Source organism: Engystomops pustulosus, chromosome 6 (assembly GCF_040894005.1).
Source record: "Engystomops pustulosus chromosome 6, aEngPut4.maternal, whole genome shotgun sequence".
NCBI lineage: Eukaryota > Metazoa > Chordata > Amphibia > Anura > Leptodactylidae > Engystomops > Engystomops pustulosus.
The window spans coordinates 148,338,265-148,482,443 of NC_092416.1; the positions used below are offsets into that span (position 1 = coordinate 148,338,265).

At 44.4% G+C, this 144,179-nt stretch overlaps 2 protein-coding genes across 4 annotated transcripts; both read right to left on the reverse strand.

Moving 5' to 3' along the window:
* Positions 1–804: 804 nt before the first annotated feature.
* Positions 805–81,213, reverse strand: LOC140064634 (uncharacterized). Of its 2 annotated transcripts, XM_072111715.1 has the most exons (6): positions 81,044–81,213; positions 47,834–48,032; positions 17,442–17,564; positions 16,026–16,170; positions 1,614–1,667; positions 805–1,301 (listed from the first exon to the last, which is right to left on the reverse strand). In XM_072111715.1, the coding sequence occupies exons 3-6, from the start codon at positions 17,496–17,498 to the stop codon at positions 859–861; spliced, it is 699 nt and encodes a 232-aa protein (XP_071967816.1). In that variant the 5' UTR covers positions 17,499–17,564; positions 47,834–48,032; positions 81,044–81,213; the 3' UTR covers positions 805–858. The 2 variants fall into 2 exon arrangements, with proteins under 2 accessions (XP_071967816.1, XP_071967817.1); XM_072111716.1 differs by lacking the exons at positions 47,834–48,032; positions 81,044–81,213 and adding an exon at positions 19,702–19,880.
* A 20,279-nt stretch (positions 81,214–101,492) lies between these two features.
* STAT3 (signal transducer and activator of transcription 3) lies at positions 101,493–142,955 on the reverse strand. Of its 2 annotated transcripts, none has more exons than XM_072111717.1 (24): positions 142,808–142,955; positions 125,199–125,342; positions 122,023–122,167; positions 119,434–119,532; positions 118,968–119,063; positions 118,799–118,880; positions 118,001–118,095; positions 115,576–115,727; positions 115,182–115,340; positions 111,991–112,083; positions 111,805–111,864; positions 110,999–111,028; positions 110,551–110,644; positions 110,298–110,345; positions 108,381–108,464; positions 106,868–106,966; positions 105,445–105,580; positions 105,309–105,361; positions 105,134–105,228; positions 104,687–104,826; positions 104,387–104,602; positions 104,132–104,174; positions 102,736–102,842; positions 101,493–102,640 (listed from the first exon to the last, which is right to left on the reverse strand). In XM_072111717.1, exons 2-24 carry the CDS (start codon positions 125,324–125,326, stop codon positions 102,585–102,587), a joined length of 2,310 nt encoding a protein of 769 aa, XP_071967818.1. In that variant the 5' UTR covers positions 125,327–125,342; positions 142,808–142,955; the 3' UTR covers positions 101,493–102,584. The 2 variants fall into 2 exon arrangements, with proteins under 2 accessions (XP_071967818.1, XP_071967820.1); XM_072111719.1 differs by lacking the exon at positions 142,808–142,955 and adding an exon at positions 127,952–128,101.
* Between the last annotated feature and the right edge of the window lie 1,224 nt (positions 142,956–144,179).

A 144,179-nucleotide genomic window follows, 5' to 3' on the forward strand; every position in this document is an offset into this window, starting at 1 on the left:
AACAGTAGTAATAGTATAGTATAGTCATAGTAATATTAATAATAAATATTAATACATATTAATCACACATATTAATTCTAATTAATAAATAATATTAATAAAATTAACTATTTATTACTAATAGTAGCAATAGAATAGTATAGTCATAGTGATAATAATTACCATTAATATTTATTATAACTATTACTTTGACTATACTTAATAATTAATTCATAATAAATTAATAATTAATTAATAATAAGGATTTGTTATATATAACAATTATTTATTAATTATTTAATATTAATAATTAATAATAAATAATAATATACTTAATAATAATAAATCATTAATAAATAATAATATTAATTAAAATGTATTATTTATTCTTAATAGTAGTAATAGTATAGTCATAGTAATATTAATAATATTTATTTATTAATAATATATATTTATATTTATTATTAATATTACTATGACTATATTATTATTAGTACTATGGGTTTTTCTACTACTGTATTTTTTCTTTTTTTTCTTACTTCTATAATATTACTATTTTCTAATTACTATATTACTATATTACTACTCTTGGTGTGACTGCATTATAATAAAATTCTATTACTATAATATTACTATTATTATGCCTATTTTATTATCACTAATAGTTTTTCATTTTTTTAGCTAAACTATTACTATTATCAATATATTATTAATACTTCAATATTACTATAATATTACTATTATTATTACTACTAATTTTTGTACTACATAAATAATATTATTAAACAATATTATTAATACTTTAATACTATTAATATTAATACTATTAATACTATATTATTATGATTACTATATCACTATGACTCTATTATTATATAATTACCAATAATCTTCCAGCAGCCATCTTGCACTGATGAAACATTGGCTGCCTGGGAGCAGGATCTTCAGCCAGGATCTTCTCTGGTGGCTGAGTAGAAATTGGCGGGCGCTGTGCTGCCTCATCCTGCGTCTTCTTGGGGGCTCTGCTTCCTCTTCAGAGTCTTCCTCCCTTTTCCTCTTCTTCACCTGTAGTTTGATGAAGCATGGCCGCTCTTCTTCCTCATCGGAGTCAGCACAGAGCTCTCTGACCATGGCCGCTCTAAGTAACAGAGTCCTGTCCATGGCTCTTGCTCTAGGAGGTTCTTCTTCTTTTCGGAGGAATTGCTGCTGGGCTGCAGGGTTGGTCGGCATCAGGCGCTCCATCTTGAACAGGGGAGATGGAAGGAATCCAGCGCAGAAGGCCAGCCGTCTCAGAAGCTCTTCCGGAGGGATGCTGGCGTAGACTGAAGAGGGAGCAAAACAATATCAATTATTATTCTGTAACATCTCCATAGAAGAGGTCTTAGATTGATGGGGTCTTACACCCAGCACCCCCACAGATCAGCGGATATACAGAGAAGGGAACAGGAAGAAGACAGCGCCGTTCTCTATGTAGTGCTCAGACCAGCCAAACTGCAGTGACACTGCTCAGCCACTACACAGAGAATGGCGCTGTCTGCTTTCTGTTTATCAGCTGATCTGTGGAGGAGATGGGTGTTCACTCCCCACCAACCTGATATTCATGATTTTAGCAAAGTCCCTGCCAGTCTACTTACAGGATCCACAGTCGGGGGAATATCCAGTGTCCATTTTCTTTCTTCTCTCGTCGTCTCCAAAAAACAAATTAAAAGTCTTGTTACTATTGGGTTTGGTAAATGTGAGATGTTTCCCCTTGTCTTGTATAGTGACCCCTGCGGCTGATATTGGGGCAGAGGACTAGACTCGTCTATCAGCGGCCGCCATGAAATAACACAACACAAGAGAAACTGACATGACGGCAGTGACATGAACAGCACTGGCCAATGGGGGGCGCTGATAGACGGGTCTGCTCTACTGCCCCTGCTATTTTGGGGATTTTACCATATACAGGGGTTGGGGTTCCCAGTAGGCCCTGAACCTGCCATAACTATACATGATTGAGTATTTTGGGGGCCTATGGATAAAGTGGGGCCCCCTATAACTCCCCACCTATAATACATTACCCATCCGCCACTGACCTGTAACAGTCTGAAGATAACGGATTTTTTTTCCTGGTTCAAAACTAAACAGTGCAATCCTATTGGCTGTTCATTCATACTGTTGCTATGGTGACAGATGCAGCTGACAAGACACTATTTTCAGTAGAAATGATTATAATAACTTTCCTTTTATATTATCTAAACTATAATGGGAAATAAAAAGCATCTGCTGGGTGATGTTTAGGTTTCTCTAGATATGAATATACTCAGTGCTGCAGCAGCCAGTCCTGCCAGTCTCTTCTTACATGTATATGGCGGGTGATTACTAGAGACATTTGCTGGCTCCAGCATCATGTTATATCCCTGGCATCAGGCCTCTCATCACCGAGCCTCAATGTTATACACCTCTCAACTTTTGGGCAGGAGAAAGAAATCCCTCCCTTTTGCCTTAAACCACGCCCATTATCCCACCCTTTGCCCCACCTAAGGACAACATAACGCAACATGAGGAGGCTGGAGGACGGGAGGCCACAATATGAGGGGGATAGAGAACGGCCATGTGAGGGGAGTGGGGGGTAGGGGTACAGATAATATTATGTACAGTAGAAGTTTAGGGAGATAAATAAAAGTGGAAAACCAAATGTAAAGGAGGTTAAAATGTAAGAGGGGTTTTATGTTTATATGTAGCAGAGTTACATTAGGTAGTATTATACTGGTCCATGGGGGGGGGGGGGGGGGTTTGTCCACAGTAAGGGGGTGTTTTGCTATGAAGGGGCCATTATGGTCAATATTATAGTATGCTTTCAGGTGGGGCAATGGGCGTGTTTTAGAAAATACGGGGAGTGGCTTTTTCCCATCTTTCTCCTACCCAAAAGTTGGGAGGTATGACCACTGGGAACCTAAATGTGACCACTAACCCTAAGGCAACTGCACCTAGTCCTACTAACCCTAAACTACTGGACCACCAACATATACAGTGCCATTTATAATTAAAGGGGTTATCTGAGGTGAGAGAGATCGGGGCGTCAAAACAAGAGAGCAGTTGTACTTCCCTCGTCTGCTGCTCCGGCCCAGGGCTGTACGTCCCACCACTCCTTGACTGCATGTATACAGAGGCGCAGCAGTGACATCACAACCAGAACGGCAGCCGCTGCAGGTACTGGCTGTGGTCAGTGTAACACATAGCCTGCACGCAGAGGCTGCACAGGGGGTGCTGTGGTGGAGACGTCACTGCTGTATCTCTGTATACATACAGACCGGGGTGATGGGGACAGTGCTGCAGGTCCTGGCTGTGGTCAGTGTAACACTTACACAGGCTGCAGGCAGAGGCTACACAGGGGGCGCTGTGGTGGTGACATCACTGCTGTATCTCTGTATACATACAGACCGGGGTGATGGGGCGCTGCAGGTCCTGGCTGTGGTCAGTGTAACACTTACACAGGCTGCAGGCAGAGGCTGCACAGGGGGCGCTGTGGTGGAGACGTCACTGCTGTATCTCTGTACATATACAGACCAGGGTGATGGGGCGCTGCAGGTCCTGGCTGTGGTCAGTGTAACACTTACACAGGCTGCAGGCAGAGGCTGCACAGGGGGCGCTGTGGTGGTGACATCACTGCTGTATCTCTGTATACATACAGACCGGGGTGATGGGGCGCTGCAGGTCCTGGCTGTGGTCAGTGTAACACTTACACAGGCTGCAGGCAGAGGCTGCACAGGGGGCGCTGTGGTGGAGACGTCACTGCTGTATCTCTGTACATATACAGACCGGGGTGATGGGGCACTGCAGGTCCTGGCTGTGGTCAGTGTAACACTTGCACAGGCTGCAGGCAGAGGCTGCACAGGGGGCGCTGTGGTGGTGACATCACTGCTGTATCTCTGTATACATACAGACCGGGGTGATGGGGCGCTGCAGGTCCTGGCTGTGGTCAGTGTAACACTTACACAGGCTGCAGGCAGAGGCTGCACAGGGGGCGCTGTGGTGGAGACGTCACTGCTGTATCTCTGTACATATACAGACCGGGGTGATGGGGCGCTGCAGGTCCTGGCTGTGGTCAGTGTAACACTTACACAGGCTGCAGGCAGAGGCTGCACAGGGGGCGCTGTGGTGGAGACGTCACTGCTGTATCTCTGTACATATACAGACCGGGGTGATGGGGCACTGCAGGTCCTGGCTGTGGTCAGTGTAACACTTGCACAGGCTGCAGGCAGAGGCTGCACAGAGTTTCGAGGACAGGAGGCCACAGGTAAAGGAGTATGGATGACAGGAGGAGGATACAGGCGGAGGCGACAGGACAGGGGGCTACAGGCGGAGGCAACAGAAAAAGGAGGATGGAGGATAGGAGGCCACAGGTAGAAGAGGCCATGTGAGGAGGGGTCGGGTTAGGAGTACATATAATATTATGTTTAACCCTTTAACGCTCTGCGCCGTAGCTCTACGGCGCAGAGGTATAAGGGATGTATGAAGAGGGCTCACGGGCTGAGTCCTCTTCATACAAAGGTGGGGGTTTTTGCATTTTGCATAAAACCCCCACCGCTAATAACCGCGGTCGGTGCTTGCACCGATTGCGGCTATTAACCATGTGATTGCTGCCGGCAAAGTCGCCGGCGGCGTTTAAGAAACGGCGGCGCGCGTGCGCCGCCATCTTTAATGCGATCGCCGCGCCCCCGAACGTCATCGGGGGGCGGTGATTGGTTGTCATGGTAGCCTCGGGTTTTCTTTTGACACGAGGCTACATGGCTTCTGCAGATTCGTTACAATGAGCCAGTGGCTCATTGTAATGAATGTGCTGCAAAAATGCCATATATTGCAATACAGAAATATTGCAGTATATGGTAGGAGCGATCTGACCATCTAGGGTTAATGTACCCTAGATGGTCTAAAAAATACTGAAAAAAAAAAAGTTTAAAAAATAAAAAAAATTTATAAAATATTAAAAATTCAAATCACCCCCCTTTCCCTAGAACAGATATAAAACATAATAAACAGTAAAAATCACAAACATATTAGGTATCGCCGCGTCCCAAAATGCCCGATCTATCAAAATATAAAAACGGTTACGGGCGGCGGTGACCTCTGAGGCGGGAAATGGCGCCCAAATGTCCGAAATGCGACTTTTACACCTTTTTACATAACATAAAAAATGAAATAAAAAATGATCAAAATGTCGCACAGACCTCAAAATGGTAGCAATGAAAACATCGCCTCATTTCGCAAAAAAAGACCCCTCACACATCTCCGTGCGCCAAAGTATGAAAAAGTTATTAGCGTCAGAAGATGGCAAAAATTTTTTTTTCTTTTTTGTACACATTCGTTTAATTTTTGAAAATGTATTAAAACACAATAAAACCTGTATAAATTTGGTATCACCGCGATCGCACCGAACCAAAGAATAAAGTAGGCGTGTTATTTGGAGCGAAGAGTGAAAGTCGTAAAAACTGAGCCCACAAGAACGTGACGCACGTGCGTTTTTTTCCCCAATTTTTCCACATTTGGAATTTTTTTTCTGCTTCGCAGTACGCGGCATGTTAAAATAAATAACATTACGGGAAAGTAAAATTTGTTACGCACAAAATAAGCCCTCACACAGGTCTGTACACGTAAAAATGAAAAAGTTATGGATTTTTGAAGTTGTAGAGCGAGAAATGAGCCGAAAAACCCTGCGTCCTTAAGGGGTTAATTTTGGGCAGGTAAATAAAAATGGAAAACAGTGTCCTCACCGCACTGTGACCGGGTGCCATAGACGTCTATGGGGACTGTGATCCAGATACAAATTGTGCGTCCAGGTCACGGTCCTCATTGCATTAGTTTGCATGAGGCCTAAATGAATTGATCACAGTCCTGTTGCTACTTACAACGCACCAAAGTTCAATTACACATCTCTCCTTCGACAATATCTACCACTATCTTCAGTCCAGTAACATCTCTGCTTGCTGACATTGAAAAAATATTATTTACTGAACACAAGGGTTTAGTTCTAAATACATCAGTGCTCAGGGAGGAGAGATTGTGGACGTACTTGAAATACATTTCATAATGCTATTCAATCATATCTTGTGAACACGGCCTTTCCCCCGCTCACCGTAACATAAAACTACCGTATATACTTGTGTATAAGCCGAGTTTTTCAGCACAAAAAGTGTGCTGAAAAACGTCCCCTCGGCTTTTACACGAGTCAATATAAAAATAAAAAATACTTAAAAAATAATAAACTTATATACTCACCCTCCGGTGGCCCCGATGTGCCGCGCTGCTCCCCCGATGTCCGTGCGGCTCCTCTTCTTGCTTCCGCTGCGTCTTCTTTCTTCTGCTGGGCGCCGCCATGTTTTCCTCCCGGGCGGCGCCTAGCGTGACGTCAGCAGCGGTGCATCATACTAGGCGCCTGCCGGGGAAGATCAATGGCGGCGCCCAGCAGAAGAAAGAAGACGGGCGCGGAAGCCTGAAGACGAGCCGCACGGACATGGGGGGAGCAGTGCTGCACATCGGGGCCACCAGAGGGTGAGTATATAAGTTTTTTTTTTTTTTAATGCTGGGCAGTGCTGTATACTACTGGGGGCAAGCTGTATACTACATGGGGCAAGCTGTATACTACATGGGGCAAGCTGTATACTACTGGGGGCAGGCTGTATACTACTGGGGGCAAGCTGTATACTACTGGGGGCAGTGCTGTATACTACTGGGGGCAGTGCTGTATACTACTGGGGGCAGGCTGTATACTACTGGGGGCAGGCTGTATACTACTGGGGGCAGGCTGTATACTACTGGGGACAGGCTGTATATACTGGGGGCAGGCTGTATACTACTGGGGGCAAGCTGTATACTACATGGGGCAGGCTGTATTCTACTGGGGGCAAGCTGTATACTACACTGGGCAGGCTGTATACTACTGGGGGCAAGCTGTATACTACTGGGGGCAAGCTGTATACTACTGGGGGCAAGCTGTATACTATTGGGGGCAAGCTGTTTACTACACTGGGCAGGCTGTATACTACTGGGGGCAGGCTGTATACTACTGGGGGCAAGCTGTATAGTACTGGGGGCAAGATGTATACTACTGGGGGCAAGCTGTATACTACTGGGGGAAGGCTGTATACTACTGGGGGCAGGCTGTATACCACTGTAGGTTTTCCCAGTTTTTGGTGGTAAAATTAGGGGTCTCGGCTTATACTCGGGTCGTCTTATACTCGAGTATATACGGTAATATTTTATCTTTATTCTCTGGTTCACTACGATTGAGGTGATACCTCATTTATGTAGTTTTTCTTGTCTTTGCTTAATTTTAATGAGCAAAACCAATATTGGAGAAAGTCACGAACTATCGACAACTTTTCAGGGCCATAACTTCTGTACTTTTATGTTGTCAGATCTGGTTGAGGGCTTATTTTTCACGAAAAGAGTTGTTCTTTTCAGTTGTATCGTATTATGTCATGTAACTTTTTTTGATCACGTTTTAGAACATTTTTTGTGAGGGTGTTTGATTAAAAGTTGTATATTACGAGAGTTTTTGGTGTGTTTTTTTATGTCATTCAAATTATTGTTCAACATATTAGATCAGGGGTCCTTAAACTTTTTACATAGGGGGACTTTCACGGTCCCTCTCAAACCGTTAAAGGGCCGGACCAAAGTTTAAAAATAAGAAATTCCCTTGTACACTGCACATATCTTATTTTTAGTAAAAATATAAAGCAGGAACAAATACAATATTTAAAGTAAAGAGCAAGTACTTACCAGCATCTCAATGGGAAGTATGGGCCTGCTTTTGGTCGATAAAATGGTCAATGTCCGGTTCCATGTTTGTTACCACTTAGTCTGGATCTATTCGGAGATTTTAGATGTGCTGCCAAATATGGTCGGCATTTTGAGTGCATGGTTCCGGAGATGAGGATATGTCTCAGAGGGGAGCGATGCATAGAAATTGTGCAAGCTGCTTGACTTGAACACGTCTTTCAGAGAGTCACAATTCTACAGCTCAGCCAGTTCCATTTGGTATCCATAGAAAATGGGTTAGTGAATCCACACATACACACATCAGTGGTTTCTCTTCTAACAGCTTGTGAGTTGTGGGGAGATGGCAAAAATTTTGCTCCTTCACTCGCTTGATGATGAGGCCTAATTTTACTTGGAATGCTTTTACGTGTGATGCCATATCACAGATGAGCTTCCCCTTTCCTTGAAGTTGCAAATTGAAACTGTTGAGTAGCTCTGTTACATCTGTCAGAAAGGCGAGGTGCCATCTCCATTCTTCATCATTCAGTTCCGGTGCTTCCTTGTTTGTTGAAAGAAGAAAAGTTGGAATCTGTGGAAGCAAGTCATAGAAACGTCTCAAAACTCTCCCACGACTCAGCCAACGGACTTCTGTGTGGTGCAGAACATCTCCATAGGTAACATTTAGTTCAGACAGAAATTCCTGAAATTGTCTGTGGTTTAGTGCATTAGCTCTGATGAAGTTAAAGCAAGATACCACAATTTTCATAACAGAGTCCCACTTCAATGATCTCCTACACAGCGCTTGTTGGTGGATGAGGCAGTGTATTCAGGGCCGATTCTAGCATATTTGCTGCCTGAGGCGAATATTAAAATGCTGCCCCCCACCCTCCCCATTGCCCACTCCCTGTTAAGTAAATGCTAAAAACTTTACTAACAATTAACATCCCTACAGACAGCTCCCTGACACTGTGTGACTGACTACAGGTCCTGGGAGTCATTGGTGGCGTCTAGTACCTTATACACGACAATCTCTTCCATCAGGAGGACTTTATTCCGGGTTCTCCAATCCATGAATAATCACTGCTGAGTTCACGGCCAGATATCTTCAGCTCCGTGCAGCATCTCCACCCGGGGTCCCTAAAAATACCACAGTCATATATATATATTCTACTTGAATTATAGCATGTACAGCACTAGAGATGAGCGAGCACTGAAATACTGGAGTGCTCGTTACTCGAGTCGAACTTTTCCCGATGCTCGAGTGCTCGTCTCAAATAACGAACTCCATTGAAATCAATGGGAGACTCGAACATTTTTCAAGGCGACCAAGGCTCTGCACAGGGAAGCTTGGCCAAAAACCTGGAGACCTCAGAAAATGATGGAAACACCACGGAAATGGACAGGAAACAGCAGGGGCAGCATGCATGGATGCCTCTGAGGCTGCTTAATCGCACCATTATGCCAAAATTATGGGCAACAGCATAATTGACCCTGACACTATAGGGGATGGCATGCAGAGGCAGCGGCAGGCTAGAGAGTGGCATGGCGACATACCCCAAATGGACTCAGGCTTCAAACCAATTAAAAAAATTCCTTTTGGCGAGGATAACATGTAGCAGTGTACTTATCAGTATTTGGCCTGGTTATGGCGGCAGAGAGGAACCAAAGGAGGTGAGGTATATTTAGTCGATAACACAGCATAGTGGCGACAGAGTGACCAAGTTCCATAACGTATCTGGTGAAACACCCAAATAATGAGCCTGACACAGCTCGACTTTTGGAGGCAGCTATGGAGACGACTTTTGGAGGCAGCTATGGAGACGACGTGTGGAGGCTGCTATGGAGACAACATGAAGTGGCAGCTATGGAGACAACGTTTGAAGGCAGCTATGGAGACGGCGTTTGAAGGCAGCTATGGAGACGGCGTATGGAGGCAGCTATGGAGACGGCATTTGGAGGCAGCTATGGGTAGGGCGTGTGGAGGCAGCTATGGAGACAGCATGTGGAGGCAGCTATGGAGACGGCGTGTGGAGGCAGCTATGGAGACGGCGAGGGGTGGGCCAGGATAACTGTTGCCGGGGCTGTGCTCCTGATCTGTGTGCGATCGAGCACACAGCCTGTAACAGGATCGTGCTGTCTATGTGACAGTTCGATTGTGTACTGGGACAGGGGCCCGATTATTATCAGTCTCCTGTCACAGCAGCAACTGTATACAGAGAGAGGCTGCAGGGAAGGTGCTGTATGCATCCTCTCTGCAGGTCTCTGTATACAGATCACTGATGACACTGATCCAATGGGCTCTTACCATTAGATCACTGTTATCTGTGATCTACATTTGAGTAAAGCAAGGAACACATATAATATGTGTTCCTCCCTAAATGTGCCTCTGTAAACAAAAAATAAAAAAACGCAGAAAATAACTTAAATAAAATTTCAGCAGCATCAGCCCCAGACTGGTCTGGGGGCCGCCGTCAGCCATAGTCCTCTCTGTAGACAATAAGGCTGCATTCACACAAACGTATGCCCGCCAGGCCGTAGCCGTGCGGGCATGCGTTTGGTGCCATGGAGAGGAGGAGGGGGTGACCCCACCCCTCTCCATTGAAATGCATTGGGTACTGCCGGTAACACAGGGAAAGACATGTCATTATTCCATGTATGGAGCAGTATCTGTGCGGCCATTGCCATCTATTGGGAACATATGTACAGCTACAAGCTTGCGGCCGTGCATACGTCCCCCATATGGTAGTGTGAATGAAGCCTAAGGGTGAGGTTATTACATACGTTTTCAAACGCATCACAACAGCTGAGAAGAGATTTGTCCAATTACATTGCTGTCAACATTGTGTTAACAAAACACATGCATCAATGCAATTTTACTGCAAGCGTTTTGTATTTAGCATGTTTAGCAATATACTGTATCCCATATACAGCCCCCCCCTAGCTTAGCAATATACAGGCGGTCCCCTACTTAAGGACACCCGACTTACAGACAACCCATAGTTACAGACGGACCCCTCTGCCCACTGTGACCTCTGGTGAAGCTCTCTGGATGCTTTACTATAGTCCCAGACTGCAATGATCAGCTGTAAGATGTCTGTAATGAAGCTTTATTGATAATTCTTGGTCCAATTACACCAAAAATTTTGAAACTCCAATTGTCACTGGGGCAAAAGAAAAAAAATTGTCTAGAACTTCCATTATAAAATATACAGCTTCGACTTACATACAAATTCAACTTAAGAACAAACCTCCAGACCCTATCTTGTATGTAACCCGGGGACTGCCTGTACTGTATCCCATATACAGCCCCCCCAGCTTAGTAATATACTGTATCCCATATACAGCTCCCCAGCTTAGCAATATACTGTATCCCATATACAGCCCCCCCAGCTTAGTAATATACTGTATCCCATATACAGCCCCCCCAGTTTAGTAATATACTGTATCCCATATACAGCCCCAGCTTAGTAATATACTGTATCCCATATACAGCCCTCCCAGCTTTGTAATATACTGTATCCCATATACAGCCCCCCCAGCTCAGTAATATACTGTACCCCATATACAGCCCCCCAGCTTAGTAATATACTGTATCCCATATACAGCCCCACAGCTTAGTAATATACTGTACCCCATATACTACCCCCCAGCTTAGTGATATACTGTATCCCATATACATCCCCCTAGCTTAGCAATATACTGTATCCCATATACAGCCCTCCCAGCTTAGTAATATACTGTATCCCATATACAGCCTCCCAGTTTAGTTATATACTGTATCCCATATACATCCCTCCAGCTTAGTAATATACTGTATCCCATATACAGCCTCCCAGTTTAGTTATATACTGTATCCCATATACATCCCTCCAGCTTAGTAATATACTGTATCCCATAAACAGCCCCCCAGTTAGTAAAATACTATATCCCATATACAGCCCCCCAGCTTAGCAATATACTGTATCCCATATACAGCCCCCAGCTTAGTAATATACTGTATCCCATGTACAGCCCCCCAGCTTAGTAATATACTGTATCCCATATACACCAACCCAGCTTAGTAATATACTGTATCCCATATACAGCCCCCAGCTTAGTAATATACTGTATCCCATATACATCCCCCCAGCTTAGTAATATACTGTATCCCATATACATCCTCCCAGCTTAGTAATATACTGTATCCCATATACATCCTCCCAGCTTAGTAATATACTGTATCCCATATACATCCCCCCAGCTTAGTAATATACTGTATCCCATGTACAGCCCCCCAGCTTAGTAATATAGTGTATCCCATATACAGCCCCCCAGCTTAGTAATATACTGTATCCCATACACAGCCTCCCAGCTTAGTAATATACTGTATCCCATATACACCAACCCAGCTTAGTAATATACTGTATCCCATATACATCCCCCCAGCTTATTAATATACTGTATCCCATATACAGCCCTCCCAGCTTAGTAATATACTGTATCCCATATACACCAACCCAGCTTAGTAATAAACTGTATCCCATATACAGCCCCCCAGCTTAGTAATATACTGTATCCCATATACAGCCCTCCCAGCTTTGTAATATACTGTATCCCATATACAGCCCCCAGCTTAGTAATACACTGTATCCCATATACAGCCCACCCAGCTTAGTAATATACTGTATCCCATATACAGCCTCCCAGCTTAGTAATATACTATATCCCATATACAGCCCACCCAGCTTAGTAATATACTGTATCCCATATACAGCCTCCCAGCTTAGTAATATACTATATCCCATATATAGCCCCCCCAGCTTAGTAATATACTGTATCCCATATACAGCCCCAGCTTAGTAATATACTGTATCCCATATACATCCCCCCAGTTTAGTAATATACTGTATCCCATATACAGCCCCCCAGCTTAGTAATATACTGTATCCCATATACAGCCCACCCAGCTTAGTAATATACTGTATCCCATATACAGCCTTCCAGCTTAGTAATATACTATATCCCATATATAGCCCCCCCAGCTTAGTAATATACTGTATCCCATATACATCCCCCCAGCTTAGTAATATACTGTATCCCATACACAGCCTCCCAACTTAGTAATATACTGTATCCCATATACAGCCCTCCCAGCTTTGTAATATACTGTATCCCATATACAGCCCCCCACCTTAGTAATATACTGTATCCCATATACAGCCCTGCCAGCTTTGTAATATACTGTATCCCATATACAGCCCCCCACCTTAGTAATATACTGTATCCCATATACAGCCCCCCAGCTTAATAATATACTGTATCCCATATACAGCCCCCCAGCTTAGTAATATACTGTATCCCATATACAGCCTCCCAACTTAGTAATATACTGTATCCCATATACAGCCTCCCAACTAAGTAATATACTGTATCCCATATACAGCCCTCCCAGCTTTGTAATATACTGTATCCCATATACAGCCCCCCAGCTTAGTAATATACTGTACCCCATACACTACCCCCCAGCTTAGTAATATACTGTATCCCATATACAGTCCCCCCCCAGCTTAGTAATATACCGTATACCCTTCAGCTGAAATCTGGCCACATATAAATATATAAAGCCTACCCTCTGGAAAAAAAGAATCTGGCCTCATATAATATATACAGCCCCCTATTATAAAATTATTATGGCCCCATATAATATATACAGCACCCCCCCAGTATAAAATGTTTTCTAGCCCCATATAATATATACAGTACCCACCCCCCACCCTACCAGTATAAAATGCCACCTCCCCACCCAATTATTAGTGAAATTTAATTAATGAAAGTACATGAAAAATAAAAGAACATATACTCACCTCGATGCAGTCGGGTCCGGTCTTCTGAAACCCGTGGCTCCGCATAGTGACACAGGTGGTGTGATGTCATCATCGGGCGCCTGTGTCGCTATATAGAACGGAACAACGCCAGCAGCCAGAAAGGCGCTGCGTCGCTCCACATATAAATTGCGTCTGTTTCTTAAAGGGACAGGCGCAATTTACTTTGCTGGTGGGCGATTCATGCATTAATGGGCGCCCGAATCGCCCTCTTTAGAGCGTTTAGTTTCGCCACTCTTTGAAGGGATCCGCACTCTGCTGCCTGAGGTGATATTTTCATCTCGCCTCATGGCAGATGCTGCCCTGTGGGTAGTATACAGGGCTTATTTATTGTGTATTTATAGTGTATTTATCTATTAAAGCTACAGAAATCCATTCTAATCATTACCTTACTCCTTGCAAACAAACCTTGGCGCTGTAAAATTATTCCTGTATCTGTGGTGCTCCAACACCTGAATGTGTGCATGTGCACCGAAAATAACATTGTTACCACTTTTGTGAATAGCGAAAGACGTCCATGTGAGTAGTGAAAGACCCTTATGGCTAATCTTTCCCCTGGACCCAGGTGGTAAGTAAACCAGTTTTTATACATATACACACCACCAGAGGCATACCAAAGGCACTTCATACTACTTGGATTAAACAACTGTACTATAATGGTGGATGGAGGCCACGGCTTGTCTTATGCCTACAGCACTATAAACAATATATACCTATAGATTGTGGATATGGACCTTTTTTGGATTTTTTTTTTTTTAATGAAGCTATGTGTATATCTGCAGGTTTCATATGAGGAATATATTTTAAAGTGCATGAGCCCAGCACATTGATTATTGTGATACATTGTGATACATAGTTTTATGCTACTTTATTCATATTAAACAATAACAAATATCTTTCCAATTCAAACAAAGTTTTTATTGTGGTTGTATATAGATGGTGCACTTTGCATTTTTATTTTGTTAACTTTTGAAACTTGATAGTATCCTATATACCCAGGAAAGCAAAGTTGCAGATGTGTTATCACCCTTCATCCTTTAATGTTTAACCACTAGCTGTAATTTTACACATTTGTAAGTGTAAGATTTGTAAGTCTTTTAACGTCATAATAAACTCAAAGGATCGGTTAAAAATGATGCCAATATAAAGCAGAGTTATGAGAAATGTTAGTAGCAAATTTTGGGTGATAAAACTATTTAATATAATAGATAATACATCTTACCAGTCTGCGTTCTAGAAACATGCTGGCGAGCTAATGTAACAGTTTGATATTATTGAGACCAAAAGAATATTAACAAACCTTTGTAATGTTACTCGATGATTGGTAATTGGTGTTTGTATAACTATATTTAGTATATTATTGGATATATCCATTGTATATCTTGGATTGTTGTGTTCAAATGAAATACATTAAAGGAAACCTACCATTTAGAATGGCAGGGGTGAGCTGTAAGTACCGAGCACCAGCTCAGGGCGAGCTGGTGCCGGTACTTACTTTCGTTAGTGTTATAAACCGCGGAATCGCGGTTTTAACACTTTTTAAACTCTAGACCAGAACAGGCTTCGGCGCTGCGCACGCCTACATAGAAATAGCAGCGCCGAAGCCTCTCCTGCTCTAAAGTTTAAAAAGTGTTAAAACCGCGATACCGAGGTTTATAACACTAACGAAAGTAAGTACCGGCACCAGCTCACCCTGAGCTGGTGCTCGGTACTTACAGCTCACCCCTGCCATTCTAAATGGTAGGTTTCCTTTAATAAAGCATAGATAAAAAAAGGTAAGTAGCAGGTGATAATACTACATATTGCCTGATGATGTCACAATATATGGTGGTTGGCGATGGTATCCAGAACTACATTATGACGTCACATTGTCTGATGGGTTTAGCCTTCCAATTCCGTATAGAATGTCACTTGCCTAGGAGAAGAGGAGATAGCGGTATCTCTGTGGCAGGATTCTATCAAAAGACTTAGTTTTTTGGTGATTTTACAAGAGTTTGGAGTGCTTTCAGCCATTTTTGGCATACAAACAAGAATGCCGAGGCGTTCTAGAAGAAGAACACGGGAGCGTCCATCAGCAGACCCCATGGCAGCCGAGGCTTTCCTAGACGACTCTCCTATAGCCAGCCGTACCCGGAGCAGATTGCGCCACCGGGGGAGAGGAATATCTCCAATGGACCAAGGGCCGCCAGAACGGAGGAGACGTACCACCTACAGGAGCCGTTTCCCTGTGAGATCTGGAGGTAGGAGTGCTGCACCCACTAGCGGGCACCCTGATGATCCTCCTCCTTCTATTAATGATGATAGACTTTGTGCTGACCCTGAGGAGCCACCATCATGTCCTATCTGTTTAGAGGACTACGCAGGAGGAGCACACATCATCCAGCTTACCTGCTCACACGTATTTCACAGACAATGCATCATTCGCTGGATGAGGGAAGGACATACCTGCCCGTTGTGTAGAGCAGAAATGGAAATGATCCCGGCCTGGATGGATGGTGTTGGATTCATCGAAATCCTCAGAAGTTCCACAATGCCTCAGCAAGGGCGAATAAGGATGTACTTTGATAACCAATGGAGAAATATCACCTTTCTATGAGAGACCAATTTATAATACACCATCATATTTCAAGAAAGATCTCAAGTCATCACATCTCCTTCTGAGCCAGTGCAGCAGTTACCCTACCACCCGGACTGTATATATGGAGGCCTATCACCACTCTGTATCTATTCATCTTACTCTCTTTCCTATCTACCCTCTATTTACCCTTCCAATATCCATTTACTCTCTATCTATCTATCCTTCTATCTATCTTTCTATCTATCTTTCTATCCATCTATCTATCTATCTATCTATCTATCTATCTATCTATCTATCGTGTGTAATATAATATATTTACTTGTCTGATCTGTTGAATGTCGAATTCAGTAGAATAAACTTCTATTATGTAACTATGATTCTGTTTTTAGTCTTATTTCTTTGAGCATAGAATAGTTATACATCTTGTAAAAGTGGTGACCCCTCTATGATTTCTGTGTCTATCAAATCCCAAACAATCCCCCTCACAATGAACCCATCAAACAATTAGTTTTCATTACCAATTCCAGTGAGTCTTGTATTGCACTCCAGGAAACAGGTGAGTATCTAGGAAGGGATCCGATCCCCCTGGATAAATGTATAATCAACCCTAGAACTTCAAACTTCGTAATTTGAATATTAAACATCCTTTTTATTGCGGCATAGTACAGGAATGGGTGATGTTTCTACAAAATGTCTTTTTCAAACATGGTAACAAAGTATAAAATTGGTATAATATAACCATCATCTCAAAAATGTGTCAAAAGTATTACATTAAAGGGGTTTTCCCAAAAAGAAAAGTCGAACTTGCTAATTAGGGGGGTCTCAGACCCACACAAATCATGAAAACGAGGTGTCCGATGGAACTCAGTCAGACCCCTTGTTGCACCGTCAGACTAGTGGAGCATACGGCCGCACATGACCATTCTACTCAATCTTTATGGAGCTGCCGAAAATTGCCAAGTGCTGCGCTCACCGATCTCCTTCAGCTCCATAGAGATAAATAGAGCAGAACGGTCATGCAGGGCAGTCTGCTCCATTAGTCTGATGGAGCGACAAGGGGTCAGACGAACCCCTCGTTTTTGTGATCTGTGGGGGTCTCAGCCAGGACCAATTCTAGCAAATTTGCTGCCTGATGCGAATATTAAACTGATGCCGCCCCCCCTCCCTCGCTCCCTGTTAAGTAAATGCTGAAAACTTTACTAACAATTAACATCCCCACAGGCAGCTCCCTGACACGGTGCGACTGACTACAGGTTCTGGGAGTCATTGGTGGTGTCTAGTACCTTATAGATGACCATCTCTTCCATCAGGAGGACTTTATTCCGGGTTCTCCAATCCATGAAGTATCAAAGGTGAATTCAGGGCCAGATAACTTCAGCTTCGTGCAGCATCTCCACCCGGCGTCCCTAAAAATACCACAGTCACTTACGAATAAAGTCTCCTGGATAACAACACTGTGCTCCTAAATAATATGTACCCCTCACAACACAACTGACCGCACTCTCCCCACATATAAAACATCCCTTCATTATATATATAATCTACTGGAATTATAGCATGCACAGCACCAATCAATATACAACACCCCCATGTTATTATCAATGACCCCTAACATTTGGTTTAAATTATACAAAGTAATCTATGGTATCCTATAACTAATACATCCTACCCTGTTATGTTACATATGATTTTATATACGGTGCTCCTCTGACCAAAGTGAATATATGGTTGTTGGTGCCAGAAGGTATTTCAGAAACTGCTGATCTACTGGGATTTTCACGCACAACCATCTCTAGGGTTTACAGAGAATGGTCCGAAAAAGAAAAAACATCCAGTGAGCGGCAGTTCTGTGGGCGGAAATGCCTTGTTGATGCCAGAGGTCAGAGGAGAATGTGGCAGACTGGTTCGAGCTGATAGAAAGGCAACAGTGACTCAAATCGCCACCCGTTACAACCAAGGTAGGCAGAAGAGCATCTCTGAACGCACAGTACGTCGAACTTTGAGGCAGATGGGCTACAGCAGCAGAAGACCACACCGGGGCCACTCCTTTCAGCTAAGAACAGGAAACTGAGGCTACAATTTGCACAAGCTCATCGAAATTGGACAGTAGAAGATTGGAAAAACGTTGCCTGGTCTGACGAGTCTCGATTTCTGCTGCGACATTCGGATGGTAGGGTCAGAATTTGGCATCAACAACATGAAAGCATGGATCCATCCTGCCTTGTATCAACGGTTCAGGCTGGTGGTGGTGGTGTCATGGTGTGGGGAATATTTTCTTGGCACTCTTTGGGCCCCTTGGTACCAATTGAGCATCGTTGCAACGCCACAGCCTACCTGAGTATTGTTGCTGACCATGTCCATCCCTTTATGACCACAATGTACCCAACATCTGATGGCTACTTTCAGCAGGATAATGCGCCATGTCATAAAGGTGGAATCATCTCAGACTGGTTTCTTGAACATGACAATGAGTTCACTGTACTCAAATGGCCTCCACAGTCACCAGACCTCAATCCAATAGAGCATCTTTGGGATGTGGTGGAACGGGAGATTCGCATCATGGATGTGCAGCCGACAAATCTGCGGCAACTGTGTGATGCCATCATGTCAATATGGACCAAAATCTCTGAGGAGCTTCCAGCACCTTGTTGTATCTATGCCACAAAGAATTGAGGCAGTTCTGTAGGCAAAAGGGGGTCCAACCCGTTACTAGCATGGTGTACCTAATAAAGTGGCCGGTGAGTGTATATATATATATATATATATACAGCTATAACATGTCATACCTCTATATGCACCAGCATTACACCTATATATACAGCTATTACATGTCATACATCTATATACACATGCATTACACCTATATATACAGCTATTACATGTCATACATCTATATACACATGCATTACACCTATATATACAGCTATTACATGTCATACATCTATATACACGCCTTACACTTATATGTACAGCTATTACATGTCATACATCTATATACACATGCATTACACCTATATATACAGCTATTACATGTCATACATCTATATACACGCCTTACACTTATATATACAGCTATTACATGTCATACCTCTATATACACATGCATTACACCTATATATACAGCTATTACATGTCATACATCTATATACACGCCTTACACTTATATATACAGCTATTACATGTCATACATCTATATACACGCCTTACACTTATATATACAGCTATTACATGTCATACCTCGATATACACATGCATTACACTTATATATACAGCTATTACATGTCATACCTCTATATACACATGCATAACACTTATATATACAGCTATTACATGTCATACCTCTATATACACATGCATAACACTCATATATACAGCTATTACACTTCATACCTCTATATACACACACATGACATGTTTTACACACATATACACATGACAAAAGACATATAAACAGGGAACACACACATATATACACATGACAAGACACACACACACATATATATATACACAGGGAAGACACATATATATACACATTACACTTACCTGATATCCAGCAGCAGGTCCAGGTCAGGCAGAGGATACATCATGGCGGAGGATGCAGCCGTCTCCTCTGTGCAGGAGGCCCGGGCTGGTGGGCGGGGCTTCTCAGGTCAGCTCTGCCGGGGCCTGCACCTCCAGGGAGAGTAGCCACAGGTTTGAATGTGGTGCTCTCGCTCCTCCCCCTCGCTAGTAAGCGCTTCCTGTGTCACAGCAGCGCCGCACTGGCCGTCCTGCGCGGCGCTGTCAGCAATAGTCCTTGCATCTGAATGATGCAACTATTATTGTAAGTAGTAGCGGAGCAGCCTGGCAGCCTCCACAATGCCGCCCCCTCCACCAGCAGGAGGCATGCCGCCCTGAGGCGAAAGTCTCAACTCGCCTCATGGCAGGTGCGCCCCTGAGTGTATTGCTATTGGATAAGAATGGTTATGTTTGTCCATCTCTCGGGTAATGCGAGCAATTACTCCTTTCTTAGACCCCACCATGCTAGGAGCACCATCAGCTGTCACACTGGCTAGTTTAGCCCAGTCCACCTTCAAATCCTTCAGTTTGGCAAACTTTTTCATAGATATCCTCTCCTGTAGTTGTTCTTTGATGCTTTGCAGTGGAGAAAGTTCTTCTGTGACTTCGAAACACTCATTCGTCCCATGAATAAAAATTAGAAGTTGCGCAGAATCGAGAACATCATTGCTTTCGTCCAGTGCCAAGGAAAAAATAGGAAAGTTTGCTTGCAGAGTTTTGCAAATGCTGATGCAAATTGTCTCCCATTTCTTCAAACCTTTGTGCAATTGTAGATCCTGAAAGACTCACAGTACTAAATAAATTAGCCTTCCTCTCGTCCTACAGGCAGCACTGATGGGTAAGAGTCTGGAGTCCTAATTATGACAGAAGAACACAATAACAATGTTAATAAACAATAAATCAATTAACCGACTGCCCTATAAGTATCCTAGGAGTCAAGGAAGAGGCGTGTTTTTTTCTTCTGTCCTAATTAGGTTTACTGCCAGTATCCTCTTGCTCCCCTGAGGCCTGGGCTGTGGTGCACGTCCAGCAGGGTAGAAGCAAATGTCTTACCAGTGCAATCCTGGTGAAACTACATTCTGAGGCTGTCCTTCCCCCCGTGGTGGTGGAAGTCCAGTATTTTCGGAGTTTCTGGATAAACTCCCCTCCTACCGCGTCTCCCATTGGAAGCGGGAACCGCTGTATTCTCAGGTACGGCTATTGAATAAGCAGAGAAGTGGAGGTCAGATTTGTGTTGCACTCAATACTTTGGGGTATAGCTGCTGTATTGCCGCATCTCCCCCTTCCTGAAGCCACCATCTACAATGTACCGTAAGGTGGTTTCCATATTGTTGTGAACAAAGCTCTTGCTAACCTTAGGGCTCAGCGCGTCCCCTGCATCCTTTTCTTATGTTAGAAGGATTTGGTTGTTAGCCCGGGTGTCGCCTCTGACCAGGTGCATTGCATTTCCTGTTGGGAATGTTTTAAGGCTGTACTGTTCAGGTGTGCTCTCTGCACCTGCTTAAGGTTTGTTCCTTTCATGAGTGCCCTTGTTCCTTCATTTGGCATGTCCTAACACTTGTTGTTTGTGTTACAGATGTCCAGCCTTGGTAAAAGGAAGAGAAAGTCTCATCATAGAGACTGTATTAGCTGTGAGCAGCCTATACCGGATGATTGCCCTGATGATGTTTGTGCCCCTTGTGCAGCCCCTGCTCAGACTTCAGGAGGAGATGTCTTTTTTCAGTGGATGAAGGAAAAAATATCTGCTGTATTTGATGAGATGAGTTCAAAGAAAAAGAAGTCTAAAAGACATCATAAACGTAGAAAACATCGTAGGCAATCATCTTCTATATCTTTGCCTTCTAGTAGCTGCTCAGAAGCCCAGATAATTTCTGGGGATAGCCCTGAATCGGAAGGTTCTGGGCCAGATGTATCTGAGGATTTTTTTCTGTTTCACAAAGATAAAACCTCTAAGGCGGTTAAAAGTGTAATGGAGACAGATGAGAGTCATAATGACTCTGTTAACCAAGATGCACTTTTTTTATTTTCCCAGAAAAAAAGCCAAAGTATTGCCTAGTCATCCTGATCTTAAAGTCCTCTTTGAACAGGGTTGGTCTAAGCCTGAAAAAAGATTTGATTTGGGGTCTCGTTTTCGAGCAGTATACAAAATCGACCCTAAAGAATCTGAAGAATGGGAATTGCCTCCCAAGATTGATATCCCAGTGGCTAAACTATCTAAAAAATCTATTTTTCCTGCAGATGAATCTTCTTTAATTAAAGACCCTCTTGACAGGAAAGCTGACGCTATGCTCCGCAAAAGCTATCAGCTCTCAGCAGCCATGGCTAAGGCATCTCTTGCTACTGTGCCTGTTGCACGAGCCTTAAGATTATGGCTAAGCCAGATTGGTCGGGACATTTTGGATGGAGTCCCTAGAGAAGAAATTTATGAGAATTTGTCTTCTGTTAAACTTGCATGCGATTTTATGTGTGATTTTTCTCTTGACTCTTTAAAACTTGCATCTAAGAACATGCTAACGGCTAACTCTGCACGTCGTGCCCTGTGGATAAAGCCCTGGACAGGGGATGTAGCCTCCAAACATCACTTCTGTTCACTTCCCTTCCACCCATCTTCCTTGTTTGGGAAAGACCTGAAGGAGGTGTTGAAGAATCTTAGTGAAGATAAGGAGAACTCTTTTCCACAAGTAGCCAGTACCTCCAAAAAACCGAGCTTTCCACCTAGAAAAGCAAGACCGGAAAGACCTTTTCGTGCATTTCGTAACCGACGTAGAGGAGTTCAGAAGTCTAAAGACAGAACTGTCTTCTACAGTAAAAAAAACGAGAAGCCTGACTTCTGACGCCATGCCAGGTCGGTCTCCAGTAGGTGCAAGGGTGGCAGACTTCGCTCACTTATGGACAGACATCACATCCGATGCTTGGGTACTGTCCATAGTAAAAAACGGATACGCTTTGGAATTCGACAAGATTCCGCCAGAAAGATTTTTGAGAACAAAAATCGAGAAATCTCAGATCCTTCCCTTGTTGCACGAATTTAGTGTACTCCGCCATATTTGCTGTACCAAAGCCGAACAACAGGTGGAGATTAATTATAGACCTCCGCTATCTAAACAGATTTTTGACCAAAATTGCATTCAAGATGGACTCCATAAAATCAGCCACCGCCATTCTACAGCAAAGCAACTACATGGCCAAAATAGACCTGGCCCATCAGGAGAGGTCACAGAAAATATCTGAGAATAGCAATTGTGACCAATTCAAGAACTCTTCACTACCAGTTCACCTGTCTGCCATTCGGCATTACATCAGCCCCTCGCATCTTCACCAAGACCACCATAGTTCTGGCAGCTGCACTGAGACTTCGGGGGATACAGATCGTACCCTATTTGGACGACTGGCTGATCATAGCGGAGAATCAATCTCTCTTGAAACTTCATCTTCAGATGACAATCGATCTTCTACAACTGGGTTTCCTAATCAATTGGGAAAAATCCCTTCTTATTCCAACAACCAGAATTCAGTTCCTGGGGTTTATTCTCGACTCGTGCAGTATGACTATTCATCTTCCTCAGGAGAGAATCTTGAAAATCAAGCAGTCCGTGCACTATCTTATCAAGACAAGATGCACAACGGTCAGAACAGCCATGAGGGTCCTGGGTCTGATGACTTCAATAATAGAAGCAGTTCCTTGGGCAAAGGCACATTTCAGACAGCTACAACTCAACATTCTGGCTGTTTGGAAAAAATCTCCAGCAGGATTCGACAAACCGATTGTACTAACTCCTCAGACCAGAGTCAGCCTCGGTTGGTGGTTGAGGAAGAATTTGGCGTCCGGCAGATCTTTACGTTTTGTTCAACCCCAGATCCTGACAACCGATGCCTCATCCTCAGGTTGGGGGGCCCAACTCGGCAATCTCTGGGTTCAGGACAAATGGAATTACACAGACAGGACTCTGTCCTCAAATCAAAGAGAATTGAAAGCCATTTATTTAGCCCTGAAATTCTTTCAGACCCAGCTGAAAAAACAGCATGTGAAGGTACAGACCGACAATCTGTCATGTATTACATAAACAAGCAAGGGGGTACCAGGAGCACACCCCTCATCCAACTGTGTCAAAAGATTATCTCCTGGGCCGGGGAAAACCTACAGAGTCTGTCAGCAGTCCACATTCGAGGGTCTCTGAACACTCGGGCAGACATTTTAAGCCGCTCTCAACTAAGACCAGGGGAATGGTCCCTGAACAGTGTTATCTTCCAACAGATTGTCAGTTGGTTCGGTTGTCCACAAATAGACATGATGGCGACCAAACAGAACTCGAAGTTGCCAATGTTTTGCTCTCTTTACAGGTCAGACCAACCCTAATCAGTGGATGCCCTGTCTCTTTCCTGGACCAACCTGTTCATTTACATATTTCCTCCGATACCGCTCATTCAGAGAATACTTTACAAAATCAAAGAAGAGAAACCGAATGCAATTCTGATCCTACCATTTTGGCCACGCAGAGTATGGTTTCCTCTTGTAATGAGGTTGTCCAAGGGCGAATATTGGAAACTTCCTGCAGTTCCACATCTCTTGGAACAGATGGGGTTTTTCCATCCATCACCACAGAAGCTACAGCTTACGGCCTGGAGATTGAGAAGAAGACCCTAACAGGTCTAGGTCTTTCATCCAGAGTTATAAAGACATTGTTGTCAGCTAGAAGACCAGCGACCATTAAGTCCTATGGTAGAGTTTGAAAAGTCTGAACCTTCAGTCTCAGATATTCTTACTTTTCTACAGGATGGCCTTGATAAAGGTTTAAAACCTGCTACCTTGAAGCTTCAGTTTGCTGCAATCAATGCTTTAAATAACAATAGATTCTCATCTAATCATTTAGTACGGAAATTCTTCAAGGCTGTAAGGAACATCAAACCTCCTGTTAGACCACCATGTCCACAGTGGGATCTTGCCTTGGTCCTACATCATCTCACAGAACCTCCCTTTGAGCCTATACAGGATGCTTCTCTCAAATGTTTATCGTGGAAGACCTTCTTTTTAGTTGCCGTTTTCACTGCTAGAAGAATTTCAGAGCTGCAAGCCCTATCCTGCAAAGAGCCATACTTACAGATAAGACCAGACTGCATCATACTAAGAACCGTTCCATCGTTTCTTCCTAAAGTGGCCTCAGTTTCTAATTTAAATCAGGAATATTATCTTCCAGCTTTGTGTCCAACTCCTGCTAATGCTCATCAGCAAGTTCTGCATCTTCTGGATGTTAGAAGATCCGTCTTGACTTATCTAGAGAAGACAAAATCTTTTAGAAAATCTGAATCTCTGTTTCTCCAATTTCAAGGTCCAAGAAAAGGGATGAAGGCCTCTACAGCCTCTCTCTCTCGATGGATAAAGCAGAGTATTTCTATGGCTTACAGAGCCTTGGGACAACCTTCACCTTTACAGATTAGGGCTCATTCTACAAGATCTACTGCTACTTCCTGGGCAGAGTATGCAATGCTCTCTATAGATCAGATCTGTCAAGCAGCTTCTTGGACTTCTAATACTTTTGCTAAACATTACAGGCTGGATGTCTCCTCAGCTGGCTCAGCCTTTGGCGTATCGGTGCTATCTACAGTGGCTTTGAAAATTTGTCCCCCCCCCCTTTGATTTGCTACCTAAATCCCATCAGTGCTGCCTGTAGGACGAGAGGAAGATCTAAATTTTGCTTATCTGAAAATTTCTTTTCCTCGAAGTCCAAAGGCAGCACTATTATATTCCCTCCCAATAAAATAATTTTTTTGCTGCATAAAACACGCCTCTTCCTTGACTCCTAGGATACTTATAGGGCAGTCGGTTAATTGATTTATTGTTAATTAACATTGTTACTGTGTTCTTGTGTCATAATTAGGACTCCAGACTCTTACCCATCAGTGCTGCCTTTGGACTTCGAGGAAAAGAAATTTTCAGGTAAGCAAAATTTAGATCTTCTCTGGACACATCTCTTTGGCAACTGAAAGAAAGCATTCTTTACCACATTCTCCCTCCACAAATGGTTTCCCATTGCATACTATTAGCTTGGCCACTTGAAAACTTGCTCGCAGTGATGAAATATTTAGCTGCTTCTGCTTGACAAAAGTATTTTGCTGAGTTGCCAATGTATTTTTCAGTTTTAATATTTTAGCTTTTCTCACATCTCCAACAAAGCAATCATATTTATCTATCTATGTTGAGTTTGATAGTGTCGACCAGGGACGGACTGGGAATTGAAAATGGCCCTGGAAAAAAACTGTAAAAGCGGACCCATTTTATGGGCGGAGTCAAGACAAGTGGGTGTGGTCAGACAATGTGGGTGGGGGTATAAGCAACAAATTGTTGGTAGATGTTGGTACATATAGAATAACACATTTAATTCTACCTTCTATATACAAAATAAAACTACTAAAATACATTCTCCCATATACAAGCTAATACTGCTAATCTATAATACTGCCCCCCTATGTACAAGAATATAACTTCATAATACTGCCCCCTATGTACAAGAATATAACTACTATAATACTGCCCCCTATGTAGAAGAATATAACTACTATAATACTGCCCCCTATGTACAAGAATATAACTTCATAATACTGCCCTCTATGTACAAGAATATAACTACTATAATACTGCCCTCTATGTACAAGAATATAACTACTATAATACTGCCCCTTATGTACAAGTATATAACTACTATAATACTGCCCCCTATGTACAGGAATATAACTACCATAATTCCGCCCCCTATATACAAGAATATAACTACTATAATACTGCCCCCTATGTACAAGAATATAACTTCATAATACTGCCCTCTATGTACAAGAATATAACTACTATAATACTGCCCCTTATGTACAAGAATATAACTACTATAATACTGCCCCTTATGTACAAGTATATAACTACTATAATACTGCCCCCTATGTACAGGAATATAACTTCATAATACTGCCCTCTATGTACAAGAATATAACTACTATAATACTGCCCCTTATGTACAAGAATATAACTTCATAATACTGCCCTCTATGTACAAGAATATAACTACTATAATACTGCCCCTTATGTACAAGAATATAACTACTATAATACTGCCCCTTATGTACAAGTATATAACTACTATAATACTGCCCCCTATGTACAGGAATATAACTACCATAATTCCGCCCCCTATATACAAGAATATAACTACTATAATACTGCCCCCTATGTACAAGAATATAACTACTATAATACTGCCCCCTATGTACAAGAATATAACTACTATAATACCGCCCCCATGTACAAGAATTTAACTACTATAGTACTGCACAGATTCTCCAGGCTATCGTTTGTTGATAGAGAATTCACGCTCAAATGTAGTCGCTTCCTTGCAGCTCCTCTGTGAGCCTAAAGATACTACAGTCACTTACACTATAGTGTCACCTGAATAACACTGTGCTCCTAAGTAATATATATATACCCCTCACACCACAACTGACCACACTGTGCCCCACATATATCATATATACCCCTCACACCACAACTGACCACACTGTGCCCCACATATATCATATATACCCCTCATACCACAACTGACCACACTGTACCCTAGGATAGATTGTGTGTGTACTAAATTAATAATAATATTTACATTGCCACTTATAATTTACTACAAAACATACAGCTCCCCACTACGTTAGAATAACTACAAATATATACTGTGAATACAGAAGTATATTCTGTTATATTTCCGTATTCGGCCGGGATTTTGGCGCTCGCGATCGGATTTTGGTTTTACACAACAGAAATCGGGGGAGGCGCTGTCGAAAAGCCCAACGGATTCGGAAAAACTGTGGAATTTAAAAACTGAATTGTGTCGCAAAATCAATCACTCACATACACCAGGAATAGGTTGGTGAACTCCGGCGGACTTCAGCGCAGCAGCGACACCTAGTGGACTTCGGGCGCACAACCTTAGTGAATTGCCGGAAGACCCGAATCCTTGTCTGAGTAGGCGCCGCTGGATCGCCACAGGACCGGGTAAGTAAATCTGCCCCAATGTGTTAAATTCACATATACTGCAGTACTGTAGCATTGCAGTGTATGGTAGGACCAATCCAGCGGTATGAAAAGTAGTAAAAGAAATTATAAAAAAGCTAAATATTTAAATCACCCCCTTTCCCTAGATCTGATATAAAAATAAACAGTAAAAATCATAAACATGTAAGGTATCCCGCAAAATGTCCTTTCTATCAAAATATAATAACGGTTATTCTCGGTGTTGATGCAGTGATGCAAAATAGCGCCCAAATGTTCAAAATGCCACTTTTTAGCCATTTTGAAACATATAAAAAAATGTAATAACAAGTGATCAAAGACCGTACAGACTTCAAAAAGGTAGCAAAGAAAACATCAGCGCATACCGCAAAAAATTCACATCTCTACAAAGTCCCGTACACCCAGAGGTCGCACTAACATTTTTCTAAAAGGATAATAATACTCCTCTTACTATTTTTGAGGAGTATTTTTAGCCGGGGAGGAGAATGGCATTTTCAGTAACACACGTATATAACTCATGGCTGTATATAATGTTGATGGACGCTATGTACATAAGAAAATCATGTGTCCGTAACAGATAGAGACAGTGATAGTGATGTTACATCATGCATTGCCCAGACTGGAGCCACCAACCCCCCAACACCCCACACTGCGACTGCAGCCGCCGAAACCTCCCACCACCAGACTGTGGCTAACGCCGCTGACACCAAGCGCTAAGGCTGCGGCTAACGCACGCTATTCCCTCGTTCCTGTGGCCAGGCTGCGGCTATTGCACACTGTATTGCCCCTAAGGTGACCAGACTGCAGCTAACGCACACTGTATCCCCCCCATGTGACCAGACTGGTGCTAACGCACACTGTATCCCCCCCATGTGACCAGACTGCAGCTAACGCACACTGTACCCCCTCCCATTGTGACCAGACTGCAGCTAACGCACACTGTATCCCCCCCTTGTGACCAGACTGCGGGTAACGCACACTGTATCCCCCTCCCTCATGTGACCAGACTGTGGCTTACGCACACTGTATCCCCCCCGCATTGTGACCAGACTGCAGATAATGCACACTGTATCCCCCCCCCCATTGTGACCAGACTGCAGCTAATGCACACTGTACCCCCCCCATGTGACCAGACTGCAGATAATGCACACTGTATCCCCCCCCCCATTGTGACCAGACTGCAGCTAATGCACACTGTACCCCCCCATGTGACCAGACTGCAGATAACGCACACTGTATCCTCCCCCCATTGTGACCAGACTGCAGCTAACGCAAACTATATCCCCCCCAATTGTGACCAGACTGTGGCTAACGCACACTGTATCCCCCCTCCCATTGTGACCAAACTGCAGCTAACGCACACTGTATCCCCCCCATGTGACCAGACTGCAGCTAACGCACACTGTATCCCCCCATGTGACCAGACTGCGGCTAACGCACACTGTATCCCCCCATGTGACCAGACTGCGGGTAACGCACACTGTATCCCCCCATGTGACCAGACTGCGGGTAACGCACACTGTACCCCCCCATGTGACCGAACTGTGGCTAACGCACACTGTATCCCCCCATTGTGACCAGACTGCAGCTATTGCACACTGTATCCCCCTCCCTCATGTGACCAGACTGCAGCTAACGCACACTGTATCCCCCCCATGTGACCAGACTGCAGCTAACGCACACTGTACCCCCCCCCCATGTGACCAGACTGCAGATAACGCACACTGTATCCTCCCCCCATTGTGACCAGACTGCAGCTAACGCAAACTATATCCCCCCCAATTGTGACCAGACTGTGGCTAACGCAAACTATATCCCCCCCCATGTGACCAAACTGCAGCTAACGCACACTGTATCCCCCCCATGTGACCAGACTGCAGCTAACGCACACTGTATCCCCCCATGTGACCAGACTGCGGCTAACGCACACTGTATCCCCCCATGTGACCAGACTGCGGGTAACGCACACTGTATCCCCCCATGTGACCAGACTGCGGGTAACGCACACTGTACCCCCCCATGTGACCGAACTGTGGCTAACGCACACTGTATCCCCCCATTGTGACCAGACTGCAGCTATTGCACACTGTATCCCCCTCCCTCATGTGACCAGACTGCAGCTAACGCACACTGTATCCCCCCCATGTGACCAGACTGCATATAACGCACACTGTACCCCCCCCCATTGTGAGCAGACTGCAGCTAACGCACACTGTACCCCCCCCCATTGTGACCAGACTGCAGATAACGCACACTGTATCCCCCCATGTGACCAGACTGCGGGTAACGCACACTGTATCCCCCCACATTGTGACCAGACTGCGGCTAACGCACACTGTATCCCCCCCTCCCATCATGTGACCAGACTGCAGCTAACGCACACTGTACCCCCCCATGTGACCAGACTGCAGATAACGCACACTGTATCCCCCCATGTGACCAGACAGCGGCTAACGTACACTGTATACCCCCATGTGACCAGACTGCAGCTAACGCACACTGTATCCCCCCATGTGACCAGACTGCGGCTAAGGCACACTGTATCCCCCCTCCCATCATGTAGCCAGACTGCAGCTAACGCACACTGTACCCCCCACCATGTGACCAGACAGCGGCTAACGTACACTGTATCCCCCCATGTGACCTGACTGCGGCTAACGCACACTGTATCCCCCCATGTGACCAGACTGCAGATAACGCACACTGTATCGCCCCTAAGGTGACCAGACTAAAGAACGCACACTGTACCCTCCCCACATTGTGACCAGACTGCAGCTAACGCACACTGTATCCCCCCCATGTGACCAGACTGCAGCTAACGCACACTGTATCCCCCCATGTGACCAGACTGCGGCTAACGCACACTGTATCCCCCCATGTGACCAGACTGCAGCTAACGCACACTGTATCCCCCCATGTGACCAGACTGCAGCTAACGCACACTGTATCCCTCCCCCCATGTGACCAGACTGCAGCTAACGCACACTGTATCCCCCCATGTGACCAGACTGCAGCTAACGCACACTGTATCCCCCCATGTGACCAGACTGCAGCTAACGCACACTGTATCCCCCCATGTGACCAGACTGCAGCTAACGCACACTGTATCCCTCCCACCATGTGACCAGACTGCAGCTAACGCACACTGTACCCCCCCCCCATGTGACCAGACAGCGGCTAACGCACACTATATCACCCCATGTGACCAGACTACGGCTAACGCACACTGTATCCCCCCATGTGACCAGACTGCAGATAACGCACACTGTATCCCCCCACCCAATGTGACCAGACTGCAGCTAACGCACACTGTACCCCCCACCATGTGACCAGACTGCAGATAACGCACACTGTATCCCCCCCCCCAATGTGACCAGACTGCAGCTAACGCACACTGTATCCCCCCATGTGACCTGACTGCAGCTAACGCACACTGTATCCCCCCATGTGACCTAACTGCGGCTAACGCACACTGTATCCCCCCATGTGACCAGACTGCGGCTAACGCACACTGTATCCCCCCATGTGACCAGACTGCAGCTAACGCACACTGTACCCCCCCCCATGTGACCAGACTGCAGCTAAACCACACTGTATCCCCCCCATGTGACCAGACTGCGGCTAACGCACCCTGTATCCCCCCATGTGACCAGACTGCAGCTAACGCACACTGTATCCCCCCATGTGACCAGACTGCAGCTAACGCACACTGTATCTCACCCATGTGACCAGACTACGGCTAACGCACACTGTATCCCCTCATGTGACCAGACTACGGCTAACGCACACTGTACCCCCCCCCCCATGTGACCAGACTGCAGCTAACGCACACTGTATCCCCCCATGTGACCTGACTGCAGCTAACGCACACTGTATCCCTCCATGTGACCTGACTGCGGCTAACGCACACTGTATCCCCCCCATGTGACCAGACTGCGGGAAACGCACACTGTATCCCCCAATGTGACCAGACTACGGCTAACGCACACTGTGCCCTCCCCATGTGACCAGACTGCAGCTAAACCACACTGTACCCCCCCCCATGTGACCAGACTGCGGCTAACGCACACTGTATCCCCCCCATGTGACCAGACTGCGGGAAACGCACACTGTATCCCCCAATGTGACCAGACTACGGCTAACGCACACTGTGCCCCTCCATGTGACCAGACTGCAGCTAACGCACACTGTACCCCCCCCCCCATGTGACCAGACAGCGGCTAACGCACACTGTATCCCCCCCATGTGACCAGACTGCGGCTAACGCACACTGTATCCCCCCATGTGACCAGACTGCGGCTAACGCACACTGTATCCCCCCATGTGACCAGACTGCGGCTAACGCACACTGTATCCCCCCATGTGACCAGACAGCGGCTAACGCACACTGTATCCCCCCGTGTGACCAGACTGCGGCTAACGCACACTGTATCCCCCCTCCCCATGTGAACAGACAGCGGCTAACGCACACTGTATCCCCCCAAGTGACCAGACTGCGGCTAACGCACACTGTACCCCCCCATGTGACCAGACAGCGGCTAACGCACACTGTATCCCCCTTCCCATCATGTGACCAGACAGCGGCTAACGCACACTGTATCCCTCCATGTGACCAGACTGCAGCTAACGTACACTGTACCCCCCCATGTGACCAGACTGCAGATAACGCACACTGTATCCCCCCATGTGACCAGACAGCGGCTAACGCACACTGTATCCCCCCATGTGAACAGACTGCGGCTAATGCACACTGTATCCCCCCCATGTGACCAGACTGCGGCTAACGCACACTGTATCCCCCCATGTGACCAGACAGCGGCTAACGCACACTGTATCCCCCCATGTGACCAGACAGCGGCTAACACACACTGTATCCCCCCATGTGACCAGACTGCAGCTAACGCACACTGTATCCCCCCATGTGATCAGACTGCAGCTAACGCACACTGTATCCCCCCATGTGACCGGACTGCGGCTAACGCACACTGTATCCCCCCATGTGACCAGACTGCGGCTAAAGCACACTGTATCCCCCCCATGTGACCGAACTGTGGCTAACGCACACTGTATCCCCCCATGTGATCAGACTGTGGCTAACGCACACTGTATCCCCCCATGTGACCAGACTGCCGATAATGCACACTGTATCCCCCCTCCCCAATGTGACCAGATTGCAGCTAACGCACACTGTACCCCCCACCATGTGACCAGACAGCGGCTAACGCACACTGTATCCCCCATGTGACCTGACTGCGGCTAACGCACACTGTATCCCCCCATGTGACCAGACTGCAGCTAACGCACACTGGACCCCCCCATGTGACCAGACTGCAGCTAAACCACAATGTATCCCCCCATGTGACCAGACTGCGGGTAACGCACACTGTATCCCCCCATGTGACCAGACTGCGGGTAACGCACACTGTACCCCCCCATGTGACCGAACTGTGGCTAACGCACACTGTATCCCCCCATTGTGACCAGACTGCAGCTATTGCACACTGTATCCCCCTCCCTCATGTGACCAGACTGCAGCTAACGCACACTGTATCCCCCCCATGTGACCAGACTGCAGCTAACGCACACTGTACCCCCCCCCATGTGACCAGACTGCAGATAACGCACACTGTATCCTCCCCCCATTGTGACCAGACTGCAGCTAACGCAAACTATATCCCCCCCAATTGTGACCAGACTGTGGCTAACGCAAACTATATCCCCCCCCATGTGACCAAACTGCAGCTAACGCACACTGTATCCCCCCCATGTGACCAGACTGCAGCTAACGCACACTGTATCCCCCCATGTGACCAGACTGCGGCTAACGCACACTGTATCCCCCCATGTGACCAGACTGCGGGTAACGCACACTGTATCCCCCCATGTGACCAGACTGCGGGTAACGCACACTGTATCCCCCCATTGTGACCAGACTGCAGCTATTGCACACTGTATCCCCCTCCCTCATGTGACCAGACTGCAGCTAACGCACACTGTATCCCCCCCATGTGACCAGACTGCATATAACGCACACTGTACCCCCCCCCCATTGTGACCAGACTGCAGCTAACGCACACTGTATCCCCCCATGTGACCAGACTGCGGGTAACGCACACTGTATCCCCCCACATTGTGACCAGACTGCGGCTAACGCACACTGTATCCCCCCCTCCCATCATGTGACCAGACTGCAGCTAACGCACACTGTACCCCCCCATGTGACCAGACTGCAGATAACGCACACTGTATCCCCCCATGTGACCAGACAGCGGCTAACGTACACTGTATACCCCCATGTGACCAGACTGCAGCTAACGCACACTGTATCCCCCCATGTGACCAGACTGCGGCTAACGCACACTGTATCCCCCCACATGTGACCAGACTGCGGCTAACGCACACTGTATCCCCCCCATGTGACCAGACTGCGGGAAACGCACACTGTATCTCCCAATGTGACCAGACTGCGGCTAACGCACACTGTGCCCCTCCATGTGACCAGACTGCAGATAACGCACACTGTACCCCCCCCCCCCCATGTGACCAGACTGCGGCTAACGCACACTATATCACCCCATGTGACCAGACTGCGGCTAACGCACACTGTATCCCCCCACATGTGACCAGACTGCGGCTAACGCACACTGTATCCCCCCCATGTGACCAGACTGCGGCTAACGCACACTGTATCCCCCCCATGTGACCAGACTGCAGATAACGCACACTGTATCCCCCTTCCCATCATGTGACCAGACTGCAGCTAACACACACTGTATCCCTCCATGTGACCAGACTGCAGCTAACGCACACTGTATCCCTCCATGTGACCAGACTGCAGCTAACGCACACTGTATCCCCCCATGTGACCAGACAGCGGCTAACGCACACTGTATCCCCCCCATGTGAACAGACTGCGGCTAACGCACACTGTATCCCCCCGTGTGACCAGACTGCAACTAACGCACACTGTATCCCCCCTATGTGAACAGACTGCGGCTAACGCACACTATATCCCCCCCATGTGACCAGACTGCAGATAACGCACACTGTATCCCCCCCCACTGTATCCCCCCATGTGACCAGACTGCAGCTAACGCACACTATATCCCCCCCATGTGACCAGACTGCAGCTAACGCACACTGTATCCCCCCATGTGACCAGACTGCAGCTAACGCACACTGTATCCCCCCCATGTGACCAGACTACGGCTAAGGCACACTGTATCCCCCCATGTGACCAGACTACGGCTAACGCACACTGTACCCCCCCCCCCATGTGACCAGACTGCAGATAACGCACACTGTATCCCCCCATGTGACCAGACTGCAGATAACGCACACTGTATCCCCCCATGTGACCAGACTGCAGATAACGCACACTGTATCCCCCCATGTGACCAGACTGCAGATAACGCACACTGTATCCCCCCATGTGACCAGACTGCAGATAACGCACACTGTATCCCCCCATGTGACCAGACTGCAGCTAACGCACACTGTATCCCCCCGTGTGACCAGACTGCGGCTAACGCACACTGCATCCCCCCCATGTGACCAGACTGCGGGAAACGCACACTGTATCCCCCCCATGTGATCAGACTGCAGATAACGCACACTGTACCCCCCCCCCATGTGACCAGACTGCGGCTAACGCACACTGTATCCCCCCCATGTGACCAGACTGCGGGAAACGCACACTGTATCCCCCCATGTGACCAGACTGCAGATAACGCACACTGTACCCCCCCCCCATGTGACCAGACTGCGGCTAACGCACACTATATCACCCCATGTGACCAGACTGCGGCTAACGCACACTGTATCCCCCCACATGTGACCAGACTGCGGCTAACGCACACTGTATCCCATCATGTGACCAGACTGCGGCTAACGCACACTGTATCCCCCCCATGTGACCAGACTGCAGATAACGCACACTGTATCCCCCTTCCCATCATGTGACCAGACTGCAGCTAACGCACACTGTATCCCTCCATGTGACCAGACTGCAGCTAACGCACACTGTATCCCTCCATGTGACCAGACTGCAGCTAACGCACACTGTATCCCCCCATGTGACCAGACTGCAGGTAACGCACACTGTATCCCCCCATGTGACCAGACTGCAGCTAACGCACACTGTATCCCCCCATGTGACCAGACAGCGGCTAACGCACACTGTATCCCCCCCATGTGAACAGACTGCGGCTAACGCACACTGTATCCCCCCGTGTGACCAGACTGCAACTAACGCACACTGTATCCCCCCCATGTAAACAGACTGCGGCTAACGCACACTGTATCCCCCCATGTGACCAGACAGTGGCTAACGCACACTGTATCCCCCCATGTGACCAGACAGCGGCTAACGCACACTGTATCCCCCCATGTGACCAGACTGCAGCTAACGCACACTGTATCCCCCCATGTGATCAGACTGCGGCTAACGCACACTGTATCCCCCCATGTGACCAGACTGCGGCTAACGCACACTGTATCCCCCCATGTGACCAGACTGCAGCTAACGCACACTGTATCCCCCCCATGTGACCGAACTGTGGCTAACGCACACTGTATCCCCCCATGTGATCAGACTGTGGCTAACGCACACTGTACCCCCATGTGACCAGACTCCGCTAACGCACACTCTATCCCCCCCATGTGACCAGACTGCGGCTAACGCACACTGTATCCCCCCATGTGACCAGACTGCGGCTAACGCACACTGTATCCCCCCATGTGACCAGACTGCGGCTAACGCACACTGTATCCCCCCATGTGACCAGACTGCAGCTAACGCACAATGTATCCCCCCATGTGACCAGACAGCGGCTAACGCACACTGTATCCCCCCGTGTGACCAGACTGCGGCTAACGCACACTGTATCCCCCCTCCCCATGTGAACAGACTGCAGCTAACGCACACTGTATCCCCCCATGTGACCAGACAGCGGCTAACGCACACTGTATCCCCCCAAGTGACCAGACTGCGGCTAACGCACACTGTACCCCCCCCATGTGACCAGACAGCGGCTAACGCACACTGTATCCCCCTTCCCATCATGTGACCAGACAGCGGCTAACGCACACTGTATCCCCCCATGTGACCAGACTGCAGCTAACGTACACTGTACCCCCCCATGTGACCAGACTGCAGATAACGCACACTGTATCCCCCCATGTGACCAGACAGCGGCTAACGCACACTGTATCCCCCCCATGTGAACAGACTGCGGCTAACGCACACTGTATCCCCCCATGTGACCAGACAGCGGCTAACGCACACTGTATCCCCCCATGTGACCAAACAGCGGCTAACGCACACTGTATCCCCCCATGTGACCAGACTGCAGCTAACGCACACTGTATCCCCCCATGTGATCAGACTGCAGCTAACGCACACTGTATCCCCCCATGTGACCGGACTGCGGCTAACGCACACTGTATCCCCCCCATGTGACCAGACTGCGGCTAAAGCACACTGTATCCCCCCCATGTGACCGAACTGTGGCTAATGCACACTGTATCCCCACATGTGATCAGACTGTGGCTAACGCACACTGTATCCCCCCATGTGACCAGACTGCAGATAACGCACACTGTATCCCCCCTCCCCAATGTGACCAGACTGCAGCTAACGCACACTGTACCCCCCACCATGTGACCAGACAGCGGCTAACGCACACTGTATCCCCCCATGTGACCTGACTGCGGCTAACGCACACTGTATACCCCCATGTGACCAGACTGCAGCTAACGCACACTGGACCCCCCCATGTGACCAGACTGCAGCTAAACCACACTGTATCCCCCCATGTGACCAGACTGCGGCTAACGCACACTATATCCCCCCCATGTGACCAGACTGCAGATAACGCACACGGTATCCCCCCCCATGTGACCAGACTGCAGCTAACGCACACTGTATCCCCCCATGTGACCAGACTGCAGCTAACGCACACTGTATCCCCCCCATGTGACCAGACTACGGCTAACGCACACTGTATCCCCCCATGTGACCAGACTACGGCTAACGCACACTGTACCCCCCCCCCATGTGACCAGACTGCAGATAACGCACACTGTATCCCCCCATGTGACCAGACTGCAGATAACGCACACTGTATCCCCCCATGTGACCAGACTGCAGATAACGCACACTGTATCCCCCCATGTGACCAGACTGCAGATAACGCACCCATTATCCCCCCATGTGACCAGACTGCAGATAACGCACACTGTACCCCCCCGTGTGACCAGACTGCAGCAAATGCACACTGTATCCCCCCATGTGACCAGACTGCGACTAACGCACACTGTATCCCCCCATGTGACCAGACAGCGGCTAACGCACACTGTATCCCCCCATGTGACCAGACTGCGGCTAACGCACACTGTATCCCACCATGTGACCAGACTGCGGCTAACGCACACTGTACCCCCCCATGTGACCAGACAGCGGCTAACGCACACTGTATCCCCCTTCCCATCATGTGACCAGTCAGCGGCTAACGCACACTGTATCCCCCCATGTGACCAGACAGCGGCTAACGCACACTGTATCCCCCCCCATTGTGACCAGACTGCAGCTAACGCAAACTATATCCCCCCCAATTGTGACCAGACTGTGGCTAACGCACACTGTATCCCCCCATGTGACCAGACTGCAGCTAACGCACACTGTATCCCCCCGTGTGACCAGACTGCGGCTAACGCACACTGCATCCCCCCCATGTGACCAGACTGCGGGAAACGCACACTGTATCCCCCCCATGTGACCAGACTGCGGCTAACGCACACTGTATCCCCCCCATGTGACCAGACTGCGGGAAACGCACACTGTATCCCCCAATGTGACCAGACTGCGGCTAACGCACACTGTGCCCCTCCATGTGACCAGACTGCAGATAACGCACACTGTACCCCCCCCCCCCCATGTGACCAGACTGCGGCTAACGCACACTATATCACCCCATGTGACCAGACTGCGGCTAACGCACACTGTATCCCCCCACATGTGACCAGACTGCGGCTAACGCACACTGTATCCCCCCCATGTGACCAGACTGCGGCTAACGCACACTGTATCCCCCCCATGTGACCAGACTGCAGATAACGCACACTGTATCCCCCTTCCCATCATGTGACCAGACTGCAGCTAACGCACACTGTATCCCTCCATGTGACCAGACTGCAGCTAACGCACACTGTATCCCTCCATGTGACCAGACTGCAGCTAACGCACACTGTATCCCCCCATGTGACCAGACAGCGGCTAACGCACACTGTATCCCCCCCATGTGAACAGACTGCGGCTAACGCACACTGTATCCCCCCGTGTGACCAGACTGCAACTAACGCACACTGTATCCCCCCTATGTGAACAGACTGCGGCTAACGCACACTGTATCCCCCCATGTGACCAGACAGTGGCTAACGCACACTGTATCCCCCCATGTGACCAGACAGCGGCTAACGCACACTGTATCCCCCCATGTGACCAGACTGCAGCTAACGCACACTGTATCCCCCCATGTGATCAGACTGCGGCTAACGCACACTGTATCCCCCCATGTGACCAGACTGCGGCTAACGCACACTGTATCCCCCCATGTGACCAGACTGCGGCTAACGCACACTGTATCCCCCCATGTGATCAGACTGTGGCTAACGCACACTGTACCCCCATGTGACCAGACTCCGCTAACGCACACTCTATCCCCCCCATGTGACCAGACTGCGGCTAACGCACACTGTATCCCCCCATGTGACCAGACTGCAGCTAACGCACACTGTATCCCCCCATGTGACCAGACTGCGGCTAACGCACACTGTATCCCCCCATGTGACCAGACTGCAGCTAACGCACACTGTATCCCCCCCATGTGACCGGACTGCGGCTAATGCACACTGTATCCCCCCATGTGACCAGACTGCAGCTAACGCACACTGTATCCCCCCATGTGACCGGACTGCGAGTAAGGCACTGTAATGTCCTGTACACCTGCGCGCTGCCATTGTAATGCCCTGTACACCTGCGCGCTGCCATTGTAATGCCCTGTAGACCTGCGCGCTGCCATTGTAATGCCCTGTACACCTGTGCGCTGCCATTGTAATACCCTGTACACCTGCGCACTGCCATTATAATGCCCTGTACACCTGTGCGCTGCCATTGTAATACCCTGTACACCTGCACACTGCCATTGTAATGCCCTGTACACCTGCGCGCTGCCATTGTAATGCCCTGTACACCTGTGCGCTGCCATTGTAATGCCCTGTACACCTGTGCGCTGCCATTGTAATGCCCTGTGCACCTGCGTGCTGCCATTGTAATGCCCTGCACACCTACGCGCTACCATTGTAATGCCCTGTACACCTGTGCGCTGCCATTGTAATGCCCTGCACACCTGCGTGCTGCCATTGTAATGCCCTGTACACCTGCGCGCTGCCATTGTAATGCCCTGCGCACCTGCACGCTGCCATTGTAATGCCCTGTACACCTGCACGCTGCCATTGTAAAGCCTTGGACACCTGCGCGCTGCCATTGTAATGCCCTGTACACCTGCGCACAGCCATTGTAATGCCCTGTACACCTGCTCACTGCCATTGTAATGCCCTGTACATCTGCGCGCTGCCATTATACTGCCCTGTACACCTGCGCACTGCCATTGTAATGCCCTGTACACCTGCGCACTGCCATTATAATGCCCTGTACACCTGCGCACTGCCATTATAATGCCCTGTACACCTGTGCGCTGCCATTGTAATGCCCTGTACACCTGCGCACAGCCATTGTAATGCCCTGTACACCTGCGCACTGCCATTGTAATGCCCTGTACACCTGCGCACAGCCATTGTAATGCCCTGTACACCTGCGCGCTGCCATTGTAATGTCCTGTACACCTGCGCGCTGCCATTGTAATGTCCTGTACACCTGCACGCTGCCATTGTAAAGCCCTGTACACCTGCGCGCTGCCATTGTAATGCCCTGTACACCTGCGCGCTGCCATTGTAAAGCCCTGTACACCTGCGCGCTGCCATTGTAAAGCCCTGTACACCTGTGCGCTGCCATTGTAATGTCCTGTACACCTGCACGCTGCCATTGTAAAGCCCTGTACACCTGCGCGCTGCCATTGTAATGCCCTGTACACCTGCGCGCTGCCATTGTAATGCCCTGTACACCATACCTGTCCACACAGACGCTTTATCCTGGAATATCATACAGCTCTTTCCTTGTGCTGAATAAAAAAGTAATTTTAATTCCACTGCTCTATGAATATCATAAACTCCAAGTCAATTTTTCTCTTTTTTGACATCATTGTTTCCTAGGGATTTCAAATATTATTAAGGTAGTAAAATACCAATTTATAAAGTGCCATTGCGGGTGTTAGCGATGGGTCTTTGCTGTGATATGCAGCATAGCCCATCTCTGTATGAAGAGGGCTCAGCCTTCATAGCTCTGTGGCGGATACATCGTGAATAGGGCGTGAAGGGGTTAATATACTGCACCCCCTTGTTACCCCTATGGTGAACACGGGACAGCAGCACGGAGGAACACTGGTACACAGGATCATGGAGGGACTCAGGAAGGCAGGAGACACTGGAACGCAGGAAAATCGCAATAATGCTGTGAGGCACAAAGATCCGACAGGGTGTGATGGGAGAGGCAGGTTTAAATAGCCTTATGGGAAAATAGCCAGCGCCAATTAATGCTGCGCTGGCCCTTTTAATTTTTTGTGGCTGCCGCGCCCTAGCACACGGGGATGCACGGAGACAGAGTGAGGCCGGGAGTTGGGAGTGGGGACAGGTATGTGGCACTGGCGGTGCACCTGCGGGGAGCGAGGGGCATGGGTGAGCCTGCAACCCGCGATATTGGTCGCGGGACCACCCATACAACTGCCCTCCACCATTAATTATTTCATATGCTGCCCCTCCACCATTAATTATTTCATATGCTGCCCTCCATCATTAATTATTTCATATGCTGCCCTCCACCATTAATTATTTCATATGCTGCCCCGCCACCATTAATTATTTCATATGCTGCCCCGCCACCATTAATTATTTAATATGCTGCCCCTCCATCATTAATAATTTCATATGCTGCCCCCCCCCACTTATTATTTCCTAAGCTGCCCCTCCATCATTAATTATTTCCTATGTGCCCCTCCATCATTAATTATTTCATATGCTGCCCCTCCATCATTAATTATTTCATATGCTGCCCCTCCATCATTAATTATTTAATATGCTGCCCCTCCATCATTAATTATTTCCTATGTGCCCCTCCATCATTAATTATTTCATATGCTGCCCCTCCATCATTAATTATTTCATATGCTGCCCCTCCATCATTAATTATTTCATATGCTGCCCCTCCATCATTAATTATTTCATATGCTGCCCCTCCATCATTAATTATTTCATATGCTGCCCCGCCACCATTAATTATTTCATATGCTGCCCCTCCATCATTAATTATTTCATATGCTGCCCCGCCACCATTAATTATTTCATATGCTGCCCCTCCATCATTAATAATTTCATATGCTGCCCCCCCCCCACTTATTATTTCCTAAGCTGCCCCTCCATCATTAATTATTTCCTATGTGCCCCTCCATCATTAATTATTTCATATGCTGCCCCTCCATCATTAATTATTTCATATGCTGCCCCTCCATCATTAATTATTTCCTATGTGCCCCTCCATCATTAATTATTTCATATGCTGCCCCTCCATCATTAATTATTTCATATGCTGCCCCTCCATCATTAATTATTTCATATGCTGCCCCTCCATCATTAATAATTTCATATGCTGCCCCCCCCCACTTATTATTTCCTAAGCTGCCCCTCCATCATTAATTATTTCCTATGTGCCCCTCCATCATTAATTATTTAATATGCTGCCCCCCCATCATTAATTATTTAATATGCTGCCCCTCCACCATTAATTATTTCATTTGCTGCCCCTCCATCATTAATTATTTCATATGCTGCCCCTCCACCATTAATTATTTCATTTGCTGCCCCTCCATCATTAATTATTTCATATGCTGCCCCTCCATCATTAATTATTTCATATGCTGCCCCTCCATCATTAATTATTTCATATGCTGCCCCTCCATCATTAATTATTTCATATGCTGCCCCACCAGAGGTCGCATTAACGCCTCACCACGCGTCATAGACTCGTGATGAGGCGCCATTACCCCCCAAAATAATTGCCATGTGTAATGTTACGCTTGGCAATTATTCCCTGCAAATGAGGTATCAGAGCGGCCCCCTGACACTGATCACTGTGTCACGTGTCCCGCTGAGCGGCCCAGCGCGCGCTGTGATCCCTCATTTCCCTCATTTGCAGCGCGCGCTGAACCGCTCAGCCTGCGCGCTACAGAGAGACCTGGAGTGAGAGCACCAGCCCCGGGGGAGACATGTGGGCCGCGAAGTTGCTGCTCCCCGTCCTGCTCCAACTCTCCCTGCCCACAGCTGCCTACGTTTGTGATCGACGCAGTGCCGGGTGAGTGTGTGCAGTGTTCTGTGTGAGTGTAGTGTGTTCAGTGTTGTGTGAGTGTAGCATTGTGTGTGTGCTGTGTGAGTGCAGTGTGTGCAGTGTGTGCTGTGAGTGGTGAGTGTGCAGTGTTCTGTGAGTGGTGAGTGTGCAGTGTTCTGTGAGTGGTGAGTGTGCAGTGTTCTGTGAGTGGTGTGCAGTGTGAGTGTGCAGTGTGTTCTGTGAGTGTAGTGTGTGCAGTGTTCTGTGTGAGTGAGTGTGCAGTGTTCTGTGTGAGTGTTTGCTGTGCTGTGCTTAGTGAGTGTTTGCTGTGCTGTGCTTAGTGAGTGTGTGCTGTGCTGTGCTTAGTGATTGTGTGCTGTGCTGTGATTAGTGATTGTGTGCTGTGAGCGGAGAGTGTGTGCTGTGCTGTGAGCGGAGAGTGTGTGCTGTGCTGTGAGCGGAGAGTGTGTGCTGTGCTGTGAGCGGAGAGTGTGTGCTGTGATTAGTGATTGTGTGCTGTGATTGGAGAGTGTGTGCTGTGAGCGGAGAGTGTGTGCTGTGAGCGGAGAGTGTGTGCTGTGATTAGTGACTGCGTGCTGTGCTGGGAGCAGTGAGTGTGTGCGACGAGTGTGTGCGGTGCTGTGATTAGTGATTGTGTGCCGTGAGCGGTGAGTGTGTGCTGTGATTGGTGAGTGTGTGTGCTGTGATTGGTGAGTGTGTGTGCTGTGATTGGTGAGTGTGTGTGCTGTGATTGGTGAGTGTGTGCTGTGATTGGTGAGTGTGTGCTGTGATTGGTGAGTGTGTGCCGTGAGCGGTGAGTGTGTGCGGTGAGCGGTGAGTGTGTGCCGTGAGCGGTGAGTGTGTGCCGTGAGCGGTGAGTGTGTGCTGTGATTGGTGAGTGTGTGCTGTGCTGTGATTAGTGATTGTGTGCTGTGAGTGTGTGCTGTGATTGGTGAGTGTGATTGGTGAGTGTGTGCTGTGCTGTGATTAGTGATTGTGTGCGGTGAGTGTGTGATGTGATTAGTGAGTGTGTGCGGTGAGTGTGTGCGGTGCTGTGATTAGTGATTGTGTGCTGTGCTCTGAGCGGTGAGTGTGTGCTGTGAGCGGTGAGTGTGTGCTGTGAGCCGTGAGTGTGTGCTGTGAGCCGTGAGTGTGTGCTGTGAGCCGTGAGTGTGTGCTGTGCTGTGATTAGTGAGTGTGAGCGGTGAGTGTGTGCTGTGATTGGTGAGTGTGTGCGGTGAGTGTGTGTGTGCTGTGAATAGTGATTGTGAGCGGTGAGTGTGTGCTGTGATTGGTGAGTGTGTGTGTGCTGTGATTAGTGATTGTGAGCGGTGAGTGTGTGCTGTGATTGGTGATTGTGAGCGGTGAGTGTGTGCTGTGATTGGTGAGTGTGTGCTGTGATTAGTGAGTGTGAGCGGTGAGTGTGTGCTGTGATTGGTGAGTGTGTGCGGTGAGTGTGTGTGTGCTGTGAATAGTGATTGTGAGCGGTGAGTGTGTGCTGTGATTGGTGAGTGTGTGTGTGCTGTGATTAGTGATTGTGAGCGGTGAGTGTGTGCTGTGATTGGTGATTGTGAGCGGTGAGTGTGTGCTGTGATTGGTGAGTGTGTGCTGTGATTAGTGAGTGTGTGCAGTGAGCGTGTGCTGTGCTGTGCTGTGAGCGGCGAGTGTGTGCACGCTGTGTTCTGTGTGAGTGTGCTATGTGTGCGGTTTATTACCAAAATTTTCATACTCCTCCTCGGGTAAAAATACTCCTCAAAAATGGTGAGAGGAGTATTTTTACCCTTCTGGAAAAATGTTAGTGTGACCTCTGTGCCCCTCCATCATTAATTATTTCATATGCTCCCCTCCATCATTAATTATTTCATATGCTGCCCTCCATCATTATTTCATATGCTGCCCCTCCACCATTAGTTATTTCATATGCTGCCCTCCACCATTAATTATTTCATATGCTGCCCCTCCATCATTAATTATTTCATATGCTGCCCCTCCATCATTAATTATTTCATATGCTGCCCTCCATCATTAATTATTTCATATGCTGCCCTCCATCATTATTTCATATGCTGCCCCTCCACCATTAGTTATTTCATATGCTGCCCTCCGCCATTAATTATTTCATATGCTGCCCCTCCATCATTAATTATTTCATATGCTGCCCCTCCATCATTAATTATTTCATATGCTGCCCTCCATCATTAATTATTTCATATGCTGCCCCTCCATCATTAATTATTTCATATGCTGCCCCTCCACTATTAATTATTTCATATGCTGCCCCTCCACCATTAATTATTTCATATGCTGCTCCTCCACCATTAATTATTTCATATGCTGCCCCTCCATCATTAATTATTTCATATGCTCCCCTCCATCATTAATTATTTCATATGCTGCCCCTCCACCATTATTTCATATGCTGCCCCTCCATCATTAATTATTTCATATGCTGCCCCTCCATCATTAATTATTTCATATGCTGCCCTCCACCATTAATTATTTCATAAGCTCCCCTCCATCATTAATTATTTCATATGCTCCCCTCCATCATTAATTATTTCATATGCTGCCCCTCCACCATTATTTCATATGCTGCCCCTCCATCATTAATTATTTCATATGCTGCCCCTCCATCATTAATTATTTCATATGCTGCCCTCCACCATTAATTATTTCATAAGCTCCCCTCCATCATTATTTCATATGCTGCCCCCCACATTAATTATTTCATATGCTGCCCCTCCACCATTAATTATTTCATATGCTGCCCCTCCATCATTAATTATTTCATATGCTCCCCTCCATCATTAATTATTTCATATGCTGCCCCTCCACCATTATTTCATATGCTGCCCCTCCATCATTAATTATTTCATATGCTGCCCCTCCATCATTAATTATTTCATATGCTGCCCTCCACCATTAATTATTTCATAAGCTCCCCTCCATCATTATTTCATATGCTGCCCCCCACATTAATTATTTCATATGCTGCCCCCACGGGTGTACCAAGCCTGTCTGCTGCCTGAGGCGAGCCATATAGAGACGCCCCCCCCCCATTTATGTAATATATAAGGGAGTGTCAGGACCACATCCATTATATTGGTACCGCCATGTAGTATACAATGCATACAGCATGCCGCCATGTAGTATAAGATGCATACAGTGTACCCCCATGTAATATAAAATGCATACAGCATATCGCCATGTAGTATAAGATGCATACAGTGTACCGCCATGTTGTATACAATGCATACAGCATGCCGCCATGTAGTATATACAGTGTACCGCCATGTAGTATAAAATGCATACATGTAGTATACAATGCATACAGCATGCCGCCATGTAGTATATACAGTGTACCGCCATGTAGTATAAAATGCATACAGCATATTGCCATGTAGTAGAAACTGTATACAGCTCCCCCCAAGCCAATGACTGTATACAGCTCCCCCCCAAGCCAATTACTGTATACAGCTCCCCCCCAAGCAAGCAATCACTGTATACAGCTCCCCCCCAAGCAAGCAATGACTGTATACAGCTCCCCCCCAAGCAAGCAATGACTGTATACAGCTCCCCCCCAAGCAAGCAATGACTGTATACAGCTCCCCCAAGCAAGCAATGACTGTATACAGCTCCCCCAAGCAAGCAATGACTGTATACAGCTCCCCCAAAGCAAGCAATCACTGTATACAGCTCCCCCCAAAGCACGCAATCACTGTATACATATATATGAAACACACACCACAAATTACACACACACATATATATATATATATATATATATATATATATATATAGAATAAGAAAAAATGGCAGCACTCCGTGATTCAATGTGGTCAAAAACGTACTATTTTATTCCAGCATGTGCCATGCAACGTTTCAGCTCCCAAAGCGTGGAGCCTTTTTCAAGCAAAGGCTCCAGGCTTTGGGAGCTGAAACGTTGCATGGCACATGCTGGAATAAAATAGTACGTTTTTGACCACATTGAATCTCGGAGTGCTGCCATTTTTTCTTATTCTATACGTTGGATGAAAATTTTTCTTTTTTTGAGTGCTGCTATATTCTTTTTTACTATATATATATATATATATATAAACCTATTTCATGTTATACCTGTATATACAGTATACACGCACTACACCCTTTACATGGTTTACCTGCATATACACATACATGGCATCTATATATACACACCTATTACATGTTATACCACTATATACACACATATATAATACATTACACCTATATATACAGCTATTACATGTCATACCTCTAAATCCACACGCATTACACCAATATATATATATATACAGCTATTACATGTTATACCTATATATATATATATATATATATATATATATATATATATATATATATATATACACACACACACACACACACACATCTATTACATGTTATACCTCTATATACATACACGACATGTTTTACACACATATACACATGACAAAAGACATATAAACAGGGAACACACACATATATACACATGACAAGACACACACACATATATATATATATACACAGGGAAGACACACACATATACACATTACACTTACCTGATATCCAGCAGCAGGTCCAGGTCAGGCAGGGGATACATCATGGCAGTGGATGCAGCCGTCTCCTCTGTGCAGGAGGCCCGGGCTGGTGGGCGGGGCTTCTCAGGTCAGCTCTGCCGGGGCCTGCACCTCCAGGGAGAGTAGCCACAGGTTTGAATGTGGTTCTCTCGCTCCTCCCCCTCGCTCCTCCAGGCTGCCTCTGTAGTAGTGACATAGGAAGCACTAGTAAGCGCTTCTTGTGTCACAGCAGCGCCGCACAGGACGTCCTGCGCGGTGCTGTCAGCAATAGTACTTGCATCTGAATGATGCAACTATTATTGTAAGTAGCAGTGGAGAAGCATAGCAGCCTACACAATGCCGCCCCCTCCTCCACCAGGAGGCGCACCGCCCCTGGCTGCCACCCCATCATTTATTATTTCATATGCTGCCCCCCCCCCATCATTAATTATTTTCTAATGCCCCCCTTAATCATTTCATATAATGTCCCCATAATTAATTATTTGTTTATATCAGGGGATCCCGGCCGCAACAATCTATTTGCTGCTGTTTAAAAAAAAAAAAACCCTACACTCATCTCTGGCAGCGGCCGCGTCTTCTTTCTTCTGGCTGCTGCCAGACAGGAAGGGGTGCGCAGCCGCGTGATGACTACATCATGCGGCCGCGCATCCAGGTTCAAGGAGCGATGTGCACCGGTGCTGTCTTCTGGCCACATCGCTCCACCTGCAATAATAGTGCTCGAGCACTATACTTCCTGTCCGGATAGATCAGTGGTTCACAACTTTTCTAATGTGTGATCCCGCAATACAGTTCCTTATGTTGCAGTGACCCCAAACCATGTACAAGACTATAACGACTATAATACTGCTCCCTATGTACAAGAATATAACGACTATAATACACACGAAAAAATATTTGAAGATCAGCTCACCCCTCTCATAGTCCTCATTTGGCCAGGGAACGACAGGTTGCACAGGAGCCTGGGTCCAGTCCGGACTTTGGACCGCCACTCGGGCAAAATGGAAATTGAAGAAAACGAAGTTGGTGGGCTCCAGCAACAAGAGTGGGACTCCGTAGAATGTATAAAATCCAAAAAGGTTTATTTCAACAATATAAAAGGCTTGCACAATGCAAGGGAGACAGGCATGGATACACCATAAACGTGACACATAGAGGTATGAGTAAGGACTAGTTGGCTACAGTCCGAAACGCGTTACCGCAAGCTCTGTCTATGTGTCACGTTTATGGTGTATCCATGCCTGTCTCCCTTGCATTGTGCAAGCCTTTTATATTGTTGAAATAAACCTTTTTGGATTTTATACATTCTACGGAGTCCCACTCTTGTTGCTGGAGCCCACCAACTTCGTTTTCTTCAATTTCCATAACGACTATAATACTGCCCCTTATGTACAAGACTATAACTACTATAATACAGCCCCCTATGTACAGGGATTTAACTACTATAATAGTGCCCCCTATGTACAGGGATATAACTACTATAATACTGCCCCCTATGTACAAGAATATAACTGCTATAATACTGCCCCCTATGCACAAGAATATAACTACTATAATACTGCCCCCTATGTACAAGAATATAATTAATATAATACTGCCCCTATGTACAAGAATATAACTACTATAATACTGCCCCTATGTACAAGAATATAACTACTATAATACTGCCCCCTATGTACAAGAATATAACTACTATAATACTGCCCCCTATGTACAAGAATATAACTACTATAATACTGCCCCCTACATACAGGAATATAACTACTATAATACTGCCCCCTATGTACAGGGATATTACTACTATAATACTGCCTCCTATGTACAAGAATATAATTACTATAATACTGCCCCCTATGTACAGGAATATAACTACTATAACACTGCCCGTCATGTACAGGAATATAACTACAATAATACTGTCCCCTATGTACAGGAATATAACTACTATAATATTGCCCCCTATATACAGGAATATAACTACTATAATACTGCCCCCTATGTACAAGACTATAACTACTATAATACTGTCCCCCCTCCCCCAGTTTTGGTTCCTCCATTTGCTGCCCCAGTTGTAGTGCCCCCCCTCCTGCCCCAAATTCTAGCCCCCCCCTGCTGCCTCCAGTTTTGCCCCTTCTCCTGCCCCCAGTTCTAGTGCTTCCCCTCCTGCCCCCAGTTTTGGTGTGTGTGTGTCCCGCTACCTCCAGTTTTGCCCCTTCTCCTGCCCCCAGTTCTAGTGCTTCCCGCCTGCCCCCAGTTTTGGTGTGCCCCCCCCCCCCTGCTGCCTCCAGTTTTGCACCTTCTCCTGCCCCCACATCTAGTGCTTCCCCTCCTGCCCCCAGTTTTGGTGTCCCCCCCTCCTGTCTCCAGTTTTGCCCCTTCCCCTGCCCCCAGTTCTGGTGATTCCCCTCCTGCTAATTCAGGTTCTACTCACTGTGAGCAGAGCAGTCTGTTCCGCGGGAGTCTGTATAGAGGAGGAGCAAGAGGGTCATGTGATGATGACATCACTACAGGTTCTCAAGCTTCCCTGTATACAGCAGGAAGGTCCTCAAGCAGTGAGTTATCACACGTTATACTCCGTTTTTGCTGTGAATCGCGGCAAAAACGTAATAGGATCGCGACCCCTGTGTTTTGGTCGTTCGACCCCCTCTGGGGTCGGGACCCACAGGTTGAGAAACGCTGGGATAGATGGAGGCCCCTGCCGGATTGCCATGACCTGCCGGGGGCCTCAGCAGGAGCCGCTGGCTCTCCAAGCTCTGGATGCGGCGGGGGATGGATAAAAACTGTCCGCGGACCGCAGTTTGGGGACCACTGTATTAGATTTATTGTGCAGATTTATACGGACGTGGAGATACCAAATATGTGCTTTTTGTGTTTTATATACTTCATTTGCATTTTATATGTAATTGAGCTGATTAGGGAATTTCCTTACAGTGCAATACACTTGTATTGCAGTCTACAATGTAAGTAACTGAGCATTCTGCGTGAAGGAAGAACCCGTCGTGAAGAGGAGTCGGCAGCCTCAGGACACATGCTGGACCCCGGGGCTGCCGCAGGATGGATCGGATCCCCCAGTAGACACACAGGGGAAAAACACTTACACGCCCCAGTCATGCTTGACCGTGGCGTGTAAGGAGTTAGACACCCGGGATCAGAGTTTTTCCGATTCCTGGTGTTAATGCGGGTCTGGGCTGTGATGTCAAACACCAGCACCAGAGAGACCTGATGTCCCGCATTCTTCTTCTGATGCGCCGCCGTATGAAAAAAATTGTAATTGGCACAGCCACAACACAGAGAGCACACGAAGCAAACTTTTATCTGGAGAACCACAAGTCCCAGGACTTGGAAAATGAGTATACTGATGTTGCAATAGGAAAAAAAACTTCAAATGTAAATCTCTAAAAGGGAAAAGAAATTCCATGAACTCACCAAGTACATATCCTGCAAGTCCTGTTGCCCAATCACTATTACACCCACCATTGTCAGTTTTTCCTTGTATTTCCCCTAGCACCGTCCGTTTTTCCCCCATTGTCCTTTTTCCCTCCTCCCACCCGCACTTGTAAGTGCGTTGTGATAGTAGAAGTAGGTGCAGTGCACGCCATATGCGGAGGATGTAGCAGTGCATGCCGTGTGTAGAGGAAATGTAATAAAAATTATAGAAATGGAAAGATGACAAATGGAAAAAGTTTTCTACAAAATAAAATTTGTGGTATGACTTTTTGTCTAAAAAACAGAACATTTAAAACAATTTTGAAAATTTTTCCTAAAATGTTGAATTTTTAACCCCCAAAAACCCGACCAATCAGCAAAATTATTCTACTAATATAAACCTACAAAGTGTCATACGAAAACAATCTCAAAATCAGTTAAAAAGTTATTACGACACAAAGAGACACTGGTCAGATTTAAAAAAAGAGGGCTGAGCCTTAATGTGCAAACTTGCTGCGTCCTTAAGGGGTTAACAGCCAGAAGAATCCACATTTCAACAACCCCTCATCTACCCCTGATACCCTGGTCTCTCATTTTGTGCCCCTCTTGTGCTCCTCATATTGTGGCCACTCATCTCACCCTCATATCGTGGCCTTTTCACGTCCCCGTACAGCGTATAGTCCTTCTCAGCTCCCCCTCATTTGTGGGCCCCTATCATCTCCCCTTACAGTTTGTTCCCTCTTATGATCCCCCCCCCTTAGTGTGGCCCCCATCTCCACTTTACCGTGTAATTAAAAATAAACACTAGAAACTCACCTTCCCATGTTCCCCAGCAGCTCTTGTCTCTCTCTGCTGCTGTGTACAGGCCAGCAGGTGATGATGTCATCAAATGGCGCCTGCTATGCACAGAGAAAGGACTAAACTGCCATTGGCAGAAAATAATACCCATATCCGGACAAAACCATAATTGGTGTTCTAGTAGATAAAACTACTACAGAGAGGCACAGCTGAGAGCGCCCCACAGCGCCTTTCTGTGTTCAGAGGAAGCCACAGATACGACTGCAGACCACATGGGAGAAGTAGAGATGAACAATTCCTGGCATTACTGTCCTGCTGTCCCCTCAAAGGACATTTCTTATCTGAGTTGCCGTCTCAGCTTTGTACTGTCAGTAGAGATGAGCGAACACTAAAATGCTCGGGTACTCGTTATTCGAGACGAACTTTTCCCGATGCTCGAGTGCTCGTCTCGAATAACGAACCCCATTGAAGTCAATGGGAGACTCGAGCATTTTTCAAGGGGACCAAGGCTCTGCACAGGGAAGCTTGGCCAAACACCTGGGAACCTCAGAAAAGGATGGAAACACCACGGAAATGGACAGGAAACAGCAGGGGCAGCATGCATGGATGCCTCTGAGGCTGCTTAAACGCACCATTATGCCAAAATTATGGGCAACAGCATGGCCATGACAGAGTGACAGAATGAAGCTAGATAGCATCTAAAACATGCAATAATTGACCCTGACACTATAGGGGACGGCATGCAGAGGCAGCGGCAGCAGGCTAGAGAGTGTCATGGCGACATACCCTAAATGGACTCAGGCTTCAAACCAATGGGTGGCAGAGAGGAACCAAAGGAGGTGAGCAAGAAGTGCTCAAATAATATCGGTACATGATAAAAGTTTGCCAGTATATTTTGTGGATTACACAGCAGGGTGGCGACAAAGTTAACATGGAAGCCATGAAAACAACCCAAAATTCTGCCTGACACAGCTCGTTTGATAAGGGGACCATGTATGGAGGCAGTGAACTAGTAGTAGATTAAAGGTGCTGCAGTTAAAACTATGTTAGTTGGATCTTGGCATGGAGCTGGCGCTCCGCTGCCAGGCGAGCTTTCGCCAATCCAAGCCCCTGTCTCTAGGCTACTCCCCAAACAGCACTTCTAAGAACCTTTTGTATAAGATCAAGTGTAGTAGCGTTCTTATAAGTTTAGGATATGCCGGGTGAGGGGAATGTAAACAGATGCGCAAGAAGCGCATGATGCGCATGGAGCTGGCGCTCCGCTGCCAGGCGAGCTTTCGCAAATCCAAGCCCCTGTCTCTAGGCTACTCCCCAAACAGCACTTTTGTATAAGATCAAGTGTAGTAGCGTTCTTATAAGTTTAGGATATGGCGGGTGAGGGGAATGTAAACAGATGCGCAAGAAGCGCTGAAATAATATCCCTAAATGGTAAAAGTTTGCAAGTATATTTTGTGGATTACACAGCAGGGTGGCGACAAAGTTAACAACTTTGATGTGGAATCCATGAAAACAACCCAAATTTCTGCCTGACACACCTCGTTTGATAAAGGGACGATGTATGGAGGCAGCTATATGGACGACTTTTGGAGGTAGGAATGGAGACAACGTGTGGAGGCTGCTATGGAGACAATTTAATTTGGATAGTGCCTGTATGTGGCAGTCCCAAACATTTTTCAAACCAGAGGAGCAGGTAGGTGGCCCTCCAGTAAAATGGGATAGATTGAGTGCCTGTATGTGGCAGTCCCAAAAATTGTTCAAACCAGAGGAGCAGGTAGGTGGCCCTCCAGTAAAATGGAATAGATTGAGTGCCTGTATGTGGCAGTCCCAAAAATTGTTCAAACCAGAGGAGCAGGTAGGTGGCCCTGCAGTAAAATGGAATAGATTGAGTGCCTGTATGTGGCAGTCCCAAAAATGTTTCAAACCAGAGGAGCAGGTAGGTGGCCCTCCAGTAAAATGGGATAGATTGAGTGCCTGTATGTGGCAGTCCCAAAAATGTTTCAAACCAGAGGAGCAGGTAGGTGGCCCTCCAGTAAAATGGGATAGATTGAGTGCCTGTATGTGGCAGTCCCAAAAATGTTTCAAACCAGAGGAGCAGGTAGGTGGCCCTCCAGTAAAATGGAATAGATTGAGTGCCTGTATGTGGCAGTCCCAAAAATTCTTCAAACCAGAGGAGCAGGTAGGTGGCCCTCCAGTAAAATGGGATAGATTGAGTGCCTGTATGTGGCAGTCCCAAAAATGTTTCAAACCAGAGGAGCAGGTAGGTGGCCCTCCAGTAAAATGGAATAGATTGAGTGCCTGTATGTGGCAGTCCCAAAAATTCTTCAAACCAGAGGAGCAGGTAGGTGGCCCTCCAGTAAAATGGAATAGATTGAGTGCCTGTATGTGGCAGTCCCAAAAATTGTTCAAACCAGAGGACCGGGTAGGTGGCCCTCCAGAAAAATGGAATAGATTGAGTGCCTGTATGTGGCACTCACAAAAATTGTTTCAAACAGAGGACCGGGTAGGTGGCCCTCCAGAAAAATTAAATGCATGAAGTATAGCAAGAGCCAGTGGGCCCTGTCAAAAAATAGCCATTTTCCTCTGCTTTACTGTACAAAGAGGAGGAGAAGGAGGAAAATGAGGAGGAGGAGGAGGAGTGGATCAATTATTCAGGTTGAGCTTCCTTCACCTGGTGGAGATTGGAAATTCTGAGAAATCCAGCCTTTATTCATTTTAATAAGCGTCAGCCTGTCAGCGCTGTCAGTCGACAGGCGTGTACGCTTATCGGTGATGATGCCACCAGCTGCACTGAAAACCCGCTCGGACAAGACGCTAGCGGCAGGGCAGGCAAGAACCTCCAAGGCGTACAGCGCCAGTTCGTGCCACATGTCCAGCTTTGAAACCCAGTAGTTGTAGGGAGCTGTGTGATCATTTAGGACGATGGTATGGTCAGCTACGTACTCCCTCACCATCTTTCTGTAAAGATCAGCCCTACTCTGCCGAGACTGGGGACAGGTGACAGTGTCTTGCTGGGGTGACATAAAGCTGGCAAAAGCCTTGTAAAGCGTACCCTTGCCAGTGCTGGACAAGCTGCCTGCTCGCCTACTCTCCCTCGCTACTTGTCCCGCAGAACTACGCACTCTGCCGCTAGCGCTGTCAGAAGGGAAATACTGTTTCAGCTTGTGCACCAGGGCCTGCTGGTATTCATGCATTCTCACACTCCTTTCCTCTGCACTGATGAGAGTGGCAAGATTTTGCTTGTACCGTGGGTCCAGGAGAGTGAACACCCAGTAATCGGTGCTGGAATAAATTCTTTGAACGCGAGGGTCACGGGATAGGCAGCCTAGCATGAAATCTGCCATATGCGCCAGAGTACCAACGCGTAAGAATTCACTCCCCTCACTGGCCTGACTGTCCATTTCCTCCTCCTCCAACTCCTCCAACTCCTCTTCTTCTGCCCATACACGCTGAACAGTGAAGGACTCAACAATGGTCCCCTCTTGTGTCTCGCCAACATTCTCCTCCTCTTCCTCCTCATCCTCCTCCACCTCCACCTCCTCCGATATGCGCTGAGAAACAGACCTCAGGGTGCTTTGGCTATCAACAAGGGAATATTCTTCCCCCGTCTCTTGTGACGAGCGCAAAGCTTCCGACTTCATGCTGACCAGAGAGTTTTTCAACAGGCCAAGCAGCGGGATGGTGAGGCTGATGATGGCGGCATCGCCACTGACCATCTGTGTTGACTCCTCAAAGTTACTCAGCACCTGACAGATATCAGACATCCACGTCCACTCCTCATTGTAGACTTGAGGAAGCTGACTGACCTGACTACCAGTTCTGGTGGAAGTTGACATCTGGCAGTCTACAATCGCTCTGCGCTGCTGGTAAACTCTGGATAACATGGTCAGTGTTGAATTCCACCTCGTGGGCACGTCGCACAACAGTCGGTGAGCGGGCAGTTGGAGGCGGCGCTGCGCTGCCCTGAGAGTGGCAGCATCTGGGCTGGACTTCCTGAAATGCGCACAGATGCGGCGCACCTTCGTGAGCAAATCAGACAGATTGGGGTATGTCTTGAGGAAACGCTGCACTATCAGATTTAACACATGGGCCAGGCATGGCACATGTGTCAGTCTGCCGAGTTGCAGAGCCGCCACCAGGTTACGGCCGTTGTCACACACAACCATTCCCGGCTTGAGGTTCAGCGGTGCCAGCCACAGATCAGTCTGCGCCGTGATGCCCTGTAATAGCTCTTGGGCGGTGTGCCTTTTGTCGCCTAGGCTCAGCAGTTTGAGCACCGCCTGCTGTCGCTTAGCGACGGCACTGCTGCTGTGCCTAGAGCTACCGACTGATGGCGCCGTGCCCACGGATGGTAGTTCGGAGGAGGAGGTGGAGGAGGGGTGGGAGGAGGAGGAGGCATAGTAGGCCTGAAACACCTGGACCGAGGTAGGCCCCGCAATCCTCGGCGTCGGCAGTATATGAGCAGCCCCAGGGTCAGTCTCGGTCCCAGCCTCCACCAAGTTAACCCAATGTGCCGTCAGCGATATATAGTGGCCCTGCCCGGCAGCACTCGTCCACGTGTCCGTGGTCAGGTGGACCTTGTCAGAAACGGCGTTGGTCAGGGCACGGATGATGTTGTCTGACACGTGCTGGTGCAGGGCTGGGACGGCACATCGGGAAAAGTAGTGGCGGCTGGGGACCGAATACCGAGGGGCGGCCGCCGCCATGAGGTTGCGAAAGGCCTCGGTCTCTACTAGCCTATAGGGCAGCATCTCCAGGCTAAGCAATCTGGAGATGTGCACATTAAGGGCTTGGGCGTGCGGGTGGGTTGCACTATATTTGCGTTTCCGCTCCAGCGTCTGGGGTATGGAGAGCTGAACGCTGGTGGATGCTGTGGAGGATCGTGGAGGCGACGATGGGGTTTTTGGGCCAGGGTCCTGGGCAGGGGGCTGACTAGCAGCTGACACAGGGGAAGGAGCAGTGGTGTGCACGGCCGGAGGTGAACGGGCTTGTTGCCACTGAGTGGGGTGCTTAGCATTCATATGCCTGCGCATACTGGTGGTAGTTAAGCTAGTAGTGGTGGAACCCCTGCTGAGCCTGGTTTGGCAAATGTTGCACACCACAGTCCGTCGGTCATCCGGTGTTTCCTTAAAGAACCTCCACACTTCTGAAGATCTAGCCCTCGCCGCAAGAGCCCTCACCACGGGAGCTTCACTAGTTGACAGTGGCGCTGATGCACCAGCTCTGGCCCTGCCTCTCCGTCTGGCCCCACCACTGCCTCTTCCAACCTGTTCAGGTCGAGGACTCTCCTCCGTCTCAGAAGCACTGTGTTCACCCGGCCTCTCAACCCAGCTTGGGTCTGTCACCTCATCATCCTCCGATCCCTCAGTCTGCTCCCCCCTCGGACTTCCTGCCCTGACAACAACTTCCCCACTGTCTGACAACCGTGTCTCCTCATCGTCGGACACCTCTTTACACACTTCCACTACGTCAAGAAGGTCATCATCACCCACAGACTGTGACTGGTGGAAAACCTGGGCATCGGAAAATTGCTCAGCAGCAACCGGACAAGTGGTTTGTGACTGTGGGAAGGGTCCAGAAAACAGTTCCTCAGAGTATGCCGGTTCAAATGGCAAATTTTCCTGGGAGGGGGCAGACTGGGGGGGAGGAGGCTGAGGTGCAGGAGCTGGAGGAGTGGGGATTTCGGTGACATGGGTGGACTGCGTGGAAGACTGACTGGTGGTGGACAAATTGCTCGAAGCATTGTCAGCAATCCACGACATCACCTGTTCGCACTGTTCTGGCCTCAACAGTGCTCTACCACGAGTCCCAGTAACTTCAGACATGAACCTAGGGAGTGTAGCTCTGCGGCGTTCCCCTGCTCCCTCATCAGCAGGTGGTGTCTCACCCCGCCCAGGACCACGGCCTCTGACCCCTGCAGTAGTTGGACGCCCACGTCCCCGCCCTCGTCCTCTACCCCTAGCCCTGGGGTTAAACATTTTTAAAATGAGAGTTATAACTTTTTTTTTTTTTTTACTTTTTTTTTTTTTTTTTGTGTGTTTTTTTTGTGTTTTTTGTTTTTTTTTGTGTTTTTTGTTTTTTTTTGAGTTTTTAGAACCAAACAATCCTATCCTATTGCTATGGCTATTTTCTAGCCAAGTATCAAAGGAAGCACACTACTATGCCAGATGAGATGACACTGAGTTATTGCCTAATAGAAATCCAACCCCTACTGAATTTTGCCACTTCAGCCTTTGCTATGGATATGTGCGCCACTAAGCGCAGAACACAGCGGTCGCAAGTCTCACTACAAATTGCTCAGAATTGGCAAGTACATGCACTGCAGAAACTACAGCCACCAGCAGATCAACCAGAAATCAAATATATAGAACGCTACTGTAGGCTTCAAGAAGCTATTTGTATTCTCCTATGGCTATTTTCTAGCCAAGTATCAAAGGAAGCACACTACTATGCCAGATGAGATGACACTGAGTTATTGCCTAATAGAAATCCAACCCCTACTGAATTTTGCCACTTCAGCCTTTGCTATGGATATGTGCGCCACTAAGCGCAGAACACAGCGGTCGCAAGTCTCACTACAAATTGCTCAGAATTGGCAAGTACATGCACTGCAGAAACTACAGCCACCAGCAGATCAACCAGAAATCAAATATATAGAACGCTACTGTAGGCTTCAAGAAGCTATTTGTATTCTCCTATGGCTATTTTCTAGCCAAGTATCAAAGGAAGCACACTACTATGCCAGATGAGATGACACTGAGTTATTGCCTAATAGAAATCCAACCCCTACTGAATTTTGCCACTTCAGCCTTTGCTATGGATATGTGCGCCACTAAGCGCAGAACACAGCGGTCGCAAGTCTCACTACAAATTGCTCAGAATTGGCAAGTACATGCACTGCAGAAACTACAGCCACCAGCAGATCAACCAGAAATCAAATATATAGAACGCTACTGTAGGCTTCAAGAAGCTATTTGTATTCTCCTATGGCTATTTTCTAGCCAAGTATCAAAGGAAGCACACTACTATGCCAGATGAGATGACACTGAGTTATTGCCTAATAGAAATCCAACCCCTACTGAATTTTGCCACTTCAGCCTTTGCTATGGATATGTGCGCCACTAAGCGCAGAACACAGCGGTCGCAAGTCTCACTACAAATTGCTCAGAATTGGCAAGTACATGCACTGCAGAAACTACAGCCACCAGCAGATCAACCAGAAATCAAATATATAGAACGCTACTGTAGGCTTCAAGAAGCTATTTGTATTCTCCTATGGCTATTTTCTAGCCAAGTATCAAAGGAAGCACACTACTATGCCAGATGAGATGACACTGAGTTATTGCCTAATAGAAATCCAACCCCTACTGAATTTTGCCACTTCAGCCTTTGCTATGGATATGTGCGCCACTAAGCGCAGAACACAGCGGTCGCAAGTCTCACTACAAATTGCTCAGAATTGGCAAGTACATGCACTGCAGAAACTACAGCCACCAGCAGATCAACCAGAAATCAAATATATAGAACGCTACTGTAGGCTTCAAGAAGCTATTTGTATTCTCCTATGGCTATTTTCTAGCCAAGTATCAAAGGAAGCACACTACTATGCCAGATGAGATGACACTGAGTTATTGCCTAATAGAAATCCAACCCCTACTGAATTTTGCCACTTCAGCCTTTGCTATGGATATGTGCGCCACTAAGCGCAGAACACAGCGGTCGCAAGTCTCACTACAAATTGCTCAGAATTGGCAAGTACATGCACTGCAGAAACTACAGCCACCAGCAGATCAACCAGAAATCAAATATATAGAACGCTACTGTAGGCTTCAAGAAGCTATTTGTATTCTCCTATGGCTATTTTCTAGCCAAGTATCAAAGGAAGCACACTACTATGCCAGATGAGATGACACTGAGTTATTGCCTAATAGAAATCCAACCCCTACTGAATTTTCCCACTTCAGCCTTTGCTATGGATATGTGCGCCACTAAGCGCAGAACACAGCGGTCGCAAGTCTCACTACAAATTGCTCAGAATTGGCAAGTACATGCACTGCAGAAACTACAGCCACCAGCAGATCAACCAGAAATCAAATATATAGAACGCTACTGTAGGCTTCAAGAAGCTATTTGTATTCTCCTATGGCTATTTTCTAGCCAAGTATCAAAGGAAGCACACTACTATGCCAGATGAGATGACACTGAGTTATTGCCTAATAGAAATCCAACCCCTACTGAATTTTCCCACTTCAGCCTTTGCTATGGATATGTGCGCCACTAAGCGCAGAACACAGCGGTCGCAAGTCTCACTACAAATTGCTCAGAATTGGCAAGTACATGCACTGCAGAAACTACAGCCACCAGCAGATCAACCAGAAATCAAATATATAGAACGCTACTGTAGGCTTCAAGAAGCTATTTGTATTCTCCTATGGCTATTTTCTAGCCAAGTATCAAAGGAAGCACACTACTATGCCAGATGAGATGACACTGAGTTATTGCCTAATAGAAATCCAACCCCTACTGAATTTTCCCACTTCAGCCTTTGCTATGGATATGTGCGCCACTAAGCGCAGAACACAGCGGTCGCAAGTCTCACTACAAATTGCTCAGAATTGGCAAGTACATGCACTGCAGAAACTACAGCCACCAGCAGATCAACCAGAAATCAAATATATAGAACGCTACTGTAGGCTTCAAGAAGCTATTTGTATTCTCCTATGGCTATTTTCTAGCCAAGTATCAAAGGAAGCACACTACTATGCCAGATGAGATGACACTGAGTTATTGCCTAATAGAAATCCAACCCCTACTGAATTTTCCCACTTCGGTCTTTGCTATGGATATGTGTGCCACTAAGAGCTAAACACAACGGTAGCAAGTCCCCCTGCTAATTCCTCACAAAATGGTAAAAGATGCAAATTAAAATAAAAAAAGTAGAACGTTATTGTAGCCCTAAGAAGGGCTGTTGGGTTCTTTGAGAATCACTCCTGCCTAACAGTAAGCTAATAGAACACCCTAACGCTTTCCCTGACCAGCAGCAGCTCTCTCCCTAGCGGCATCCAGAGACAGAATGATCCGAGCAGCGCGGCCAGCGGCTAGTCTATCCCAGGGTCACCTGATCTGGCCAGCCAACCACTGCTATCGACGTGTAAGGGTACCACGTCATGCTGGGTGGAGTGCAGAGTCTCCTGGCTTGTGATTGGCTCTGTTTCTGGCCGCCAAAAAGCAAAACGGCGGGAGCTGCCATTTTCTCGAGCGGGCAAAGTATTCGTCCGAGCAACGAGCAGTTTCGAGTACCCTAATGCTCGACCGAGCATCAAGCTCGGACGAGCATGTTCGCTCATCTCTAACTGTCAGTGATGCGTAGTGTTATATACATATTATACTGTACATGTGCATGTGTCCTTCCTCTCCATTCCATAGTAGGTGAGTGTTCGAAATTCTGGAGCACAGCGCTCCGGTATCTCCAGGACTCCGCTTCAATGTCTATGCTCCCATATTCAATGGAGTAGAAGACATGAGCTTTACCTGGTGCTTCACCCATTAGAGAGAACAGGATCCCGATTCTTGTGATCAATGGTCCCAGCAGTCAGACCCCCCACCAATCAGATTGTTGTGGATAGAGGCTAACAATCAGACTTACTAAAACCCCTTTAACCCCTTCACGCTCCATGGCGGATATATCCGCCACGGAGCGCAGTGACTTAGCGCTCAGTGGCGAAAATATCCGCCACGGCGCTTATGCCAGCTCGGCTCTGGATCAGAGCCAAACCGGCATCGGGAAACACGGGGTGCCGGCTGTAACTAATAGCCAGTGTAACACCCACGATCAGAGTTGTCTCCGATCGCGGGTGCTTAACCCGTTAAATGCCGCGGTCAGTGCGACCGCGGCATCTAACATGCATCTGGGGGGTCTGTCCCCCACGATCGCCCCCCCCCGAACCGTTGCTATAGCAACTCTGGGGTCCGATCTGGACCCCAGAGTTACTTGCAAGAATTGCCGGTAAGATGGCTTCTGTGACGTCATCTTACTGGCACAGTGCCAGCCTATGCAAGTGTATAGGCTGACACTGATAATACTCTGCAATACATCAGTTTCCGCTAAAGATATTTTCTGCATTGTGTGCACAGGATTATCATCAATCCTATATACTACACAGTCTCCGGAATACACTGCAGATTTCTTGTGCTGAAATTCCAGTAAGTGTCAGCTTGGCAATTGTATTGGTGAATATTGTAGTGCTGAGTTTTACACCACAATGATATTAGAGGTTTGTTAGTAGCAGTAGGACTGTGAAAAAAGCATTTGTAGTCTCGGATTGTAGCTGGACTTGCAACCCTAGGAGAGTGTCCTCACATTGTTGTGTTATATCTGCACTCAGACTGCCCCCCTGTGCTGTGATATCTAACCAGAATCCCACTTCTACTCTTACTCAGGGCAGGGGAAGGGTCTGTGATGTGTTCAGTGAAGAGGTCTCACACCCCAGTGCACTCCAGTGTTCCAAGTCCAGCTACAACCCTGGAATATAAATCCATGTATTACAGTCCTGTTGCTACTAACAACAAGGACATGGCTACACCGTTCTCCAGGGATAATACCTTAGGCCCAGTTTTATTATTTGCTCTAATTTTTAGTTATTAGCATCAGTTATTGAGAGCCAATAGCAGGAGCGGTCAAATACACAGAACAGGTGCAACTCTTTCCAGTGACAATATGAAGGTATAAGGAAAAGACTTGCTCCTGTTCTGTTTGTTTGACCACTGCTGGTTTAGGCTCAAAATAACTGATGCAAATAACTGATGACCTGACAGAGATGTGAACTGGGTCCAGCACTGGCTGTAACTTCTTATGGTCAGAACTGCTGGAAGACCCTTTAAAATATTTTCTTTTATACTAAAACAAGAAATGAAGAGGACACACAGTGAGATTTCTAATGTCATTTTTATTATTCTCTATTTTTAAAGTCATTGATCCAGAAGAAGGCAAAAAACCTGGACACAGTTTTCAGTCTCAGGCAAAAATTCCTTCTTGACCCCGGGAAAAGGCGATCGGTTTTGAATCCCTGGATCACGACTATAATATAACAATTATAATTACTATTAAATTACTAAAACTATTACACTATTATTACTGCTCTATATTGTTCTAGATTTATCTTATAATTTTATAATAAATCCCTAAACCTAAACATTTTGATCCAGAAGAAGGCAAAAAACCTGGACACGATCTTGTGCCACAGGGAAAAATTCCTTCTTGACCCCTGGAAACGGCGATTGGTTCTGAAACCCTGGATCAAATGTATTATAATTACTCAAGTAACTATATTATAATAGTCTGTCCCTATAATACTACTAGGCGTTGGACCTCGTCCAATGGGGCGGTGCTGGACTGTGGAGCGGGTCCGTGCCAGATACAGGTGCAGGATATATGGGTTATTACTATCCTATTTTTATTTAAATAATTCTATGAAAATATTTGTAATATAACGCTATAACTAAATAACTACTATTATTATCACTATATTATTACTATGTTGTTTTATTACTTTATTTTTCTTGCTTTTACTACTATAATATTCTATTATTACTACTACTACTACTATTTTATCATTACTATAATATTCCTATTATTATGACTACTTTATTATTACTAAAATATATCTATTACTATGACTAATGACTATAACTACTATATTTATATATTTTTTCCTCTTTTTTTTTTTACTACTATAATATTCCTAATTTATTATTACTGTACTATATTACTACTATTATTGTGACTACATTATAATTAAATTTTATTACTACAATATTACTACTATTGTTAGGCCTATTTTATTATGCCTATTTTATTATTACTATATAATAAAATAGTCATAATAGTAATAATAAAATAGGCATAAAATAGGCATAATAATAGTAGTATAGTCATAGTGATATTAATAATATTGTTATATACATATATATATATATATATATACTTAATATTAATATGACTATACTATACTATTACTGCTATTATTATGCCTATTTTGTATGACTATTATGACTATGACTAGTCATAGTAATATTAATAATAATAAATATGAATATTAATAAATATTAATCATAAATAATATACTTAATGAATAATAAAAAATGTATAAATAATAATATTAATACAATTAATTATTTCTTACTAATAGTAGTAATAGTATAGTATAGCCATAGTAATATTAATAATAATTTATTATTAACATTTATTAATATTAATATTTATTATAACTATTACTATGACTATACTTAATAATTAATTAATAAATAATTGTTATGTATAACAATTATTTATTATTAATTATATAATATTAATGAATTATAAATAATAATATACTTAATAAATAATTAAATAATAATATTAATAACATTTATTATTTATTATTAATAGTAGTAATAGTATAGTATAGTCATAGTAATATTAAAAATAATTATTTATTATTAATATTTATTAATATTAATATTTATTAATATTAATATTTATAACTATTACTATGACTATACTTAATAATTATTAATAATAAATAATTGTTATGTATAACAATTATTTATTATTAATTATTTAATATTAATAATTAACTATAAATAATAATGTACTTAATAAATAATAATAAATAATTACATAATAATATTAATAACATTTATAATAATTAAATAATAATATTAATAACATTTATTATTTATTATTAATAGTAGTAATAGTATAGTCATAGTAATATTAATAATTATTATTTATTGTTAATATTTATTAATATTAATATTTATTATTGATATTACTATGACTATATTATTATTATTCCTATGGGTTTTTCTACTACTATATTTTTCCTTTTTTTCTTACTTCTATAATATTACTATTTTTTAATTACTATATTACTATATTACTACTCTTGTACTGACTGCATTATAATAAAATTCTATTACTATAATATTACTATTATTATGCTTATTTTATTATCACTAATAGTTTTTCATTTTTTAACTAAAATATTACTATTATTAATATATTATTAATACTTCATTATTACTATAATATTACTATTATTATTACTACTATTTTTTGTACTCCATAAATACTATTATTAAACTATATTATTAATACTTTATTAATACTCTATTATTATTACTATATCACTATGACTCTATTATTATATAATTACCAATAATCCTCCAGCAGCCATCTTGCACTGATGAAACATTGGCTGCCTGGGAGCAGGATCTTCAGCCAGGATCTTCTCTGGTGGCTGAGTAGAAATTGGCAGGTGCTGTGCTGCCTCATCCTGCGTCTTCTTGGGGGCTCTGCTTCCTCTTCAGAGTCTTCCTCCCTTTTCCTCTTCTTCACCTGTAGTTTGATGAAGCATGGCCGCTCTTCTTCCTCATCGGAGTCAGCACAGAGCTCTCTGACCATGGCCGCTCTAAGTAACAGAGTCCTGTCCATGGCTCTTGCTCTAGGAGGTTCTTCTTCTTTTCGGAGGAATTGCTGCTGGGCTGCAGGGTTGGTCGGCATCAGGCGCTCCATCTTGAACAGGGGAGATGGAAGGAGTCCAGCGCAGAAGGCCAGCCGTCTCAGAAGCTCTTCCGGAGGGATGCTGGCGTAGACTGAAGAGGAAGAACAACAATATCAATTATTATTCTGTAACATCTCCATAGAAGAGGTCTTAGATATTAGATTGATGGGGTCTTACACCCAGCACCCCCACAGATCAGCGGATATACAGAGAAGGGACCAGGAAGAAGACAGCGCCGTTCTCTATGTAGTGCTCAGACCAGCCAAACTGCAGTGACACTGCTCAGCCACTACACAGAGAATGGCGCTGTCTGCTTTCTGTTTATCAGCTGATCTGTGGAGGAGATGGGTGTTCACTCCCCATCAACCTGATATTCATGATTTTAGCAAAGTCCCTGCCAGTCTACTTACACGATCCATAGTCGGGGGAATATCCAGTGTCCATTTTCTTTCTTCTCTCGTAACAGTCTGAAGATAACGGATTTTTTTTCCTGGTTCAAAACTAAACAGTGCAATCCTATTGGCTGTTCATTCATACTGTTGCTATGGTGACAGATGCAGCTGACAAGACACTATTTTCAGTAGAAATGATTATAATAACTTTCCTTTTATATTATCTAAACTATAATGGGAAATAAAAAGCATCTGCTGGGTGATGTTTAGGTTTCTCTAGATATGAATATACTCAGTGCTGCAGCAGCCAGTCCTGCCAGTCTCTTCTTACATGTATATGGCGGGTGATTACTAGAGACATTTGCTGGCTTCAGCATCATGTTATATCCCTGGCATCAGGCCTCTCATCACCGAGCCACAATGCCAGTTATACACCTCCCAACTTTTGGGCAGAAGAAAGAGGGACAAAAAGTCCCTCCCTTTTGCCTTAAACCACGCCCATTATCCCACCCTTTGCCCCACCTAGAAACATAACGCAACATGAGGAGGCTGGAGGAAAACCAAATGTAAAGGAGGTTAAAATGTAAGAGGGGTTTTATGTTTATATGTAGCAGAGTTACATTAGGTAGTATTATACTGGTCCATAGGGGGGGGGGGGGTCCACAGTAAGGGGGTGTTTTGCTATGAAGGGGCCATTACGGTCAATATTATAGTATGCTTTCGGGTGGGGCAATGGGCGTGTTTTGGAAAATACGGGGAGGGGCTTTCTCCCATCTTTCTCCTACCCAAAAGTTGGGAGGCATGACCACTGGGAACCTAAATGTGACCACTAACCCTAAGCCAACTACACCTAGTCCTACTAACCCTAAACTACTGGACCACCAACATATACAGTGCCATTTATAATTAAAGGGGTTATCTGAGGTGAGAGAGATCGGGGCGTCAAAACAAGAGAGCAGTTGTACTTCCCTCGTCTGCTGCTCCGGTCCAGGGCTGTACGTCCCACCACTCCTTGACTGCATGTATACAGAGGCGCAGCAGTGACATCACAACCAGAACGGCAGCCGCTGCAGGTACTGGCTGTGGTCAGTGTAAGGCTGCATTCACACTACCGCAAGGGGGACGTATATACGGGCGACGTATATATGGCCGATATACGTCCCCCATAGACGGCAATGGGCGCGTGGCGCCCTACCGTACCCTGTGAAAAAATAGGACATGTCCTATTTTTTCAGGGCATACGGCGCCGTGCGTCATGTATCCCTATGGAGAGGGTCGGGGGTGAGCAGCGCTCTCCCCCTCCTCCTCTCCCCGCGCGCTGCCGTGTGCCCACCGTGCTACGGTACGGCAGGCACCAGTCGTGTGAATCCAGCCTAACACATAGCTTGCAGGAAGAGGCTGCACAGGGGGCACTCTGGTGGTGACGTCACTGCTGTATCTCTGTATACATACAGACCGGGGGATATGGGAGAGTGCTGCAGGTCCTGGCTGTGGTCAGTGTAACACTTGCACAGGCTGCAGGCAGAGGCTGCACAGGGGGTGCTGTGGTGGTGACATCAATGCTGTATCTCTGTATACATACAGACCGGGGGTAATGGGGACAGTGCTGCAGGTCCTGGCTGTGGTCAGTGTAACACTTACACAGGCTGCAGGCAGAGGCTGCACAAGGAGCACTGTGGCGGTGACATCCAGGGCCGGATTATAGGCGGGGCTCACGGGCTCGAGCCCCGGGGCCCCACCATCTTACCCCCCCTAGGGGCCCCCACCAGATCACACCCCCCGGGCCACCCGTCTGAGATGTCCGCTCCCAGACTCAGGTGACCGCCTCCCCGCTCATCCCCCTGCACCACAGAGACGCCCCCGTCAAAGGTGACACCGCTTCCACCTCCCAGGCCGCCCCCTCAGCACAGGTGACACCGCCTCCAGGGCCGCCCCCCACGGCACAGGTTACAGCCCTCCCGCCCGCCGATCCCCATGCATGCGTGGCCGAGCAACCAACCCCCGCTGGCCCATCTGAACAAGTTAAACCCGCTCGATTGCCCCGCCCCCCGCTCGAACAGGCACCCACCGCCCCCCTTCACAACCCCGGCCGAACAAGAGAGCCCGACACAGGTGACCGCCTGCCGGCCCGCCCATCCCCCGCCGTGCCTGGCCGTAACATCAACCCCCCCTGCTCGAACAAGGACCCGCCGCCCCTCCCCGGCCGAACAAGCGACCCCCCCCCCCACTCCGCTCCCTGCTTGAAAAAGCACCTGGCGCCCTGCTCCCCGTCTGAACAATAGTCACCCCCCCCCCCCCCCGCATGAAAAAGCACCCGGCGCCCCCCCCCGTCCGAACAAATGACACCCCCCCGCGTGAACAAGCACCGCCGACCCCCTCCCAGCTGAACAACAACCGAAAGACCCCCAACCCGCCTGAACACCCACCTGAAGCCACGGCCGGTCACCCTAAAAGGTAAGTATATACATATGTATTTATTTGTGTGTATATATGTATATACAGTGTATATATGTATATACTGTTTATTTATTTGTATATACTGTTTATTTATGTGTATATATGTATATACTGTTTATGTGTATATATGTGTATATATGTATATACTGTTTATGTGTATATATGTATATACTGTTTATGTGTATATATGCGTATATTTGTATATACTGTTTATTTATGTGTATATATGCATCTACTGTGTATATACTGTTTATTTATGTGTATATATGTATATACTGTGTATATGGGTATATATGCATCTACTGTGTATATACTGTGTTTATGGGTATATATGCATCTACTGTGTATATACTGTTTATATGGATATATATGCATCTACTGTGTATATACTGTGTATATGGGTATATATGCATCTACTGTGTATATACTGTGTATATGGGTATATATGCATCTACTGTGTATATACTGTGTATATGGGTATATATGCATCTACTGTGTATATACTGTGTATATGGGTATATATGCATCTACTGTGTATATACTGTGTATATGGGTATATATGCATCTACTGTGTATATACTGTGTACATGGGTATATATGCATCTACTGTGTATATACTGTGTACATGGGTATATATGCATCTACTGTGTATATACTGTGTACATGGGTATATATGCATCTACTGTGTATATACTGTGTACATGGGTATATATGCATCTACTGTGTATATACTGTGTACATGGGTATATATGCATCTACTGTGTATATATTGTGTACATGGGTATATATGCATCTACTGTGTATATACTGTGTACATGGGTATATATGCATCTACTGTGTATATACTGTGTACATGGGTATATATGCATCTACTGTGTATATACTGTGTATATGGGTATATATGCATCTACTGTGTATATACTGTGTACATGGGTATATATGCATCTACTGTGTATATACTGTGTACATGGGTATATATGCATCTACTGTGTATATACTGTGTACATAGGTATATATGCATCTACTGTGTATAGATGCATATACTGTATTTATACATGCATATATGTGTGTACATTTAAATTATATTTATATATTATGCTGGGTATATGGTATGTATGTATATGCTCTATATACTATATGTGTATTTGCAGTATGTGTGTATATACTTTATGAGTTTGTATATACTCTGTGTATTAGTGTATAAATGTATATGAGTGCATAAATGTGTGTGTATATATGGGTGCAAGTATATGCGTGTAGAACTTTATCTGTGTGTATATAAGTATATAAAGGTGTGTATATATCAGTCTGGGGGCGAGGCGGCTGTATGTAGCTGTGTTACTGGGGATGAGGCGGCTGTATGTAGCTGTGTTACTGGGGGCCAGGCGGCTGTATGTAGCTGTGTTACTGGGGGCCAGGCAGCTGTATGTAGCTGTGTTACTGGGGGCCAGGCGGCTGTATGTAGCTGTGTTACTGGGGGCCAGGCGGCTGTATGTAGCTGTGTTACTGGGGGCGAGGGGGCTGTATGTAGCTGTGTTACTGGGGGTGAGGCGGCTGTATGTAGCTGTGTTACTGGGGGTGAGGCGGCTGTATGTAGCTGTGTTACTGCTGGGATAGTGGAAAGGAAGCAGGAGGACGTGTATGCACGCTGCACTCAGTGGGGGCCCCCACCAACCTTAATCCGGCCCTGGTGACATCACAGCTGTATCTCTGTATACATACAGACCGGGGTGATGGGGGCACAGGGGGGGGGGGGGCACAGGACAAGAGGCCACAGGAGCAGGCAACAGGAAGAGGAGTTTCGAGGACAGGAGGCCACAGGTAAAGGAGTATGGATGACAGGAGGAGGATACAGGAGGAGGCGACAGGACAGGGGGCTACAGGCGGAGGCAACAGAAAGAGGAGGATGGAGGATAGGAGGCCACAGGTAGAAGAGGATGCAGGACAGGAGGCCACAGGTAGAGGAGGATACAGGACAAAGGCCACAGGTAGAGGAGGCCATGTGAGGAGGGGTCGGGTTAGGAGTACATATAATATTATGTATAATTTTGGGCAGGTAAATAAAAATGGAAAACATTGTCCTCACAGCACTGTGACCGGGTGCCATAGACGTCTATGGGGACTGTGATCCAGATACAAATTGTGCGTCCAGGTCACGGTCCTCATTGCATTAGTTTGCATGAGGCCTAAATGAATTGATCACAGTCCTGTTGCTACTTACAACGCACCAAAGTTCAATTACACATCTCTCCTTCGACAATATCTACCACTATCTTCAGTCCAGTAACATCTCTGCTTGCTGACATTGAAAAAATATTATTTACTGAACACAAGGGTTTAGTTCTAAATACATCAGTGCTCAGGGAGGAGAGATTGTGGACGTACTTGAAATACATTTCATAATGCTATTGAATCATATCTTGTGAACACGGCCTTAAAGAACATCTACCACCAGTCCTAATTAGGCTGCTTGTTCAGTCTAGAGGATGAATTTATTAGATGTACGTTCCTCCGACGTCCACCAGGTGTCGCTGCTGTGCTGAAGTCCGCCGAGGCCCTCCGGAATGCACTGAAGTTTACCGGCCTATACCCGGTGAAGGTAAGCGCGAGTCCAGCGTCACTTTTTTTAAAAAAAATGCGGCTGTTTTTCCGAATCCGTCGGGTTTTCATTTGGCCACGCACCCCCCATTTCCGTTGCGTGCATGCCGGCGCCGATGCGACACAATCCGATCGGATGCGCCAAAATCCCGGGACAATTCAGGGAAAATCGGTAACCCGTCAGGAAAACGCGAATCAGGCCCTTAGTAAATGACCCCCAATGTATAGATAATTCATTTTTGGGGTCCAGAGCTTATTTAAGAGATTTAATTAACTATTTCAAGGGGGATACAAACAAAATTATCAATTTTTATTTTGGATTTTTAGCACGTTTCTTTCCCCCGCTCACCGTAACATAAAACTAATATTTTATCTTTATTCTCTGGTTCACTACGATTGAGGTGATACCTCATTTATGTAGTTTTTCTTGTCTTTGCTTAATTTTAATGAGCAAAACCAATATTGGAGAAAATCACGAACTATCGACAACATTTCAGGGCCATAACTTCTGTACTTTTATGTTGTCAGATCTGGTTGAGGGCTTATTTTTAACAAAAAGAGTTGTTCTTTTCAGTTGTATCATATTTTATCATCTAACTTTTTTTGATCACTTTTTAGAACATTTTTTGTGAGGGTGTTTGATTAAAAATTGTATATTACGAGAGTTTTTTGTGGTTTTTTTTTATGTCATTCACGTTCAATATTGTTCAACATAGGGGGACTTTCACGGTCCCTCTCAAACCGTTGGAGGGCCGGACCAAAGTTTAAAAATAAAAAAATACGAAATTCCCTTGTACACTGCACATATCTTATTTTAAAAAATACAAAGCAGGAACAAATTCAATATTTAAAGTAAAGAGCAAGTACTTACCAGCATCTCAATGGGAAGTATGGGCCTGCTTTTGGTCGATAAAATGGTCAATGTCCGGTTCCATGTTTGTTACCACTTAGTCTGGATCTATTCGGAGATTTTAGATGTGCTGCCAAATATGGTCGGCATTTTGAGTGCATGGTTCCGGAGATGAGGATATGTCTCAGAGGGGAGCGATGCATAGAAATTGTGCAAGCTGCTTGACTTGAACACGTCTTTCAGAGAGTCACAATTCTACAGCTCAGCCAGTTCCATTTGGTATCCATAGAAAATGGGTTACGGAAAAAGCTGTATGTCCTGTTCATGGAGGTGAAGCTCTTTAAATCTAAATTGGAACTCCTTTTCCAACTTTTCTAGTGACTCCACACATCCACACATCTTTCGGGAATTCAATCAGCGGTTTCTCTTCTAACAGCTTGTGAGTTGTGGGGAAACGGCAAAAATTTTCCTCCTTCACTCGCTTGATGAGGAGGCCTAATTTTATTCGGAATGCTTTTACCTGTGATGCCATATCACAGATGAGCTTCCCCTTTCCTTGAAGTTGCACATTGAAACTGTTGAGTAGCTCTGTTACATCATCTGTCAGAAAGGCGAGGTGCCATCTCCATTCTTCATCATTCAGTTCCGGTGCTTCCTTGTTTGTTGAAAGAAGAAAAGTTGTAATCTGTGGAAGCAAGTCATAGAAACGTCTCAAAACTCTCCCACGACTCAGCCAACGGACTTCTGTGTGGTGCAGAACATCTCCATAGGTAACATTTAGTTCAGACAGAAATTCCTGAAATTGTCTGTGGTTTAGTGCATTAGCTCTGATGAAGTTAAAGCAAGATACCACAATTTTCATAACAGAGTCCCACTTCAGTGATCTCCTACACAGCGCTTGTTGGTGGATGAGGCAGTGTATTCAGGGCCGATTCTAGCATATTTGCTGCCTGAGGCGAATATTAAAATGCTGCCCCCCACCCTCCCCATTGCCCGCTCCCTGTTAAGTAAATGCTAAAAACTTTACTAACAATTAACATCCCTACAGACAGCTCCCTGACACTGTGAGACTGACTGCAGGTCCTGGGAGTCATTGGTGGCGTCTAGTACCTTATACACGACAATCTCTTCCATCAGCAGGACTTTATTCCGGGTTCTCCAATCCATGAATAATCACTGCTGAGTTCACGGCCAGATATCTTCAGCTCCGTGCAGCATCTCCACCCGGGGTCCCTAAAAATACCACAGTCATATATATATATTCTACTTGAATTATAGCATGTACAGCACTAGAGATGAGCGAGCACTGAAATACTGGAGTGCTCGTTACTCGAGTCGAACTTTTTCTGATGCTCGAGTGCTCGTTTCAAATAACGAACTCCATTGAAATCAATGGGAGACTCGAGCATTTTTCAAGGGGACCAAGGCTCTGCACAGGGAAGCTTGGCCAAAAACCTGGAGACCTCAGAAAATGATGGAAACACCACGGAAATGGACAGGAAACAGCAGGGGCAGCATGAATGGATGCCTCTGAGGCTGCCTAATCGCACCATTATGCAAAAATTATGGGCAACAGCATGGCCATGACAGAGTGACAGAATGAAGCTAGATAGCATCTAAAACATCCAATAATTGACCCTGACACTATAGGGGACGGTATGCAGAGGCAGCAGCGGCAGGCTAGAGAGTGGTATGGCGACATACCCCAAATGGACTCAGGCTTCAAACCAATTTAAAAAATTCCTTTAGGCGAGGATAACATTTAGCAGTGTACTTATCAGTATTTGGCCTGGTTATGGCGGCAGAGAGGAACCAAAGGAGGTGAGGTATATTTAGTCGATAACACAGCATAGTGGCGACAGAGTGACCAAGTTCCATAACGTATCTGGTGAAACACACAAATAATGAGCCTGACACAGCTCGACTTTTGGAGGCAGCTATAGAGACGACTTTTGGAGGCAGCTATGGAGACGACGTGTGGAGGCTGCTATGGAGACAACATGAAGTGGCAGCTATGGAGACAACGTTTGAAGGCAGCTATGGAGACGGTGTTTGAAGGCAGCTAAGGAGACAGCGTGGGGAGGCAGCTATGGAGACGGCGTGGGGAGGCAGCTATGGAGACGGCGTGTGGAGGCAGCTATGGAGACATCGTGTGGAGGCAGCTATGGAGACGGCGTGTGGAGGCAGCTATGGAGACAGCGTGTGGAGGCAGCTATGGAGACAGCGTGTGGAGGCAGCTATGGAGACGGCGAGGGGTGGGCCGGGATATCTGTTGCCGGGGCTGTGCTCCTGATCTGTGTGCGATCGAGCACACAGCCTGTAACAGGATCGTGCTGTCTATGTGACAGCTCGATTGTGTACTGGGAAAGGGGCCCGATTATTATCAGTCTCCTGTCACAGTAGCAACTGTATACAGAGAGAGGCTGCAGGGAAGGTGCTGTATGCATCCTCTCTGCAGGTCTCTGTATACAGATCACTGATGACACTGATCCAATGGGCTCTTACCATTAGATCACTGTTATCTGTGATCTACATTTGAGTAAAGCAAGGAACACATATATTATGTGTTCCTCCCTAAATGTGCCTCTGTAAACAAAAAATAAAAAACCGCAGAAAATAACTTAAATAAAATTTCAGCAGCATCAGCCCCAGACTGGTCTGGGGGCCGCCATCAGCCATAGTCCTCTCTGTAGACAATAAGGCTGCATTCACACAAACGTATGCCCGCCAGGCCGTAGCCGTGCAGGCTTGCGGTCGTGCATACGTCCCCCATATGGTAGTGTGAATGAAGCCTAAGGGTGAGGTTATTACATACGTTTTCAAACGCATCACAACAGCTGAGAAGAGATTTGTCCAATTACATTGCTGTCAACATTGTGTTAACAAAACACATGCATCAATGCAATTTTACTGCAAGCGTTTTGTATTTAGCATATTTAGCAATATACTGTATCTCATATACATCCCCCTAGCTTAGCAATATACTGTATCCCATATACAGCCCCCCCAGCTTAGTAATATACTGTATCCCATATACAGCCCCCTAGCTTAGTAATATACTGTATCCCATATACAGCCCCCCAGCTCAGTAATATACTGTATCCCATATACAGCCCCCCAGCTTAGTAATATAATGTATCCCATATACAACCCCCCAGCTTAGTAATATAATGTATCCCATATACAGCCCCCCAGCTTAGTAATATACTGTATCCCATATACAGCCCCCCAGCTTAGTAATATACTGTATCCCATATACAGCCCCCCAGCTTAGTAATATAATGTATCCCATATACAACCCCCCAGCTTAGTAATATAATGCATCCCATATACAGCCCCCCAGCTTAGTAATATACTGTATCCCATATACAGCCCCCCAGCTTAGTAATATACTGCATCCCAAATACAGCCTCCCAGCTTAGTAATATACTGTATCCCATAAACAGCCCCCCAGCTTAGTAATATACTGTATCCCAAATACATTCCCCCCAGATTAGTAATATACTGTATCCCATGTACAGCCCCCCAGCTTACTAATATACTGTATCCCATATACACCAACCCAGCTTAGTAATATACTGTATCCCATATACAGCCCCCCCAGCTTAGCAATATACTGTATCCCATATACAGCCCCCAGCTTAGTAATATACTGTATCCCATATACATCCCCCCAGCTTAGTAATATACTGTACCCCATATACAGCCCCCAGCTTAGTAATATACTGTATCCCATATACACCAACCCAGCTTAGTAATATACTGTATCCCATGTACAGCCCCCCAGCTTAGTAATATACTGTATCCCATGTACAGCCCCCCAGCTTAGTAATATACTGTACCCCATATACAGCCCCCAGCTTAGTAATATACTGTATCCCATATACACCAACCCAGCTTAGTAATATACTGTATCCCATATACAGCCCCCCCAGCTTAGTAATATACTGTATCCCATATACAGCCCCCTAGCTTAGTAATATACTGTATCCCATATACAGCCTCCCAACTTAGTAATATACTGTATCCCATATACAGCCCTCCCAGCTTTGTAATATACTGTATCCCATATACAGCCCCCCAGCTTAGTAATATACTGTATCCCATATACAGCCCCCCAGCTTAGTAATATACTGTATCCCATATACAGCCCTCCCAGCTTTGTAATATACTGTATCCCATATACAGCCCCCCAGCTTAGTAATATACTGTATCCCATATACAGCCCCCCCCCCCAGCTTAGTAATATACCGTATACCCTTCAGCTGAAATCTGGCCACATATAAATATATAAAGCCTACCCTCTGGAAAAAAAGAATCTGGCCTTATATAATATATACAGCCCCCTATTATAAAATTATTATGGCCCCATATAATATATACAGCACCCCCCCAGTATAAAATGTTTTCTAGCCCCATATAATATATACAGTACCCACCCCCCACCCTACCAGTATAAAATGCCACCTCCCCACCCAATTATTAGTAAAATTTAATTAATGAAAGTACATGAAAAATAATAGAACATATACTCACCTCGATGCAGTCGGGTCCGGTCTTCGTGCGGGTCTTCTGAAACCCGTGGCTCCGCATAGTGACACAGGTGGTGTGATGTCATCATCGGGCGCCTGTGTCGCTATATAGAACGGAGCAACGCCAGCAGCCAGAAAGGCGCTGCGTCGCTCCACATATAAATTGCGTCTGTTTCTTAAAGGGACAGGCGCGATTTACTTTGCTGGTGGGCGATTCATGCATTAATGGGCGCCCGAATCGCCCTCTTTAGTGTGTTGAGTTTCGCCACTCTTTGAAGGGATCCGCACTCTGCTGCCTGAGGTGATATTTTCATCTCGCCTCATGGCAGATGCTGCCCTGTGGGTAGTATACAGGGCTTATTTATTGTGTATTTATAGTGTATTTATCTATTAAAGCTACAGAAATCCATTCTAATCATTACCTTACTGCTTGCAAACAAACCTTGGCGCTGTAAAATTACTCCTGTATCTGTGATGTGCCAGCACCTGAATGTGTGCATGTGCACCGAAAATAACATTGTTACCAGTTTTGTTAATAGCGAAAGACGTCCATGTGAGTAGTGAAAGACGCTTATGGCTAACCTTTCCCCTGGACCCACGTGGTAAGTAAACCAGTTTTTATACATATACACACCACCAGAGGCATACCAAAGGCACTTCATTATACTACTTGGATTAAACAACTGTACTATAATGGTGGATGGAGGCCACGGCTTGTCTTATGCCTACAGTACTATAAACAATATATACCTATAGATTGTGGATATGGACCTTTTTTGGATTTTTTTTTTTTTAATGACGCTATGTGTATATCTGCAGGTTTCATATGAGGAATATATTTTAAAGTGCATGGGCCCGGCACATTGATTATTGTGATACATTGTGATACATAGTTTTATGCTACTTTATTCATATTAAACAATAACAAATATCTTTCCAATTCAAACAAAGTTTTTTATTGTGGTTGTATACAGATGGTGCACTTTGCATTTTTATTTTGTTAACTTTTGAAACTTGATAGTATCCTATATACCCAGGAAAGCAAAGTTGCAGATGTGTTATCACCCTTCATCCTTTAATGTTTAACCACTAGCTGTAATTTTACACATTTGTAAGTGTAAGATTTGTAAGTCTTTTAACGTCATAATAAACTCAAAGGATCGGTTAAAAATGATGCCAATATAAAGCAGAGTTATGAGAAATGTTAGTAGCAAATTTTGGGTGATAAAACTATTTAATATAATAGATAATAGAGCTTACCAGTCTGCGTTCTAGAAACATGCTGGCGAGCTAATGTAACAGTTTGATATTATTGAGACCAAAAGAATATTAACAAACCTTTGTAATGTTCCTAGATGATTGGTAATTGGTGTTTGTATAACTATATTTAGTATATTATTAGATATATCCTTTGTATATCTTGGATTGTTGTGTTCAAATGAAATACATTAAAGGAAACCTACCATTTAGAATGGCAGGGGTAAGCTGTAAGTACCGAGCACCAGCTCAGGGTGAGCTGGTGCCGGTACTTACCTTCGTTAGTGTTATAAACCGCGGTATCGCGGTTTTAACACTTTTTAAACTCTAGAGCAGAACAGGCTTCGGCGCTGCGCACGCCTACATAGAAATAGCAGCGCCGAAGCCTCTCCTGCTCTAAAGTTTAAAAAGTGTTAAAACCGCGATACCGAGGTTTATAACACTAACAAAAGTAAGTATCGGCACCAGCTCACCCTGAGCTGGTGCTCGGTACTTACAGCTTACCCCTGCCATTCTAAATGGTAGGTTTCCTTTAATAAAGCATAGATAAAAAAAGGTAAGTAGCAGGTGATAATACTACATATTGCCTGATGATGTCACAATATATGGTGGTTGGCGATGGTATCCAGAACTACATTATGACGTCACATTGTCTGATGGGTTTAGCCTTCCAATTCCGTATAGAATGTCACTTGCCTAGGAGAAGAGGAGATAGAGGTATCTCTGTGGCAGGATTCTATCAAAAGACTTAGTTTTTTGGTGATTTTACAAGAGTTTGGAGTGCTTTCAGCCATTTTTGGCCTACAAACAAGAATGCCGAGGCGTTCTAGAAGAAGAACACGGGAGCGTCCATCAGCAGACCCCATGGCAGCCGAGGCTTTCCTGGACGACTCTCCTATAGCCAGCCGTACCCGGAGCAGATTGCGCCAACGGGAGAGAGGAATATCTCCGATGGACCAAGGCCCGCCAGAACGTAGGAGACGTACCACCTACAGGAGCCGTTCCCCTGTGAGATCTGGAGGTAGGAGTGCTGCACCCTCTAGCAGGCACCCTGATGATCCTCCTCCTTCTATTAATGATGATGGACTTTGTGCTGACCCTGAGGAGCCACCATCATGTCCTATCTGTTTAGAGGACTATGCAGGCGGAGCACACATCGTCCACCTTACCTGCTCACACGTGTTTCACAGACAATGCATCATTCGCTGGATGAGGGAAGGACATACCTGCCCGTTGTGTAGAGCAGAAATGGAAATGATCCCGGCCTGGATGGATGGTGTTGGATTCATCGAAATCCTCAGAAGTTCCACAATGCCTCAGCAAGGGCGAATAAGGATGTACTATGATAACCAATGGCGAAATATCACCTTTCTATGAGAGACCAATTTATAATACACCATCATATTTCAAGAAAGATCTCAAGTCATCACATCTCCTTCTGAGCCAGTGCAGCAGTTACCCTACCACCCGGACTGTATATATGGAGGCCTATCACCACTCCGTATCTATTCATCTTACTCTCTTTCCTATCTACCCTCTATTTACCCTTCCCCTATCTATTTACTCTCTATCTATCTATCTATCCTTCTATCTATCTTTCTATTTACTTGTCTGATCTGTTGAATGTCGAATTCAGTACAATAAACTTCTATTATGTAACTATGATTCTGTTTTTAGTCTTATTTCTTTGAGCATAGAATAGTTATACATCTTGTAAAAGCGGTGACCTCTCTACGATTTCTGTGTATATCAAATCCCAAACAATCCCCCTCACAATGAACCCATCAAACAATTAGTTTTTTTTCCCAATTCCAGTGAGTCTTGTATTGCACTCCAGGAAACAGGTGAGTATCTAGGAAGGGATCCGATCCCCCTGGATAACTGTGTAATCAATCCTAGAACTTCAAACTTCAAAATTTGAATATTAAACATCCTTTTTATTGCGGCATAGTACAGGAATGGCTGATGTTTCTACAAAATGTCTTTTTCAAACATGGTAACAAAGTATAAAATTGGTATAACATAAACATAATCTCAAAAATGTGTCAAAAGTATTACATTAACCCCTTCACGCTCCGTGACGGACATATCCGCCATGGAGCTGTAAAGGTTGTATGAAGAAGGCTCACGGGCTGAGCCCTCTTCATACAGAGATGGGCTTTGCTGCATATCGCAGCAAAGACCCATCGCTATCACCCGCGGTCAGTGCTTGCACCGATCGTGGGTGTTAACCTTTTCTTTGCCGCCGGCAAAGTCGCCGGCGGCACTTCAAATTTGGCGGCGCATGGGTTGCCATGGTAGCCTCGGGTCTTCATTTGACCCGAGGATACATGGCTTCTGCACATGCATTACAATGAGCCTGTGGCCTGTGGCTCATTGTAATGTATAGTGAGCAGAAATGCCATATACTGCGATACAGTAGTATTGCAGTATATGGCAGGAGCGGTCAGACCATCTAGGGTTAATGTACCCTAGAGGGTCTAAGAAATAGTGGGGAAAAAAAGAAAAAAAAAGTTTAAAAAATGTAAAAAAAATAATAAAATATTAAAAGTTCAAATCACCCCCCTTTCCCTAGAACTGATATAAAATATAATAAATAGTAAAAATCACAGACACATTAGGTATCGCCGCGTCCCAAAATGCCCGATCTATCAATATATATATATATATATATATATATATATATATATATATATATGTACAGCTATTACATGTCATACCTCTATATATACATGCATTACACTTATATATACAGCTATTACATGGCATACTTCTATATACACAAGCATTACACTTATATGTACAGCTATTACATGTCATACCTCTATATATACATGCATTACACTTATATATACAGCTATTACATGGCATACTTCTATATACACAAGCATTACACTTATATGTACAGCTATTACATGTCATACCTCTATATACACATGCATTACACTTATATATACAGTTATTACAAGTCATACCTCTATATACACACAAGCATTACACCTTTATATACAGCTATTACATGGCATACTTCTATATACACAAGCATTACACCTATATATACAGCTATTACATGGCATACTTCTATATACACAAGCATTACACCTATATATATACACATGCATTACACTTATATATATATACAGCTATTACATGTCATACCTCTATATACACACACATGACATGTTTTACACACATATACACATGACAAAACACATATAAACAGGGAACACACACACACACACACACATATATATACATAACAAGACACACACACACACACACATAGATATATATATATATATATATATACAGGGAAGACACATACATATACACATTACACTTACCTGATATCCAGCAGCAGGTCCAGGTCAGGCAGGGGATACATCATGGCAGTGGATGCAGCCGTCTCCTCTGTGCAGGAGGCCCGGGCTGGTGGGCAGGGCTTCTCAGGTCAGCTCTGCCGGGGTGCACCTCCAGGGAGAGTAGCCACAGGTTTGAATCTGGTGCTCTCGCTCCTCCCCCTCGCTCCTCCAGGCTGCCTCTGTGGTAGTGATACAGGAAGCGCTAGTAAGCGCTTCTTGTGTCACAGCAGTGCCGCACAGGACGTCCTGCGCGGTGCTGTCAGCAATAGTACTTGCATCTGAATGATGCAACTATTATTGTAAGTAGTAGCGGAGCAGCCTGGTAGCCTCCACAATGCTGCCACCTCCACCAGTAGGAGGCGTGCCGCCCTGAGGCAAAAGTATCAACTCGCCTCATGGCAGGTGCGCCCCTGAGTGCATTGTTATTGGATAAGATTGGTTATGTTTGTCCATCTCGGGTAATGAGAGCAATTACGCCTTTCTTAGACCCCACCATGCTAGGAGCACCATCTGCTGTCACACTGGCTAGTTTAGCCCAGTCCAGCTTCAAATCCTTCAGTTTGGCAAACTTTTTCATAGATATCCTCTCCTGTAGTTGTTCTTTGATGCTTTGCAGTGCAGCAAGTTCTTCTATTTAAACACCGTACCTATGTGGGATTTGGAGTGCTGCCGCTTACCACAGTTTTTGTTGCTAAATACTATAATACTGCCCCTATGTACAAGAATATATCTACTATAATACTACCCCCTATGTACAGGAATGTAACTACTATAATACTGCCCCCTATGTACAAGAATATAACTACTATAATTCTGCCCCTTATATACAAGTATATAACTACTATAATACTGCCCCCTATGTACAAGAATACAACTACTATAATTCCGCCCCTTATATACAAGAATATAACTACTATAATACTGCCCCCTATGTACAATAATATAACTACTATAATACTGCCCCCTTTGTACAAGAATATAACTACTATAATACTACCCCTATGTACAAGACTATAACTACTATAATACTGCCACCTGTGTACAAGAATATAATTGCAAAAAAACTGCCTCCTATGCACATGAGCGCTTTACATAGAGGGGGTGGCAGCAGTCCTGTGTAAGAAAACAAAGGTAGTCAGGCTGCAGCAGGCCAACGTAAAATATGGACCTATAGGGTGCAGAAGACCTGTGTAATTTATCCACACGGAAGCTGCACCCCATGGCAGCATATTATATGCAGGATATCCCTATCTTTCCTTCCACAGGACTTCTGTTGCTACCTCGTGTAAAGCAGAAAGTGTCAGACTTTGTACAGGATTGTCAGAAGTGACATTTAGCTTCTCACAGTTAATGATCGTCTCCATCAGGTATAAAAGTGCACTGATTCTCCAGGCTATCGCTTGTTGATAGAGAATTCACGCTCAAATGTAGTCGCTTCCTTGCAGCTCCTCTGTGAGCCTAAAGATACTACAGTCACTTACACTATAGTGTCACCTGAATAACACTGTGCTCCTAAGTAATATATATATATACCCCTCACACCACAACTGACCACACTGTGCCCCCACATATATCATATATACCCCCTCACACCACAGCTGACCACACTGTGCTCCCACATATAACATATATACCCCTCACACCACATCTGACCACACTGTGCCCCACATATATCATATATACCCCTCACACCACATCTGACCACACTGTGCCCCACATATATCATATATACCCCTCACACCGATATAAAAATAAACAGTAAAAATCATAAACATGTAAGGTATCCCGCAAAATGTCCTTTCTATCAAAATATAATAACGGTTATTCTCTGTGTTGATGCAATAATGCAAAATAGCGCCCAAATGTTCAAAATGCCACTTTTTAGCCATTTTGAAACATATAAAAAATGTAATAACAAGTGATCAAAGACCGTACAGACTTCAAAAAGGTAGCAAAGAAAACATCAGCGCATACCGCAAAAACATTCACATCTCTACACAGTCCCGTACACCCAGAGGTCGCACTAACATTTTTCTAAAAGGGTAATAATGCTCCTTTTACTATTTTTGTGGAGTATTTTTAGCCGGGGAGGAGTATGAAATTTTCAGTAACACAAGTATATAACTCATGGCTGTATATAATGTTGATAGACGCTATGTACATAAGAAAATCACGTGTCCGTATCAGATAGAGGCAGTGATAGTGATGTTACATCATGCATTGCCCAGACTGGAGCCACCAACACCCCACACTGCGACTGCAGCCGCCGAAACCTCCCACCACCAGACTGTGGCTAACGCCGCTGACACCAAGCGCTAAGGGTGAAGACACACTTGGCGTTTTTAGGCCGTTTTTGGGCCGTTTTTAGTTAGAGCGTTTTCAGATCGTTAAAAACGCATGCGTTTTTGACCAGTTTGGATTAAGATAATTGGTCAAACCTGTCAAAAACGCATGCGTTTTTAACGATCTGAAAACGCACTAACTAAAAACGGCCCAAAAATGGCCTAAAAACGCCAAATGTGTCTTCACCCTAAGGCTGCGGCTAACGCACACTATTCCCCCCTTCCAGTGCCCAGACTGCGGCTAATACACACTGTATCCCCCCATGTGACCAGACAGCTGCTAACGCACACTGTATCCGCCCAGGTGACCAGACTGCAGCTACCGCACACTGTATCCCCCCTCCCATCATGTGACCAGACTGCAGCTAACGCACACTGTACCCCCACCATGTGACCAGACTGCAGCTAACGCACACTGTATCCCCCCATGTGACCAGACTGCGGCTAACGCACACTGTATCCCTCCATGTGACCAGACTGCGGCTAACGCACACTGTATCCCCCCATGTGACCAGACTGCAGCTAACGCACACTGTATTCCCCCATGTGACCAGACTCCGGCTAACGCACACTGTATCCCCCCATGTGACCAGACTCCGGCTAACGCACACTGTATCCCCCCCATGTGACCAGATTGCGGCTAACGCACACTGTATCCCCCCCATGTGACCAGACTGCAGATAACGCACACTGTACCCCCCCATGTGACCAGACTGCAGATAACGCACACTGTATCCCCCCCATGTGACCAGACTGCAGCTAACGCACACTGTACCCCCCCATGTGACCAGACTGCAGATAACGCACACTGTACCCCCCCATGTGACCAGACTGCAGATAACGCACACTGTATCCCCCCATGTGACCAGACTGCAGCTAACGCACACTGTATCCCCCCCATGTGACCAGACTGCAGCTAACGCACACTGTATCCCCCCATGTGACCAGACTGCTGTAGAGGCGGCTGAGCCTCAGTGGCCAGACTGCAGCTGACACTGCAAATCCATGATGGTTGCTTTGTAAAAAGCTTTTTTTAAAAAAGAAATTTTATTGAATTTTTTTTGTTGTGTGTTTTTGAATCTTTTTTTTATTAGTTCAATTTGCGTCTGTCATTTTTTACGTATTTTTAGATAGTGTTTATGGAAATCACAAATAACAGTGACTTATGGTGATCCCATAGGATCAGTGTTATCAGTGCTCCAGTCACATGACCTTCTAGCCGAGGCCACGGGCTGCAGCTCCACAGGCAGGATTAGGGGAGAGAGGAGAAAACTCTAAGGCTACATTCACACTAACGTATGGGGGACGTATATACGGCCGACGTATATACGGCCGATATACGTCCCCCATACACTTCTATGGGCGCACGGCACCCTACGGGAGCGGTACGGTGCCGCACACGTGTGGCACCGTACCGTTCCGTACCCGGGAAAAAGATAGGACCTGTCCTATCTTTTCCTGTAATACGGCGCCGTGCGCCATAGGTTGCTATGGAGAGGGGCAGGGGTGAGCTGCGCTCACCTCCTCCTCCTCTCCCCGTACACTGCCGTTGCCCGCTACGGTACGGTACGGGCGGGCAACGGCAGTGTGAATATAGCCTAAGGCGGATTTATGCACCGCAATTTATAACGGGATCTATGGGAGAGGGGATGTCATCTGCTACCACCTCAGCCCCTGCCAGACATGCAGTCCCATGTAACATACATCTCGTGCCACCTCAGCACCCGCCAGACATGCAGTCCCATGTAACATACTGCTCATGCCACCTCAGCACCTGCCAGACATGCAGTCCCATGTAACATTCACCTCATGCCTGCCAGACATGCAGTCCCATGTAACATACACCTTGTGCCACCTCAGCACCTGCCAGACATGCAGTCCCATGTAACATTCACCTCATGCCTGCCAGACATGCAGTCCCATGTAACATACACCTCATGCCTGCCAGACATGCATTCCCATGTAACATACACCTCGTGCCACCTCAGCACCCGCCAGACATGCAGTCCCATGTAACATACACCTCATGCCACCTCAGCACCTGCCAGACATGCAGTCCCATGTAACATACACCTCGTGCCACCTCAGCCCCTGCCAGACATGCAGTCCCATGTAACATACACCTCATGCCACCTCAGCACCTGTCAGACATGCATTCCGATGTAACATACACCTCATCCCACCTCAGCACCCGCCAGACATGCAGTCCCATGTAACATACACCTTGTGCCACCTCTGCACCCGCCAGACATGCAGTCCCATGTAACATACACCTCATGCCACCTCAGCACCCGCCAGATATGCAGTCCCATGTAAAATACACCTCATGCCACCTCTGCACCTGCCAGACATGCAGTCCCATGTAAAATACACCTCATGCCACCTCAGCACCTGCCAGACATGCAGTCCTATGTAAAATACACCTCATGCCACCTCAGCACCTGCTAGACGTGCAGTCCCATGTAACATACATGTCTACCCTGACCTTACCACAGCCATCATACCCCCTCCTGTGAAGCCCCCTCACCTCCATACACGTTTCTTGCAGGCAGCCATTACAGCACTACTTCCTGTACTTTGGGTAGACTGCGTAGTAAGCCACACCCCTTTCCCGGAGGCTCCGCCCCGTCCATGACTTCACTGCTCCCAGAAGCAGAGTCATGATTGTACGATGTAGCCTGTACAGAGCAGTGCCGCCTGCACGCTGCCATTGTAAGTCCTGTACACCTGCGTGCTGCCATTGTAATGCCCTGTACACCTGCGTGCTGCCATTGTAATGCCCTGTACACCTGTGCGCTGCCATTGTAATGCCCTGTACACCTGCGCGCTGCTATTGTAATGCCCTGTACACCTGTGCGCTGCCATTGTAATGCCCTGTACACCTGCGCGCTGCCATTGTAATGCCCTGCACACCTGCGCGCTGCCATTGTAAAGCCTTGGACACCTGCGCGCTGCCATTGTAATGCCCTGTACACCTGCGCGCTGCCATTGTAATGCCCTGTACACCTGCGCGCTGCCATTGTAACGCCCTGTACACCTGCGCGCTGCCATTGTAATGCCCTGTACACCTGCGCACTGCCATTGTAATGCCCTGTACACCTGCGTGCTGCCATTGTAACGCCCTGTACACCTGCGTGCTGCCATTGTAACGCCCTGTACACCTGCGCGCTGCCATTGTAAAGCCCCGTACACCTGCACGCTGCCATTGTAATGCTTTGTACACCTGCGCGCTGCCATTGCAATGCCCTGTACACCTGCGCGCTACCATTATAATGCCCTGTACACCTGCGCGCTGCCATTGTAATGCCCTGTACACCTGCTCGCTGCCATTGTAATGCCCTGTACACCTGCTCGCTGCCATTGTAAAGCCCTGTACACCTGTGCACTGCCATTGTAAAGCCCTGTACACCTGCGCCCTGCCATTGTAATGCCCTGTACACCTGCACGCTGCCATTGTAAAGCCCTGTACACCTGCGCGCTGCCATTGTAATGCCCTGTACACCTGCGCGCTGCCATTGTAATGCCCTGTACACCTGCACGCTGCCATTATAAAGCGCTGTACACCTGCGCGCTGCCATTGTAATGCCCTGTATACCTGTGCGCTGCCATTGTAATGCCCTGTACACCTGCGCGCTGCCATTGTAATGCCCTGTACACCTGCGCGCTGCCATTGTAATGCCCTGTACACCTGCGCGCTGCCATTGTAATGCCCTGTACACCTGCGCGCTGCCATTGTAATGCCCTTTACACCATACTTGTCGACACTGACACTGTATCCTGGAATATCAAACACACAGCTATTTCCTTGTGCTGAATAAAAAAGTAATGGTAAGTCCACTGCTCTTTGAATATCTTACACTCCGAGTCAAATCGCAATAATGCTGTGAGGCACAAAGATCCGACAGGGTGTGATGGGAGAGGCAGGTTTAAATAGCCTAATGGGAAAATGGCCAGCGCAAATTAATGGTGCGCTGGCCCTTTTAATTTTTTTGAGGCTGCCGCACCCTAGGACGCGGGAACGCTCGCGGATAGAGTGAAGCCGGGACTCGGGAGCGGGGACAGGTATGTGGCGCTGGCGGTGCACCTGTGGGGAGCATGAAACTGCCCTCCATCATTAATTATTTCATAAGCTGCCCCCCCACTTATTATTTCATATGCTGCCCCTCCATCATTATTTCATATGGGTCCCGGTGCATGGAGAGGGCTCGCGGGCCGACCCCTCTCCATAGCTGGTAAGTCTTTGCTGCATATTGCATAAAAGGCTTACCGGTAACACCCGCGATCGGACTTGTCGCAGATTGTTGCTCCCCGATGACGTCACGGGGAGCGTCGATCCGTCGCCATGGTAGCCTCGAGTGTTCCGAATACCCGAGGCTACTTCGTTTTAACCCATGCATTACAATGTGCTAATGTAGTATGGCAGTATATGATAGGATGAATCAGACTACCTAGGGTTAGAGTACCCTAGGGAGTCTTAAAAATAGTAAAAGTAAAAATAAAAAAAAGGTTTTTTTTAAAAAATTATAATAAAAAAACCTAAAAATTCAAATCACCCCCTTTCCCTAGAACTGATATAAATATAAATAAACAGTAAAAATCATAAACACATTAGGTATCGCCGTGTCCGAAAATGCCCGAACTATCAAAATATAATAACGTTTTTTCACTGCGTTTAACCCCGTAACGCAAAATAGCGTCCAAAGTCGAAAATGGCATTTTTTTGCCATTTTGAAAAATATAAAAAAATTCATAAAGAGTGATCAAAAGGTCGCACAGTCCCAAACATTATAGCAATGAAAACGCCATCAAAATTTGCAAAAAATTACACTACCCACAGCTCCGTACACCAAAGTATGAAAAAGTTATTGGTGCCAGAAGATGGCAAAATAAAAAAAAAATATTTTGTACATGATTTTTTTAAATGTATGAAAACATTATAAAACCTATACAAATTTGGTATCCACGTGATCGTACCGACCCAAAGAATAAAGTAAACATGTCATTTAGGACGCAGAGTGAAAGCTGTAAAATCCAAGCCCACAAGAATACGTCGCAAATGTGGTTTTTCACCATTTTCACTGCATTTGGAATTTTTTCACGCTTCCCAGTACACACCATGGAATATTAAATACCGTCACTATGAAGTGCAATTTGTTACGCAGAAAATAAGCCATAACACAGCTCTTTATGTGCAAAAATAAAAAAGTTGCCCCTTCACCATTAATTATTTCATTTGCTGCCCCTCCATCATTATTACATATGCTGCCCCTCCATCATTAATTATTTAATTTGCTTCCCTCCATCATTAATAATTTCATTTGCTGCCCTCCATCATTAATTATTTCAAATGCTGCCCCTCCATCATTAATTATTTCATATGCTGCCCCTCCATCAGTAATTATTTCATACGCTGCCCCTCCATCATTAATTATTTTCTAATGGCCCTCCACCCTTAATCATTTCATATAATGACCCCATAATTGCTGCTATTTGCTGCTGTTTAAAAAAAAAAAAGGTCTTCTTTCTTCTGGCTGCTGCCGGACAGGAAGGAGTGCGCGGCCGCGCATCCTGGTTCAAGGAGCAATGTGTGCCAGGGTTGTCTTCCGGCCACATTGATCCACCTACAATAATAGTGCTCCAGCGGCAGCATCGGTTGCATTGAGTACTATACAGTGATGCACAGGATCTTCCTGTCCGGATAGACGGAGACCCGTTCCCGCCTGCCGGTGGTCTCAGCAGGAGCCGCTGGCGCTCCAAGCTCTGGATGTGGCGGGGGCTGGATAAAAACTGTCCATGGTCCGCATGTGGTCTGCGGGCCGCAGTTTGGGGACCACTGTATTAGATTTATTGTGCAGATTGATACGGACGTGGAGATACTAAATATGTACTTTTTGTGTTTTATATACTTCATTTGCATTTTATATGTAATTGAGCTGATTGCAGTCTACAATGTAAGTAACTGAGCATTCTGCGCGAAGGAAGAACCCGTCGTGAAGAGGAGTCGGCAGCCTCCGGACACATGCTGGACCCTGGGGCTGCCGCAGGATGGATCGGATCCCCCAGTAGGCACACAGGGGAAAAACACTTACACACCCCGGTCATGCTGGACCATGGCGTGTAAGGAGTTAGACACCCGAGATCAGAGTTTTTCCGATTCCTGGTGTTAATGCCGGGTCTGGGGTGTGATGTCAAAGCCCAACACCAGCACCAGAGAGACCTGATAAAAAATGTAAATGGAACAGCCACAACACAGAGAGCACACGAAGCAAACTTTTATCTGGAGAACCACAAGTCCCAGGACATGAAAAATGAGTATACTGATGTTGCAATAGGAAAAAAAACTTCAAATGTAAATCTCTAAAAGGGAAAAGAAATCCCATGAACTCACCAAGTACGTATCCTGCAGGTCCTGTCGCACAATCACTATTACACCCCCCATTGTCCGTTTTTCTTGTGTTTTCCATAGCACTGTCCGTTTTTCCATGCGTTATACCCCGCATTGTCCGTTTTCCCTCCTCCCACCCTCACAGTGCGTTGTGATAGTAGAAGTAGGTGCAGTGCACACCATATGCGGAGGATGTAGCAGTGCATGCGGTGTGTAGAGGAAATGTAATAAAAATTATGGAGATGGAAAGATGACAAATGGAAAAAGTTTTCTACAAAATAAAATTTGTGGTATGACTTTTTGTCTAAAAAACTGAACATTTAAAACAATTTAGAACATTTTTCCTAAAATGTTGAATTTTTACCCCCAAAAAATTATTCTACCCCCAAAAATTTTTTCTACTAATATAAAACTACAAAGTGTCATACGAAAACAATCTCAAATTTAGTTAAAAGGTGTTAAAAAGTTATTATGACACAAAGAGACAGATTTAAAAGAAGAGGGCTGAGCATTATTGTGCAAACTTGCTGCATCCTTAAGGGGTTAACAGCCAGCAGAATCCACATTTTAACAACCCCTCATCTACCCCTGATATCCTGGTCTCTCATTTTGTGCCCCTCTTGTGCTCTTCATGTTGTGGCCACTCATATTGCGGCTCCTCATCTCCCCCTCATATTGTGGCTGTTCACCTCCCCTACAGAGTATGGTCCTTCTCAGCTCCCCCTCATTTGTGGGCCCCTATCATCTTCCCCTTACAGTTTGTTCCCTCTTATGAATCCCCCCCCCCCCCATAGTGTGGCCCCCATCTCCACTTTACTGTATTTAATTATTGTCATTGTTAATTGTTGTTAAATATTGTTATTGTTAATTATTGTTTAATTAACAATAAACACTAGAAACTCACCTTCCCTCGTTCCCCACCAGCTCTTGTCTCTCTCTTCTTTCTCTGCTGCTGTGTACAGGCCAGAGGTTAGAGGAGAGGCACAGCTGACAGCGCCCCACAACATTATTCATTTCAACTCTCTCTGTGTCCAGAGGAAGCCACAGATACGACTGCAGACCACGTGGGGGAAGTAGAGATGAAAGATTCCTGGCACTACTGTCCTGCTGTCCCCACAATGGACATTTCTTATGTGAGTTGCGGCTCAGCTTTGTACTGTCAGTGATGAGTAGTGTTATATACATATTATACTGTACAGTGTGTAGAATCATATCTATATAATGGTGCACATCCTCCATTCTCCAGTGTGGCAGGTTGGGTGGTCACTTCCGGCCCTATAGCAGCTGCTACCTTCCTGTAGTTGCACCCCTGGAAAAGGGATTGGTGAGTGTCCAACTGATGGGATCCCCAATGATCATGAAGATGGACCCCAGCAATGAGGGTCTAGTTTTCACTAATTGATGAAGCAACAGGTGGTGCATGTGCCTCTCCATTCAATTATATGGGAGTGTTAGAAATTGTGGAGCACAGCGCTCCGGTATCTCCAGGACTCTGATTCAATGTCTATGTGAGTAACATAAATTCTATGCTCCCATAGTATTGAATGGAGGAGCAGGACATGAGCTTTACCTGGTGCTTCACCCATTAGAGAGAACAGGATCCCGATTCTTGTGATCAATGGTCCCAGCAGTCAGACCCCCCACCAATCAGATTGTTGTGGATAGAGGCTAACAATCAGACTTAGTAAAACCCCTTTAAAGGTGGAAAACTCCTTTAAGCAGCAAGTTGTGCCCTACCAGTGAGGAATGAGAGCCCAACCTTTGCACTGCAGCATTATTCCCACACCATGATTGGTAGCAATAAGCAAGAAATCACTTATTTGCTACCAATAAAATAAAAACACTGGGAAATGAGTTTCCGCTAAAGATATTTTTTGCATTGTGTGTACAGGATTATCATTAATCCTATATACTACAAAGTTACCGGAATACTGTACCATGCAGATTTCTTGTGCTGAAATTCCAGTAAGTGTCAGCTTGGCAATTGTATTGGTGAATATTGTAGTGTTGAGTTTTACACCACAATGATATTAGAGGTTTGTTAGTAGCAGCAGGACTGTGAAAAAAGCCTTTGTAGTCTTGGACTGTAGCTGGACTTGGAACCCTAGGAGAGTGTCCTCACATTGTTGTGTTATATCTGCACTCAGACTGCCCCCATGTGCTGTGATATCTAACCAGAATCCCACTTCTACTCTTATGCAGGGCAGGGGAAGGGTCTGTGATGTGTTTAGTGAAGAGATCTCACACCCCAGTGCACTCCAGTGTTTTAAGTCCAGCTACAACCCTGGAATATAAATCCATGTATTACAGTCCTGTTGCTACTAACAGCAAACACAAGGATATGGCTCAGGCCTTAGGCCCAGTTTTAGTATTTGCTCCAATTTTTAGTTATTAGCATCAGTTATTGAGAGCCAATAACAGGAGCGGTCAAATACACAGAACAGGTGCAACTCTTTCCCGTGACAATATGAAGGTATAAGGAAAAGACTTGCTCCTGTTCTGTTTGTTTGACCACTCCTGGTTTAGGCTCAAAATAACTGATGCAAATAACTGATGACCTGACAGAGATGTGAACTGGGTCCAGCACTGGCTGTAACTTCTTATGGTCAGAACTGATGGAAGACCCTTTAAAATATTTTCTTTTATACTAAAACAAGAAATGAAGAGGACACACAGTGAGATTTCTAATGTCATTTTTATTGTTCTCTATTTTTAAAGTCATTGATCCAGAAGAAGGCAAAAAACCTGGACACAGTTTTCAGTCTCAGGCAAAAATTCCTTCTTGACCCCGGGAAAAGGCGATCGGTTTTGAATCCCTGGATCACGACTATAATATAACAATTATAATTACTATTAAAATACTAAAACTATTACACTATTATTACTGCTCTATATTGTTCTAGATTTATCTTATAATTTTATAATAAATCCCTAAACCTAAACATTTTGATCCAGAAGAAGGCAAAAAACCTGGACACAATCTTGTGCCGCAGGGAAAAATTCCTTCTTGATCCCTGGAAACGGCGATTGGTTCTGAAACCCTGGATCAAATGTATTATAATTACTCATGTAACTATATTATAATAGTCTGTCCCTATTATACATATTTGGGGGGGGGGATTTATTACGACTTTTACACCTGAATACCAGTGTACAAGCCGTGACTTAGCAGAGCCCGGAACTATAGATAATGCCCCTCCTCGTCCAATGGGGCGGTGCGGAGTGGGTCCGCGCCAGATACAGGCGCAGGATATATGGGTTATTACTATCCTATTTTTATGTAATTAATCCTATTAATCTATTTGTATTATGATGCTATAACTAAATAACTACTATTATTATCACTATATTATTACTATGGTTGTTTTATTACTATATTTTTCTTGCTTTCACAACTATAATATTCTATTACTACTACTACTATTTTATTATTACTATAATATTCCTACTATTATGACTATTTTATTATTACCAATATATATAATATTACTATGACTAAATAATTATTATTCTTACTATGGTATTTTTTCCTACTATACTTATACTTATTTTTTTCTCTTTTTTTTTTTTTACTACTATTATATTCCTAATTTATTATTACTGTACTATATTACTACTATTATTGTGACTGCATTATAATTAAATTTTATTGCTACAATATCACTACTATTATTATGCCTATTTTATTATTAATATATAATATAATAGTCATAATAATACTAATAATAAAATAGTAATAATAAAATAGGCATAATAATAGTAGTAATAGTATAGTCATAGTAATTTTAATAATATTGTTATATACATATATATATAATTAATATTACTATGACTATACTATTGCTACTATTATTATGCCCATTTTTTTATGACTATTATGACTATAACTAGTCATAGTAATATTAATAATAATATAGGCATGATAACAGTAGTAATAGTATAGTATAGTCATAGTAATATTAATAATAAATATTAATACATATTAAGCACACATATTAATTCTAATTAATAAATAATATTAATAAAATTAATTATTTATTACTAATAGTAGCAATAGTATAGTATAGTCATAGTAATAATAATTACCATTAATATTTATTATAACTATTACTATGACTATACTTAATAATTAATTCATAATAAATTAATAATTAATTCATAATAAGGATTTGTTATATGTAACAATTATTTATTAATTATTTAATATTAATAATTAATCATAAATAATAATATACTTAATAATAATAAATCATTAATAAATAATAATATTAATTAAAATGTATTATTTATTCTTAATAGTAGTAATAGTATAGTCATAGTAATAATAATAATAATAATATTTCTTTATTATTAATATATATTAATATTTATTATTAATATTACTATGACTATATTATTATTATTACTATGGGTTTTTCTACTACTATATTTTTTATTTTTTTTCTTACTTCTATAATATTACTATTTTCTAATTACTATATTTCTACTCTTGTTGTGACTGCATTATAATAAAATTCTATTACTATAATATTACTATTATTATGCCTATTTTATTATCACTAATAGTTTTTCATTTTTTAACTAAACTATTACAATTATTAATACTTCATTATTACTATAATATTACTACTATTATTATGACTAGTATTTTTTGTACTTCATAAATACTATTATTAAACTATATTATTAATACTGTATTAATACTCTATTATTATTACTATATCACTATGACTCTATTATTATATAATTACCAATAATCCTCCAGCAGCCATCTTGCACTGATGAAACATTGGCTGCCTGGGAGCAGGATCTTCAGCCAGGATCTTCTCTGGTGGCTGAGTAGAAATTGGCAGGTGCTGTGCTGCCTCATCCTGCGTCTTCTTGGGGGCTCTGCTTCCTCTTCAGAGTCTTCCTCCCTTTTCCTCTTCTTCACCTGTAGTTTGATGAAGCATGGCCGCTCTTCTTCCTCATCGGAGTCAGCACAGAGCTCTCTGACCATGGCCGCTCTAAGTAACAGAGTCCTGTCCATGGCTCTTGCTCTAGGAGGTTCTTCTTCTTTTCGGAGGAATTGCTGCTGGGCTGCAGGGTTGGTCGGCATCAGGCGCTCCATCTTGAACAGGGGAGATGGAAGGAGTCCAGCGCAGAAGGCCAGCCGTCTCAGAAGCTCTTCCGGAGGGATGCTGGCGTAGACTGAAGAGGGAGCAAAACAATATCAATTATTATTCTGTAACATCTCCATAGAAGAGGTCTTAGATATTAGATTGATGGGGTCTTACAGCCAGCACCCCCACAGATCAGCGGATATACAGAGAAGGGAACAGGAAGAAGACAGCACCGTTCTCTATGTAGTGCTCAGACCAGCCAAACTGCAGTGACACTGCTCAGCCACTACACAGAGAATGGCGCTGTCTGCTTTCTGTTTATCAGCTGATCTGTGGAGGAGATGGGTGTTCACTCCCCACCAACCTGATATTCATGATTTTAGCAAAGTCCCTGCCAGTCTACTTACAGGATCCATAGTCGGGGGAATATCCAGTGTCCATTTTCTTTCTTCTCTCGTCGTCTCCAAAAAACAAAATAAAGGTCCTGTTACTATTGGGTTCGGTAAATGTGAGATGTTTCCCCTTGTCTTGTATAGTGACCCCTGCGGCTGATATTGGGGCAGAGGACTAGACTCGTCTATCAGCGGCCGCCATGAAATAACACAACACAAGAGAAACTGACATAACGGCACTGACATGCACAGCACTGGTCACTGGGGGGCGCTGATAGACGGGTCTGGTCTACTGCCCCTGTCATTTTGGGGATTGTACTATATACAGGGGTTGGGGTTCCCAGTAGACCCTGAACCTGCCATAATTATACATGATTGAGTATTTTGGGGGCCTATGGATAAAGTGGGGTCCCCTATAACTCCCCACCTATAATACATTACCCATCCGCCACTGACCTGTAACAGTCTGAAGATAACGGATTTTTTTTCCTGGTTCAAAACTAAACAGTGCAATCCTATTGGCTGTTCATTCGTACTGTTGCTATGGTGACAGATGCAGCTGACAAGACATCATTTTCAGTAGAAATGATTATAATAACTTTCCTTTTATATTATCTAAACTATAATGGGAAATAAAAAGCATCTGCTGGGTGATGTTTAGGTTTCTCTAGATATGAATATACTCAGTGCTGCAGCAGCCAGTCCTGCCAGTCTCTTCTTACATGTATATGGCGGGTGATTACTAGAGACATTTGCTGGCTCCAGCATCATGTTATATCCCTGGCATCAGGCCTCTCATCACCGAGCCACAATGCCAGTTATACACCCTCCCTTTTTCCTTAAACCTTGCCCAGAGGCTACAGAACGAGGCTGGGGGACAGGAGGAGGCTGGGGGATGTTAGGAGGCTGGAAGACAGGAGGAAGCTGGAAGACAGGAGGAGGCTGGGGGACAGGAGGCTACAGGAGGAGTCTGGGGGACAGGAGGCTACAGGAGGAGGCTGGGGGACAGGACTCTACAGGAGGAGGCTGGGGGACAGGAGGCCAAAGGAGAAGATTTGAAGAATGGAGGCTACAGAACGAGGCTGGGGGACAGGAGGCTACAGGATGCTGGGGGACAGGACTCTACAGGAGGAGGCTGGGGGACAGGAGGCTACAGGAGGAGATTTGAAGAATGGAGGCTACAGAACAAGGCTGGAGGACAGGAGGCTACAATATGAGGATAGAAATAGGCCACACCATGTGAGGAGGGGAGATCTAGCAGTACAGATAGTATCATGAATAACTTTTAGGAGATAAAAAGTAGAAAACCAAAGGTAGCTTCCATATGTCTTGCACTGTGGAGAGGCTTCCGTCTGTACATTTCGCCATAAAGCCATGACTGGTGGAGGCTGCAGTGATAGGTGACTTTGTGTTACTTTCTTTTATCTCCCTACTGCACCTCAGCCACAGTGATCTTGGGGTTCTTCTTTACCTGTCACCAAGGCTCTTCTCCCACGATTGCTTAGTCTGGCTGGACGACCAGGACGGGGAAGAGTTGTAGTCACAAATTTCTTCCATTTAAGGATTATAGAGGCCACTGTGCTCTTTGGAACCTTGAGAGCTGCATAAATTCTTTTGTAACCTTGCGTCTTGCCGCAATTCGGTCTCTGAGCTCCTTCGGCAGTTCCTTAAAACTCATGATTCTTATGTACTGTGACATGCACTGTGAGGTCTTATATAGACAGGTGTGTGCCTTTCCTAATCAAGTCCAATCCGTTTAATTAAACACAGCTGAACACAGAAGAAAATGGACAGCATGTTAAATACGAGTTACAGCAGAGGATCTGAATACTTAGAACCATGTGATATTTCAGTTTTTCTTTAATAAATTAGCAAAAATATCAGATGATGTCAAGATGAGCTGCAGAGTGTATATTAATCAGCAAAAACATTTATGGAGTTTGTTAGGGCTGCTTGCCCACAAACATGGTATTATAGTGATAGATGATGCAAGGATCCCCTTCTTCCCCAGAAAAAGAGCAGCGTTGATCTGTAATTATGGCAACAATAGGGAACTAGGGACTTCTTTTTGGGATCTATTATATGTTGGCTCCACATCTACTAAAAACTATTTTACTGGGATATTTTGAGACACAGAGGGAAAGGAAAGAATGAGAGTATAAATATTTGCAGAGATTCAACACCTTACAAAATGGTCTTAACATTCATGCAGCTTCATGACCTCCTATCTCTGACCTAGGGGGCCACAAGCAGATAAGAGCCAGGGCTCTTGTGTCTCTCCTCACAGGTTTTAGTGTGTTTATTGCTGTCCTGTAGTAAATAAGATGTCCCTGTATCAATCTGTTGTTTTTAAGTTTTTTTTTTTTAAATATCCTTTGATGATCACTGCCTCGTGTGTATAAAATGCTGTGAATTTTCAGTTTCATGCAACATCATGTCTGATGAAGAGAACTAGTATTCTCAAAAACTCACCAGGAAATATACTTAGTTAGCCATAAGAAGGTATCGCCTGATATCTTCACTCTTCATCGCTAAGAGTACAAATCTACACTACTAAAACCAAAACCTTGCATTCCAGCACAAATATAGTCATATCCACAATGGGGGAGGTGTAAATATTTGTTTTTGTTGCAGTCACTGTATCTGAGCACTTTGCCATCAATTAATCTTCTGAAGTAATCTAAAAAGCCGTAAGAGTGGCCGCCTATTCAACAGCTAAAGTTCGGGTAAAAGTAGGTCATGCAACAGGACAGAAAGTTATTTATTTAATTTTTTTAATTATCCCACTGTTGGCCACTAGAGGGAGCTGGAACTGTGTACTTAGACTATAAATATCTGATGTAAATACTTTTGTGTAAAAACTACAAAAGTTCTTAAGAAATGATACATTTATTGGCTAACCAGAAAAATGATATTTGGTGCAAGCTTTCAGGGCACACAGGCCCCTTCTTCAGGCATGGATACAAATGAAGCACTGAGACAAAAACACAATATTTGAGGGATGTTACAACAAAATAATTAGTACATATGGTGAGACTCTATTAAGATAAGCTGGGGCAATAAAACTAGAGGTTATGTTACACAGAGAAGGGTGATGGGCAGGGGGTGGGGGGCTAGGATGGCAGTGGTCTGGAGTTAGTCTCTTGTGGGGATTGAAGCGAGTCCATGTAATGGGCCATAAACCCAGGTGTAATATTGAGGCCTTGTGTCAGTGACTGGAAGGTCATCATCAGTTTGAACTCCCAGGTTTTCCTTTCTCTGTTGTCCTTAAAGTCACCTTTCAGTATTAGGACCTTTAAATCCTCCACGCTGTGGCCTGGTCCAGAAAAGTGTTTTCCCACAGGTGTGTCCATCCCCTCACTTATGGTGTGTCTGTGAGAATTCATCCTCCTCTGAAGTTTTTGTTGGGTCTCCCCAATGTATATATTATTTGTGTGACACCTCATGCACAGTATCATGTACACAACATTGGAGGATCTACAGGAGAATGTGCCTGGGATTTTATATTCCTGTTGTGTGTTGGGGATGTGGACTGTGCTTGATGATAGAACATGGGCACAAGTCTTGCATCTTTTGTTATGGCAGGGAAAAGTGCCCGTCTGTGTTGGTGGTGAGATGGCACTTCTTACCAGGAGATTCCTTATGTTTGGTGGCTGTTTGTAAGCAAGGAGGGGTAGGTCCGGGAATATGTCCTTTAGCCTGTTGTCCTTATGAAGAATGGCTTGGAGATCTTCTGCAATTTACTTTAAAATCTTCATTTGTGGGTTGTACATGATCACCAGGGGTACTCTGCACTTGTCCTCTTTCTGTTGGTATTCTAGCAGGCTGCTCCTTGGAACCCTTGTAGCTCTGTGGATCTGTCTATCTATAACCAGGGGGTGATACCCCTGTTGTAAGAATGTTCTTCTTAGTGATAGAAGGTGTTGTTCTCTATCCTCACTCTCTGAGCTGATCCAGATGTATCTCAGAGCTTGGCTGTAGACAATAGATTTCTTGATATGTTTTCTTGACATCCCCTGCAGGAAAACCTGGGAGTTCAAACTGATGATGACCTTCCAGTCACTGACACAAGGCCTCAATATTACACCTGGGTTTATGGCCCATTACATGGACTCGCTTCAATCCCCACAAGAGACTAACTCCAGACCCCTGCCATCCTAGCCCCCCACCCCCTGCCCATCACCCTTCTCTGTGTAACATAACCTCTAGTTTTATTGCCCCAGCTTATCTTAATAGAGTCTCACCATATGTACTAATTATTTTGTTGTAACATCCCTCAAATATTGTGTTTTTCTCTCAGTGCTTCATTTGTATCCATGCCTGAAGAAGGGGCCTGTGTGCCCTGAAAGCTTGCACCAAATATAATTTTTCTGGTTAGCCAATAAAGGTATCATTCCTTAAGCACTTTTGTAGTTTTTACACAAAAGTATTTACATCAGATTTTTGATTTTTCCTGGCTAACACGGTACGTCAACAATTTTCTCAACATACTAGACTATAAATAGTATGGATTGTGCATACAGTCATTTTTGTGCTTTCAAGAGAACAAGGACAGGACACTATCCCCCCTCCCCCAACCCTAGTAGAGATCATTGGTGTTTTGTAAGGTGCAATGATACATTGCACCAGTGATCAACTGTAGTAAATATAAAAAGAAATCTATCATATTTTCTCATAAGGGAAAAAAAAAATGACACCTCGCTACCATCGCAATCCAGAATGTTAAACCAGGGACACACTTACAGATCCAGGCACCACAAATGTGGTAATCTTCTTATATTTGTTATCCATGGCCTCCTTCCATCCAGAATCTTTCAAAATTATGCTAATGAGTCAGAAGGGCTCCTGGGATTGGGGGAGTTATCTCAGCCCCTTCGATGCTGTAGCTTCACAGGTTGTTACAGTGTCACTCTCTCCCTCCCTTTGCCCGATGTACTCTCATTACAGCAGAGGAAGTTTCTGCACAAAGTGGAAGCTGCAGCAAGGAGTGGCTCTGGTAACGCTTATGGCTCACTAGCTTAAGAAAATTACTTATATTTGTTATCTGTGGCCTCCTTCCTTCTAAAATCAACTTTTAAAATTAATGTAAATCAGCCAGAAGGACTCTAGGGGTGTTACCAGAGCCCCTGTGCTTCAGCTTCACAGGCTATCTCCTGCTCTACCCCCCCCCTAAAGTAATCTCACACAGTTGAAGGGGGAAGTGCTCCAGCACTGTGTAACAGCCTGAGAAGCTGCAGCAAGGTAAGGCTCAGGTACCTCTGTTGCTCGAAAAAAGCTCCAGTGTGTAAGAAGCTGAAACACTGCTGACACAAGGTGAATAAAGGTCTGGAGTGCTGCAATTTTCTTGGTATTTATACCTAGCGATCTAAGTGTGTGTATAAAAGAACAGCGTTTGGGTAGTATTTGATGTTGCAGCCCCAAAGTTCATCTGTCTTGTTAATGTTATTTGTGTGAATCAGTCCCCTCCAATGACTGGGCTGGAGGGGAATGTGATGATGGGTAAGAAAAAACACTGTATGACACAAGGAACAAACATAAGATGCCTGTGCACCATCCCCTTTGTCAAGCAATAGACATGACACACTGGATTTGGGCCTATAAATTGTTCTTAAATACCAGTAATTGGAAAGCCCTTTATCCCCTATGGGGATGTAAATATGTGATCGCAGGACCGACTTTTGACCCCTGTTCTGGCAATTATGACTGTGCCCTGAGGAACCAATGCTACAATTTTGTAATATACTGAAATTTCATGGACAGCGTACATTTAGCGGAGGCAGGGGATGGATTCAGTACTGTAGCATATGTTCCCCATAGAGCTACTATGGCCTCTGCTGAATGTACACATTGATCAGTAGGATGCAAAAAAAAAAATACAAAAAAGGAAACAGTCATTTCAGGCTAAAAACTATAATAGCATTTACTGTATCACGATGCCCAAATTGCCATTTTTTGAACACAACAAAAATGATATTAAACACAATCAAAAAAGCTTTCTGAACCCCACATGTGAATAAACAAAAATTACAGGTAAAAAAAAAAAAAATTCTTAAATGGTATGGCGCTTGAAAGGCGATGATGGAAAAGGTTTTTTCCCCAAAAAGATTTCATGAAGTAAATGCAGGTTATTTAGGGGAAAAAAAAACCTATAAATTTGCGATTGCTGCGTATTGACCCAGAGTAAAAAGGTTTGATATTTAGGTTCAACAATAAATGCAGAACATTTTTATTGGGAAAAAAAAAAGTGTCATATGTGTGATCTTTTTCAAAAATAAGGCAAATATGGGTTAATAAAAGTTGATCAGTAGGACATATGAAACACATTTCGTCCCAAAGAACAAAAACAAGACCATGGCCATGTCCTACAGCCCCAGAGAAGTAAATGGAGTGCAGTGCTACATTCCTAGGGGGAAATACAACAAAGGATCTTGTGATCATCGAGCGACCCTCCGCGTGGTCAGACACTTTTTTTTCCTATTCACAGGATACAGTACAAGTGACTTTACACCTGAATGTATAATGGTGCCCTATAAAACCAAACCCACATTACTTAGAAGAAGAAGAGACCACAAGAGATTATTGTCTTTTACACATCTTTAAAAATGCAAAAAATTGCCAAGCATTACCTAATACATGCGTAAAAACTTTATTTAACATGACCTTAAAAAGTTTAAAAAAAAAAAAAAGTAGGGATTGCACTTTTACTATTTCATAAATATACCAGGATTCAAAGGACTATACAGAGACTGTATGGAGATAGACTTTTAGTCTTGCATACACACTATGTCCATCAGGGAAATACTTATAGTTAAAATAAAAAAAATTATGTAACATAATAAATGCAGTCATAAAAGATTACTGACGCCCCCCTCTATTCTTCATAGTGGCCAATGACATTAATGTTATATGACTTTACATATGGAGAAAACACTTGGATAATAGACTGAAGTCGCCGTGGAGGCAGCCAGGGACATCTCAGGGTTGATTGAGCATCTTTGGTCAGTTATAGATTTACATGTGGATAATGTGGGATCACGGTGACCTAAATCTTTGCCAAAATGGACTCTTCTGCCAGTCGTCTGGAAAAAGTTCTTTGGCAAAATACGAGCATATGGTGAGGGAAAGAGAAATAACCCTATAAACCGTTACTGCGCCGGCAACTACCTGGCGCTTATCGTACACTCCAAAACCGATCGGAAGTGAGCGGGCACTTGCAGAACATCCAAGAGAAGGCCCCGCACAGACGAGAAGTGTATACCCAGATATATGCCGCACGTCATACCCCTCAGGTGGACACAATATTCACATGGGGGAAGATGCGCATTCAGATGCCAGCTCCATGTCGAATGTTACACTCTCTGTGAATAAAAGAAGAAGTGTCAATCGTTTCCTAGTGCTCGGCTCCGACATATTTCTCCAAAATACACTATGATCGGTGAACTGCGGCACCTACCAAATGGATTTCCTGCGCTGGCGTCAGATCCATCTCCTGGAAACTGCATCAAAGTGTCCAAGGTGCGAGGAGACATGGGCAGGTCTATAGTGTTACTACAGGTTGTCCTATAGATGCAAACGTTACATGTGAGCTTCATTCTTTATCCAAAAATGTATTCCTGGAAACTCTTCCCCATTCCCTTTATTAAAAAACAGGCTAAACAGATCAGATAGAGTACAACGGGTACACGAAAGCAGGTGCACATGAACGCTGGGCCTCTCCGATTTCTATTGTGCACGTCTTGTGTCTCAACGCACTGAGTAGGTGCCGACTGTCCACAAGTTATACAACAGGCCTTATTGCTCGTCAGATTTGTGGCGCAGCCATCATTTCCTATGGACCAATGTCAGATGGGCCACAGGCAAAGGCACATTGCTTGCAGCCTGGACATTGCATAATGAAGCCTAAAAGTTATTAGGAGTTATTATAAAGTTGCCGTTCCCTGGATCAATCAATGGACGTTCCCACCCACCAAAAAAAAAAAAAAAACCCCTCAACCTCAGGGGTTAAAAAAGAAAATGGCAGCTGAATTTCAAAATTACCTTTAGTGTTCTGCCATGAGAAAAGCCCCCTCCAGGGAGGTCTACCAATGTTTTTTTAACATATAAAAGCTCAGCATAGCCAAGTGTGCATAAGGGGATGCGGTGGGGGTTTGGGCAGGAGAAACTTTTGGATGACTTTTTAAAGGAAACCTACCATTTCAAATGGTAGGTGTAAGCTGTAAACACCGAGCACCAGCTCAGGGTGAGCTGGTGCCGGTGCTTAGTTTCGTTAGTGTTAAAACCGCGGTATCGCGGTTTTAACACTTTTTAAACTTTATAGCAGAAACTGCTTCGGCGCTGCATGCGCACGATTGTGCGCGCGCCTACATAGGAAATGCCGCAGGCGTTGCGCGCGCACGGTCGCGCGCAGTGCCGAAGCAGCTTCTGCTATAAAGTTTAAAAAGTGTTAAAACCGCGGTTTTAACACTAACGAAACTAAGCACCGGCACCAGCTCACCCTGAGCTGGTGCTTGGTGTTTACAGCTTACACCTACCATTTGAAATGGTAGGTTTCCTTTAAGATAAGCATTCCTATATCTGTCTACATGGAATGTAACATCAATCCTGCCCATTATTTTACCTATATGATCTATATTCCACGTGATTACAGGGAGGTACTGAGTACCAAGCCCAAGGAGTATCAGGCTGTATTGTACATAGACTGACATCTCAAAATATACACAGACACAACATGATGAGCAACATGTGATGCTGGAGGATATTTTCCTGGACTTTACACATGTTATCCATGTCCAGCCTCCAATAGCCGCACAGCACATTAGATTTATTTTTTCTTGTTCCTCAATACTTACGGTGTAACACAAATAAACTTTGTCTTCAGATATGGGGCTGTGCCTGTGTGTAGGAAAAGAAAAGCAGCTGTAATAAAAAAAACTCTTATGGTGTATAACCATCTAAAAGACATTGATCAACCAGAGGGCTCCTTGATGGAAGCTTCTGCCACTTACAAGACAAATAGAACGATGCACTTTTTCTTCCACCAGAAATAACTGAAGGATAATATGAAAGACGGAGGTGAATTTAGTCTTACACAGAATAAGTACCACTACCTGGGTCACTGGGCTCAGGGTGTTCTTGGCTCTCCGGGCGGCAGTACTTGCTAAAGGCTTCTTCCTTGGGGATGTCGGGGTACAGATACACCAGAGGGGACACTAAGATGTTGGTGGCATCCATGATTTTATATCCCATGATGATTTCGGCAAATGACATGCTGTTGAGTTGCTGCTTAGTATATGGTTCTACGGACTGAATCTGGGTCTTTCCTGGGAGGGAAAACAAAATATCAGGATAGAGAAAAGGGAAGCAACTACTACATAATATGTGACGCCAATGCTTACTGTACTTACCATTGATGTCTTTCTCCACCCAGGTGAAGGTTATGCCACCCTCTTTGCTGCTTTCACTGAATCTCAGGAGGAATGTGCCGGGGGGTTTGGTGCTCAGGATTGCTCGCTCACGTTCTTTACTGATAAAGCCCATGATATACCTGTCGGCAAATCACATATAGCGTGTATTAAGAATTTGTTAAAAATGTGCAGAAAATAAAACATAAGGCATTGATGGAGGTAAACAATACAACTTGTATCACAAAACTATCCACCTACTGCTGGGGCTAATGGCAAAGAGAATTGTTATAGGGCGATTCACCAATTACTGCCCTGTCACTAGATTTACCTATGAATACACACACACACACATATATATATATATATACATACATACATACATACATACATACACACACACACACACACACACACACACACACACACACACACACGTGGGCACCTTACCCTTCATTCCAGAGTGCAAGAATGTACTTCTTAACAAGGTCAATAATATTATCCAGCCACACCCAGAATGAGAAACCTTTGCCGGCCATGTTTTCCTAAAATTAATAAAATGTAAGTGGATTGTGTGGACGGAGTGATGTATTCACACAATTGAGGTAATAGAAGAAGTAATTACCTTGCAGAACTTGGCCCAGGTTATTTGACAGCCTGAATAGTTTACTCCAGGACCTAAGGGGTAAAGCAGAATCACATATAAGACAAATGGATGAATTTTGGATGACCCCCCTACACCGGATTTGTTTTGAAAGTACCTAGAAGTTTCTCGGCCAGTGTGGTTAACTGCTCAATGCTGAGGCCGCGCTTTGTGGTGGATGAGAACTGCCAGCTGAGAACCTCGGCCACCTGATCCCATGTACCAATGGGAGGTTTTGTGAAAAAATTTACATTCTGAAAGAAAATGAATATGTATCCATTATATTCATTCTGTAGTTGGTTCACTGCTTCTGTTAATGGGGTATGCCCATGAAAGAAAGTTCCCAAATTATAACCCTGTAGTGATGTTTACACAAACATTTTTAACCCCTTACTTTACAATGTTACTCAGTTTTATTGATTTTTAAGCTCCTATAACTCCCTAGGCTGCTCAGTGCAAAACTTCAGAGTGTGGACGGGACACTCTCTAAGCAGACACTTCATGATTCCTCTAGTGCTGCGAGATGCTGACAATGCACTTAGATTATCAGGTTAAAGGTTTTATTTAGCTTCTGAACCTCCCACTAGTATCTGACACATAGAAAATGAGATGATGAGATCCATAAGATGGATATAACACATTATTACACTCTTAACTCCACCATAACACACACTGTCAGCTCTACTAATACTCCTGCTATAAAGACCTTCTCTTGCCTGTAACTTGCGCAGCAAGCCTGTGTATGCTGCTGCTTGCAGGAAAGAAGTGTCTGTGTGTGAGCTTGGCCATTTATGGTCGGATCATGGAGCAACCACAAATGTGTACACCAGGACTTATTTGGAATTATGTCTGTGAACTGCTGTATTTTTGGTAAGAACAATGCAATGCAACGTGTTCTTTTGTTATCCTGAGTATATTTAAGAATCTTGTCTAAAGTGGGAATTAAAAGGGGTTAACCTAATGTAAAGTGAAGCCTCCTTTCTTACCTCATCAGTCAGACATTCCTGCCCATAAAATGACCGCAGATGGAGGGTCATGTGATCTCTATCTGTCCATGAGCAATCGCCCTTCCAGGACCTTATGATAGTATTGATAAATATAAGATCAAGGTCCTGGCTCATCGATTGTTCATGGACAGATAGAGATCACATGACCCATTTGTCGCCATTTTATGGACAGGAATGTCTGGCTGATGAGGTAAAAAAAAAAAAGAGAGGAGGCTTCACTTTACATATCAAGAAAGCAGAACAGAACCTATTATTAGATGTATATTGGTAAATTACTTAATATCCTGTCTCCCCACACATTACAAAATACATGAGGTAAAGCGGCCAACCCCTTTAAGCTACCTTTCCACAAATGTTATGCTGACACATTTCTGTATTTTCCATAGACTTTATATACCCCTGACAGTGTTACAACTATAATTTAAAGAGCACCAATTTAGTTCAACAATGTCGGCTTGTAGTGTCCCATTATCTGCACTCCTCTACCAAGGGCAAGGTCATTCAAATATGGTATCTGCCGTAGCCGGATCTTACCTTTGGGTTGTTGGTGAGCATGTTGTACCACAGAATTGATGCCCAGGCATTGGGCATTTGACATATGTTTGATATCACGACGACAGGAAGCGAATGGGTCTGCACATACAAGAAACAATTAATGACAGGTGTTACATCAGGCAGGATGACAACCCTTGTAATGAGAGAACTGCTGAAGTCCACCACAATATGAGTGGTTGTCTGATCTAGGCGACATATTGTGCCTGCAGACAATACAGAATAGGACCACACTGGTCTGAGTGAAATAGAGGGTGCTTGACACCAGTGATTTTCAACCAGTGTGCCGCTACACATGGTTGGGTGTGCCACGGGGAAAGTTCCCCAAACTATGGTGCCCCCTATGTTTCGTTTCCCGGCAATGCGCAGCGATGCACAGTCACGGCTTCTTACAATGTAGGTGACGTGTACAATAACACATGCTGACTATATGAGCTTTTGCCTGAGTATATGACCTGTTGACCTTTTGCCAGAGTATATGACTTTTAGTACTCCAGCAGTATACTGCATATAACAATGAGAAATGTAAAATGGGAAATACTATAGTCATGAGGCTGGAGTATTACAAGTACCAGCTCATATGCTGAGTATATGAGCTGGCACTTGTACTCTGGCCTCATGGCCATAGTACTTCTCATTGTACTCCTTTATTTTGCAGTATATGAGCCACATAATAATCAGCACCATATACTAAAAACAGGGAGAAACTGAGAAGTGTTGAGGAAGAGCTTCGTGTGTGTCTTTCCACCATTCCTACCAGGATATCCCTTTTGTGTTTATCGAAGCAGGCCCAGGGTTCACACTGAGTGAGTAAAATAAATGTAGAATCTATATTATTAACTATATGTATAATATGACTGTTTTAGTGTCATTTTGGGCTATTTTGGTTGGTGGTGTGCCCCAGGATTTTCTAAGTATAAAAAGTGTGCCGCGGCTCAAAAAAGGTTGAAAATCACTGCTTTACACAACCCATTAAAATTGATAATGTAAACTTTAATTGCTATCCCTTTATCCCATGGACAAGGTATAACTATCTAAAAGGTGGAGAAGGGGCCCAACCACATAACAAGAACACGGGTCCAGTCCCTCATAACTAATGGAGCGGCAGTGTGAAGACTATGTGAATATCTATGGTACTGCTAAAAAAAATGAGGGTGCAGTAGTTGGAAAAGCATCAGACTTAGCCAATTCAGACATTGAATAGAGCGGCAGGGCATATGTTTGACCCCAAGACGGATCCATAGTTTCTTGGTTGGTGGTGTCCCAGCAGAATGACCCCCACTGATCAGATTATTATCCCCCTAGCCCCTCAATAAAGAATTTTAATCAACCTTTGGCCAAACCCTTATAACAAATGCAGCATGTAACCCGCTCTAACAAATCAGGAAGTGCGACCTTCCTGAGACACAAGTGCAATGAGGAAACTCTGTGTCATCAGATTAAGAGGAACTGGGCGCTGCACAAAATTCTTCGTAAACACTGAGAGATTTCTTACCTCAAGGTCGATTTTTAAGCCTTGGTGATAAACTTCAGTCTCGAATGTGATTAAGTGTAGTTCTTCTGTGACAATAAGTGATGCCTAAATATAAAATTACACAAAAAATGTTCTTAGTTTAACTTAACGGGAATCTACCACCAGAATGAAAGACAACTATGGAGACTGGAGCCCCTCAGGAGACACCATTAACACCTATGGAGACTGGAGCCCCTCAGGCTCATTTGCATACAGTCTCATCCTGGTGGTAGATGCCCTTTAAACATCTATATAGGCATGTCCTTGTAACATACTCCAGGAGCATAGAGGCAGGTGTGTATGTTTCCTTCACTTAGGGTTAGGGAGATGCAGGTATGATGGACTTTCAGTAATTGCAATAGTGATGCACACAATTTTTGGTGAAAATCTTCCATTCACATACCATTTTTAGTTTCCCTTATGCTCTCCTAATTTGGAAAGCCCCAATGAAGAGTGAACTCAACCTAAGATTTGCTATGCTGGTGTCTGGTTGCTGCAGATTTACCTATTATATTTACTGTGGGTTTAATACTTTTAGTAACGAGTACACTGTGCAAAACACTCTCAGGCGATTGCTACATTCACATAACCGTGTGCCCGCCGTACCATAGCACGGCGGGCACACATCGGCACCCGGGAGAGCCCCCCCCCCTCCATAGAGAAACATGGCGCGTGGTGCCATATTACGGGGTAAGATTTTTTTTTTTGTAAGTCTCCCCCATATTCTGTATAGCGCTGTGGATGGTGCTATAGAAATAAAGATTAATTATTATTTATGGTGTTAGAATAATATCTGGCCTTTGTCTCTCTTGATGTTAGTGAAGGGCTTATTATTTTCGCAGCTGATGTAGCTATTCTCCTGTGACGACACATTGCTGAAACTGGATCTCAGCACAGAAGGAGGCAGGTTCTGTATAGTGTTACTGCTAGTCTTGTTTTATAGCCATGCAGACTTGAAGTAAAATAATTCATTAGTGAAAACCCTTTCAGGCCTAAAGAAGAAATCATAGGGAAAAAGTCCTTAATTTTCTGGTCACAGCCAATCCATTTTGTAAATTGGCCACTTTTATCAAGGGTTTTATATTGACATTATCATGGCTAGCAAGTCAAAAAGATGAGACCCAAATTGTGCCATGTATATGATCTGCAACAAACAAACAAAGAAGCACTCTGGCTCCTCCCCCATCGTGAGGTCACCACAGGTCCTGTACACAGGTCCTCTTAAGCATATGTTTAATGTGTGTAATGACATGGTACAGAGCTGAAGCTCCCTCATGTGACCCAACAGTGGAGCACAAAGGGTGCAGTGACATGTAGCGCAATGGGGGCATGCCTCGGCCCGAACACATCTGCAGTGAAACGCATGCGATTGATCGCATGCGTTTTACTGGAAACGCTAATCAGATTGGGCTGAGCCACGGCCCCTGCACTAGCGCAGTACTCTTTTCCCAGTATAGTTTTCAGAATTTCCTAAAATGTGTAAAAGTGCAGTCACACGTACCCCTAGCGCTGCGTTTATAAATGCAGCGCTAGAGTACAAGGGAGAGCCTTGGTCCGATCATGCATGCGTTTCTATGGAAATGCAAGGGATCGGTAACCAGAACCCGGTGTCTTGCATTGTTTTAATGCAAGACACCGGGTTGTGGTTACCATTAGCATGCATTTCCATAGAAATGCATACGCCATCGGGCAGAGGCCCTTCCCAGTAAACGGACCGCTAGAGGTACATGTGACCGCACCCTAAAAAGAAGAAATATCCCTCTATATCAGTGAATATAAAGAATTCACATTAGTAAAAGGGGAAAAAAAATGGTTGATCTGAAGCTGATACATTTCTTTCAAGACAGTTGTAATAAATCATTGCACATTCATTATGGAAGATAACCTACATATACTTACATCACAGTTAGCCCGGCCACCATTGCCACATCTCTGCTCTCTTAAGGTCTGAAAGAAACAGGAATTTAATTAATCATTGAAAGAGATGTAAACTGATATCTACTAACACTCGTATCAAAGGAGTAGCATCAGCTGTATTAAAAGTAAAAACCTCCTTGTTGCATTGTCAGTATAGAGCGTGTAAGGACAACATGCACTATAGAAAGCACTAAAGCCTGAATGTAAGTGCAGCTGCCATCATTCCGGGCCTTACCAAGTGCTTGAATTCAGCAGATAGGCTCCCATTGTTCGACTCCTCCATATTCATCACTTTTGTGTTTGTTCCAAGGATATTAAACTTGCGGGAACTAAGAAAAAGCAAAAAGGCTTAATAATGACAACTTAGCAGATATGAAAAATATGGCTTCATTCTTATAACAAAAGCTCCACACCTGACCGTGGGTAGTGCGTGGTACCACAGATGAGCTCTATAGAACTTAACAGAGCTTACTCGCAATATCACCCACCACCCATGGTCGGGAGCGGAGCCGTTTTTGGTAGAAAGCAGCCTAGTTTTTCAAGGTGCACCCAAAACAGCAAGGCCTCATGAAAAGCCCAAAGATTACAAATGTGTTCACAGAATTGCCTGTTCATTCAAAGAAGAAAGAATCATGTAATTTTTTAGCATGCAGTGTATAGAAAAATACAAATATGCTTCTTACCCTCTCAGGGCAGCAACGTCTCCAGAATCCCTATAAAATATAAAATAACAAAATGTTACACAAAACATAGGACATTCTACTTTATCTCAATAATTCATACTTAAGACTTTTAAAGGGGTTCTCAAGTGACACACATGTTAGGATAAGGGGCTAACTTGCTGATGGATGGGGGTCTCAATGATGGGAGCCCCACAGATCACAAGAAAAGGGGTCTGTTGTACCCAGTCAAACCCAGAGAGAGAGAGCAGCTGGTTGCACAGGCGCCAGCTGCTGCATTCATCTCTATGGCGCTGATGGAGATAACTGATCACTGTACTCGGCAATCTACTCCATAGAGGTGAATAGAGCAGCCGGCGCATGTGCAACCGGCTGCTCTTTTCATCTATGGGTATGACAGGGGTGCAATGGACCCGTTTCCGTGAACCATAGGGGTCCCATAACTGAAACCCCACCGATATCCTGTGCATAGGGGATAACTTGTATGTCAAGGAGAACCCCTTTAAGTGCATCCTTACTTTCCAGTTCACATATAGTGGTCATCAAATACCATTTAAACATGTGAACACTGTAAAGCAGTTTCAATTATTTAAAGCTCTGATACCAGAAGTTGGTGGTGTTTAGGTAGAAAGATTTCCAACCATAGATAGAAAGAGGAGACTACAATCCTGTCTCACCAGCCTCCCCTTCTATTAGCTAGGGATGAAAGTGTCATTATCTAATCTCTAATGCCAATTTTGATATTTTTTGATAACACGTCAGTTTTTATTGCTCTGAGGTACAGTCATTTTCTTACCCTAGTTACTTACTTATCAATGCAGACTTTGATTTTTAGCTGGTAATTCAGTTCAGGAAACTTGACGAGAAGCCTATAAACAAGGCAGGACACAATGTGAGCTAATCTCCAATACTACTACAAAAAATTGTATAGATCTTATTTTGTCTGCATTACTTCATGACGGTATACGCAGGCTTGCATTATTCATTGCCATTACCTGACTTTGGTAGTGAACTGTACTCCTGTCTTGATTACCAGGGGGCGGTCGGGGTGCATTGGCATGCATGGCTGTCTCTCCACTACAAAGGCGCTGGGTTGAAGAAAATAAAAGCATTAGATCTGACAACCAATTAAAAACAAAAAAAAGTTGGTAATTGTCATATTCACACTATATAATGCAATAAGATTATCCTGCCGACTGAAAAGGGAGACTAGGTGAAATAAATCACCCATAAGCGGTAGAGGCCAACATGAGGGCACAGACGTGTCATTCGAGGGCATATATATTTTTCATAATCCATGTGATGTCGGGTGACATCAAAGTGTAGACGAGATACTATTGACTAATGAAAATAATTCTTTATATAGCACCTACAGATTACGCAGCGCTGCAAAATTGGTCCCTGTTCCCAATGGGGCTCACAATCTAATCAACCTACCAGTATGTTTTTGGAGTGTGGGAGGAAACCGGAGGACCTGGAGGAAACCCACGCAAACACAGAGAGAACATACAAACTCTTTGCAGATGTTTACCTGGGTGGAAACCAGGACCCTAGCGCTGCAAGGCTGTAGTGCTACCCACTCAGCCACCGTGAAAGTTGTTAATCTGTATGTGGAACATGTGTCTGAAAGTAATTCTACTCTGGCCACACAGAAGTGATTGGGGGTCATTTACTAAAGGCCCGATTCGCGTTTTCCCGACGTGTTACGCGAATATTTCCGATTTGCGCCGATTGTACCTGAATTGCCCCGGGATTGTGGCGCACGCGATCGGATTGTGGCGCATCGGCGCCGGCATGCGCGCGACGGAAATCGGGGGGCGTGGCCGAACGAAAACCCGACGTATTCGGAAAAACCGCCGCATTTAAAAACCGAAAAAGTGTCGCTTGGGGAGCGCTTACCTTCACTTGGTCCGAGGTGGTGAATTCCGGCGCGATGAGATGAGTTTCAGCGCAGCAGCGCCACCTGGTGGACGGCGGAAGAACTACATTCATAAATCCCGGCCGGACCCGAATGCAGAGCAGAGAACGCGCCGCTGGATCGCGACTGGACCGGGTAAGTAAATGTGCCCCATTGTGTCCATATTAATGCACAAGCAAAGAGAATTTGGAGAGGACAGCCACTCCGCTGGACTCTTATTTTATTTCTTCTGCCCTTTGAGCTCAGGATTCATGGGAAGGACATTGCATAAAAGATGGAGGAAAAGACCAAGGACACTAAAAGCCAGGGAATTTACAAGGCTATAAATCTTCTAATACCATCAGAAATTACTGCCATCACTGCACATATCTATAGAACTGAGACATGACTCTAACATCGCTTTGCAGACACAATTCCTACTGGAAATTAAATTCTGACCATATAATCTGATGTGGTCTCAGCTGCTGCAATATCCTTCACTTATAAAGTCTAATAAAAGAACAACTACCCCCAATTAAATCACATCTACCATAAGGATGAAGGATTGTAAAGCAAGCACACTTACATGCTGGTGTGTGCCACCTATGGCATGATCCACTCTTCTTAAAGCTCCTTATGACCTTGTTTTTATGAAAAAAAAGACTTTTTAAATTATGCAAATGATCCTGATGGGCTCCAGGCTCAATTAACATCTATGGTGTCCAGTGCCCCGCAGGATCATTTCAATAATTTTTAAAGTCTTTTTTTCTTTCTTCAGATAAACAAGGAGCTAAAAGAAGAGCAGATCCTGCCAGACGGGCACTTACCTGCATGTAAGTGTGCTTGGTTTACAGTCCTGGATTCTATTGGTAGATTTCCTTTAAATGAAAAATAGAAAGGAGTAAAAAGGAAGCTCTGATCTTGTTGTCCACAGAAGTGACGGTTAGTGTTGCTTCACCAGTCGGCCTCCTCCTGGCTTTGTAAACTTCATCTTTTATATACATTACACTGTCATTGTGCAATATATACTTATTAAACTAAATACTGAATCATTGTGAAAACAAGAGCTATTTTTGGTAATTATGTAACTTATGTAAAACAAAAACTTGTGAAAACTGCTGGAGGAAACAAGTATAGTAGAAAGGTGTGATGAGTTCAGTGTTCAGGCAATGGGCTGTAGCAGGTTGTGTTAGATCTGTAGATTCAAAAAAGGTCCAAGGGGACCTCACTGAGACCCATCTGTCTAAAATATAACTTTTATTTCTCAGGTTAAAATGTAAATGTTGGGAGCTGATTATTAGTTAATTTTAGTGATATGCTACAGCACTGACTAAAAATCTACAAAGGAGTGGAGTGGATCATTCATACAAATACAGTCACCGGTATCAGACACTATTGAGTGTGAGTGTCATCCTGATGCTCTGAAGGAGACTAGTCTCCTATAAGTGTAACTGGGAGGCGTCTAGTGTGACTCTATTCAACTTAATAGCAATATGTGCTTGTCCAAAGCTACAGATTGCCTGTAGAGGGTAGGTAATGATAACCCACCTCCACAGTGGTGCCTAGCTATTAGTTCGAAGCCAGAAGCACCTAGTTGATAGAGATTCCCTATTTAGGGATATGTGAAGTGAACCACATTGCCATGTACTTCCCAGTGAGTATCACTGTGTCATGCATAGTCATGAAACACCATATCATTGAGCCTCAGGTCTTCTTATAACTAATATACTCAGTGACTGATGGTGCCACTGCCACTACCAATGCTAAATAAAATGCTGAACAATTATAGCCCAATTATAGGGGGGGGGGGCTATCTTTCCACCCTTGCCTTCGTTAGATCTGTAGATTCCTTATATAGGAGAAAGGACAGTGGATATGTTTTGGTCTTTTTGTATATCTTTTTGCGTATCATATGCAAGATCATACGAACAGTGAGGGATATAAATTATATGACGTGCATGATATTAGCTCTGCCCATCATGTTGTATATGGCAGCCTGCTGCGCTGGCAAGGAATTACTCTAATGCCAGCGTCTGTTCAGGCTGCCCGGGCGGTCGCGGGCTAAAGCATATTCACGGAACGCCCTGTGCTGACCCACTCCACCACAAGCTGTGCCCACTTCACGTCCCCTTGGAAGCGGACGTGGTGTAAAGGGGAAAATAATAGCAAACTCATGGAGGTTCAAGCTGTGTATTAGTGTACACATGTCCCCTAGTGTCTTCCGATACAAGATAGGAGACCAATCCATCACATAACCATTATTGCCCCCGGTCACATTTCGTCACGTACCTCTTCATGAGATTTCTAAATAACTCTACAATCCTCTCCTCTAGCATGGGGCGGTGCTGAATTATGGGGTCTCCCTTATAGGAAACTTTTTGCTGCAATTCCTCCAGCTTCTTAATCTGCTGACGGGTCTGTAATTGGGACTCAGCCAGAGAAGTTATCCTGCAAAAAACAAAAATAGGAAAACCAAGTCCACCAAGATGAGCACAGGAGGCCATGTACAAGGTAAAAAACTGTGTTCTGATAACACAGACATTATATAAAAACACATACAAATCCTCTGCCTAACCTGGCCATTACTAGAAAGTAAGTAAGCTACAGGAGAGAGCATGTCATTACATTCACTATTTTAATAAACTATAAGTTAGACTGAGGTACTTAGCCCCATGTTCCTTACCAGTTCTCCAATCGGTCAAGACAGATGTTTGGAGGTCCACCAATGCACGCAATCTGTTGTCTCCGCTTCCAGTCCGCCAGCTCCTCATCTGTTAGAGTCTTCTGGACATATTCCATGGCTGACAGGAGACCAGCAAGGTCGCTGATGATAGTCTGCCAGAAATAACATGGAAAACATTACATAGTACCAGCAAAAAGCAGCTTAGTAACATTTAGTAATTACCTCATAAAATTCGGTCTTAATAAAGAAAACTTTTTCTGTCTCTGCTTCAACTGGAGAAAGCTAAATGCTGAAAGTACAGGTTATCTGTAGTGTATTTAGAGACCTACATGGCCCCGCCAACCAAACGTCACACATGACACCAACCTCAAGCTCATCTGTTCAATACTACATGAGTGTACAGGATTGGCCATCATCAACACTAAAGCCCAAATCCATCTAGTTTCACATTTTGCAAGTTGAGTAAATTTTCCACCCGCCGATGTTGGGGGTAATGCTGTCTATCCCTTGTACCCTCCATGTAGTCGTGTCGCATGCATGAGTATTAGGTCTTGTCTTGTTTAAAGAGAACCCATCAGGCAGAGCCCCTAAACTAAATATATTTTCATAAACTGCCATTAGAAAGCATTGCCTCTATCCCTTCATTGTCGGTCTACATGCCTGTAAACTTAAAGAGGACCCGTCACCTAAATTTTCGGCACTAGGAGCTGCTTACTAGTTTAAGCAGCTCCTAGTGCTTGAACAAACGCCGCAGTGTTAGAGTGATCGCGTTACCAGAAACCTCCGGTAACACTATCTAACACTGCGGCGGGGTACAATGTAATCATCTTGCAAAGCGGTCCGATGTATTCATGAGGAGGTGGTCCGAGGCGCTGCCTCTTCCCGGACCGCCCCGCTCGCTCCATAGGCCGGCAGTGATTGCCGCGTGCTAGGCGGCAGTTACCGCCCTAGCCACGCCCCAAACCCGCCCCCTCATGAATACGTCGGACAGCTTTGCGAGCTGCCCGACAATTAGCTGCAGTGTTAGATAGCGTTACTGGAAACCTCCAGTAACGCTATCACTCTAAGGCTACATTCACACGACCGTATGGAGGACGTATATACGGCCGATACACGTCCTCCATAGAAGGCAATGGGCGCACGGCGCCCTACGGGAGCTGTACGGTGCAGCACACGTGCGGCACCATACCCGGGAAAAAGATAGTACCTGTCCTATCTTTACCCGTATTACGGCGCCGTGCGCCATTACTTCCTATGGAGAGGGGCGGGGGTGAGCTGCGCTCACCTCTTCCTCCTCTCCCCGTACACTGCCGTTGCCCGCTACGGTACGGGCGGGCAACGGCAGTGTGAATATAGCCAAACACTGCGGCGTTTGATCAAGCACTAGGAGCTGCTTACTTTAGTAAGCAGCTCCTAGTGCCGATAAATTGGGTGACAGGTCCCGTTTAAGCAATGAGGTCCTAAAGCTGTATGCAAATGACCTGTGAGACGTCCAATGAGTCATTATCATATTCAAGCTGTCCAGCTTATTCATGAGTGGGAGGCACAGCCACGCCCCCAGTGCTTGACTGACAGCCTGTATAACGATGTGAGGTATAATGGTGTACTGGCTCCTCCATGTGCCTCCTGGTGCTAATGAACGAATTGACTAGATAAAGGCTGGATGGATCTTTGTGAGCTGCTCTAACAGGTAGTGGTGACAGGACTAGTGACAGAGACCTGATGACAGGTGTCCTTTAAAGTTCTTGGCCTGGGTAATGTCCTTTCCAAATGCTGGGACACCGACCAATCACGGTCTTGTGATCAGTGGGGATCCCAGCAGTTAGATCACTGATCAGATTATGACTTCCTACCCTTTGTATAGGGCAGTGATGGCAAACCTTTTAGAGACCGAAAGCCAAAACTACAACAAAGACCTACTTATGTATCGCAAAGTGCCAACACAGAAATGTAATTTGTGATTTATACTCCCTTCTCAGTCACAGTTTTCATTGATACCAGCACTCTGAGGACACCGATAAAGCAGAAAATAGTCCCAGGTACAGCTGTCACTTTAAAATAGCTCTGTGCACAGCAAGTCCTGGGCTGTCTGGGACTGCAGGAAGATACCTGGAGTCATCTCTGGTGATGGCCTGAGTGCCCACAGAAAGGGCTCTGAGTGCCACCTCTGGCACTAGTGCCATAGGTTAGCCATCACTGGTATAGGGGGTTACACTTAGAGGTTTTTTTTATAAGGTGTTGAGGACCAGAAATTTAACCCTTTTAAAAACTTTGTGCCCCTGACATATAGTTCTAGATTTATACACAAGATCTATCAATATGTGAAGGCGACAGAGTGGATACACACATTTTTGCCTGAAATGTTTATTTCTTAAGTATCTTAAAATACTCTGCTGTCGAAGGTAAAGGATGAGGGAATAGTTACCCTTCGCAACTGGTCCAAGGCAGTCAACATCTGCTCCAGCTGCTGCATCTTTTGCCGGGTCACTGCCTGGTTGTTACCATTCAGATCTGAAAGGTCTGTGATGCAAGAGTAAGAACAATGGTTAAGATGGCATGCCTTCTGAAAAACATTACAGGTGCTGTACAAGTATATAAATATAGGAAAGCTAGAGTTTACAGCTCTATTTGTCATGCTGAGTTACAGCGTTATACACACATTATGCTGGCAGCACACAAACATGGAAACTGACCTGTACTAAGGTCCAGTAAGAGTCCTTGCAACTTAGAGAAACATAATGCAAGGACTCAAACTCTGACGGCTGAACTGCAGCACCCGTAACGTAAGAATGTGTTCAGTCTGTTGGATCAGACCAACATACGGTCCAGGGGCTAAACAAATCAGTGTTGAGCTGGCCTTAGGCCTTGTGCACATGAAGAATGTGTTTGGCTGAAGAAGTCGTACAGCATGCTCCATCTTTTTCCCGGCAACAGCGGATCCCACACGTGTGCGCTCACTGCGATATGTCAGATGTATGAATGGTATATACATCCGTGTGCATGTGCCTTAGACTCATACTAGCTGTATACGCCATTTTCTATGAAATGCAACAGGTTATATGTGCAATTTCCTAATCTTCCTCCAATGGAAATGTTGCATGGGTGAAAGATTAGGCTTTTGTAACTTCCATATGTCCAATTGAAGGAAAATTCAAGCTGCAGCAAGATGCCATTAGCAAGCCAGGTAATCGAGAATATGCATAAACAAACGCCATTCACTCACCACTTTGGCTTTTTAAAGTCTTGTAGTTGAAATCAAAGTCGTCCTGAAGATTCTCCACCACTTTCATTTTCTGTTCAAGATCCTGGGGGAGAAAAAGAGGTGCATGGATTCCCAGGAAATGTCGCTTTATGCTTTGATCAAGGCATGAAACCAACTACACATCCAGTACCTGGACTTTTTTCCTCACGTCCTGCAGGTGCTGCTCCAACATCTGCTGCTTCTCTGTCACAACACTTGCAGTAGGGTGTGACGCTGGTCCTCCTTGCTGGAAGAGGATCATTTATTTGGATCAAGGACACAAGTTTATTTTTTTATTAACTGAATAAGGTGTATAAGCCATCAAGCCCCTTGTCTTTGTCTATGATGATTTCACTTATATACTTAATATAAAATGTATGTGTAGGCGGCAAAGCGAAAGCATCCACAGTATATCAGATTCCTCTATAGACAATGGCAGTAGTGTCTCTATGGCAGCAATGATATCAGGTTATAAGTCAGATAATAGGAACAGCAGTCACTGTTGTGTGATTTTTACCCATCCATTTCTAAGGGTCACATAATATTGAACAATGTAATAAAGAAGTGACTGATAACATGGCGCTGCCGACACAAACAATTCTGCCCTCAATACAAACCTGAGCTGCTGCGGCTGCAGTCTGCAGAAGCCTCCCCTCCTCCCACAGGCATCTGGCTACGATACGTGCAATTTCCATTGGCTTTTCCAGGTATCTGCTCTGTAAAGACAAATACCAGAAAAAATTTAAGTAAATGTATTTAAAACAAGACAAAGACAAAAAGCTTCTTATACATCATGGAAAATGACTGGTGTCCATCTCCCAGCAATTGTCTGGATCAGTGCTGTAACTTGAATCTGCAGGGCCCCAGTGCAAAGTCTGTGCCAGGCCCCCTGACTATAATGTATGTTTAATAGTAATAGCCTTCTCATATTGGAAAGTGACACCTTATGGGCCCCCTAAACCTCCTGGGCCCAGTTGCAATCGCACCCTCTGCACCCCCTCAAGTTACGCCCCTGGTCTGGATGAAGGGGGCAATGGCAATATTTAAAGTGAATCTGTCACAAGGATTTCGTCCCATAAGCCATCACCACTCAGTTACTCCGGAAAGAGACAGAATCACAATGAAGTCCTTCCATATTCTAGTAGATTTTTAAGTCGGCAGCACAAGAATACATTCTGCCCACGGAAACGGACCAGTATGTAGGTCCGATTGCAGAGGACGGGAGTCCTTGCATCATACAGAAATGCAAGGACTCCCTTTATGCTAGCCGAACTGCAGCCTCCGAGTATTTTCACTTCTTACAGTTTGGCTTAGCAGACAGGGAGTCCTTGTGTTGTGTTTCTGTAAGATGCAAGGACTCCAGTCTTGTGTTTATTCCGCGGGATTGGACCAACAAACGGGTTCATTTCTATTGGCTAAACATGTTCACATGCTGGTGGCCTTGCAAAGAATAAGAGCAGTATATTAAAATGAACAATGTATGTTGATGACATGAGGAGTCACTACATGTAAACAATGTAAAACACATGGAGCTCGTACCCGATTGCAGGCGTTTTGTGTTTAAAGGGGTTTTCCCACAAACAAGTTAGGCCCTATCCTGTGGAGATCATGCGGTGATTGGTGGGGGTCCCAATCATCAGCAAGTTAGGACCTATGCACAGGAGAAGGCCTAACTTGTTTTGTGGATAAACCCCTTCAAACAAATGTAATTGGGAGAAACTCCTCCAATCTGCGTTTTGAAGCCCAATCCAAGCACAAAATGCGAATGTGGCCTCAAAAGGACAAATAGGCAGCTGTGTGTCATTCACAGCTACAGCTTTATACATATATACCACAGCTGCGATTAGGTTGTCTGCATCAGCGGCCAAAAGGGTTATGAGTTATTCATCTGCACTGGGAGAGAATAAAAGCTACGAGGACAAACACAGGGAGGGGCAAGAATGGAAAATACATGGCACGGCTTGTCTATAGCCGGGAGCTCGCACACATTCTCCAGTGTTAGTTCCCATCTATTACACTGGAAGTGTTTGCTTTGGGCTGTGCGAGACCCTCTGTCCACATTGTAACGGCCAGGAATTTATGGCTCTGCAGGAGTCGCTGGCTCAGGTTCAGCGAAGATGTGCAGAAATAACACTGCAGTAAGGAAGGGAGAGGAGGAGAAGAAGGAGGAGGATGAAATGTTAAACGCATTTACTACCCAGCGACTTATCAATACCCTATACTGGGAGCAAGAACAAACAAAAAACTTTTTGAAACGGTAGCTTCACTTTTCAAAGATATTGACCTGTAATGATGGAATCTTTGACAAATTGTTTTGTTAAATATTAAATTATACAATCAGAAAGATAATTTCTCAGTATAAATAAAAACAGACATGGTGAAAATGGGCAATAGCGTTCAGCTACATCAGAACTACAATCTTTTGGATTTAGAATAAGAATAATTTGGTTTTGATTTTTTTGCCCAACCTTTCTAGGCAATCACTGTAAACAAACAATTTCTGTAACTCTCAGGGTATGTTCACATGGGGCGTTTTGGGGATCCATTTTTAAATGCATCAATTTTACTACTTTGAAAGAGTTTTTTTTAAATTGCTGCAAGTGCAGCTGTATAAAACATAGTTACAGCGGCATACACTTCCAGCAATGAAGAAAAACGCTTTTAAAGCAGCTAAATGCAAGGTACAATGTAAAATGGATGTGTTCTGACACATGCCTTTAAAAAGGTTTCCAAAAAACCCCACTTGTGAACGCAAGAGTTACAGAAATTGTTTACATGGATTGCCATCGAAAGTTTGTGCAAGAAATTGCTAATTTTTTCCAATTCCCAAAAATTCGACTTCTGGTGTTGCCTCAATGAGGCTTCTGCACATGCCCCCTGTTGCTCCATTCATCTCTATGGCGCTGACAGATATCCTGGTGCAGTCCTTGGCTAGTTCAATCAGTGCCATAGACCTGACACTCTGTTCATTTGGGGAACAACACGATCATATGATCCGTGGGAGTCCAATCGCAGGGATCGGCACCGATCAGCAATCCACGTGCCAAATTGTACAACGGAAAGCATACAGTTTATTATGGATATTACATTTATAACAAAGCCGTATTGTCCACAAGTCTGACAACCCCTTTACCAGCTATGGTTGCCAGAATTCAGTCTGACTTCAATTGGAAACTAAAACAGAGAAAATAGTTCTCTCTCATCACCTGCAGAAACTGCTTTATCCTCCTCAGGTTGTGCTGGTAGAGGACATTGGATTCCTGTAGAAAGCGACTGTATTGCTGATCTATTTCTCCTAGAAGATTGTGGAAGACCAGGGTAGCATGAGACTCCTTACTGGCAGCGAAACCCCTGCAGAATACAAAGAGTTAACAGAGATTCTGCTCATCACATAATATAAGAAGTAGTTTAATCTGCAAAGCAGCCATGACCTGCCGGCCATGGATTTTCTGACATTGCTCAATAAACGCTTAGTACAAACGTCCAGTCGCTGGAGGATTCACTGGACTAGAGAGAGGACTGGACAGACAGACATCATAAGGCAGCATTCACACTGCAATGTGGGCTTACTGGATGCAGTTGGAGTAAATGGATAGTGGCTAACATATTTGTTTCACAATGTAAAATGTTTCTATTTTTCCCAAAAGGTTTTGGCTTGGTTTGACTTTTGCAGATGCTTCTTCTCACGCAGACAGCCGAGAAATCCACCATGGAAGCAGCCGGATAGATCAGTGTCTCTCTGATTCACATTCTCCTAAGGTTGCGTTCATATGTTTAGTTTTTCAGATGACGTTTTTGATGTACAAACACATAATGGATTCAAAGTAGGAGGGCGAGCAGCACCTTTCAAAGATTTGTCTCAACCCATTATAATCCACGCCTGCTTTTGGCTTCAAAAACTGCATCTGAAAAACTGAACGTGTGGACGCACACTAAGCGGTTACAAACACTTGTTGAAGTCTGCTTAAATAAGTGTTTAACTAATAATTAAAATAAGAGGAACACACAAACAGACATCTGCTTATCTAACAGGTTCTCTGAAAATAGAACAAAGCAGCCAGCAGTGAGGACAGAAGCAGGGACAGGAGACAATTCAGGCTACACTTATCATGAAAACCTATTAGAAAAATGATTTTTCTGACACCTATAACATAGCCAATACAATAAGAATAAATAACACTACATACTCTAAAGATGGTCTACCATCTTCCAGTGATCTGTTATCTAAGAGAACATTTGCATCTTTACGCTTCTCTGTGCGCCAGGGGCGTGGCCATATGTCCGGGTGCTTCCGTTCTCGTCTTTCTAAATCACTGCCCTGCCACACAATGATCGGCATTTCCATGGAAAACGGGTAAACGGCCTTACTTTTTTGCTCTGAAAAATGGGCTACAGCTTATTTTAAAGGGGGTGTCTTATCCCCTTCCCCCATGAATAAAAATCCACATCAGGTCTTCACCTTTTGGATCATTCCCTCAAACCCGGAATTAAATTGAACATTTTTTGCGACTCTCCTCCTCCTCCTGCCTTCAGCTAAGAGGATGGGGGGGCACACTTCAAACGCCTATAAATTTAGTACCATTGCACCTAGAAAACACATACAATATAATGTAAAGATTGTGTTTCTAAGTGCCAAAGACAGATATCCACAGTGCAGTAGGAGCTGCATATGAAAATCACACTTCCAATTGTAACTTTAACAGTGAAATTCTATGATATCAAAGGATAGATCCTGCTCTTTAAAATGACACCAGAACAGTGTCTCAGGAGAAACATATACTATATTGCATAAGGATTGTCTTTCTAACCGCTAATGTCACAGAGATCTCCAGAGTCAGGAGTGGCAGCTGCATCAGACGCCCAATTGTAACTTTAACAGTGGATCTGTCTGTTTCTTGAGTGATATTTAAAAGGTAGATGCTCTCCTTTAAAATGACACCAGAACGGTGTCTCAGAGATGTAGACGTTTCTGACCAGGACTTATTTTTTGGAGAAGCACGGTAGCATATATAGCCACAACCCTGGGTTGCGTTCAAACTTGTCTTATTGACTACCCCCCTCTCAAAAGGTGACCCTCCGTATGATCAGGGGATGGTCTCAAACTATGCAGGTTTATTAGGATTATGAGCATAGTGAAAGGAATTTCTTATGATATTGGATTTGTATGATATATGATGCTGTATACACGTGTAGCAGGCACAACATCTCCAGTGTTTTGGGGGATAATTGGGATTATGAGCCCCTGCCACTGTCCTAACAGGCAACATCTGGATTTTCCCCTTTTAACTGCTGCAGTAACTTAACGAAAACTTTACTTTCACAGTAAGAAGAAAATTTCTGCAAGTCAAGGAAAGCTATTGTGGCCAGATTGTGTTCTTTGCTTCCTTCTATCACACAGAAGCCCGGCACAAACATCTTAAATGATGTACTAAAAACCGGGGCACATTCTTGTCACATTAACTGGGGAGAAGAAGCTGCCAAGCAACAACACACCGTGTAAAAGTCTATTGAAACAATCCAGGAGTCCGGCAATCACAGTTTGGGGTCTTCTGGAACTTTTTGGCCGACTTGAAACAACCCGGCATCCAATTTTTTATATTAATTTTAAAAAACATGTTCTAAGTTTTTAATGGGTCGGTTCCACAGTCCATTAAAATAACGTCCATGGGCACTGACCCATTAAGAAGTATTGTATTTAGTGTTCTATATGTACAAAAAATACAGGGCACATGTCCATTTTTCAGTCTCACTTGCATCTAGCCTTTGTCTCAGCGATCAGACCTCCACCACTCATCACAATTACTATTTAAAGGAAATCCACTATAAATTCACTATCTTCTTATAAAAGTGTTACCCTCCTTTCTTTCAAAATGAACTTTCAAAATAGGTTAATGAGCCTGAAGGGCTCTGGGGGTGTTATCAGAGCACCTTTATGCTGACGCTTCACAAGGTGTTACACAGTTTTCCTTCTCCCTGCTCCCTCAGCACTTCTCCCCTCCCCTCCCACAGCCCAATGTCATCTCATTGCAGCAGAGGAAGATTCTGCACACAGTGGGAGGGGAGAAGTACTTTTGCTCATCATGACAGCCCGCGAAACTGCAGCACAGAGGGGCTCTGGTAACACGCCATCCCCAACAGCCCTCATTAGCATAATATAAAAAGTAGATTTTAGAGGCCATGGATAACAAATATAAGAAGATTATCACAGTCCCAGTACCTGGATCTATGAGCAAGTGTTCCTGGTTTATCAGGATGGGTCTGGATGGTAGATTTCTTTTAATAAAAGCTTTCATTTTTTTAAATATATTTAGACCTAAGTTACAGCAAGTCATGACAGAAAATAGAGGTGTGTGTCCTGTGAAATACTTAAGCTGCCGCTCACCAATCTTGGCTCTCAATCCACGGTGCGAGAAACTGGCGTAGCTCCATGGGGAAGCTGTCGCTGTACAACTGGTGCAGCTGCTCCAGGTATCTGGTGTCCAGCTGTTGTAACTGGTTCCATTGCGTCATCTTGAAGCACGGAGCTCTGGGGGGAAAAAAAGAAAGAAAAACAAATGAGAAAAACATATGTTTTCAACCCAAAACAAAAAACAAATTTCTGGGCAAAAATTAATCTCAGCACTGCCTCATGACTAGTGAAAAAATACATTAAGGGAATCCTGGATCCAGTTTTGACCATAATAAACTGCAGCCGTGTTAAGTATTGGCTGTATAGAGCTGTGTATTCGTAGCCATCGAGTCCACAGCCATCATTGATCTGACTTTGACGGCAAACCAGAGCAATAGGATACCAGCAACATTAATTTGACCAAACGTTACAGGATGGGGGCGCTCATTATGGTAATGGATGTTTTATGCTGCATTGTTAAACTTTTACATAGCTCAGAAGTATATAAGACACAAAACTAGACTAAACTGGCACCAGTGGAAGGGGGGTCCAATGTATATGAATGGGTAGAAGGGAGCCCATGTTACATCTGCACGAGGGCTTTAGCTGCTGTGTTCTGTTACACCAGCAGTACAGCAAAAAACCAGAGTAAGTTCCACTGTTAAACAATGGTATCACCAGAACCCAGAAGTTGCCTTAAATTATAAGGGGGGGGGGGGGGGGTTATTAAGCTTAGTTTCATCTGGGCAGGTTTCGATATGGTCCACACTAAAAATATGGTGGAAAGTTGTTCTAGATTAAATCAGAGCAAAAGACGAGGGGGCACTGTCTCTGTCTGGAGAAATCAAGGTTTAATTACCAGAGGTGACAAGGCTTTTTTACTATGAGAACGGTCAATCTGTGGAATAGCCTGCCTCAGGCGCTGGTCACAGCAGGGACAGTAGAGAGCTTCAAGAAGGGTCTAGATGCCTTTTTACAACTAAATAACATTGATGGTTATGTTATATAGAATTGTTTCCCCCAAATCCCTTCCTCATCCCATCCCTTCCCTACCTTGGTTGAACTAGATGGACATGTATAACCTATGATCAGAATCTACGAGGTAGAGGTGAAGTTAGCTTTACTTCTGAAAATACAAATCTCCAAGACGCTTTCACTTTCCTTTCTAGAGATACACATTCACGACGATGAAACCGCACAGACAGATCACACCACATCTGTAACAGCAGGGACCCTCCGCTATATTCAGCGGAAACTCAATTCTCGTAGTTAAAGTGCTGTGACAAGTATTTGTTTCCTTCCAGATCTCTTCTATTTTTGCCTACGTGTCACAATTTAAGTAACACAAACTTTATTTGAAGTAAAAGTTTGTGTAGAGAAACCAATTTTTTCAGGGGGGGGGGGGCACGGATGGTATAGAAAACTTAATCAACAGTAAAATTAAAGGAAATGCACATATTAAACAAAAGTTTTGGAAAAAAGATCTGTTTTGACACAGTCACTGTTTGCTGCCAATGAATGGAAATGTTCTCGATGACATCCCGTGGCTGCAATTGCTTTAAATGCCTAACGATTCTCACAGCTGCAGGTTTGCTACAATGTAACTTAGAGACTTTTGAAACTTCTGTTGCTTTTTCCTTAAACTCTATGAAACCCCAGCGATAATGTTACCATTCCTAGACCATAACTGATGGATTTTTAGCTGAAACATATTTTTGGAATAGGGTCTAAAAGGTTTTGCAGCATTTAGCATTTGCAGCTTTATGGTGTCACAGTTCATAACAAGCTGCTCCGTGCCCAGGGCGACTTCCTTTAGGCCACATTCACAAAAAGCAACACACGTACATCCACTGACATTAACTATTAATGATTAAGTTGCTTTTAAAATGTGATCCAAACGCAATCTTACTTCAATAGGTGATCGCAGAAGTCGTCTGTGCATTGCGTTTGGTAACACAATGCAAACGCCACATGTGAACATGGCCGTAAAGGAGCCCTCTTCCAGCTAGGTCTCCGGACCATCACCTCGATTTTCTTAAGCTGGCATATTATCAAATGACAGTCTTTAGTAAAGACGCCCTGGTGAATGGCATTCTGTGGCTTGCTATAGGCGGTGAAAGCCTTTTTTGGTAAATTCATTTTTACCAAAATCTGCCTTTTCTTTTTCACCCCTACTGCAAAAATACCCCTTTTATGTAAAATGTAGACAAAAGGGCTCAAAAACTTAGAAATCCATCATGACATTCCATATTAAAGAACCTAAAACGAAAAGATTGCCATATTTGTACAGTGTACATTTGTCATCCTTCTACATGGCCTCACATAGTTGGCTGAAACCGATACAACAGGCACCAAAACAAACTGATCGTCACCATCACCCCTCCTCCAGGTCACGGATCTATTCCATCACAAGGAAGCACATGGCTACAGGGTTATAACAGAGGTCGTCTTGTACACATGCAGCATGGTCAGGTCCACGAGTCCTAGGAATACAGGCTCCACTGCATTTTTTATAGCGCGTCCCTGATACACAACGGACACACAATTTACAAACAAAGATTGGAAGAAGCTCTTGCTATTTACAGCCAAAAATAAGTTATCACACAGAAACAGAAACTAAGTCAGAGGTTCCTTCTTATCCTACAAATCTGAATCCAGGAGGACAGAGAACCACATTAAATACTTTTACAGAATCTTTGCTGAATTCTAGAAGACGACAGCAAACCGCCCTGCAGGGCACAGCTCACCCGCCAGTCCTGGGCTCGCCCGCTCACAAGCCTGGGGGGCACTTGATCTCCAGCCTATACAGACAATAGCGTCAGCAGAGTCCTGGCTGTATACTGAACCGAAAGCAGGGAGATGCAGGTTCCTGGTTCCAGATTTAACCAAGTTCAAAGGCTTCCAGTAAGAGGGGAGGAGGAGTCTGCCGGTAATCCATGTACACAACAGGATAAAAATGCTGCTGGGCTGGAAAATACACATTACTGCTGCCGTCACCCAATAGCCAGAAGCCTTTATTACTCCTATCCGCACACATTTTAACGTGACAAAACTGGCAGCAGACGACTATATACAACAAGCAGAGGCAAAGCCACTATGTAAAGATACTTTCAGTTCATTTTTAGGTTGTCTATAAGCCACAGCAGTAGATAAACAATAACATTATTTCGGCCCAGTTCACACCTGTGTTCTGCAGGTTCCCTTCCATTTTGTTATTAAAAGCGGGGAAAAAATAGCGCAGCGGTCCTCATATTTTTTCCCAAACTATAAATAACGGATGAGTAACAGATGAACTTGAAGTTTATGAGGAACGAATGGAAGTTCATTTTAAGAGGATACTAAAAACAAAACAAGTAACAGAAAGCCCCCAATGTAGGTGCAAACTGGGACATAGTTGTAAATAGGATGAATAAATTCTAGAGTAAATAATAGTATTATTATTATTAATAGTAAATTCTAATTATAGAGGACCTGTCAGGTTGATTTGGGACCCTAAACCAAGCTCAGTTCCTTTGTAAACTTTAATATTCACTTAGATGAACCACATTGGACTCGAATCTTCAGAACCAGTGCTGGCGCCTCCTTTTCCGTGGCACCGCGCATGCACCATACCTATGTACTTGAGCATGGGTGTACTGCGCTGCCATCACTTACCACAATGCGCTGACACCAATGAACGCAGCGAGCATAAGTTTATCGCTGAAAAAAATAAACTAGTGTTACCCATCTCCTACCATGTATCCCTACTACACAGGACCTGTTATCACTGACCTGATACACTCAGCTGGTGACTAAATTGATCTCTGGTGCGAGTCACAAATATGTGCGCGTATAGCCTTAAGAGCCTTTGGAGGGGCTATTTGACTTCCCAATTTCATTGCCTGCTGATATAACGTATGATGTCATGAATTCTTATAAAACTGGAAGAAAACGTGATGATAAAACCTCTATTTTATCCGCCTCTTTCTTGTCCTCAGTGTTCCTTATATGGGGGTGAATAATCACGACACTTCACTGCAAACAATGTGCTGCAGAGCCCACTCCATGTACAAACATTACCCAAGGACATTGTGTACTCGGTGTCCTATTTACCAGCAAACACTGGACAAGTCACCTGTGTACCCGAGCAGGGAATATCCAGGCATAAATCTGCTGCCACCTACAGAATAATAGGACCAGGAACATATAGACCGAGAGAAGCCAAGTTACAGTACAGTCAGATGTACTAATATATACAGAGCCAGCACTCACTATAGTCGGTTCTTAGGAAGGTCAGATTGAGGAGTCCACACGTGGCACCCCACTGACCTCACTGCATGAGCGGTACTTCTACTTTACATGCCAGGGACATAGGTGCTGTCCTAACTGAGGACATTGCATTGGAAAACAATTACTGTCCATATTAGATGTGAGGCACTATGTACACAAAGGCACTCCAACTATGTAATAAAACGGGTAGGTATGCAAATTCTCTATAATAGGGTGAAATAAATGTGTATAAAGTGTAACTAAATCTTTCAGGAGACTTGATTTGTCCGCAGAAATGAACAGAGAAGGAACATTAAGCAAAGCCGCATATCTGTGCAGTTTTCTGCTCTTTCTCCTGTAGCAAGCAGTGCGTCCCTCCACTACAGATATATAAGGTGGCTAATGATTAACTCTTTTCATACCTTGAGGAGAATATCCCCCTTAAAAAGGGGTTGCCTAGGCTTTAGTAGTTTTATAGATTAATAGAGAGGGGTGCTGTGAAAACAAAAGGAAAGCTATACTTGCATCGCTATTATCCAGTGCTGTGTCAGCGCAAGTCTCTGTACGTATACAGTGTTGCAGCAGTGACATGTCCACAGCCAATACCCAATCCATGTACCGCCTGTGCAGCAAACACCCACAATCGGTGTTAACCATTAACATGCCTCCACCAAAGCCATCTTGGGCCAGATAGTCAGCGATCCCTCCACCCCTGTGACTTAATTAGGGGGCAGAGATCCCCAGCCTGCCATGCGACATGATGTATAATACTCTGCCAGTTTCACACTGATCTGTAAGATCTATAGTAGTAATGCATTATATGTTAAAATTGATCAGAGGGTACTAGAATCCTAGGAGGGTCCAAATATCCAGTAAATAAATAAAAAAAAATAAACCCTCATACAGCTTCGAGCATGGAATAATAATAAATAATAATAATAATAAAAAATGTATTGAAAGTAGGGAGTGAATAATGGAAATGCAAAAACGAAAAAGGGCTGTGTCCTAAAGGGTTTAATAACATATATTATAAAGTTTACTATTATAATCACCACTACTGATTTCTAATTTTGTGCCAAAATCTTAGTCGCGCTTTAAAACAGAACAGTCATCATGGCTCTAACATAAGCGACACAACAATCACATCCCTGTTGGAATATTTATTTCCTATCCATCTCTGCATTGAAAATATATTTCTTGTTCATAACAAATTAAACATGACAAAACCCTGGGTGAAAGGCACAACCCCTCCCAATCTGTACCAGTATGACTTATGGAAGGGACGACAGCTCATCGGGAGGATGGAGGTAATGGATTGTACGGGTCACTTTGCATTCTGGAGACATAATGGAAGCAGAAGAAACCTGATCTGTGAATATTCTCCCACCCTGTGCCCCTGGAGATATAATGTATACTGTACGAGACATGAAGCCTGTCCACAGCTTTACCACTGCCTTGTAGCTATAGGTAGAGATGAAAAGAAATGTGGCTTTAATGCAGGATGAGGACAGAGCACACTAGCATCACAATAGGATGGTAAACATTTGTTACACAAGTTAAAAAATGAAACATTAACAAAACAAAACAGGGTTATTATAATGTGTATGGTGTCCTTCATGCATGTTCTGGCATTAATAATGCAGGCCCAGATGCTGTTATTCCATTCTGACAGACCACTGGGGATGGGCTACCGATATCCAAATGTTAACCAAAGCATATTTGGTAACCCAGGTCTTCACTCATAACTCACTGGACTGGGTAGACTCAAATAAAATTTGGTAGAGAAGAATCAAATCGGAGATTTCCTATACCTAGATAAATGTCAACGCCCACATACATATAATATTATATGTCATACATAGAAGGGCTGAGCTTAGAGCCAAATACAGCACCTTCCATGCAGACGCACTGTGTAGTAACCTCACCGGTCTCCTCCGCGCAGAGGATCCCTCCTGGATACAAGGAAAACTCCAACACACTTTATCTACATCCAGCAACAGGACAAAATACACCAGGCTTCTTAAGAACAATGCTTCATGCTTTATTTAAGGACAATTTTTTCCAACATTCTTTTTCCAACAGCTTTAAAATGATGCTTTTTAAACACACAATGTGTCTTCGTCATGCAGACGCGGACTAGTCAAAGTGCTCACCGAGGGCAGTGCCTACAGCGGGCATGTGAGCATCAGCCATGGAAGAAGGTGGCCTGGTCTGGAAAGATACAACGTTCATCTGATACAATAACTTCCGTGAATACATCAAGATCAGGGATACCTATTCCTGGCAATGGTTTCGCCAAATGAAGCCTCTTTTAAAAGGATAATGGGCCCTGCCACAATGTAAAAACTTTCTCTGGAACAATGAGAGGAACAGGACGAAGAGTATTACAAGTCAACGCAGGCCGATCATTGATTAGATAAACTAAGAAAAACAATGTATGGAAGACCTGCCTAGCAACTTGAAGGGAACCTGTCATCAGGAGACCTTTTTCTGACTCCCCCCCCCCCATGTCTCCATAGAGAAGAGTGTGAAAAAAAAGAGAAGTTAGTTCAAAGTTTACCTTTCTGCATGCAGAGTTGTGTCCCTAGTCCCATGGTAGTGGCCTATGAGGAGTAGGGCAGACGTGTATGACACCCTGAGGGGGGAAGCGGTGGGAGGGAGTAGATATGGGGGACATGGGAGGATTTTTTAAAATTAATTTAAATTTATGCATGACTGAGTGGTTTCCTGAGGGTGGAGGAGAATCCACTGCTCACTGGCCACTCCCATGGGACTAGGGACACACCTCTGCATACAGAAAGGTCAATTTTGAGCTAACTTATCTTTTTTTTGGAAAAAACCCTGTGTATATTATTCTCTATGAGCACATGTTGGGGGCGAGAAAAAGGGTTCCTGATGACAGGCTCCCTCGAACAAGAAACCTTGGTCCCAGATACCAGAGGGCACCTTCATAGGCTCGGGTGGCAGCCCTGCCTTGACATGCCCAATTTCAGGTAGGTGGTTTGGTCTTGGCTAATGGGCAAAGTGTCTGGAAGACTCCTATCTTCCTCTACCTCCAGAGTATTTTATAGACACACTGTATGTCTGACTTCAGACTGGGGGATGGGATGTAGAAACATTATAAGATAGAGAACGCTAATGGCCGGTGATGCACCAGACGTCTTTGATAATAAAGCAGTAGAGAGTTATTGCTTGTGAAATCTCTCGCGTGGCCTTCCAGTCTGCAGCAGAGCGCATGAATAATGTAGGACAAGCTCATCTGCATCAATACTCCCATCATCTGCATGTGTTAGATTACATTTAGATTTTGCCTACATCCTGAACAATCTGGTATGAACCGATGGTCAGCTACATGAAGAATACCAAGAAAACTTCTTGCCAGAGGGGTTTAACCTGAAGTAAATGCTGTGACGACCTGACATGGGCCATATTCACACTTCGGTACTTATAGACTCCGATTCTCATGTTCACTGGGGTTTAGACTTATCCCCTTCAGAGAGAATAGGAATAAGTGCTATTAGTGAGAAAACCCCTTGATCTACTAGTTCCCAGAAGACATCCTTATTGGAATATATTAATGCCTACACCTATGAAAACACCCAAACCCTGACCCTAAAGACTTTTTATATGAATATATTACCAAATCTGTAATTACCGAGATGATCATTCTCCATTCTATGGCCAAGTCTTACAGCAGCAGAAGCTATAGCGGTACCAGGCCGTCATGGCCGCTTCTACTCTTCTTCTTATTACTAAAGAAACACAATTCTTGAGCTGCAAACCACAATGATGTGTGATAAAACAAGTGCTAAACAAAAATGTCACTATACACCCAGTCCCCCAAATGTAGAACTTATCCTTCCACTTTTCTGCACAGCACCATGTGTTATGTCTTATAAAAGTTATAAAAAGAGTAATGGCCGAACAAAATGAGAAAATAAAAAAAACAAAAACTATTCCCAAAATACAGTGAAAGGGCTTTCATACAAACACTTTGTAGAAGATGAAAATTCTGTGTGACATAGGAGAACTTTTTCACCAAGTACCAGAACCACCAAAGCTCATACTAAATTCTCAAAACCCACCTTCAGAATCTCACATCGAAGCAGCGGCTTCCAGGCCGTACACAAGTATCTGCAAGGCAAAGGGGAAAAAAAACAAAAAAAAAACCCCCTAAAACTCCTACACGTAGTTATAGTATACTTAACTATACGTCATCTCCAATGCAGGCTGTAGGTGGCCACAAATGTCAAAGAGCTACACAACATTCTAGATTTCTCCCCATTAAAAGAAATCTACCACCAGGATGAAGGACTGTAAACCAAGCACACTGACATACAGGTGTGTGCCCCCTCTGGCAGGATCTGCTCTTCCTTTAGCTTCTTATGCGCATATTATTATGCTAATGAGTCTGAGGGACTCTGTATTCCGTATTCAGGTGTAAATGGAGCCTGTAGCCCCTCAGACTCAGTGTAATTTTCAAAGCCTTTTTTTCTTAAAAAAACAAGGGCATAAGAAGATTAAAGAAGAGCAGGTCCTGCCAGAGGGGGCACATACCAGTAATGTCAGTGGGCTTGGTTTACAATCCTTCATCCTGGTGGTAAATAGGAAACCATAAAAATCCATCCTGATAAACCAGGGACACTTACTCATAGAGACAGTGGTCATCTTTTTAAAATGTGTTATTCATGGCCTCCTTATTTAAAAAAAAAAAAAAAAATTAACTTTTATAATTATGCTAATCGACCAGAAGGGCTTTGGAGGGTGTTACCGTGTTTTACAGGCTGCTACACTGTGTTGGAGCACTTCCCCACCCACTGTGTGCAAAAACTTCATCTGCTGCAGTAAGATACAGCACGGAGAAAAAAAAAAAAAAAAAAAAAACTTAAAACTAAAGAAAATTGTGACCATATATCGATGACTGCCCTTTCATATAATACAATCCTATAGTCTCGATCCTTTCTCTAGATGACTGTGTCATTGCTGACATTATTAGGTTCTGCCCAAGTTGAGAGACAAGAGAGGAAAGAGGAAAGCAGAGGAGTTTCCGTCAAATGGACGTAGATTTGTCAACAGATACAACTTGTTACCATGAGAAAACAAGGAAACAGATAAATCGGTTTCTATCAAGGAAGAAAGTCCATTACCTATTTAACTCTTTCAGGATTGCCATGGGCTAGCAAACAGAATGGCCACAACAGCATAGAAGATGTGATTTCTACACATCCAGCAGTAATTCAGTGCGGTGTGTACCTGGACCAAGGGTCCCTGCTCTACTAAACGTCTTGGTGTTGGATTCTGCCTTCATGTAAACCATTGTCTACTCCCAGACGCATCTGTAGAAAACAATATAGAGCACACAAGACAGAGGTCGCTGGTGATTCCCCAGTGATGTCATCACACGACCCAGACGTCTTTATTCTGTAAACACTAGAGCCATGCTGACTAATAGCGGCCCATGTGTGGTACGTGCCGACATGCAGTCCCAGGTCTCTTACATCATGAGGAACCACACAGGCATTCTCTATTTGAGGTCAAAATTCTTATTTCTTCCCCCGAAACCACTACAGACTCTATGATATACTGATATTCTACAGCCACAAGAGTGACTACAAACTAAATTGTGCAATGGATCTCTGCATCAATGGCTACATCCGTACAATATGCCATAAACTCCTGACAGTTGTGGGTCTCACCTCCTGGACCTGCGTCTATCTTCAGAGCAGGGCATGTGACTGACTACTTGGCTATTTTCAGAACAGCTAAAATAGCGAATGGAGAGACTTGTGCACTCACAACCCCTCTCTCATTCACCTGTAGCGAGGCCCCCTAGCACACGGATGGGTGCAGAAGAGGGGTGGACGCTGACCACCCCTCCATTCTCTATAGAAAACAGAGCAGCCGAAATCCAGGGCAGCCGGGGCTCAGAGGTTCAGTGCTGGGGTCCTGGGTTCAAATCCCACCCAGGTCAACATGTACAAAGAGTTTGTATGTTCTCTCTGTGTTTGCGTGGGTTTCCTCCGGTTTCCTCCCACACTCCAAAACATACTGGTAGGTTGATTAGATTGTGAGTCCCATTGGGGACTGATCTGGCAAGCTCTGTGCAGCGCTGCCTAACCCGTGTGCGCTATAGAAAGGAATTATTATTAATCAGGCAAATAGGACATGTCATCTTTTGCGGAGCGGTTGCCCACCGAGATCAGAGCTCAGTAAGACAAAGTGTGCTCACCGCTCCGTGACCTGGTGCCCTAGACCTGGCCACAACAGCAGTAGTGTGCACGTAGCTTCAGACATGGTGTAGTCTTAGCCACTTGCACACAGACAATGGAAAACAAGCAGGAGAGCAGTGAATATATTATAGAGCAGATGGAAGTTGTTATTTGAGATTTTCCTCTCTGGGACTCTGGCTCAGGCATCTGGCAGGGAGCCACCAGGTAAAGTTTCACTTTATTTCAAACACAAAATAACACATATTTTGCATATGCAGTACTTGGTCTATAGCAACCTGTCTCTTGAAAAATAGCACCCTGGTGACAGGTTGCCTTTAAGCTACCAGCCTTTCCTTTCTAGAATCCCCCCTTATGTTAAATCTCCTCCAAATCATATTCAATAAGCTGTGTAGAGTCATATTTTCTATGAGATGAGTCAAGTTTGGAGGTTGCGGGGGGGGAGTCACTTGAGATGTTTCTATATGCAGAAACGCGGGGTTCATTTACCAACGCTCGTGCTGCTCACTTCTGTCGGACTGTGCACCGTTTTCGGGGCTTGAAAAGGTATTTAAGAAGTGTCTGTGCCCTTTTTGTGGCAAAGGCAGCCCGACTGATTTGGACTGAGCGCGGGATTTAACTTTCAAATTGTGTTGCAAGCCCAAGCACTTAGACGGACCACTAAAAAGATGGTGAACTTTGTTGGACTTGAGCGGGGAAGCCACACATTCATCATTTTGGGCGCACGATCTTAGTGAATCGCCGAACGGTGCATTATAGTCAGACAATGCACTTTCTGTGAACTCCGGTAACCGGGTAAGTAAATGTACCCCATGGTGTCACAAAATGTAAAGTAAGAATTTCATCTTTAAGATCGAAGGTTTGGGGGGGATCTGTGATTTACAGAACGGGAGCCGGATTCCATTTTTATTATTGTTATTTTATTTTTCATGCATCTTTGCATCAGTTTTGCAGATTTGAGGATTAAGAAAAGTGAAGCAATCGGCTCATCCAAAAAGCTAAAAAAACATAGCTGCAAGCAAGACTAGGGAACATCTGCTATTCAACTCTAGAACGAGCAGTAAAAAAATCTGATAATATTGTTTTTTCGACTACCTATAGCAGTAATTTCCATCAGATAACTAATATCATTAAGAAATATTTACCAGTCTTAACGGCTGATGACAAAATAAATAAAATTCTACAACAAGGGTGCAAATTCATATCAAGAAGGGCATGTACTATTGGTAACATCGTATCTCCCTCACTATACCTTGCATATGAGAAAAAGGAGAAAAATACTTGGCTAAATACAAAAGGCTCATTTAAGTGTGGCATGAATAGATGTAACAACTGTAAATATATGAAAAAAGTTCTCTTCAGTTCATAGCAGTAATACTAATAACATTTGTTCTTTTATAAACTGCAACACATGTTATGTTATTTACCTTGTTACCTGCGCCTCTTGCAACATACAATATGTTGGTAATACTATTCGTCCTCTGAAAAAACGCATCAGTGACCATATCGCAGACGGTTCAAATTTTAATGACAAACATATCTCTAGTTTATCTAAACATTTTTTACAGACACATGGAGGTGATATGTCATCTTTTTCAGTTATTGGCATTGAAAAGATAAGAACTTCGGTTAGAGGAGGAGATAGGGAACGGAAGCTCCGCAATCGAGAGGCTTTCTGGATCCTCAACCTCACAACAAGAAGCCCTAACGGTTTAAACAATAGAACAGACCTAATGTACCTATACTAATATTGCATTATCTTTATAACCCCAACTATTTATGTTCTTTCTACTATCTGATAATACACAGTTTGGTTTCTAGTTATACACATGCGCAGTGGTGATCCGCTGATGCGTGAACGTTGAACAATTAATGGCATGGTTATCACCTGGTATGTATTTCCTCTTGTGCTTTTAAAAGTGTGCGTCTCACATGTATTGTTAGGACCATGACTAAGAATGTAATATAATCATTCGAAACGCGTAGGTCTTTTTGGGTCTCCGGACCGTATGTCTTTTTTGTCTTTTTTATAAATGGATTAAATAAACCTTTACAGATTTTTTTATCAGTCTATTTGAAACTTGGAGTGCTGGATTTGTTCATCTTTTGGATTCTTGGTTTGTTGCTGGTGATCAACACAGCTTTCTTCATCCGAGCACCCTCCACCACAAGACTATGGACTCTATATATCGGTGCATTCGTAAGTGAGCTGACCCTTCCTTTTTTCTTTTGTCAATCGGCACATGTCCCTGCTTTGGATAGGTTTATACTACTTGTATTCCTTAAGAAACAATCTGAAGAGAGGACAGATCCTCAGCATATGACTTACAGAACATATGTTGGTGGTACTGGCTGGCCCTGAAGTCACAGCTGTATAGCCTTCTATGATGCAGCCGGGCACTGCCCCTCCATGCCTACCGTCCTGAAAGCAGGATTACAGTGCGGACAATGGTCTGCTGTGGCTCTGACAGCTTCGATAACGCAAGTTACAGTCCTTGGACGTGGTACAGTCTAGAGAACTACACGTCAGCAGTGTTTCCAAATACATCTGCCATAGACCTACTATAGAAGACACATGAATAAAAGAAAGTGTTCATCATGGCTGCAAAAACTTATACCCAGTGACCTAATGGCTGGCATTGCTATTTCACAGTACTGGTGCCATCGGTTTCAACCAGAAGTAAACAGAGTGAATATTCAGCCAGTGTTTGCAGAAGTCTTCTCCCTTACTCCAAAAATATCCTTGGGTTGATGGGTAATCCCTGTAGAACTGTGCCTTCATTCATCAGACTGCGTTCTATCAATGGAGAGTGGTTATGTGTAATCCTCCTATCCATGGACAGCCAGGACCAAAAATGACTCGTTCTTGATTCTTTTTGTTCTTTTTATCCATTACCATTCATACAAACCCTAATAGTTCAGAGTCCCATCATGTTCTTTACTACACAGTTTGCAAAATAAGGACTCACGTTTCGACACTTGGTCTGTCTCCTGGTCTCCTAGTGTGATGGAAGGAATGACAGGGGCTTTATGAGAAGGCTACTTTTATGCTTTTATGTTTTCATCCTCTTTTAAGCTTTAACATACAGGTAGTCCCCAACTTAAGGGCATCTAACCCCAAATTACAGACGGACCTTTCTGTCTATTGTGTCCTCTGGTGAAGCTCTCTGGATGCTTTGCTTTAGTCCCAGGCTGTAATGATCATATCTAAAGTGTCTAATGAAGTTATATATAATTCAATTGTCACAGGGACAATTTTTTTTTTTGTCTGGAGCAACAATTATAAAATATACAGTTCTGACTTGAAAACAAATTCTTAAAGGATACCTACCACCAGGATGGAGGATTGTAAACCAAGGATCTGCTCTTTTTACAAAAAAGGCTTAAAACTATGCAAATGAGCTGGAGGGGCTCTGAACTCAATAGGTGCCAATTTGCATAATTTTACGCTTTTTTTTCTTAAAAACAAGGGCATAAGAAGCTTAAAGAAGATCTTGCCAGAGGGGGCACACACCAAAATTTCAGTGCTTGGTTTACAATTCTTCATCCTGGTGGTTGATGTCCTTTATGTACAAACCTAAATAACTTATCTTATAAGTAACCCCAGGGCTGCCTGTATTCCCTGTTAGACAACACGTTTAACACATTTCTCCATAGTATAACATATTTGTATCCTATTTTTAGTTTGGTCTAGTAGAACCAGAAGAGATCCAGTCACTAATAACATGGACCCTAAAATATTTCTGTTTTATGTCTGTCTGATTATGGCTTTAGTCATTGAACTTAAGGGTATTTTTCTCAAATTCAGCAACATCTGAAAAATAACACATCTGAATGACTCAAGTAGGAAACATTGGATGATGGTAAGAATTCTACAGAAATAGGCTAATGTATGTCTGTATGTCTATATCTGATCAGAGAGATGAATGCAGTCTTTTGTTCAGTGTATAAGATCCAGGTACAGTATGTACCACTCATTCTCACACTATATTCCATGTAAAGAAACGTAGACACAACCTTCAGGCAGGAAACGTTCATGTCCAAGAATTCGATGACCACCAAGAAAAACCAATGTCTGATACTCGGCTTCCTCTGTGGGTGAACAACGCACCTGCTACCCTACAAACCTAAAAAATAACACTCGCTGGTGGTAGAGAGGCGAGCAAGTCTGCAATACTCCAGACATCCCCCACATAGGTCACACATATCTCCTGTCTGTGGACGGTCCATATAAAGATAAGATAAAGAACAGATCTCCAACACACACAAAGCACAAGATAATCATAAACCATATACAAGGTAAAACGCGTGGGAACATCACATTACTACCAACAATGCAAGCAGAGGATGAGCTCCAGAAATAACACGGATGATCCCGACCTGCAATTCCCAGTCCGTCTAGACCATTAGCGCAGATCAATACATGATGGCATTTTCCATATGTTCCCGGGACATAGTGATTACTCTGCTATTATACACTTATGTCATATTACAGCAGCACAATACATGTCCTCCGTCTCACACAACCCACGGTCACATTCCTCCCATCCAATGATTGATGCAGATAAGGTTTTTAAGCGAATTATATCATTGGGTCTGAGATAATTAAATAGACGATCCCTCGGGGTCAGGCAGGGAACACAGTCTGATGAGCGGCAGAGGGTGCACGCCTTTATGGAGATTGCATCCAACAAAGAATCACAGTGACATCCAGCTGTTGAATATCTACAACTCCTAACATGTTGGGAACCTGGGAGTAGTAGTTTTTCAACAGACTGGCAGCCGGTGGATAAAGACTGATGCATTACAGCCATCTGATCGCTGCCAAGCACTAATTCACTTATGTTCTGCATTTACATAGGGGACTGTATAAATGTATGTGATGCTGCAAACAACCATGGCGGTATTATATATACATTATATTTTATCAGATCAGATGGCACAGGGTGAGGTGTGCCATCCACCAGTCACATCAAATATGTACATTATGGGACACTACCTTTGTATAATGCATGTATTTTTATTCACTCCGAATAAAGTGGATACACCTATGTCACGTAAAAGGCAAAATTCACAAAAAATGTCATCACATGAGTGTGTACAATGGACCTAAATGTTGATACCAAGATCTATCGAGATGTCTGCCATTAGACCAGACACAATATGACAGCATGCTACATTGTTTTGTCCGGTATAATCTGCCACATCAAGCTTTCCCCTACACTCAGGAAAGGAGATTATCTGCTGATCGTGGGGGTTTCAGTGACCCTAATGGATGATGAGAATTGGGGTACATCATACACCCCAAATGAATAGAGAAGCTGGTTGAACATGCACCAATGTGCTCTATTCATCTCTATAGCGATGACAGAGGTAACCCAGTACTTGGCTACTAGCATCAGTCCCCTATACAGAGAATGGAGTGGCATGGCACATGTCCAACCGGACCCTCCATTCATTTAGGGTACAATGGCCCCCATTAGTTTCATAGTTTATACGGTTGAAAAAAGACACTTGTCCATCAAGTTCAACCGAGGAAGGGTAGGGATTGGATGAGGAAGGGATTTAGGGGAAAATCCCTTCCTTGTTTCTTGTGATCTGTGATGGTCCCACCACTGGTTCCCCCACCAATCAGCAACTAACCCCCTATCCTGTGGGTAGGTGATAACTGGACATCCCCTATAACTGGATATTAAACAAAAGTCAGATCAAAATATTAGAAACTTCAGTGCTCCCCCCAATCACCTTTCATTTATGTGTCCAAAAAGATCCTGACCCATATTTTCAATGGACTCTATTGACCCAACTAAACCAAGAGACAAGAAGAACTTTCTGGTTGTTGAATTGTATCAAATAGCGATACAGAGTGACAACAAAACAAGCCTATAACAAGGTACAAAAACAATAAATGTTACCTTTACTTTTGAGAAATATCAAGTTAACATTTGCCCCACCTGTGTGCCAACTTTGTGCCATGTAAGGACCCCTTGCCAACAATCGTATGAGTCGTACGAGCGGGTCGACATCGGACAGAAGTCGTACAGAACTCTGACTAATGGATAGTTTATTGTCCTGTGCGCATATCAGATTTTTTTTTTTTTACAGTCAAATGATCCAATCTGAGAAAAACACAGGAGGTTCTGATTGGTAATATCTGCCTGAAACTAAAAAAAAACGGATGGCACTGGGAAGACGTCGTAGTGTACCCTGTTTTTCATGCATGTGTCATAGAAATAGCTCAGAGCTGTGAGATTGGACACAACTCGGATGATGCTAGGACTACAAAAACGGATTGTTGGATAGCGTGAGGACTGAAATCTGACCAAAATCGTACTATTCAACACTCGGGTGCAACTGGCCTTAGGTAGAAGTCACATCTAATAGATACCAATCTCCCCAAATTCCCTACTACCAATGGGGTCTGTCCTGCACGGTCCCCTTCTATGAGATTCACCGCTTATTCCGTCTTTCCGCTTCTTCGCTAGAGACATCCATGAAAGTGCTAGATCTATAACGTCATCCTGTAAGCTTGAAGAAAATGTTTTCTCATTGACACAAAAATAGTGTCACGGTCACCGTGTTTATTAAAGAGGCAATAAAAACAATAGAAAGAGAAAATATTAGATGTAACTGGATCCTAAAGGCTGGTGATGAGAAGAAGTAATGGTATGGCCCCGTCAGGGCTGATCCTAATCGCTCGGGGCAGGAGGCAAACTATATAATTAGAGGACCCTCGAGTGGGTTCTTCATGGAATGCCCCCCACTAACATGGACATCAGATGTGACAGGTGTCAGTGTCAGGTACCGCTGACTGTGCCCCTGATTCTGCCCCATTTTACTGCAGGTGGTGCTGCCTGAGGCAAGTTGCTCAACTCGCCTCATGGCTGCTGCTCCCCTCTGGGCTCTGTTCACACTGGTGAGTAGTTATAAATATAGAAAACACATGAATATAACTTTTCTGGAGCAGCACATGCCAGGGACTGCAACCCTTAGGATGTCCACCCATGTTGGCGGCTCTGCATGAGTAGCACCCACTTCCCTGTCCCGTCATAGGTGCCAGTGATACAACTCTCCCCGTCCCAGCACCTCCCCACTTCAGCAGGTAAGTAGTAACGCGGCCGCACTCACCTGTCTCCGCCTCTCACAACTTCTAGCTCTTCTCTCTGACGCAGCTCCTATAGTCTATGGCAGCGCTGCCGGAAGCCGACTGACCCACCTCACTCACACCCGCCCACAAATGCCAATCACTGCCAGAGCCTCGTCCCTTTCCCCGCCCTCATTCAGCCGTCCGCCAATCAGTATCCCCGTACACTCTGCCAGCGGGGATTACTCATCAGCTTTACACCAATCACATCAATCTAATGACCATCCGCCTCTGGTATTCATTATTCATGAGTATCTCCTGGTTCACAAGTCACTGCCAAGACTATAGAACTCCGCCCTTTTAATTTATTATTCATAAGCGAGAGAAGTCTCCGCCCACCTGTTGGCGCCTGGGACGGTCCTTGTGGTCCGGCTGTTACAGACACCTCGTCCCCTCCCGGCATCCTGTGCGGCTGTCAGGGTGGGCGGCGCGGGGCGGAGAGACACAGGACGGAACAGCCTGCAGGAAATCAGAAGGATTCCTGGCAGCGTGACGTCAGGGTGAGGTCACGTCATGTATGTAAACGAGGATGACGTAGGCTAAGTGCTGAGCGGTGTATTCCTCCACTATACGACAAAGCGGAGCGATAAGTTTATCTAGAAACTTACTGTATGTTCACACTTCCAGGTTTTCATGCAGGTTTAGAAGGCAGAACCGCGTGTGGATGACAATGGGCCAAAATCTATGAAGCACAGATCGATTTGGCTTTAAAAATTGTTCAAAAAAACTTGAGCCCAGCATATGGGCTTATTCACACTTCAGGGTTTTACAGGAAAAAACAAAAGGCTGTTCTATATTTTGATCCATTTTGCTGACTAATGACTTCCAAAAGATTTACCATTGGGCAGGTCCTAATTGTCTTAGGAGCCCTTGAAGAGAACCTGTCAGCAGATTTTGCCCTACTAAATTACTAGTCCAATTTGGTAGGGTATGAAATGTAATTTCAAGAATCTTATATGTGGAATCTCATCCATTTACCTATTATAAAAACATATCCTAAATCAGACAAATATGACTCATCTCACCTCATTTTCACATGAGATGAGTCACCTTGAGAGGCTGCAGAGGAAGTGTCACTTCAGATGCCCCTATCTTTGGTTCTATAGCACCTAGAAATGTGTTTGTGGTGTCAAATTAAACATAATCTTTCAGAGATGAGTGTGGACAACTGGTCTGGTGATACAGACAGCGTGATGAATGCATACGGAGGTTGTGTGGACAATTCAATCTCACTACCTCTGTAACCGTCACCTCTGTAACCCCCTAAAAGCCTCAAACAGTACCTTGTGCACCAATATTCCAGTATTAAAGTTGTTTTTTTTAAATGTGTCTTGAATATGTTTCAGAAGAATGCAG

What these genes read in the sequence shown, in the direction of transcription:
- LOC140064634 (XM_072111715.1), bottom strand. Translation starts at nt 17,498, where the DNA reads ATGGATTGGAGAACCCGGAATAAAGTCCTCCTGATGGAAGAGATGGTC. An exon ending in CTGCTCTACACAACGGGCAG is followed by an intron (nt 1,668 to 16,025) that starts GTATGTCCTTCC and finishes TGTTTTTTGGAG; the next exon opens with ACGACGAGAGAAGAAAGAAA. An exon ending in TTCCCCCGACTGTGGATCCT is followed by an intron (nt 1,302 to 1,613) that starts GTAAGTAGACTG and finishes CTCCCTCTTCAG; the next exon opens with TCTACGCCAGCATCCCTCCG.
- STAT3 (XM_072111717.1), bottom strand. Translation starts at nt 125,326, where the DNA reads ATGACGCAATGGAACCAGTTACAACAGCTGGACACCAGATACCTGGAG. An exon ending in TGGATTGAGAGCCAAGATTG is followed by an intron (nt 122,168 to 125,198) that starts GTGAGCGGCAGC and finishes TGTATTCTGCAG; the next exon opens with GGGTTTCGCTGCCAGTAAGG. An exon ending in TGCTCACCAACAACCCAAAG is followed by an intron (nt 105,581 to 106,867) that starts GTAAGATCCGGC and finishes ATTTTCTTTCAG; the next exon opens with AATGTAAATTTTTTCACAAA.